The sequence below is a fragment of the Tasmannia lanceolata genome, unplaced genomic scaffold, assembly GCF_043159265.1.
Source record: "Tasmannia lanceolata isolate RefF3 unplaced genomic scaffold, GAP_Taslan_0.1 ptg000015l, whole genome shotgun sequence".
Lineage (NCBI taxonomy): Eukaryota > Viridiplantae > Streptophyta > Magnoliopsida > Canellales > Winteraceae > Tasmannia > Tasmannia lanceolata.
The window spans coordinates 54,616,157-54,739,994 of record NW_027518692.1 but is presented as its reverse complement, the minus strand read 5'-3'; the positions used below and the strand labels follow the sequence as shown (position 1 = coordinate 54,739,994).

At 38.0% G+C, this 123,838-nt stretch overlaps 8 protein-coding genes and 1 long non-coding RNA gene across 16 annotated transcripts in view; 7 read left to right on the top strand and 2 right to left on the bottom strand.

Annotated features, from left to right (window-relative positions):
* The first annotated feature begins 3,697 nt into the window (after nucleotides 1-3,697).
* LOC143892474 (Rhomboid-related intramembrane serine protease family protein) lies at nucleotides 3,698-15,944 on the top strand. Of its 3 annotated transcripts, none has more exons than XM_077397111.1 (7): nucleotides 3,698-3,882; nucleotides 5,184-5,758; nucleotides 7,947-8,172; nucleotides 8,317-8,479; nucleotides 10,407-10,577; nucleotides 15,020-15,174; nucleotides 15,665-15,944. In XM_077397111.1, the coding sequence occupies exons 2-7, from the start codon at nucleotides 5,191-5,193 to the stop codon at nucleotides 15,900-15,902; spliced, it is 1,521 nt and encodes a 506-aa protein (XP_077253226.1). In that variant the 5' UTR covers nucleotides 3,698-3,882; nucleotides 5,184-5,190; the 3' UTR covers nucleotides 15,903-15,944. The 3 variants fall into 3 exon arrangements, with proteins under 3 accessions (XP_077253226.1, XP_077253225.1, XP_077253227.1); XM_077397110.1 differs by having other exon boundaries at nucleotides 3,699-3,882; nucleotides 8,314-8,479; XM_077397112.1 differs by lacking the exon at nucleotides 10,407-10,577 and having other exon boundaries at nucleotides 3,699-3,882; nucleotides 8,314-8,479.
* A 4,054-nt stretch (nucleotides 15,945-19,998) lies between these two features.
* LOC143892473 (Zinc-finger domain of monoamine-oxidase A repressor R1 protein) lies at nucleotides 19,999-30,704 on the top strand. Of its 4 annotated transcripts, none has more exons than XM_077397106.1 (15): nucleotides 20,006-20,529; nucleotides 20,678-20,772; nucleotides 21,300-21,386; nucleotides 21,466-21,634; nucleotides 21,739-21,867; nucleotides 21,953-22,048; nucleotides 22,138-22,671; nucleotides 23,420-23,568; nucleotides 23,676-23,849; nucleotides 23,942-24,032; nucleotides 24,135-24,306; nucleotides 26,055-26,162; nucleotides 26,249-26,345; nucleotides 28,998-29,128; nucleotides 30,449-30,704. In XM_077397106.1, exons 1-15 carry the CDS (start codon nucleotides 20,350-20,352, stop codon nucleotides 30,454-30,456), a joined length of 2,220 nt encoding a protein of 739 aa, XP_077253221.1. In that variant the 5' UTR covers nucleotides 20,006-20,349; the 3' UTR covers nucleotides 30,457-30,704. The 4 variants fall into 4 exon arrangements, with proteins under 4 accessions (XP_077253224.1, XP_077253221.1, XP_077253223.1 ...); XM_077397108.1 differs by having other exon boundaries at nucleotides 20,009-20,529; nucleotides 21,466-21,586; XM_077397107.1 differs by having other exon boundaries at nucleotides 20,012-20,529; nucleotides 23,679-23,849.
* Nucleotides 30,705-31,998: 1,294 nt separating this feature from the next.
* Nucleotides 31,999-50,154, bottom strand: APE1 (acclimation of photosynthesis to environment). Of its 2 annotated transcripts, none has more exons than XM_077397104.1 (9): nucleotides 49,819-50,154; nucleotides 48,481-48,527; nucleotides 48,310-48,412; nucleotides 44,774-44,860; nucleotides 42,435-42,518; nucleotides 38,892-38,945; nucleotides 34,115-34,195; nucleotides 33,850-33,891; nucleotides 31,999-32,232 (listed from the first exon to the last, which is right to left on the bottom strand). In XM_077397104.1, the coding sequence occupies exons 1-9, from the start codon at nucleotides 50,083-50,085 to the stop codon at nucleotides 32,092-32,094; spliced, it is 906 nt and encodes a 301-aa protein (XP_077253219.1). In that variant the 5' UTR covers nucleotides 50,086-50,154; the 3' UTR covers nucleotides 31,999-32,091. The 2 variants fall into 2 exon arrangements, with proteins under 2 accessions (XP_077253219.1, XP_077253220.1); XM_077397105.1 differs by having other exon boundaries at nucleotides 33,846-33,891; nucleotides 49,819-50,144.
* Nucleotides 50,155-56,541: 6,387 nt separating this feature from the next.
* On the top strand, nucleotides 56,542-73,961 carry LOC143892471 (lipid phosphate phosphatase 2-like). 2 transcript variants are annotated; one of them, XM_077397103.1, is made up of 8 exons: nucleotides 56,542-56,896; nucleotides 62,798-63,019; nucleotides 63,149-63,236; nucleotides 63,478-63,587; nucleotides 63,730-63,823; nucleotides 67,365-67,553; nucleotides 67,646-67,705; nucleotides 73,500-73,961. In XM_077397103.1, the coding sequence occupies exons 2-8, from the start codon at nucleotides 62,804-62,806 to the stop codon at nucleotides 73,712-73,714; spliced, it is 972 nt and encodes a 323-aa protein (XP_077253218.1). In that variant the 5' UTR covers nucleotides 56,542-56,896; nucleotides 62,798-62,803; the 3' UTR covers nucleotides 73,715-73,961. The 2 variants fall into 2 exon arrangements, with proteins under 2 accessions (XP_077253218.1, XP_077253217.1); XM_077397102.1 differs by having other exon boundaries at nucleotides 56,543-56,819.
* Nucleotides 73,962-76,775: 2,814 nt separating this feature from the next.
* On the top strand, nucleotides 76,776-79,256 carry LOC143892470 (Eukaryotic aspartyl protease family protein). The gene is made up of 2 exons (XM_077397101.1): nucleotides 76,776-78,036; nucleotides 78,715-79,256. Exons 1-2 carry the CDS (start codon nucleotides 76,896-76,898, stop codon nucleotides 79,071-79,073), a joined length of 1,500 nt encoding a protein of 499 aa, XP_077253216.1. The 5' UTR covers nucleotides 76,776-76,895; the 3' UTR covers nucleotides 79,074-79,256.
* A 3,489-nt stretch (nucleotides 79,257-82,745) lies between these two features.
* On the bottom strand, nucleotides 82,746-84,021 carry LOC143846408 (uncharacterized). The gene is made up of 2 exons (XR_013234761.1): nucleotides 83,638-84,021; nucleotides 82,746-83,520 (listed from the first exon to the last, which is right to left on the bottom strand). It is a non-coding gene; the product is annotated as an uncharacterized LOC143846408 (long non-coding RNA).
* A 5,547-nt stretch (nucleotides 84,022-89,568) lies between these two features.
* Nucleotides 89,569-100,734, top strand: LOC143892469 (Di-glucose binding protein with Leucine-rich repeat domain-containing protein). Its single transcript, XM_077397100.1, has 9 exons — nucleotides 89,569-89,762; nucleotides 90,331-91,374; nucleotides 91,515-91,665; nucleotides 92,219-92,290; nucleotides 94,632-94,700; nucleotides 95,814-95,882; nucleotides 96,844-96,921; nucleotides 98,892-99,100; nucleotides 100,248-100,734. The coding sequence occupies exons 1-9, from the start codon at nucleotides 89,699-89,701 to the stop codon at nucleotides 100,352-100,354; spliced, it is 1,863 nt and encodes a 620-aa protein (XP_077253215.1). The 5' UTR covers nucleotides 89,569-89,698; the 3' UTR covers nucleotides 100,355-100,734.
* A 1,610-nt stretch (nucleotides 100,735-102,344) lies between these two features.
* On the top strand, nucleotides 102,345-102,912 carry LOC143846071 (large ribosomal subunit protein uL24z-like). Its single transcript, XM_077354481.1, has one exon. The coding sequence runs from the start codon at nucleotides 102,404-102,406 to the stop codon at nucleotides 102,851-102,853; it is 450 nt and encodes a 149-aa protein (XP_077210596.1). The 5' UTR covers nucleotides 102,345-102,403; the 3' UTR covers nucleotides 102,854-102,912.
* Nucleotides 102,913-122,572: 19,660 nt separating this feature from the next.
* Nucleotides 122,573-123,838, top strand: part of LOC143892468 (AP2/ERF and B3 domain-containing transcription factor RAV1-like) — a 1,912-nt gene continuing 646 nt past the window's right edge. The window contains exons 1-2 of the mRNA XM_077397099.1: nucleotides 122,573-123,303; nucleotides 123,550-123,838. The exon at nucleotides 123,550-123,838 is cut by the window's right edge and continues 646 nt beyond it. Of these exons, the coding sequence (XP_077253214.1) occupies nucleotides 122,690-123,303; nucleotides 123,550-123,838 (903 nt within the window). The 5' untranslated portion in view covers nucleotides 122,573-122,689. The remainder of the gene's footprint in view (nucleotides 123,304-123,549) is intronic.

Genomic DNA, 123,838 nt, shown 5'->3' with positions numbered 1-123,838 from the left:
GAGAAATTATACGGTGGCAGTACCCCCTACACAGATTTGGAATCATATAAAATCTCCTAAAACTAGATATAAAGTGGACTTCGTGGGGTTATTGCCTCGTTGCCCTCATGAGGAAATGTCGTTTCAAAACTATCCACATTGAGATTGTGATATTAAAACACAATTTTGCCCTTTTTATCTATGGATAAATGTATCTGTGGGATCTACTTGAGTTGTCGAGTTGAAATAGGACTGGTGCTTATGTTGTCTGGGTGATGTTAGATATTGATTTTATAGGACCTAATTCAGATAAGGTGTTCCTAAAAAATCATCTCCACAGGATCATACTAACTCTTGATATGTGGAGGTTTAAAAATAGACGGCTATAAAATGGGTCCATTTTGTACCTCCACAGAGCGAATGGTTTGGAAGATCCTATGGAAATATTTTTGTTGGAACACACTATCTATGTTAGGTCCTATTGAATGAATGGGTTGGATGAGTCAAACAACATGGGTGACGTGCTTTTTATACTCGACAACTCAGATAAGCTATCTGAGGTATCCCTCGGATACATCACCCCCTTTTATTTATTACCCGTTTTATCTTTATAAGAATTTTGTGTAGAACACTAGAATTTGCATTATATTCCTCGAATATCAATGGGCTGGTGGTGCATATTGTTTGCACTAAAGAGTGACATTGTAAGATGAAAATGACCAAAATGCTCCCGTCTTCTTCTTCTCAATTTTTAATATTTTTTAATCTCCACCGGTGACGACTATCGCTACAACTTGGAAAAAGAGGAAGAGAATGAAACATAAAGAAAATAAGAAGGAGAAAGAAAGGAGGAGGAGGAAGAAGAAGAAGAAATTTGGAGAAGGGAAAAAAAAGAGAATCGACGCCAGAGTTGAAAATGGAAAATGAGAGGAATATGAAGAACATAGGAGGAAAAATAAGGAAAAAGAACAAATCAGCGTCAGAAAAATGGAAAATAATATAAATAAGGAAAAACAAAAATAATGGATGCCGAAAAAATGGAAGACATAAGAACCAATGCAAGGCATCGGAAAAAAGTGGGGTCGAGCTATGTCGACATGATGTCGGCCTATGTAAAAATGGTGAATCTGGCATGGACTCAATGAAGGTTGGGGTCGACTTATTGAAAGTTGGGATCGTGCCGGCGGAATATGGGGTCGTGTCGGTAAAATGTCGGACTGTGTTGGAAAATGTCGACTCATGTCGGAAAATGTTGGATCATGTCGTGTAATTGTCGGATTGTGCCGGAAAATCTGGGTTCAAGTCGGGCAAAGTGGAGTCATGCCGGGAAAAGTGTGGTCCACACGACTCGACATTTAAACTACTTGATATTTTGACCTCTATTTCTAAAATCTTCACCTTCTTGTCTAAAAAAAAAAACTGCATTTCCTATCCTCAGGCTAGTCTTTTCCTGAAAATGAAGCCCATTTTGAATAAGGCTCTGTTCACCTGCGTTCCCTGGAAAACAGCCTATTTTTTCCTTGACAAGACAGGATTTTGGTATTCACTTGCTTTCCAGGGAAAATAGAATTACACATGTGGAGTTTCTGCAATAAGTCATAAAATGACATGGAAAAGCCAATTTCCCCCCTTTTAGGGATTGATTTCGTTTCCTTGGAAAACTAGTGCAAAAAGAAGGGCAAGCAGTTTCCCTGGAAACATTTTCCTGCGCAAGTGAACAGTCCAGAAACAGTCTAGGGAAACCTTTTCCTGCACAAATTCCCTGGATTTCTTTTCCTAATGCCACGTCAGATTCCCGGGAAACATTTTCTTTTCCTTTCCCGAGAAAACAAGTGAACAGAGCCTAAGGCTCAGTTTGGATGCTGGTAGATGTTGGGAGGATTTGGAGAAGAAGAAGTCAAAGAGAGATTAAAAGCAAATAAAAAATAAATCAATCCACGAGGAGATTAGAGCAAATCTCTCAGACGTTGTTTGGTTGCATCAGGAGAAGTGAAGGAGGTTCTTTGCCGTATCTTTTAAGAATTTTTTTGGAAAATGTTATCAGCACTACTGTTTTTTATGAGAGCACTCCTCACTTTATTAAAAGTATGGTATGGCCCGCACCATAGGATGATCCAAACCGTCCATTAGATGGGCCATAGCCTAAATAGGTTATGCCGCAAAATTATTTCCATAGGTTGATTCTAACCCTCCGATCTATAGATGATTAGGATCAACCCTCTAACATTTAGATTGGAGGGTTAGGATTGGAGGGTTAGGATCAGCCTATGGAAATGATTTTTGGGGCATAACCTATTTAGGCTATGGCCCATCTAAAGGACGGTTTGGATCATCCTATGGTGTGGGGCATGCCGTACTTTTAATAAAGTGAGGAGTGCCCTCATAAAAAAACATTAGTGCTGATAACATTTCCCTTTTTTTTGTATAGGAATTTGCTAGCCACCTTCGCCAGGCCACTTGTCGGCTTGTGGCCCATCCTTTGTGCAAAGATTGGCAGAAGTAACATGGGCACAAAGGTGGCTAGCAAAAACATAAAATAGCAAAAAAAAGTAATCATTACGATATGTGGTAGAAGTGCTAAGTTTTAAATGAAAAATTATGGAAAAATGGAAGCAAAGTAGGAAATTACGAAAAAAATACGAACAGGAAGTACTAACATATGGCAATTACTGGAAAACTACAATGAAAAACAAAAACTTATGACAATAACAGGAAAAAAAAATTTGCCTGAGAATTTCTCCCATTTTTTCTTCGATTCGGAGAAATTCATCTGGTGAATTTTGAGGGTTCCAGGTCACCGACAAACGCCCGACATCCCCGGTGGTCAAACTCCCCAATTTCGCTAACCTACCAAACACCCTTCAGCGAATTAGCATAATTACATTCCCTACTATTTTTCTCAAAAAAAAGGAACCAAATAGAGCATAAGAGAATAAAGAGGGAGATAGCCACTATTAAATAATGTGCAATCAAAATAGTTGATATTTTAGAGAGGAATGCTAGATTGAAGAGCGCCCTTGCAAAATTAAGATGAAAGGGCGCCTCCACTGGCTCCTATCACCAGAGCTCATTTATAACCTCACCGAAAAATGTAAAAGTCAAAGACCAATAAATGCACATCCACTGTTAGTAACCAATGGGGGCTCCCTTTCATCTGATTTTTGCAAGGGCGCTCATCAGTCTAGCATTCCCCTATTTCGGAACACGAGAGACAACTCACGAGGTTTCGCCCCGTGGATAAGATAACGAGTTAACGACTACAAAAATCAACGACGTAGCTGATCATGTCCAAATCCTAACGGCATGTTTGACAACCATGAAAAGTTATTCCATGGAATATTAATGTGCCCAATTGTGAGAACTGTCAGATGTGAGATGAGAGATGCAGAGACTTGAGAGATGGTAACAGTGTATAGATAAGGGAAAATTCCTAAAACTCAATGTAAAATAACTGCTACTTAGGCCATATATGGATACCATGAAAAGTTTTGGGAAATTTTATCAGCACTACTGTATTTTGACGAGGGCACTGCTCACTTTTCATGATATGATGCGGGCCATACCGTACTTTGAATAAAGTGAACAGTGACCTCATCAAAATACAGTAGTGCTGTTCATTGTAAATTGCTTTTATCCTAAGTGGTGGGTGGGGTGGGGCCAGAGCAGTCCATCTGGTACTGCCTAAATGGGGAAGCATGGATAAGGCAACAGGCCTTGGATTTTATCCTTTGGATATCCTTCGAGGTCGTGGTCTCCTTTTTCCTTGACTACACCACCCAACACTTAGTTAATGCAGATAAGTGCTTCCATTAATGTAACTACACTCAATCTCCATCTCTCTATCTCTCTCCATTCATCAACCATCAGTGCCACTTGACGCGATTAGGGCTACCCTTGTTCTGGGTATCTGCTTCAAATGTTCCCAACTCTTTTCTTTTGTGATTGTGATTGTTTTCATGGCACAACCTGTTTTCAAACATATTTATTGTTAGATTTTTTATGGGTTCACTGAATTTGCACATCAATCCCTTTTGGGAAACATATTTACATATACCTGTGCATGCATATACTGATATAGACACCCCGAATGCACAATGAATGTTAATTTAGTGTTAGTAGTCTGTTATTTTTTTATGCTGTGCACATACAATTTTCATCTATGTTGCCTCTGTATCATTATTTGTAGTCTTTTCTTGAATTGTTCTTTTTTATATTCTCAAGGGCAGATGATATATGATCCTTTGTGTTGTTGTTTGTTTATTAGGGAAGATTTGCTTTGATATTCTCTCACTAGCTTGTTTACAAGTTACCATGTATGAGATTCGTCGAAGCCTAGAACTGGTTGCTGCTTGGTCTTTTCCTTTTTGTCAATCTCGTTCGGTTATGGGTTTACAAACTCTCTCGTATATCTGTAATTGTTATTCAATAATATAGTAATGCAAGATACATTAACTATTTAAGCACAAATTAGTTATTGACACCCTCGATAATGAAGGCAGTCAAGTAGCAGACTCCCTTGCTAATTTCGCTTGTGATACGAAATGTAGTCATGTCTCTTGGGAATGGAAAGATCTCCTTAGTCCTGTGATGGGGGCTTTAAGGTGTGACGTATTGGGAATTCCTAATATCTGGCCTAAGTGATTTCTTTATTGTTTTTAGGGTTTTGAGTCAATGCGACATGTCCTCCTCTCGTATCTGCTTAATATCAATAGGAATATCAATAGGATTTTAGGTTCCGGCCCAAGTTCCTGGATAAATTTCAGATTACAAAAAAAAAGTTAGACACCCGTGACAATTTCTTATTGTCTGATCTAGCTAGAGCAAGAGCAACTGGGCTTCTTAGTTTCTCAGACCATAAACTGCTGTGCCACGTAGGCTTTCTCTTTCCTTATTTTAATCTTATTTCATAATTTATTTTAATATCCATGCTTAATATCGTTTAAAATACTTTAATATATATAAACGGGTTCTTCCTTTGGTGTTATAGTTTCCTACTTTCCTAGCAATCAGTCTTAAGCTTTGTGTTTGGTTATGTACTGAGATGTTGCATTTCAAAGTTTTGTGTTGAATTCCATAATCCATGGTTTCCAATGAATTGTCACTATGGATCAAAGCTCTTACAAATATATTACCCATTGCCTGTTTGTTTATTCCTTTTGGAAATATAGTAATTGCTAACATAATTTCCTCGACTGCTCGTGTAGATTCATCATGGCTTTAGTTTCTATATGCTCAAGCATGTTTTATAAAAACCAGATTCTTCCAACTAAATTGAGTAGACAATCTCAGAGAGGAGTCCTAGATGATTGCATCACCGTTCAAAAAGTGTGTAGGTGCTCTTGTTCTTCTATTGCCGGCGACGTAGGCAGGAGGTTCTATCTCCTACACCATACTTCCAAATTATGTATGAATGCAAAGACAAGACAAGGAGACAAACCTATGCCATTTCAAGTCGTCACTGAAATATTTTCCCCATATAAAGTTTATGGCATAGGCGGTCCAGTGAAATCTAGTTTGAGAAAGGCTTTACAAAGAGATGAACTGTGTACGGAATACTATGCATCAGAAACAAATACTAATTCAAGGCAATTGAAGGCATTGGATTCATATTTTAGCAAGCTTCACAATGAAGAGAATGGGCAGCAAACCTCCTTCATGCCTACTAGTGATTATGAAACTGTTCCTGACACTGAAGAATATCAGACGAAGTCTTCTTCGCAGGTCAAAACAAAAGATGAATTGGGCTCCCTAGACAATTATTTTGGCAAACTTACCCCTGGTAAACATTTTTCCACTGTTAGAATTCCCCTCCCATATTTTTACTACTTTAACTGTATGCTTTCAAGTCAAATATCTTTCTGGATGTCAATAACGTGTGGGTATTAATTATGTGAATTACTCATTGGTCTGCTGTAGATAAAATCTATTGATGTCCCTGCATGCATGAACAGCAATACATGGAAAGGAGCATGTTATCCTGATTATTATTTTGGCAACACATTGTTCATAAATTCTCTCTCTCTGTCTCTGTCTACACACACAGAGAGAGAGAGAGAGAGAGAGAGAGAGAGAGAGAGAGAGAGAGAGAGAGAGAGAGAGAGCGGCCAACTAGAATAGAATTCTCTAAGGTTTTGATCAGGTGTCAGATGGTAATAGTGTAGATAATGGGATGGCTGAGGTCTGTAAATTATCTGGGATAATAGTCCAAGGACCGGTTTAGGTACTGGAGTAATATTGGAGCGTAGTGTAGGTTTTGAGCAAGACGGGGGCACAGGGACTGTGTTTGGTCTAGGGAGGGGGTTTGGGATAATTTATAGTCAAGGGGATGGATTGGAATGGCTTGGTAAGGTACTAGAGGTGTGACAGATGGAAGGTTGATAGGATCTGGTTTCAAGGTTTAGATTTAAGGCTTCAGGTTTCATGTTATATGTAAACAGACAGGGTATGATTTGGAATTAAGGTAGCCGATGAAGTCTAAAGTTGTATGACAGCGCTGGTTGGTGTCTACAGGCTAGACAGTTCAGAAAATGATGGGATAAGGGTTTGACGATAAATGTAGAATTTTAACGGTTGAAATAAAAATTCTGGAACAGATATAAATCTGTAAAAAATCTAAATAACAATGGAATAGGGATCTGGCAGATGTATGGAAAGTTGATAAGATTTGGTTTCACATTTCGGTTTCAATTTTAGTTGCCACGGAAAGAAAAACATTTCGGTTTTGGTTGGAAATTTTGGTTGAAATCCTATAAAATCACGAAAACATATGCAAATGACAGTATTTAAAATTGAAACCTCGGAAAATGCTAGAATAAGCACAAATACATACTTATAAACTATCAAATAAGCAAGACAAATATCCATAATGGTTTAAAAACATCGAACACCTTGTGACATGCATTGTTGCACATGTCTGATAATTTAGTACATAATAAATTTCACATATAATTCGTATAAATATTAATAAATAATACATGCACCACATTTCACATACAATTGATATAAATATAATTATGATATAGTATACCATTGTTACACTTACGATTTTGGTTTATACATTTTGGTCTTTTCGGTTTCGGCGGGGATGGAAATGGAAACATTTCATTTGTTTCATGTCGTTCTCAGTGAAAATTTAAAACCATGCTTCATGATAATCTCTCTTCTGTTGTGCACAAACTGGTAAGTATTAGTTCGTCTGTTGTGCGACATGTCCAGGTCATATATCCACGGACGTCCAAATAGTATGTGAGGTAATGTTCATGGGTACTATGTCACACCAAATCAAGTCACAGTAAGTACCAGCAGAAATATTAACAAGGGCATGAGTGTTACTATGTCACACCAAATCTAACAATAGTTTATGGGCTTGAGGCTGTATATAGTTGGAAGGTGCTTCCAGTCGCAACCTCGAGATTGTGGGTTCAAGCAATCTTACCAACCCAAAAAAACTCTAATGAAGATAATGCAACAGGTGTGAGCTCCCTAATACTTATTTTCCGTCGCAAACAATTTGAGCCATTGTTCACTAGGAAATTCTAGCAGAACATCGGAAGTAATACAAGGAGCTTGCGAGTAAAAGAAGTGCATCTGAGCCTCCTCTGCAATTACTACGCCACTGTGACCAAGCATAGAATATTACAAAGACATTAAATGGCTGTTCTATATCTCATTTTCAGCATGTAGTGCACTTTAGCGCCATGTCTAAATGACTTCGACACCACGCACTAATTTTATTCTGCACTGTGCTGGATTATCTCCTTGCTTTATTCTTGAATGTGATTATGAAAACTTATATTGGGGCGGAGATTAGTGTCGTTGCTATTAAATTTATAGTGAATAACACTGCTGAATCAATTTTTTTTACACCACTTATTTTGGATTACATTTTAGCTTGACTTAGTTCTTACTATTAAATTTATTCTTAACAGTAAAAAATGAATCTTCTAGTGTTTTCTTTTCCATCACAGGACTTCAGCGACAAAAGAACAAGTTACCTACTAAGGATGAGGGAACTACAGAACGCAATCACACTGTGAGTGGAGGACTTAGTGAAAGTCGGGAAGAGACTATCAATAAACTGAACAGTTTTATGTCATTAGAAGGTAAGGATGATGAGAGTGGTCCACTTATATTTGGTGATGAGAATCTTCAAGACCTTCAACCATACGATGAGGCCTCCGATTTTTATTTAATGTAAGAAAACCTATACATCAACTTTTAGATTAACTTTACACATGACATATTGTAGTTTCTTAAATTGTTTTCAGCTAGACTTTGTTTCTTCATTTACTTTGTAGCTCAGTGGCTGACACTTCTATTTTATATGGACCACAGAAGTATACTTGCTTCAATAAACATCGCGGTCTTTTTGTTTGAGATAGCAAGTCCAGTTAGGAATACTGATGTAGAGAACTTGTCTCTCCCTTTAATGTATGGGGCAAAGATAAATGAATTGATTCTGGGTGGAGAGTGGTGGAGGCTAGTAACTCCAATGTTTCTGGTACAAGACTGAGATTTGGTTTGTAATCCTTTTTCACTTATTTCTTTCAGCACTATCAATTTAACTGCCAAATCATCACTGGAAATTGTTTTTTTATGAGCCCATATTTTATTCAGTATTTATTGATGTTTGATCAATCTGTATTATTTAGGGAATTTTTATTTTTCATGCTTCACATATATGTTTTATTTATGGCACTCTCCAAGTCTCATTGTAAGTTGGAGCATGGTTTTAGCTTTCAGTTTCGGTAAAATTTCGGTCCTGGCCAAAGAAACTGAAATTTTGGCCAAAGTCCTGAAATTTCGGCTGAAATTTGGTAGAAAGTCACGAAATTTCGGTTTTTTGGGCCGAAATTTCTGCCGAAATTCTGTAAAGAAATAAAAAGGGCATTTTTTTTCGAAATTTCGGCCGGTGTTCCCGAAATTTTTCCGAAATTTCGACCAAAATTTTCCAATTTTGGGAATTTTGGTTTCGGTACGTTTTGGCCGAAATTTAAAACCATGAGTTGGAGGATTTGTATCCCAGAACTGGTATTTGAAATTCAGTTAGCTAGACTTGATGGACATTACCAGAACTAGTATTTGAAATTCAGTTAGCTATACTTGATGGACATTCAAAAGTATAACTAGAATTCTTTGCTGACCATGTACCTACTTACGCTTGAATCGTACAATGAATATGAACCCGAATGGTTTTAATGCAAAGGGATCTGGTACTGCACTTTCTTTTCTTGGGGATTATTAGGCATCTAACCTAAGAAGCTCAGTAATGTTATCTTCAAACTAAACTTTTAGTTTCTTGTGATTCATAGACTGCAATGTCCTGTTATGCGCATTGTATTAGTTGAACAATACTTGCTATGTCCAGTTGAATAATAAATATAGTATAAAAAAAGTAGTTGCTTTTAGCAAATAATCTAGGAAATTAATGAATTTATTTAAAGTCAATTGAAACTTCATTAAACTACTAAATCATTCAACTTCAGAATATAAATACTTGCTCATAGTATAGTGAGGAACTGAATAATGAAGAAATTAAGGAGATAAATCTTATTAGTACCAATGCTTCAGTAAAAACACAAATGAAACTATCAGATATATCCAAGTAACTCGAGAACAATCATCTATGAAGGAAACAAAGTATCTATATTCAAAAAAAGAAAGGACACCGCATATCAAAGTGCACAATATGAAAAGAAATCATACTTCTACTGCTACTTGGAGAGAAAGAGGTTCTACAATCTCTGGACTGCTAACAAGTTTCATGGGGATGCAGTTGGTATTAAAAATGGAAGTGTCCCTGTCTCGTTGCGTCTTTGAAGGTATGTCGGCAGAAGACGTTTGGTAGGCACTCCTGTGTAAGTGGGGCGGGTTGGCCCAATCCTTTAGGGGGTTGGCTTCCCATGACATGCTAGGCCCTAGGCCCAGCAGTCTATGGGCCGGAACCTTGGTGGTTTGCAACAAAAAACATGAAGCAATCTTTTTCAAATCAGCAAAAACAATATTTGATCTGGCCAAGCTTTTGATCCATGTCAAATCTTCAATAATATCCAATTTGGAGATAAGCTAGATAGCCCACAAATTATACAGCCAACTTACTATATAAAAAAGACAATGAAGAGCGAAATGATATAATTTCCATATGCAAAGAGACTATAATGTGCCTGCCCCTGTGACTTAAACACACACGCGCGCACGCACACATATATGCACACACTAACTTATTTTTCATTTTCATGTCACTATTTTTTTCCCCATGCCACACAACATCATCATGGCTTGGTCCAAGTGCCCAGAAGTATGTTTTATTTTATTAGTAATTATTTCATGATCTAGTTTTTAGGTAATTCATTCAATTTTCTTGTTGTTTGCACCTAGTTTATTATAATATATATCATAGTTCCCTTCAAAAGATTGACTTTGTGCAGCACTCGGGATTTCTCCATGTTGCTCTTGGTTGTTGGGTTCTTCTTACATTTGGACCTCAAGTTTGCAGAGGATATGGTTCATTTACATTTTTCTTGATATACATACTTGGAGGGATTGCTGGCAACTTGTCAAGCTTTGTTCACACACCCGAACTTACTGTTGGTGGAACTGTAAGATACATTGCAGCATCTTTTGTTGTAGTTTTCATGCAGTATAGAAGTGGATGAAAATACCATGTTGTGTCATGATTTTATATTTAGGTTGCATGATTTTAAAGTATAAACGCATAAGAATTTTCTTAGGCATCCATGATTCTATCCATATTTCCACATTTATATTCTTGAGTAGTATACTAGTATGTGAAGGCTTTCAATTTCGACTTGTTTGTGCAAAGTTTTTTTTTTTTTGGAACGGTTTGTTTGTGCAAAGTTAGGTCTAAATATCACTTGGTTAGGTGGAAATTTCAATATAAGGTACAATAGTGCAATGAAAGTGCATTAAAAAATGCTGATATTTGTGATGGGCTTCAAACCAAATAGAAAATTCAAGAAAACAGATCTCTTTTTCCATCTCCCAATTGACTCTATTGCATTAGTGTGATTTTTGTGTCAAAGAAGGTTGTTAGCTTGATAAACAACTTGAATGCACCTTGATCCAAGTCTGAGTAAGTCGAACTACTCACTTTAGTGTTGCTGGAATTTTACTGTTTGCAAGGAGAATGGTATCATAGAAGAAACTTTTTCGTATCACGCCTACCAGTGCAAGATACAAAATTTTATAAGCTGACTTTTTGGGGATTTCTCTTGCCTGGAATCCCAGGTACAGGGTATATCAGCCGATATTGCGCACTATGGTTCAGATACAGTTGTTTCTGCTGGAAACAGAATGAAGTACTGTTTTAGTCTACTTTCAGCAGTATTTTGTAATTTTTATGTTCATGTAGCATCTGAAATAAGATGAATTCGAACATAATCATTCACAAACCAGCTTATATCAAAACCGTAATGTGCTACACAGGGCAGCTGGAGCTCTGTTACTTGGACATGACAAATACAAAAAGAACTTGCAGAACAATATATTGTTTTTCTGGATTTGCGTACACAATCAGTGGAATGGACATGTTTAATGACAGCAGACATTGGGTGAAGATATGAGTTTTCATTGGCATTGCCATATTCACTTGTCATCCTACACATACTACACCTATTTTCAAAGGTTAATGTACGTACACAAACTATTCAAAGTTCTGGTCTGTATTGCATCTACAAAGCATTTTACTTCTTTTTTTTTTTTTTTTCTGTCATGAAAAACTAGTATACTCATATATGCTAATCACCTACATTTACAAATATGTGATGAGAATAAAATTCTGTAACATGAAATTTGTAACAATATTTGTTGCGCTGATGTCTTAAATTTTGGAATGATTCGACACCTCGAAGATGTAGTGGGATTAAAATATATATATGAGCATGCATTTGCTGCGCTTGAGCACAGAAACAGGGTGGGGCCACATTTTGGGTGGGATCCAAAGCATTCATTTGATGGGCCCTTTCATGGGTAGGGTGTCCACCAAAAATCAGCTCCATTGGATCACCTCAGGGTGTCCATTTGTGGGGCCAAAAATGGACAGATTTGTGGACAAAGTGACAAACAGTATCTGTCCATTTTTGGCCCTACAAATGGACACCCATTGGTGATCCAATGGAGCTGATTTTTGGTAGGCCCCCCATCCATGTTGGGGCCTTCCAAATGAATGCTTAGGATCACACCCCCCCCCCCCCCCCAAATGGCCCCACCCCCCTGTTTCTGTGCTCGAGTGCAGCTAAGCCTAGCTGCGCTCGAGCGCAACAACCCTTTCCTCTCTCTCTCTCTCTCTCTATATATATATATATATATATATATATATATATATATATATATATAACATATTAGGGTACGAGAAGGGATTTTTGTATTTTCTTGGCGGAGAGGATCGAAGAGTTTTGAAACCCTGACCGAAATAGTGACTCCTTCTCCTATGGACCTAGGCAAACTGTTGAACCATGTAAATCTTGTGTTTCTTTTATCTCATCTTGATGCTTGATGCACATCATGTTTTGATCCTATTTTGAGAGTTTAGAGATCTCCTTATTTTCAAGAAAGTGATAGTCTAAAGCTAGACGAGATCAGTGTTGCATGGATTCAGATTCGCGTGTCGGGATTCCTACACAGATTCAAGGTGTCGGATTCGGCAAACCCCCAAAAGTAGGATTCGGATTCGGTCATTTTTAAATAAAATAAAATTTTCAAAATTTAAAATAGGATTTGGATTAGGTGTCGGATTCGCGTGTTGAGTTGATTTTTGTATTAAGAGAGTTGAAGGAGGAAGGGGGTCGATGTTCGAGGGTCGAGGCACTAGGGTTTTTATTAAAAGTGTATGGGTTGTGCTTTCATATAAAAAAGTTAAGAGAATACATTAAAAGGGAAAATATACAGGGTTTGCATTTCAAAAGAGACAACGATGAATCAGATTCGCCCGAAGAAAACAGGATTCGTGCGGGACACGGCTACGACAAGAATCTGGGTGTGGCTTACGTGAATCCATGTCCGATTCGGATGCGGGGACGTTGTCGACACAGATTCGGCATGGGGGGTAAAGAATCCATGCAACATAGGACGAGATGGATGTTAAAACGACGTTCCTTCGTGGTGACTTGGAGGAGCAAATTTATATGGAATAGCCATGTGGATTTGTTGAAAAGGCAAAATGTGTCTCTTAAAGCGATCTTTCTACAGGTTGAAGCAGTCACCTAAGCAATGGTATTTATTTCCTGCTATATGTTGATGATATGCTAGTTGCTGCTAATACTAGGCAGGAAGTCGATATGTGAAGATCTACATTAAGCCAGGAATTCAACATGAAGCTTCTAGGTTTTGCTAAGATCCTTGGGGTGAAAATTAGATAGAATGGGGAAAAGTGAGTGCTCCAGCTTTCGCATTCCAAGTACTTTGAACAGGTGCTACAGAGGTTCAACATGGAAAATGCAAAACTAGTTAGCAATCCTTTGGCAGCTCACTTCAAACTGAGTAAACACATATGCCCATCTAGTGATGAGGAACAAGAAGGAATATCTAACATCCCTCATGCTAGCGCATTGGTTGTCTAATGTATGCTATGGTCTCTTATAGGCCATATATGACACATGTTGAGTGTAGTAAGTAGATACATAGTGAATTTGGGAAAGGAACATTGGAGTGCAGTGAAGTGGATTCTCATATACTTACGAGGCACTACCAGTCATGGATAAAATTGACGATAGGTTGACAGGATATGTAGATTCAAACTATGTAGGAGACGTGGACGAGAGGTGATCTACTACATGCTATGTGTTCTCATTAGCATATGGGCCTATTTCTTAGAAAGCTACTCTTCAGTCTACGATTGCCTTAGCCTACGACTTAGGCAGTGTATATGGCAGTAGGTGAGGCTTCCAAGGATGCTATTTGGTTAGCTGGATTGGTCGTGATATGGGGCTGAAGCAGGGAGAAGTCTTGTTGCGCTACGATAGTCAAAGTGCCATACATTTTGTGAAGAATCAAGTGTATCATGACAGGACTAAATACATTCATCCGAAACATCACAAAATAAGAGAGTGGGTGGCAGATGCAGATGGAAGCATTCACTTGAAGAAAGTACGTACAGATGACAATGTAGTGGCTATATTGACAAATTCAGTTTCAGCAACTAAGTTCAAGCATTGCTCGGACTTGGATAATAACATCAGTTGTTGATGATTGGAGGGACACCCCATAGAGGACAGGAGGTGTGGAGATTTGCTCTTGAGAGGACACAGTGTTGTTGATCTTCATGTTTCTACAGAATTCTAGTCAAGGTGGAGATTTTTGTGTAGATGTCCTGTATTCTGGCATGATTCAGCACCCCGATGATGCAGTGGCATTAATATATAAGCCACATATTAGGGTTATGAGAAGCAAGGGATTTTTTAGGACCCGTGTGAAGATATTTTGCATAAAACATAGCAACTACTTTACCTCCATGGCCATCATAAGCACCAAAGAATGATGTGATATATTTCCATTTCTAGTTGTGTAACTTTATGTGAGAGCAGTGCAGTTAAGCTAAATTGTACACTACAGTAGAAAAATTCACCCCCCTCTGAAGCTCAGAAAGCTAGTCTCCGGATATGCAAGTAAAAAGATCCCATTCATAAATTCTTCTTCAGACTTTTACCACCCACATGACGCTAACCAAAACCCAGATCTGGTCCCCACAAGTGAAAACCACATCAAGCAATTCAATTCCAAACCCAGAAAATGGGATGCCAGCACCGATCTAAGGTCTGGTAACTAACCAGAAAATAATACAAGAAATTAACAACTGCATTCTATAAAAACTAAGAAACCAACGCAAGATCGATCAAGGTTACCGATAAAAAAACAAAGGGATCAAGAAAATAACTGAAAATCCTGTTATTTTCAGGGGGAAAAGCCTACAAATTGCTTATTTGTAGTTCATTACTAGTTTTACATGATACCATGGATGCATCCTTTAGTTTTGTTCGAGAATGCGAACACTTTTGTAGTTCAACTGAATTTTATTTATGTTCAGGGTCCAGTCTTTGCCATACTTGGAGCTTGGTTCATTTACCAAATCCAAAGCAAAGTTATGATTTCAAAGGAAGAGTCGGAAAGTATGTTTCAGAAGGTGCTGATCACCACCGCTTTGAGCTTCGTGTTAAGTAACTTTGAGCGAATAGATGACTGGTTAGTTTTCTGTTTGTTGTATACTTGCCATGCCAAATTTACTATAAAAAACCATTTTCAGAAAATGCTCTAGCATTTAAAGTGGCTGCAAATATGCATAAAATCACTGTTTCCATAATGAGCAAATTAAGCATTCAAAAGGTGGGAGTTACTTTATTATACGTAAGATAGTCTACTCCCTCAAGTCAAGGTTTTAAATGCCGGTTCCAGTGTCGATTTCGGCCACCACAGAAACTAGTTTTGGTGGAAATTTAGGCCGAAATAATTTAAAATTTTGGCAAAAATTTCTTAAAATTTCCACCAAAATGTATGAAATTTTGGTGAAATTTTTTAACATTTCAGTAAAAAATTTGTAAATGAGGGAGGGTGAAAAACAAAATTTATCATGTTAAAATCCAATTCAATGTACTTTCGGTTTCGGTCCAAACCAAAACCGAAATATTTCTGCGAAATTTAAAATTATTCCTCAAGTTCATCTTCCATGTTGTAGGACGCATCTTGGAGCCGCTTGTGCAGGTCTTGCTTATGGTTTCCTCACATTGTCACCACTGGAACTGAATAATGCATCTGCAAACAATGGTCAGGAAGAGGGAATTGCACTTATAAGACGACGGCGTGATCCTTGTAAGTCACTTATTACATTTGCCATCTTCATTCTCATTTTGAGCTCTTTATTTTTCTTGTTTGAACCCCAGCTCAATACACTGGAGCTGGATAGTTTTGTATAGAAAAGAGGAGGTTATATATATAATAAAGCTGATGTTTATCTACATTTTTAGTTCTATTTAGCATGTCGGGTAAATAATAAATTGGAAAAGCAAATAATTTCTTTCTAATGCAAGCACCTTTAAGATATGACATATACTTGTTGGATTGGATGGTTATTGTGCCCATTTCCTGTTTAATCTCAAAGCCTGGCACTAAGAAGAGGTGGTGGTGTGGGAGTAACTAATTTCTTTGTTGTAAAATTTGCTTTCTATTTTAAGGAGTGAAAAAGAATGTATTTCTCTAATCGTGCTTTTGTCAATAATTATATATTTTAAGGAGTATCTTAAATGTCTCTTAAGGAATTCCTGAGCTGCATCTCTCATCGCATTGGGTTATCTTAAGAATCTGCCTAACAACTTTATCTCTCATCGCATTGGGTTTTCTTAACAATCTGCCTAACAACTTTATCTCTCATCGCATTGGGTTTTCTTAACAATCTGCCTAACAACTTTATCTCTCATCGCATTGGGTTATCTTAACAATCTGCCTAACAACTTTCTTTCATTGGATTATATAATTTTAGTGTGAAACAACCAATTACTCCAAAAGCTTAAGCCATTGGAGAAGACGTTATTTAATCTTTTATAGTTTAACACTCCCCCTCACATGTTGCCCCTCTCTTTAGGTTTGGCCTACACGTGGCACATGTGGCACCTCTTTTGGGTTGGCCATTAGATGTGGATTTTTAATATCAAGGAGTTTTGAACCAAGGACCTTCTACTCCAAAAGCTTAACCTGTTGGAGAAGGCGTTATTTAATCTTTTTTACTTTAATGCTGCCTAACAACTTTCTTTCAGCTGATCTATATAATTTTAATGAACCAATATTATAATCATTCACTGGACCAGTCAGTAATATGTACTAGGGAACATATCACATCCAAGGATATGATTGGAGTTTGAAGATGTGGGCGCCCGCCCACTCGCCATACACTATGGGGCTTGCACCGAGGCCCAATATATGCGAAATGATATAGTAGTAGTAGTAGGTTAGTAGTGTGAGAGCGGCAACATGTTATGTTTTTTTTTTTTCTTCTTCCTTGAGAACTTGGCCCTAGCTAGTGCAGCTGAGATTCTACGAGGGGCAGTGTGTTACCCGTTTGATTTCTAGGTTGTTGCAGTGTGCATCGATCTCACTTCCCTGTCATCACTGTGTTGAAGACAGAGTGACGGTGTTTCTGGTTAGATTAGTCCTATCCCAGCCACCATAATTGCATGAAGAGGTTGCTGCCATCGTGCTCTCCCCACATTTCCTGGACCACGAGATTCCATCTTGGAGAAGTTCTCTAGCTCTCCTTGTCAGTGGATTGAGATCCTCCATCAGATTTCTGTTGTAATTGAATACCTTTCTTGTAGCATTCATATTTTAGGAGTCTCAGTACAGAATACATTCATTGCAAACCATGGGTTGGGGAATCAGAATCTGTTCATGTTTTTGGTCTTGACATTTGGTTTACACGCATGAATGAATGATGTATCGTACGTGGCCTTATCTTCCTAACATCAACATTTTCTGATTCTTTATATGATGTTTTGTGAGAAGCATTGAAGTTTCTTTCAAGTGATGATAGAAGATATTTTCAAATCAATACAGGTGTTTTCAATCCCATGTTGCGTGTTGTTTTATTCCCATTAGTAGTTGAAGACACATCCCAACCAGCTTGAGGCTTTTGATTCAAACGGCCCAAGTTTTTCTTTTGCTGAAAGATGAGAGAGACATCGTTGGACTTCAAAAGACATCTTTAGAAGTATTAAATGTCTATTTTTCTTGTCAAAATTTCCATAATATCTTTTTATGGATGGTAAAAAGTAGACTATACACTTTTTTTAATACTAACGATGACAGTATGAGTTGAACTTCGAATTATATATCCAAACCACTCAGGACATGTTTTGATGTGCATACAGTTTTTTCCTTAAAATACTTTCTACTGTTTGGTTCACATCTTTCATTTTTCTAGAATTTCAAAGTCTGCTGTTTGGTTGATGTTGGTCAGCATTTTCATACAAAGTTATTTAGAGGAGTGATAAAGGGTGCCCTTGTAAGAGCCCAATGGCAAGGTTGCCCCCATTTGATACACATCAGTGGCTGAAAATTATTTAAGAGGAATATGATAAAGGGTGCCCTTGCAAGAGCCCAATGGCAAGGTCGCCCCCCATTTGATGCACACCACACTGCTTGCAACTGGGGCAGCTCTACGTCACAAAAAAAAAGGAAAAAAAAGAAAAAAGGAGAAGATAAAAATACCCCTATTTCATAAAAATGGTCAAAATTATCTTATCTAACAAAAAACAAGCCAGAATACTCCATCCCATGAAAAGTAACCAAAATTCCCCTCATAAATAATCTGGCCAGATTGCCTCTTTCTCATAGACACTGACAAAAATACCCACAATACTGGCCCTGTTCGATTAAGATTATTGCAACCGATTGTGAGTCTAAAACCAATTATTCGGCTCAAATTTGCATTTAATTTTGAGCCCAGTAATTGGCTTTGGACTGGCAATCGGTTGACATAATCTTAAACGAACAGGGCCTTATTTGGCCTGGGAGTGAATAAAAAAAGATAAAGGTATCTTAGTCATAAGATGTGGCAATAGCATATCACCTTTTAAGAGTCTGCTGTTGGATCAAATATCAAGGGTGGTACTTTTATGGTACAACCTACAGTTGGCTTCACCGTCGGGCACGGTATAATTTCTCGAGTATTTACATAAAGCTACAAGACGCAAGTGAGAGAAGCAATAGGAGAAATTACATGGTGTAAGCCCTTGTAGTCCTGTATTTTTTGAAAAGTAAAATACAGACTACACTATAGGATGATCCAAACCGTCCATGTGATGGGCCATAACGTAAATAGATTGTGCCCAAAAAATAATTTCTATAGGATGATCTCAACCCTCCGGTCTAAATAGAAACTACATCTTATGCAACCTGTATAGATTGTAGGGTTGTGATCATCCTATGGAAATGATTTTTGGGGCACAACCTATTTACATTGTGGCCCATCAAATGAATGGTTTGGATCATTCTATGGAGTTGGTCGTAAAGTAACATTAAGGCCCGTCCACAACATAGGACGATCCAAGCCGTCCATGGTTTGGATAATCCTACGGAGTTCGTCATACAGTAACATTAAGGCCCAATCGTAGGCCCCACCGATTTTTTTTTCAAATTGAAGTGTACCGTCCACAACATAGGATGATCCAAGCCGTCCATGGTTTGGATCATCCTATGGTGTGATTCGTACAGTAACATTAAGGCCCAATGTAGGCCCCACCCGTATTTTTGAAAAATGAAGTGTACCATCCAGACCGTAGGATGATCCGAGCCGTCCATTTGATGGGCCATAACGTAAATGGGTTGTGCCCCCAAAAGGGTTGGCCCATCAAATGAATGGTTTGGATCATCCTGTGGTCGTACAGTAACATTAAGGCCCGTCCACAACATAGGATGATCCAAGCCGTCCATGGTTTGGATCATCCTATGGTGTGGTTCGTACCAATTTAGGCCCCACCCAGATTTTTGAAAATGAAGTACACCGTCCAGACCATAGGATGATCTGAGCCGTCCATTTGATGGGCCACAATGTAAATAGGTTGTGCCCCAAAAATGTAGGATGATCACAACCCTACAATCTATAGAGGTTGCATAAGATGTTGTTTCTATTTAGATCCGGAGGGCTAGGATCAGCCTATGGAAATAATATTTTGGGACGCAACCTATTTACGTTTATGGCCCATCAAATGGACGGTTTGGATTATCCTATGGTGTGGTATGGGCGGGGCCTACGTTGTTCAAAGCTGGACCCACCATTCCACCAACAGTTTCTGATGAGCCCACCAACTGTTCCTGTTGTGTGCTTGTGTTGAGAGAGAGAGAGAGAGAGAGAGAGAGAGAGAGAGACCGGTCAAATGGTGGGAAAACGTTAGCCAGCAGTGAGGGGCGGGGGGGGGGGGGGCGGGTGGAATATCAGCGCCCTAAATTTATAAGGGCTTACACAGTATAAAATCATAGGATGAGAGATTAAGGTATATTTCCTAGCAACCCATAAAATTATTATTTGATGCCAAAACACAAAGCCCAATTAGAAAATACAATGAACGATGGGAACAGATCTACGGTGCGTCCTTACTCATCCCGGGCCCAACAAAATCAAAAACACATTTTTCAGACATTCAACGAGGCGGGAAGGTTTCGAATTTCGACATTTTCACCCAAAACCCGCCACATTTACCAAATTGTCTCTTCTCCTCCCTTTCCCTCCCTCCAAAAATCAAAACCGAGAGAAAGCCTCAAGCACATATTTTCCTTTTTAGGTTGGTGAAAGAACAACTTCAAGCAGAACCCAACAAAACCCAAACCTCAAACCCTCTCTTTTCTTCCTCTTCTTCAAAATCCATAACCATGGCAGTATCTCCGCACTCGGGTTCGAAACCAATCATCACCACCTCCCCAACAAGCAACAAGCAAAAGAAGAAGAACAAAAAGAATGATCTCTCGTCACCAAAACGGAATAATCGTCCTGGAGTTCGTGTCAAAGGATGCCGAATATACGATTCTGAGAATGGTAAAACTTGCCACCAGGTAAATATCAAATTGCCCACAAACCAAACCAAAGTAAAATTAGAGGCAAAATAATAGTAACACTTTTATTTTCTCTCTCTCTCTCTCTCTCTCTCTCTCTCTCTCTCTCTGTATAAATCCTTCCCTTTCTTTTGAACTCTCTCTACAGTGTCGGCAGAAAACTATGGACTTTGTTGCTGCTTGTAAGAATGCGAATGGGAAACCTTGCACTATCAAATTCTGTCACAAATGCCTCTTGAACAGGTTATTTTTATTTTATTCTTCTGTATTGGCTTTTCTTTTTCTTTCCCTTTTTTAGAAAGCTGAGAAATACTTTCTCAACAAGGATCAAACACGATGCGAAGAAACAAAACCACACAAGAAAACACAAGATTTATGTGTTTTGGCCTACGCCCTATTTCGGTTTTAGGGTTACAAACTCTTCTTCTTGGCCAGAGGACACGAAGAACACCTACAAACTCTTATATTAATGCCATTACATCAAGAAATTTACTGAAATACCCGTTAGAGTAACATGAAAAATAAATTTCATATTAGTCCATATTAGACCGCCAGGGTTATGTATAATGCCGGAATACAAGATATCTACACAACACCTTTGTTGTAGTAAGCAAAATAGTTGGGTTAATTGGCTTTGATTTTACAAAGGGCACTAGAATAGGTCATATTCTTTTTTCTCTTCTTCTTAGCTGACTTTCACTTTTCTTTATTGTATTGAGGAAAATGGTTGGGTTCTTCATCTTTGTTTGATTTTGGTTAGTGTCATGTAGATATGGAGAGAAGGCAGAAGAGATGGCATTATTGGATGATTGGAATTGCCCCAAATGCAGAGGAATATGCAATTGTAGTTGTTGCATGTGAGTGTTCTTGTCAATGTAGCACTACTAAGCAATTATACAATCCTTTTATATTATGAATCTTATCTACTTTTTGTAGGAAAAAAAAAGGACACAAACCAACTGGGATCCTTGCACATACTGCAAAGGCAACTGGGTTTTCTTCTGTTTTGGAATTGCTGCATCTAAAAAGTTCTGAAGATTTGGGAGCTGAAAAGGCTGTGAGTGATTTACTTGCCTTGCGGAATAAATCTGTTGCATCTAGCAAGGCATGATATTTTTATTTCCTTTTTTTTTTGGGACTGGCAATTCAAGTTTTGGGAAATATGGCTGATATGGTGGTTGTTTATAATTGATCAACTCCTTTTAACAGGAGTTGGCACATTCTAAAAGAAAGCACGGAAATGAAAACTTTTCTGCCGAACAAGGTGTTTCAGACAAGAAAAATCAGATTATGAAAGACTCACCTAATTCACTGAATAAATCAGCTGTTTCTAGCAAGGTCTGATTTTTTTTCTTCTCAGTTTTTTGATGACTTGGTTGATAGTTTTTTTTGTTCTTTATAACCTATACATGGATTTTAACAGGGGTTAGTACCTTCAAAAAGAAAGCGGGGAAAGGAAAATCCTTTTATTGTAAAAAATACGCCCACCTCACCGAATAAATCGGTTGTCACTGGGAAGGTCTGATTATCTATCTATTTATTTTTTGGAAATTTGGTTTACTGCTTTGTGTTTTGGTTGTTTATAATCCATCCATTGGTTTGTAACAGGGGTTAACACCGTCAAAAGGAACACTTGAAAAGGAAGACTCTTCTGTTGAACAAGGTGGTTTGAACTTGCTGTGTAAGACTTTACTTGTCTGTAATGATTTGAAGTTGGTCTCTGAGAATATAGGAAAGAAGCAGAAGAAAAAACTAAGATTGGATCGCACTGATGTATATCAAGGCAGCACCGACGATAATGGTTTGAATGAGGATTTAAAAGCACGGGCTTCCAAGAATATTCCTGTGGATAGCATCCTTAAAGCAGAGAAAGTAAATGGGAGAGATCTGGTGTTGCCAGCTGTTGGCGAGACAAAGGTGCCAGATGTCAAAAATAATAATCATGCTGAATCCATGCCTTTGCCTATTGCTAAGTTTTGTCAGCTGGAAAAAGATATTGCTAGAAGGCACAACAAAGATGCCATTCCATGCATCAAGTTGCCTCAAGGCACTGCCTTAGCAACTATAGCTGGCATTGAGTTATCTGCAGATGATGTCGGACCTGCCTTGCAGTTTTTGGAATTTTGTTCTGCTTTCGGAAAGGTAAAATGTAATATGGTTTTGTTTCCCCCCTAGGCTACTTGTCTTTTTTTAACAGAGAACTGAAAAAATATTTCAAAAGTCTAAGATTCCTTAATAGCTTGAATGAATGGATTTACTATGCTTGACACATTTTTCATCAGAAATTATGTGCGTGAAACATTTTCAGCTTTGAATGTACAATTTGACCATGTCTATATGGTATCAGTGGGCTGACAGTTGTGGCATGGAGGCACAGAGATTTTGGTCTCCTAGTTTGTTATGTGAAGGCTTGGGGTTGATGTTTGTAGTTTGAGTTCAAAAGTAGAGCTTGTTATTGATTTTTTACATTTTTTTTGGTCCCAAGTCCACCAGAAATACTATGCCTCTATTCTGATTCGAATCCTTATGCTTGCATTTGGTTGTCATTCTTATTCTGATTAGAAATCCTCATGCTTGCATTTGGTTGTCATTCTGCTTGGTAATGGCTTCGCTAGGCTATTGTTTTTCTGAGTTTTATATCCTAAAATGACATGTGACAATGGGTTTTGCAAATCTAGCTTTCTGTCTTTAACCCTTTTCCATTTTCAGTATCTGAATTTCCCTTTATGATCAGTAAATCTAGACTTAACTAGTAATTATTTGATTTGTACCCTGAGATTTTCTGTTTGATTGATGCCTAATTTTTTTTATCTTGCAAGAGCAGGATTTTCATCTTTTGTTGTTTTATGTCATCATGGGCTTTACTTTTAAGACATTTGTTACTCTTTAGGTTCTTGATCTAAAGAAAGGCCAGCCAGAAATAGTTCTTCGAGACCTGACACTAACACGTAGAATCATTGGGCGTCGGGGATTGAATTCATCAATTGCCGAATTTCATATCAAATTGTTGTCCCTATTGCAAACGGACTTACGAAAAGAGTACGGATCTTTTTCCTCGCAAACTTATTTGAATTTTTGCCTTGTGAAAATCGGTTAATTATTTACTATCGCTTTTCTGATGGATTGCCAATATTACATTCAACAAGCAGCGGTAATTCATGGATTCAAGCTCTTGGGAAGTGTATCTCTGAATCACATTACGCATCAAAGGATTTTCCTTTGGACTGTTTTAATGTGGGTGCTAATGGATATGATACGCTAGATACTTCAAAAAAGTTGAGACTCCTAAATTTTCTTTGTGATGAGACTCTTGGCACAGAGTAAGTGATACTCAGATCTTTGCCTTATAAATACTAGTGTTTTATTCTTTCTATTTAAAATCACATTACATTTTACTAATTTTCATTTTTAGAGACTTGAGAAATTGGATGGACAAAGAAAATTCAAAATTTATTGAAAGAAAGAAGGAAGCAAACGAAAAAGTTCTGGCTGCGAAAGAAAAGGTGCTCATTTTTTTTTGGAGCATTTAGTTCAAATTTGATCTTCAACTGGATTTACTTGGTGTCTGTTCTAAAAAAGGATTTTGTTTATGTAATTATCTATAGGAGAGGTGCATGAAGCAAAAGGTGAAAGATGAGGTGGCCCAAGCTATTCTCTCGTCAAGAAATGGTGCTCCTCTTTCAGTTTCTGAGCATGCTAGCCTTGTTTCAAAAATAAAAAGTGAGACAGAGAAAGCTCATGCTGAGAAGCTAGAAGCAATGGACACAGTATCCAAGAGTATGTTTTGGCTCTGTTGCTCAACAACTTTGTTATTCTTTGATTCATTTATATATTTTCATTCAACACTTAGAGGCTAAATTCGAGCTGTTAATTGTGGCTCCGATGTTTAACAAGGAGAGCTAGATGCAATTATATTTTCATAAATGTAATGTCTAATTGTGCAATTATATGAAGTTTTGAAGGATGAATTCTTTAACTAATAAGGAAAATTTAAAATGTCCTGACTTACAAACTTTTTAGACTCACAATACTCGTATATAGGGGGATTATATCTGTCAAGTTTTGGACCCAATAATACTCGTATATACGAGTATCTTGTCTGTCCCAGTTTTAATTCATTAAGACCATGCACCACAAACCCAATTTCTACCCATTTCTCTAACACTAAAGCCGCCATTATACTATCCTAGTCTATTCATAATTTTCATGGGAAGAGAGTACTTACTTGGAAAGTAGGAAGCCAAATGGGGAGAAGTGGTTCTTCCTCCTCTCTCTCTCTCTCTCCACATTTTCTTCCTCACTCGGGTAGGACGAATTTTTCCAACTCAAGTGTGGCGAGTCCTATTTATAAAAAGCTCATAATATCTTTCCTTCCTTTCTAGATTTTGGTTTATTTACTCTCTTATTGCTCACTTAAATCTAATACAAAATTTATGTGATTGCTTAGCTAAATGAGCAAGTTTTCCTTTTTTGGGTGTCCCACATTATGATTTGGATTTTGAAATTCAACCGCTTACCAAAATGTGTGACATCCACTCCACAAGTCAACTTTCTAAAATTTGGAAAGTATACATAATCTTATTAGTTTGTTTTTTACTTTAAATAGCATAGAGCAACTTTAAAAACTTGCTTGAAAAGAAACTTAAAACACAATCCCTTAATAAGCCCAACCTTAATAGTAAATGGGCCAAAACTTCATCAAATCACGTCCGAATCTCATGATCTTGGGACTGTTGGATAGGTAATTGAAAAACCCATCTAATGAGACTAAAATCAAGTCAAACAGACGAGATTTGATGTCTCAAAATAAAGCTATAAATAAAATGACGAAAATACACTATGAGCCGTCGATTTTTCCAACCTCTTGATCTTGGTCCAATTTAACTACTAAACAAATACAATCGACCCATGGTAGGGTCGGGCATTACATAAGCTTGAATAATTTGAGAAGAGGATTTAGGGTTATGCGACAGAAAATTCAATGTAAAGACAAGCGAAGTGGGAAGTGACAAGAATAGAAGTTCTTGTTTTGATGTACGGTACAACTCCTATACACATGATCCTACTCTTGTAGCATGTGAAAGTGGTAGAAAACGAGCACATAGAAGTGAAGTTTCATGTGAGAGAAAAATCCCAAGGAGCGACTTTTCTTTCATATGGAAAATTGGATGGGTGAATGGACCATTAAAGGGAAGTGCTTCAATACTTGTCAATGACGCATTAAAGGGAAGTGGATTAAATACACCTTACTAACCAGCCTTGAGAAAACAGATGAAGAATGTAACATTGATTAAAGACTGTTTCATCCACTGCACGTGAATGTGATTAGTTGCGAACTCAACATTAGTTTGTAACACGACACAATCTAGACATGAAAGTTTGCTTCCACACTGTCATCTTCCAAAAATTTCCACGGTGCATCTTTTCTATGCCCAGTTTAATGGGCCTCTTATCCTGGACATGTTTTTTTTTCTTTTACAGCTGTTACTGATTTTTTTTTTGTTGTTTTTCAAAAATAACCATAGAGAAACAAAGATTTGATGCTGTTAGAACAGATCCCATTATTTTGAATGGAAATGGTCAAGTATATTGGAGATTGAAAGGCTGTTCCAGATCACATCTCGTGCTTCAAGGTTTTTACTTATCACATTATCTTGATGTTTGATGATTTACTATCTAACTGTTGAGTTCTAACACGCTTTTTTCCTTTTATTCACAGAAATTGTGAATAGTGATTTGATTACACCTCATGACAAGTGGTTTATCTATGATGGCGAACAGGAAAAAACAGTTGAGAAATATATTTCTTCTTTAAGGTGGGTAGAGACTCTTGGTCCAATTTTGCTATGATTTGTGGACACAGACACGGGTGTTGCGTGTAGACACGGACACGACAAACGTCCAAACTTTAGAAACGGGGACACGGCTAAAATAGAAAGTATATATAATCATGATTTGTAGTCTAAATGAGGTAAACACGATATTCAATAAAAAAATAGAATGTCACACTTGACACAGTACAAAAACATGTCCACACACCCACATTAAGACTAACACTTTCAGCAATACAAGTAAAAATGTCCAAAGAAGTGTTGACACGTGTGTAGTGTCGGACAAGTGAGTCGGCAATAAATTCGAAGTGTCTGCCAAATCATTGCAATTTTGCTATAGATATCAGCACAACCATATTTTGATATTTTAACAAATCATCTTGTCTTTTAATATTTAAAGAGTCGTCAAAAGGTTATTACATTTCCCAAAAAGCTCTCATGAGCTAATTAAAGACGAAAAGATAGCTGCTTTTGTGCAAATATCAAAATATGGTTGTGCTGATAGCATTTCCCATAATATATTAATTTGTTTCTGCTTGCTATTCATTTTTGGTAGCTTTACCATTATTCTTCTGGACTATACCTACATGAATTCAACACTCAGGTCTTATCCTACTATGTGATTGCAGTTACCAATTTGATAATTCGAACTTTGCCTTGCATCTATGTGTAGGTTTTTTTTATATTTCATTTGGATTTATTTAAACTGTCATCATGCTGGGCACCTTGATCGGGTCATCTTCAAAAGGACTATGGTGTTGATGGTTGGGCCTTGGCCAAGCCAAGGCCCAGTTTTGGCCCTATCATATTGCATGAACCCTCGTCCTAAGACCAAGCTCATCGTTGTCTTTTACAAGTAGTGTATACAAGAATCTTACTTGGAGACCTTGGGATTTTCATTTTTATATTTTCATGTTTTGATGGAAAAAAATCGGACAGAATTCCATTTCCAGGATTTGAACACGGGTCGACGTGGAGAATGCAGGTATCCTAACTGGACTCGACACATTGGATGATTTCTTATTGGTTATTACTATATTGAGCAGTGTAATTGCTATAAGAATCAGAATAGAAGAGTAGACCATCAAGCATGGACAAATGATTAATCAAACTAATTTGAAAAAGAAAACTATTGGTAAATTCAATAATGAAAGAAGTTTTTTTTGTCAAATTTATAAAAATATACATGCACTTTTAGTATTTGGATATACATGCTTGATGGTCCACTCCTCTATTCCGATATCTGTAGCAATCACGCTTCTCAATATAGTAATAAGAAAAAGTCCCAATTGTCTAGTCCACTCATGTTAAGATACTCGGCTTTATTTTTTTCAAGTAGAAGAATCTAAACTCTAGCAAACATCTAATGGGATGGATGTGGGCTGTATAGACTATACATTGAGAGATGAAAATGGGTATGGGCATTGCTACTTTTATTATCTTTATTTTTTTCCAAGGTCTTTCTTAAATTATAGATTTTTATTTTTGCTTAGCAAACTGGCCCTTAGTACTGCCTTGATGAGTCACTCTGCCACTAAGAAAAAGGGTAATCTCTCTTCTAACCTGCCAATTTTCTCCATTCAACTACCGGGGACCAAAGAGTTTTGAAATACCACCGGCATTGTTGCATGGATTCAATTATTGCTTTCACTGAACACTCATTAGGGATTGACAATGAAAGATTATTAAAATATTACTACTAGGTTATTAACCTATCATTAATCACACCATTGATATAGGAGCTGTTGCCAAATCTATAAAAAATATCTATACACATGTGTATTCATCTAAAAATGTCCTGATGGAAAACTTTCCAAACATGGGTTGATGAATGTTTTCCTTTTCTTTCTTTGGTTTCCAACATTACAATAGATATAATTCATGTTGGTTTGAAGAGAAATGGGTGGGAATGTTGTTTGCATCCCTAAACCTCAATATTTTCGTATAAATTTAATTTCTTGCATGATTCACTTAATTATTTCGGAATGTTTCTTATGAAAGCATTTATGGTTCAGAATATTTTGCGTGGAACATTAACTTTTGGCTGAAATATTTTGTGTAATCTACATGTCAAACCATTAGAATGTTGTGCAGGTTTCTTTTGTATCATTATATGCCGAGGTAGAATATGCTTGGATTTTTTAATTGGAGAATGGAGCATAGCATGGTAAACACTAAACAGTGAGGCAGCTATAATGTCAAGAGGAACAAAAACAGAGCTAGCTGAACTAAGGATTGTGAATGTTTTTAAAAACTGGTGCCATCTGCTTATCATAATCATTGATGAATTTATCAAGTAAATTGTCATGTTTTGCATGTATTGCTACAATTGTAAACTAATACAATTTTCCTGGTGAAAGCTTCGTGATGGAATTTAGCATGCTTTGATTGCAAAAGATAATGCATTTTTAGAACTCTGGACCGCATCCAATTTTTACTTGTTTCTGTCTTAAAATTATCTCCCCTCAAGGCCAATTAAGGTTAAAAAACGATGTGAATGAACATGCATTTGCATGTCTCCTTGGAAAGACTTTACATTGTGTATTGGGGGAAACAGTTGTTCTTTTTTCATGTAACTGGTATTACTTGGATGCTAATATGATCTCATTAATAAGTCAGTTTTTTTTTTGGGTGCAGAAAGAAAACACAAAGGAAATGCACAATTCCTGATACACCTACAATGTGGAGCAATGAGGCGAGTGAAAAGCATTTTTTCCCTAGCACTTCATCATCTCCAAAAAGTGCTACTCCAGAAAGGGCAACTGAAGGTAACATCAGATCACCTCTTATATTAGCCCAATACAAAGCACCTTATAGCATTTGTCTTAAAGTAGGTGGAATCATGGAAACCCATCAAAGATTGAGGACCCCGTGTTTCCCTTTCTATCCCATTAAAGTTAAGACTGATATCTGCACTAAAGATGGTGTTCCAACACATTAACCTGCCATCAGGTTGCCCAAAGACCTCATACAGCCCACTGAAACAATCGATGATTCGACGTGCATTTGAATGAACCACTTGCTAAGCTACATAATTTAAGTTACATTCAAGCACCTTTCTACCCTCCAATTTATGAAGTCCATGATTTTTTTACAAGCCAAACCCTCCAACACATCCTCACATGCTCATATTATATTCATTTCCCTTTTCTTTAAATTCTGCAGCTTTCCAAAAAATTCATGCAGTTATTGCCAACATATCATTCCATGTTTTGTTAGGCTTTAATGATATGGAATTAGAATTGGCTTGCCTGTGTAAACATTAAGGAAAATGATTTGAGCATAGTTTCAATACTCCCCGGTACCATCATCTAGTCGCCTGAGTCTAATCCCTTTTATCTTGGCTGAGTTCTTTTTTGAGTCCGCCTTTTACCCTTCAAATTCAATAAGGGCCCGTTTGGATGCTGAGAAGATTTTGATTTTGATTTTGATTTCTCACATTTGCAGCCCTTTTTGTGCTGGGATTTGGAACCGGATCAAATCCTTGGATTTCCAAATCAGCGACTGACAGCGAAAAAAATCAGATTTCCAAATGTGCTGTGGAAATAAGTAATTGGAAATCCACAGATCTGGCAGTTTCCTTCACCCTCTCTGCTCCTCAACCGCTCCCCTCCACTATAGGAAGTACCCCCTTCCCAGCTGCCAGATCTATTCATTTTGTATTCAAAACTCAATTCCAAATCCAGATACAAATTATGATGTATCCAAACGGGCCCTAAAAAATCCTTTGAATGTCCTGAGTTATGACTACTTCAATCGAGCACTCAGCCGCATCAACTGAGTACTTGGCTGCACACTCCTGAGTCTATTAGGATTTTGTTTGGCCGCTTTCTGTCCCGCATTCACATTTTGAAACACTGGATTTGAGGATGCGGCAAGTGGGGTAGTGGTCTGGCCCACATGCAGGGCTAGCAGCCAGAGGCCATCCCAGTCTGGCGTTGCCTCTGGAGCATCCTACTAGCAAAAAGTAGGCTATCTTATATATACTATAGATGATTAATTTGTTAAAATGCTGCTCCCATGCTCAATCTGCAAATTACACAAAAACAGACTAACACCATTCCTTTCTATTTGTTTGGTTGGAGCAGAAATATAAGGATATTCATCCTTCTTTTGACACTCATCTACCTATGGACCAGAAAGGAAGAAACAAATGTATGTACAAACAGTAGGCCCATTTTTTTCTGTTGAACTCTTGGGGTGCTACTTGACTACTTGTGTTTTGACAATGAACAGTAGGCCTATTTTTTGTTGAACTATTGGGGGCGATACTTATTAGTATTTATTGGGTTTAACCGAGTAGTTCTGCATTTGAAAGTGCAATAAAGCTTTCTGTTTCATGCATGGTCTGAACTTAGGATTGGATTTACTTAATGGGGATTTTATGATGCCGAGAATGGAAAACACCAAAGAACTGAATCCGACAAAGCGTGTTTTCCCATTTCTGCTTAATTTAAAGCCAAAGTATGCGAAAAAAAAAATGAGATTTTCAATTGTTATTTGAATGGGTTAATGTGTTGCATCAATGGTTTTAAGAACCCGATATAACAGACCTTTAAATATTGTGATATATTGGCCGGTATACTATGATATTGGTGGATATTTTGGATGTATTGTGATATATCGGCTGATATATTGATATCGGCAGGGTGCCGGTACTGATTTATTTCGATATATTGACCAAAATTTCCGGCTAGTAAAGACTGGTATCATTTCCATTTTTCAACTTTTATTTAGAATACTGTCAATGCCTGATTCTTTGTACAGAAAACATTACTTCAGAACATCTCCAACTTCTTATTACACTATTCAAGAGAAAAAAAGCCTTTCTACCTAAATATAAAAAAACATTTTACATTTTCTTTACCCCAAATAACCCGCATCTAATCATGTCGTCCACTGTTTATGAAACTAAAGAGACTGTTTGGACGTAGGGGAAAATTTTTGGAATTTTTTCCATGGAAAATGAATTTTCCTGCATTTGGTAAACTCATTCTCCACGGAATGTTTTCCAAATGTGAAAATTTTAATTGTTTTCAAGGAAAACTGCAAACCTACTGGTCCTTGAAATTTTTTCATGGAAAATATTATTTTTTCATAATTTTCTTTCCACTAGATCACCCTATATGGTTTCATATTTGAAATGACCTTTCAATTCTATAATGTTACATCCGACTTTAGTTAAATTACTGGTGATGCTGTGGGGTTGAAGCTTCATCTTATATTGGAATTGATACTGGGACTTTAAAATTTGGTGGTTTGTCTTATTTGATTTTTTTTTTTTATTAAGTGAAAATTACCACCCAGTGTACTTAATTCTATTAATAAGAGTCCCCAAATTTTACTATTATTTACCTTAACTAACTTTTAATATCCTCTAGCTAATTTTCCTTGTGTAAAGATGGACTTTTGTTTTTGTAGCAAGTAGAAACATTAAGAGGCATTGATTTGATGATCCATAAGCATGTAACACTAGTCGCCTAAGTCCCTTTTTAAAGATAGCATGTTCTAAGGTATGATTCGCAACCTTGAAAATACAAGGGATTTGTAAATAAAAAAAGTAACATTTTTACTTGAACTTGTTAGTTCAACAAAAGGGCAATACCCTGTTCTGATTGATGAAAGATGAAACAACATATCCGTAAGAAAAGAAAAATAAATTCTTCATTTTGATATATTCATCCTCTACAATGGTTTTCACTGAACATGGAACACTAAAATTTATGTAATTTTACAAGGAGTGGCAGCTAAATGATGAAGGAGAGAAGAAGTTGATATTGCACCAAGAAAATGAGATGAGGATATCATACAGTTGACTGCGGAAGTGTGTTGGAAATAAGACGGACTTCATACAAATCATTCTCGCCTTTCCCTGCACCCATACACGCCATATTATTTTGGCCTAAAATTCCGAGATCATCAGAATATGAATAAAGCTGTTTAAGATTTGTACTCCTATTCCACACCTCTCAATGAGTTCCATGCCAGCCCAACCATCTCACATATATATGTTTATGATAGTTGTGGCCATTGATTTAGTGGGCCACCACATGGATGGGCCATATCTCCAAAAACCATAGTGATTAGACTATCTTAACCAATTATGGACTGTACATGGCAACAATCGAGAAAGTTGCACTAATGATGGCAAGGCAAAGACGACACTGAGCAACCATGTGGACGACTGAGATGGTGATGGTCCACCAAAGAAGCATCCAAAATGTAATACTATATAAAGGGAAATGTTATCAGCACTACCGTATTTTGATGAGGGCACTCCTCACTTTATTAAAAGTACGGTATGGTCAGCACCATAGGATGATCCAAACTGTCCATTAGATGGGCCACAGCCTAAATTGTTTGTGCCCCAAAAATCATTTCCATACGTTGATCCTAACCCTCTGATCCGAATGTTAGAGGGTTGATCCTAACCCTCTATAGATCGGAGGGTTAGGAAACGATTTTTGGGGCACAACGTATTTAGGCTGTGGCCCATTTAATGGACGGTTTGGATCATCCTATGGTGCGGGCCATACGGTACTTTTAATAAAGTGAGGAGTGTCCTCATCAAAATACAGTAGTGCTGATAACATTTCCCTATATAAAATAGGTTGGGAGTTCTATTTGTTTACAACTTCTTACTCATATTGATGTTGCTAATTAGTTTGGCTGGGTTTTAATAGGTTGAGTTGTCAAAAGTTCAATGGTGTAGGAGATCAAATAAGGTCTGCTTCTTACTATATAAAATGGGAAAGGTGTGCGTACTCGGTCGAGTAGATAAGCTTATCTACTCGGTCGGGTTAAAAACAGTGGGGGCCCACATTTTTGGGGTGATCCAAACCATTCATTTGAAAGGCCCTTACCTAGATAGGGTGTCCACAAAAAATCAGCCCCATAGGATCATCCTAACCCATCCAACAGTGGAGGGAAAAATGGGCAGATTTGTGGAGAAGCTGTGTTTGTCCATTTTTCCCCATTTTTCCCTCCGCTGTTGCATGGGTTAGGATGATCCTATGGGGCTGATTTTTTGTGGACACCCTATCTAGGTAAGGGCCTTTCAAATGAATGGTTTGGATCACCCCAAAAATGTGGGCCCCCACTGTTTTTAACCCGACCAAGTAGATAAGCTTATCTACTCGGCCGAGTACGCACACCTTTCCCATATAAAATATCGAGAGAACTATTTCATCTTTAGTTCGAATGAAAACCACCCCACGCAAAGCTTTGTTTTTATTTATTTTTTTGTTTTTTCCCATCAAATCTCTTCTCCACCACCTGCTGCATCAACTGAGCAGGGGGTTGAGATTGTCTGATCCCGTCGATTTAAAGGGCATGCCATACCAACATTACTGATTACCATATATGTGGTGCAGCATGGAACCCAATGTCACAAGGGAAGCATAATATCATTCCTTGCCCATTATCATCCATCAACAGTCAGAGTTAAAACGAATATCTCTGTAAATAAATGTTTTAGAAACTCACCAACCTCGGCTGTGATTCCTGGTCCAAAGAATGAAGCTATTTTTTCCTAAAACATCCAGTACTCAGTAGATCAGTACATAACGTATTACTCATAGATGAAAATTAGAGGTCTACCACAAACAGAAAAAAAAAATAGAGAAAATGGTGGGTTCTTTATCTTTGAACCTGATTAATGTATAGACATGAATGGATGTCTTAGTGGCTTACCAATCAAATAAACAAAATAATGCAATGAAATATCAGTTTCTACTTGTTCACATGATATTTACCCGCCTTTTTTCGAAATCCGATAGTTGCAAAGCTTTTGCATCGAACACAAGGACTAAACAGTACTTGCCATCCTGAGTGACCTGTAAAAGGCAACTATTAGACAGTGATCATGACTTCACTACATAAATATTAACAGGTTCAAACTTTCATTCACAAAACTATATATGTTATCAGGCTTTCACCATCCAGACAGCATGTCCCAAATAGGAGGGGGGGCATAAGAATTTTAGATCTTCCAGACTAGGGGTGCAACTCGGGTTGGGTTCAGCCCTAAAAAAAGTCGGGTTGGGTTGGGTGTCTTTCAGGTCAGGTTCGGATTCGGGTTGGGTTTTCCTAACCCGGGTTGAGTTCGTGTCAGGTTTGGGTTGAGGGCTGGGGCAACCCGACCTGAGTGAAACCCGGCATTTTTTATCAATATTTAAAAGTTTTTAGTAATCTTAAAAACTCGGGTTGGAACTCGGGTCGGCTTGTTTAAAAAGGGTTCCTCGGGTTGCGTTGGCCTCAACCCGACCCAACCAGACCCGAGTTGCACCCTATTCCGAACATGGCTAAAAATCAGAAAAGATTGAATATAATTTACAGGCAGATATTAATAAGAACATAACATTAAGAAAATAATGAAAATAGAAAATTCAATCAATTTCAACTTTTAGCTCAGCTTGAAGGCAGTAGTGGACAAAGTTACATTTAAGAACCATGCGATGTCGCATGACAAGGGCAAAGACTCTCAGACAGCAGCATAATTACTATGAGAAAAGTTCAATTATGAACTATGAATATGACAGGTAACGATTCTTTAGAAACAAAAAAAAATGGAAAATTTCATTTACAAATGAAACACAATTTTAGACTAAGGAGGAGCAGAGCGATCACGTATTACTGCTATATAATACACATGTTGGAGTTAGTCGAACTCCTCATTCCTAAGGGTTTATGAGTTCCTAGTTGAACAGTCCAAGTGTAGAGTGCAATTCTTTGAATCATATTCGCAAACCCTCTATCACTATTAGGGGCCCTTAGGATCAAAGGAACAATATGGATCAGTTAATGGAAGTCAGAAAAACTTGTTGAGTTTTAAGAAACTCCATAATTTTTTCATGTTAAGTTTTTAACAACCCGTAAATGCTGGGTTTACGAATAAGAAGGAGAAGAAATTAGGGGGGGGGGGGGGGGAATTTCTTGCTGGTTGAGAATCAATCTCATGACAAGATGCCACTAGAGCTATATATGATGGCCACATCTACTATTGCAACAAATACAAAGACACTACTTAAAAACTATAATGTAGGGCGGCCCAATGCACGAGGCTTCCGCCATTGCGGGGTCTGGGGAGGGCTAGATGTATGCAGCCTTGCCGCAGACTTAATGTGGGCGTGTTGACATTACTGTGCCGTGTCTATTGAAATACTATGTATTATCTAATATTGTATTGTACTGTGTCAAGTGAAACACTGTATTATCTAATATTGTATTTATCTGCTCTTTCATTACCCTCTTATTTTATTACTAACTTTTCTTTTCACTCTTCATTAACTAATATTTGTTGTTACCCCCTCCCCTAAACCTTAAAAACTAAACAGTCTCCCAGTATTATATTCATTGTATCATATTGGTATCTCTTTCTCTATGCATATTGGAGACCGAAGATAACTAGAATAGATTGATTAATGCATTGTTATTTGATTATCTCATGTTTCTTTGACACTTATAGTTGCCTAATCCTAAGAATTATTAGTTTTTTAAATGAATACCATATTTAATTTCTTGCATATTATAATTAGTAAATAGTAATCAGTAATTTTATAGTAATTTTAATTTCGTGCGCGTCCCCGTTTCTAGATTTTTAGGGATTGCCATGTCGTCATGGATACGAGGTGTCCATAGATCATATCATTAAACCATCATAACCCTTAATACTCTCACTCAAATTTGAGCATAGATATCATCCATGCTTCAACTTGGAACACATAAAACCAAATTGACTCCTTTGCTGACCTTTTCACTGACAATCCATTTCAATGTACTTAGTCCTCTTATGGAAAACTGTCATTAATTTGTCAATTGTAAAACCATCTCTTCCATAAAAAGTAATCTTCAACCAGATCAACTCACATGCAGTATGAACCACTGGAAAGTATTCTTGATGCAGGAAGCAAAAAGGAGACTCTATATATGTAGCTCTGATATCAATTGACATAAGACAGCCAACTCAAACAAATCTCTAGTTTCAGATTCAAATCTGGGTTGATTAGGCTAAGAAAATATTTGAACTACAGATCTGGACAGATCTATTAAAGATGATAAATCAGGATTGTTTCAGGCTTGGGTGAGCTGTGCAGGGTGTTTACAATTGAAGGTATGAGAACACTGGACTGTTTCAGGTAATAAAAGTGCACTGTAGACTGGGATGTTATAATAACCAATGGGAATGAGTTTGCAAGGGTTCTCAGGGTATGGGTAAAATAACGGATGGGTTAGATGAAATACCGCAAATCCTGCATATGTAAAACTTAATTAATAGAGAGGTATTTAAGTTAATCTATGTTAGGTTAGGTTTTTTAACCTTATTATATAAACAACCATGTTTAGCCGTTTCTCTTCGGAAGAAATCCTGGACGAAGAGAGAGAGAGGCTGCCGAGGAGAAATCTTGATGCCAGAGACCCACCCAACTTTGAGGTAAGAATTCAATTAGACTGTTGATTTACACTTTCCATTTGTCATCTTGCATGTAGAATAGGATCCTTGGATTTAATCGGGTTTTCTCCCATCTATTTGAAACATTCAAGGAATATTTTTGGGTTCTGTCAATCAATTTCAGACACTAGTAAAAATTCAACCGTTCTGGACTATTGAACACAATGCTCAAGGAAGCAAAATGAGTATTCATACAATTTCTGATGAAAGAATTCCATAGGCACATATCCCGCATCACCATTACATATAACAGGCCTAAGCATCATTTATATTAAAAAACCATGAATAAAATCGATAATATATCCTCAACAATTTTCATCATGGCACATTCAATCCTTGATGGTTTAAAATGAAATCATATGCATCTGGCCCACGCTAAAATGATCTACCAGCATAAAAACATCATTTAAGAATGAGAACACAATCATAGATCAATGGACTTGTCAAAAAGGTCTAGTATTTAATTTCTTTAACTTTGGAAATACTTTCAAAAGTCAAAACGTAAGCTAAGTCTTCAGAAAAAATTGCGCAAGAAATACAAAAAAAATAAATCACAATAATCAGATATCTTTCCAATGGTGTCTTTCATGTGTCAAATAGAAGGGAATTTTCATGTAGCTATGCAAAAAATACCACAAATCACCATGATCAGATATCTTTCCAATGGTATCTTTCATGCGTCAAATAGAAGGGAATTTTCATGTAGCTATGCAAAAAATACCACAAATCACCATAATCAAAGATCTAGTGAATGATACTATAGAAAAACCGTGAAATACCTTCTCGACAAGGATCAACCACGATGTGCAACAAAACACCAAAAGAACGATGCAAAGAAACACAATCACACAAGAAAACCAAAAAATACCAGAAATCACCATAATCAGATATCTTTCCAATGGTATCTTTCATGCGTCAAATAGAAGGGAATTTTCATGTAGCTATGTAAAAAATACCACAAATCACCATAACCAAAGATCTAGTGAATGATACAATAGAAAAACCGAGACGACAAGGATCAACCACGATGTGCAACAAAACACCAGAGAACGACGCAAAGAAACACAATCACACAAGATTTATGTGGTTCGGCACTGCCTACGTCTTCTACAGGGGGAAGATTTTCACTATTTCTGTCTAGGGTTACAAACTCTCTTCCTCTTGGCCAAGAAAACACAAAAGAAAAACCTAATCCCGTAACCCTAACATGTGGCTTGTCTATCAATGCCACTACATGGAGAAATTTACCGAAATACCCTTTAGTGAAGAATCTGAAATTTATCGACCTGCATGTGCGCCACGCACATTAGTCTATCACTCGTCAGGGTCCTGTAATGCCAGAATACAAGACATCTACACAACATATGCATCAGGACAATCGCATCAACAAAGGCTCAATGGGTCCACTTTTAATGTTTCTTTAGCACAATAATCTCTATCTAATCCCTTTTTGATTTAGAGAAGAAGAGGTGGGAAAAATCGATATGTGGTTTCCTTGTAGGTATCAAGCTAAGTTGCCATGTTCAAACTTGAAATAGAAGAAACAGGGAGAATAGAGATGAGAGCGGAATGCCTCCCTTTCTCTACTTCCTTCATTTATAACTTACATATTTACAAGAATACGCTTGGTCAGTAAAGTTGCCAAGGTTAAAGTTGGAAACAATACATGAAGTAAACAAAAAAAAAAGGATCTATAAATAGGAAAAACTAAAGGGGTCAAAATAAGTACACAAAACCCTTGACATATTTAAATAAATTTGTGCTTTTATTATCAACTCTTACATTCCTAATAGTGAGTGGTGACAACCACCATGTTTATGAATTGAACCGAATGTATAAATGTAAAAGGACAGAGCAAAGTTTCTTGGAAAATCCTATAATTATTCTTTCATTGAATGGGACAAATATCAAAACAGAAATGTACCATTTATCTTATCTTAGGTAATTGACTAATATAACCCTCACTAATGCATAGATAAAAATCCAATCATAAGGCAATCAAAAGCATTCACTAATCTTAGGTAATTGACAGACAAAGTGCAAAAAACAGAACAAAAGATTGTGGGTTAATAGAAGCATACTTCTTCACGAATCATTTGTAGAATGGGTGCATTTCTTCGTGGAATTCCCCCACCCTAAATCAAGAAGCAAATAGAAGTAATGTTATTGGAAGGCAATGAGATCACATCAATTCCTCTACTTCACAATCTCAGTGGTTCTTTTGTGATATAACATAAGAAAATCATGAAAATAATGTTCTTAACTAAGCAGAATCTAACACATACTGAAATTCCAGGATTGCATGGTAAAACCCCATTTCATAATGCTTGACTCAAGATGATTTTGGATGAGAAGTAAAGAATAAGGGCACTAAATAAAATGCCAAAAGTAAATAATAATTACCACAAACAATTCTCTCTTCCTACATTGTGAAGTTAACCTTAATAATCAAATAATACTTCATTATATTGGTTAACTCACACTAAAGGCTGAGTATAAAGTGCAACATAATAAAAAATATCTCCACTAGCTCTTTACTCATTGAGGAAAATGGGATAGATACACATTACAAGGTGTGTATAAGCTGTATGAAAGAGAATGTGCAATCAATTGTATAAACAGTACTTGAGTATATAATTATTTGATAGGAATAGACCTTTATGCCTTTTGACTTATGTACAATACATAATGTCATCTTTGTAACTTGGAATTTATAAAAAAGGAGACGAGTCATAAGGGTGACTTGAACTCTTCATTCTTCATTTTAGTGTGAAAGAGTTTTCCCTAATATCATCTTCTCTGCATCATTCGCTTTGTTTTCTTTCTTTTTTTTGGAATGGTAGCCATCATTCGCTTTGGTTATGCATTGTAGTTTTAACATGGTATAAGAGCCAAGAAGATCAATAACTTAAAGAGGTCATCAAGAATTCAAGAAAGAGAACATCATTTCTTCACTTTCTTTCTATTTTTCCTTTCATTTTTTTCCTTTTTGCCTTCTCCGCTATCGGAGTTGTGCAACCAAGTTTCTCATTTTTTCAACCATCAAAGTCGTTGAGGTCTTCTCCCAACAATTTCGTAACCCTAATCCCATTACCTCTCTATTTAAAACCCCATTCTTCAACCCCTTCAATTGAAACCATAAATCCCTGCACCAACTTATTCGAACCTCTAATCCTCAATCTGTTCATTTAAAAACCCTAAATCCCATCAACCTATTCGAAACCATAATTCCCTGGCAAACCCTAAATCCCATCAACCTATTCGAAACCCTAATTCCCTGGCAAACCCTAATATCTCATTCCTACTCCACCCGAAACCTTAATCTCCCAACCTATTTCATTCGAAACCCTAATCCCCCATCAACCTATGTAAAATCCAAATCTCCTAACTCCATTCATTTGAAACCCTAATCCCTTCATCAACCTATTCAAAACCCTAATCCCCTAGGCATATCCATTCCCAACACCTTAAAATGTCATCCCTTAACCATTCAAAATCTCAATCCTTCCCATTCGAAGCTCTGTTCATTTAAAAACCCTAAATCCCATCAACCTATTCGAAACCCTAATCCCCGGGCAAACCCTAATATCTCATTCCTACTCCACCCGAAACCTTAATCTCCCAACCTATTTCATTCGAAACCCTAATCCCCATCAACCTATGTAAAATCCAAATCTCCTAACTCCATTCATTTGAAACCCTAATCCCTTCATCAACCTATTCAAAACCTTAATCCCCTAGGCATATCCATTCCCAACACCTTAAAATGTCATCCATTAACCATTCAAAATCTCAATCCTTCCCATTCGAAGTCTGATCTTTCACCAACACTATACAAAACCTCAATCTCACCACTATCCCATTTGAAACCCTAGTCTCATGAACCAGTCCATTTGAAATCCTAATCCCATAAATCCCTGCACCAACTTATTCAAACCTCTAATCCTCAATCTGTTCATTTAAAACCCCTAAATCCCATCAACCTATTCGAAACCCTAATCCCCTGGCAAACCCTAATCTCATTCCTACTCCACCCGAAACCTTAATCTCCCAACCTATTTCATTCGAACCCCTAATCCCCCATCAGCCTATGTAAAATCCAAATCGCCTAACTCCATTCATTTGAAACCCTAATCCCATCAACCTATTCGAAACCCTAATCCCCTGGCAAACCCTAATCTCATTCCTACTCCACCCGAAACCTTAATCTCCCAACCTATTTCATTCGAACCCCTAATCCCCCATCAGCCTATGTAAAATCCAAATCGCCTAACTCCATTCATTTGAAACCCTAATCCCCTAGGCATATCCATTCCCAACACCCTAATGTCATCCCTTAACCATTCAAAATTTCAATCCTTCCCATTCGAAGCCTGATCTTTCACCAACACTATACAAAATCCTCAATCTCACCCCTATCCCATTTGAAACCCTAATCTCATGAACCAGTCCATCTGAAATCCTAATCCCATCATTCAACACCCCAAATCATACAATCCACAACAACCCTAAGTTCTCCAACCCCCATATCTTTCCATTTGCATAACCTAACTTCACTTGGCCATCACTTTTCCCACTTCAAAAATCTCAAATCCTCATATTCACCTTCCATAACCCTAATCTGCTAGTGTCTTTGTTACAAAGCCTAATTCTCAACATTGACTCTTGTTTGATCATTAAGTGATGGATCTGATCTAAAATTTTTGTTAAGTGATTTGAAGACACCAAGTGCTTTGCTTATGTTTGAAGGGCTGATTAAAAGTTGCTGCTATGATTAAGTGATCAAGCCATTATGTCATTAGCCCACTTGAGTTGACTGAAATAAATAAATGACTTTGATCCGTTGCTCCTTTGAGAACCTGTTCTGTGGTTACAGACACCAAAATACCTACTTAATTCACTTGGGAATCGTTATTGGCAATCACCTTAAGACACTTGAGGGGATGGTCACACAGTTCAAGTTAACTACTCATGGCTGAAAAATCTGAAAGCAATTCTGTGAAATTTGATGGAACAAATTACTTTCATTTTCGTATTTTCTGTCGAAGGGAAAGAGATTTTAGGAGTAATAGATGGAATAAAGGTGAAGTCTTCCATTGACAAAAAACAAGCTACATGGAAGATAAATAATGCACGCATAATTATGGGATCTAGGCAACCCAATATTGAAGTTAATGCAAGAAATGAAAAGGAGTCTGAGTAGAGGCTTGGCATGGGGTCTACAGCTACTATTCATGTGATCTACAGTCAAATTTTGATTTAGGAAAATATCCCTTCAATAGAGACGTATGATATTAATCATAAAGTAAACATTATACACTAACAACGCTCCTAGTAAGTAATCTATGTACATTTAATTTCGTAATAGTCCAAAAAGATAGGTAACAATAAAAGAGGTGATATGATGACATGTCTAAAAGCACTCACTTCCGATATGATAAAATCTTTGTTTCACATATTCTCCAACCCATCCTTTACCAAGTGAATTTAATTCAAGTTCTATGGTTAAACTATCACTCGATAAAAGAAAATTACACACTACTTTGGTAATAGATAGCTTCCACATCAGCAACATAGAAATATCATCTAAAAACATGCCTCAAGTTTTGCCAAAGTAAATATACCTGTCCATATTGGAAAATCCGTTTTAAGGCCTCGTCTAAATGTTGTTCATCTCCATAACGAAATCTTATAACATCATTTCTGACCTAATCAATGCACCAAAAACTTTATTGAGACTTCAAACCAAAAGAAGAAATGTGCCTCACATATTATACAACCAAGGGTGGGTCTGAAGAATATAACTTGTCGCTTAATTGTAGCCAATCATAGTTTAGAACAGTAAAACTGAAGCAGCTCAATATTACATTACACTATGTGCTTGTTAGTTTAAAACAATAATTTCTAACCCATGGTTTACTAGTCAACGGTATATAATTCATTCATAATTCCAATGGAATTGGATGTAATTAAAAAAAAAAAATTATCCTCATGAGATTAACATGGCATATAATGCAATAGGTATAATTCCGTTCATAATTAAGTCAGAATGAAACTAAAGTTAAAACAGCAGCTCACTTGTTGCTGTTAACAATCATACACAATTTGACATGAATCACAGGCTAGAACTTAAAAGAACCTTGCACACCACAAGATGAATACAAACTATGTTGGCAAACGAATATGGTATAACTCTTTGAGAGGCATTGGTGAATGTTTACTAAGATTAAATATCAAAAGTTAAGGAAAGACATCTTCTAATAATGCTATTGTAATCATAAAGTACAAGAAATAAATTTTATTAAGTACAATATTTCATGTATTATATTTTTTACATGAAGATAAGAAAAATCCTTTTTTTTTTCTTGTCTAATAGCACACTTGCTTTAAATCGGAGGTATTATAATCCGCCAATATTTAATTGCTTCTGTGCAGGTAAAGAGCAAAGCTTTAAACCATTTTTCATTCAAAATTGTGAAAATCCATATTGATTTTTGTAAGATTTCTCTATGTGGGTATATAAGCAGCCCAAGAGATGATTTGAGAGATTTCAGCTCTAGAACAGTTCTTCAGTTTCTAGCAACAAAAAATCTTTCCCATTCTAAGAAATACAAATTGCATGAAATGCAATACCTACATGGAAATTTGTCTATATATATGTATATATGTGTGTGTGGGTGTGTGTGTGTGTGTGTGTGAGAGAGAGAGAGAGAGAGGTATTCTAAACTGAAGGGCGCCTCCATTGGCTTGCAGAAATAGGGTGAAAGGGCGCCTCCATTGGCTGCAAGGAACAGTTGTGCATTTATAATGGCTAAAAGTCAAAGTGCATTATAAATCTAGCCAAGTTGATTTGAAATAAATCAACATGGCTAAGATGTGAGATAAATCTTATTCTAGTCACTCTGCCCCCTGCCCTACCCCTGCCCCCCACCCCATCTCTCCCAGATGCGAAATAAATCTTGCCATGAACATGCAGGCCCTCACATTGAAATGGCTCTCCCTTAGAATATACTTAAGTTAGTTTCAGTTAGACCTTTCGTAAGTTAATCTTCTTATTCTAGTCACTCTGCCCCCCCCCCCCCCCCCCCCAAAAAAAAAAAAAAAGAAGAAGAAAAAGCACACACGAGCCAACATTAACTTGGCCATGTTGATTTGATTTTGGCCCTATTGAGTCAATAGAAAACTGTCAATTACTGACTTGCACGAGTTGACTCAGTTTTTACCTTGGGTGAGTTCTAGTCCGACTCGCCGTGTCAGTTATTCACTCCTGCGAATTCTAGTCCACTATTTATAGAATATAATTAAGTTAGGTTCAGTTAGAAATTTCGCAAGTTAATTTTCTTATTCTAGTCACTCTCCCCCCGCCCCCCACACACACCAAAAAAAAAGCCACACATGAGCCAACATTAACTTGGCTATGTTAATTTGATTTTTGCCCTACGGAGTCAATAGAAAACTCACCGTGTCAATTATTGACTTGCACGAGTTGACTCGGTTTTACCTTTTGGGTGAGTTCTAGTCCAACTCACCGTGTCAGTCATTCACTCTTGCGAATTCAAGTCCACTATTCAACCTCCCTGAGCCTTAACTTGGCCCATTTTGATTTGATTCTGGCCCTATCTAGTCAATAGAAAACTCACCGTGTCAATTTATTGACTTGCACGAGTTGTCTAGGTTTTACCTTGGGTGAGTTCTAGTCCAACACACTGTGTCAATTATTCACTCTTGTAAGTTAACTCGGTTTTACCTTGGGTGAGTTCTTGTCCAAGTATGAATTTTTAAAAAACTAATCTTCTCAGTCTTGGCACAAAATAGCTCACTCTAATATATCAGTACATGAATAGATAAAACAGTAATTGCTGATATTCACTTAAAGAAAGTCAATTGTGCAAGAAAAAAGGTAATGGGAAACGTTTTCAAAAGGGGGGTCTTCAGATTGGGTAAAACTTATTTTGGCATTTACCTGTTTAAGAATAGGAGTAGCGCATGTTTCCCTCAAGATTTGAGCATCAGAGTAGGTTATGCATGGAACTGGTTTGAGCTCCGCATACTGAAAATAGAAAATACTATAGTCAAGAAGGTAAAAATTTGGACTTGTAGTAGCTTTGGAATCACAATAACTAAGCATTGTGATAATTTCCTGTTGAACAGTAAAACCATAAAACCATAAGATATCATTTCACATTCTTCTGTCGAACTTTCTAACTTTTACAATGGACATTGTTACTATACGAATATATCAATATGCATCAAATATTTGTCATAGGCACTATGATATCGAAAATTAGAAATTATGATATAAGATAATAAACTATAAACAGAAGGGCTCTAAATCTTCATTTTATGAGGAAACATGCATTATTAAATTATAATAGAAACTTTAGCATCATGATTAAAGTATTGAAGTCGCTTGATATATCTAGTTCACCTCCACAAAAAGTTAATCCGTTATGAGTTATTTGATCCGATTAATGCACTGATGCTATTCAGTTTTTCACATTCATTGGTGTAGAAAGAGAAACTACCACTTGGGTCAAACTGAGTGAGCATCTTGAGTATTGGTCACTGACTCACTACTAACTGTTTTGAGATGACTCAAGGTTTGGGCCAAAACTAGAAGAAAATACAATGATACCAACCATACAAAATAGAAAAAACACTCTTTTCAGCAAGTTTTGGCAAAGTTTACTGTTTGTTTTCAACAAAAGAGCTTGTCTCAAGTTTTCTTTTCCAGAAGTAAAAGCAAAAAACTACACAGTAAGCTTCTATTTTCCATAAAATATATGTAGAAGAAGAAAACACCAAAATGATTTAGAAGGCATATTAATGTTTTTTTCCACAAAATAACAACAGGAGAAAAAACACTAGAATGATATAACATGCAACCCCATGGGATTCTTTTCCAAATAGCGAGAACAGAAATAAAAGGAAAAAAAGGAAGCATCACAGCAATTCTTTCCAGGGAATAAGAGGAATAAAAGCAAGAAAGCAGCAGCCACACGGCGGCCCTTACAGGAAGAAAACGAAAACATGAAAAGAAGGAAAACTGGAAGAAGAAGAAGAAGAAGAAGAAGAAGAAGAGGGAAGAGATCTAGAGAGGGAAAGAAAAGAAGGAAAACTGAAAGAAGAAGAAGAGGGAAGAGATCTAGAGAGGGAAAGAAAAGAAGGAAAACTGAAAGAAGAAGAAGAGGGAAGAGATCCAGAGAGAGAGAGAAAAACAAATGTAATATGGAAGAATAAGAAGAGGGGAAATTGATTCACACGATAATATGAGGGGAAAATATTTTGTACCTTGGACCCAACACCTTGATAGAAAGGGAAACACTTCTAGAATGGGGCTCCATTTGGGAAATAAAACAATGACTGCCCTTGGTTAAGGGAATTTTCAAATAAATGCCACACCAACTAAACCTGTCAGCAGCGGCTGCACACGAAAAACACTGATCGGGGGGGTCTCTTTGCATCAGGGTACCAGAGGTCGCTAGGTTTTACTTTGAAAATTTGCTGTTGAAATTGGAGTGTTGTTTTGGTCACTTTGGTAGGTTTTACTATGAAAATTTGCTGTTGAAATCGGAGTGTTGTTTTGGTAACTTTGGTAGAACCCAAAATTTGCCCGATGTTTGGTGCCCCCTCCTCTGTCACTTTGTTCACGTGTAGCAAATGATAACAACTCCATAATACACCTAAAATGAAATCATATACATATTGGATGTTGAGTGTTTGCACTGAAATCATCGAATTAGCATTATCTATAAAATGCTGAAGTCTAGGTTGCTCACCATGAGAGATTTTGAAAGGATTACAATTATATTTTTAGTATCCACAGTTACAATTCTAATATGATTGGGATTGCTAAGTCAGCAATTCATTGGTAGTGAGGTTACTCAAAGTAGGAACATCATTCACTGTTGAATGTAAGGATTCTGGTGGAATTAATGACTCTTTTTATGCCAAATTACTATGTCACTGTTGAATACCGTTCATAGACTTGGGTGTTTGCTTCTAGTTGATGTAACACCAACCAGAGATCGGTTTTAATAAATTCTTCTCTTTTCTAGTTTTTTTTTTTTTTTCTGTGATTCTTTGCTTGTTCAACAACTGGACTGCAACAGAATTCAACACAAAACAACAAATACATGCTGGAACAGCCAAATGACAATCTCATATAACAAAAGCAAAGTATACAAAAATAAACCAGAATTTTTTAGGTTTTTTATATTTTAAAACATGAATTTTCCAAATAAAACCAACATAAAAGATATGCCAAAACCCAAATTTGTTCATTCTAACCCTATATTATCATAAAATTCCATGATGAACTACTAGTAATATTTCAAAAGTATAGACTTGGGAGCCCAGGTAAAACAGAACAAGTCCACCAGACCCTATACTCATTAAAAATGCAGCCGACAATGCTACGAGAACTAAGGAAAAGTACCAAATTTGACAACCCTAATAGAGAAAACAGAAAAAAGTTGGGCAATGGTTCAGCTGCTTCAGCATATTAGCACAACGATTTTAACATACCTACCGTGCTAAAAAAAAAAAGATGAAACTGATCAAATTACCCTGGCAATAAAATGGGCCAGAAAATTGTGGAAAGGGAAAGCTAAACAGTTGATCAACAATGAGAGGAGAAAGAAAAAAAAGGCGCACCTACACATAAATCTAGCGGCTTGATAGACTGTTGTTGTAAAAAAGTAGGTAATCCAGTCAGCCAAAATTCTAAGTGGTTCCATGTTGTCACTATTTCTTTTATGAAAATATGTTGTTGCTATCATGAAGTAAGGAGCATACCATATTTTATTAATAACATAACGAGATAATCAAAGGTTCCAAGGGCGAAACAGACAGGAAGAACTTCTCTGTAGGTAAATTTTGATCTCAACAAAAAAGCAAGAAACAGAAACGTGTGTACAAGAATTACATGAAGGACTTTTTAAAGCTGTTGTGTTCAAATTGCAAGTCTCTTTTGTTTACCATTGGTTCTTCAACCGGCAAAATGTTTACATCACAACTGATGGAAGAAAATTTAATACAAACATGTTGTTCCTTGCATGTAACTTAACAAAGAAACCATGAGAAAACAAGTGTGCAAGCAGTACTATTGTGAGTATTATTTACTATTTGTATCGATGCCATAATACTGTAACAATAGAAGAAAGAAATCATTTATATGTAACAAAGGAAAAAATCAATTAGCCAGATGTTATCATTATAAAAAACCAAAAAATGGTGGTATTTTTATACCTCAGTAACATGAGCTGATGTGATAAATTCAGTACAAGTTAATAATACCCATAAATGTTAAAGATATCTTTCTAAGTCCATGTTATAAATTATAAAATTCCTTTAGGTCAATAGGTCACTAAACTGTGATATATTTATAAGTCCATGTTATAAATTATAAAATTCCTTAAGGTCAATAGGTCACTAAACTGCGATATATTTGTGTGACATTCAAACACTGAATTCACACAGATGCGAGAAAATGTTTACCTTAAGAGCCATACCAATTATTGCAAGAGGAAAGCCATATGTTAGCATTATTGCTGACCATTCAGAGCCAGGGAGAATATTGAAATATGCACCAAATCCATATCTGAAGCAAAGTGTAAACATAAGAATATTCATTAGAAAAACAGAAAAGGGCATAGAATAAATACTTACGATAGAAGTGTAGAGCCAACACCAAGACCAATCACACCAAATGAGACCTGCAACATGAAACAACCATATTGAGTTTGCTAAATGGATAGGCGACACAAAATCCTTCTATTGGCTAAGCAATGTAGAAACTTGTTGATCGTAAGAAACGAGAAGAAGAAGAGGAAGAGGGAGAAAAAAGTAATTCTTGGGAATGAGGGTATGCTCCATTCGTTGGGAATGTTACATAATGACAATAATACCCCAAGTAAGTTACGTGAAATAATAAATGCACACAAAACATGATGCACTATACTAACCGCGGGGTCTGGGGAGGGCTAGATGTACGCAGCCTTACCCCTGCTTTGCAGAGAAGCTGTTTCTGTGACTCGAACCCATGACCACCCAGGTCACAATGGAGCAACCTTACCGTTGTGCCAAGGCTCGCCCTCTTGTAAATAACATCTTTCAACACTCCGCCCTCCCCCCAAACACACACACACCCTCCCCTCCTATCCCAAGCTGGCGCATTTGAATGTCAAATATGTCCAGCTCGTCAAGAATCCATTGTAGACAACTTTTGGTAATAGTTTTGTGAGAATGCCAGTAAGTTAATCCTCTGATTTAATGTAGGTAATAGTAATGAACATTGTCCTCCACTTTTCTCTCACAAATTGAAAATAAACATCTATATGTTTTGTTTTCTCATGAAATGCAGGGTCAAAGGTGATGTGAATTGTTGTTATCACAATAGAGCTTCATGGGACCATCAACCTTCACTCCCATCTCTCTTATAAGTATTTGGATCCACATAAGCTCGCACACATAGCACGAGCTATAGCACTGTACTCAGCCTCAGCATTGGACCTCACAACCACAACCCGTTTGTTACTCTTCTATGGTAGACAGATCAAGTGCTAGAGCAAATTATAGGGATATAGCCCGTGGAGTTGCAAAGATTCTTTGGCTAATGATTTTGTTATAAGTTGACAATACAGGTAGACAGTCCTATCAAGTTTTACTGTCATAATAAGGTTTCAATAAAGCATTGCTCACAATCCAGTATAGCATGATCAAAATAATCCCAATGAAGTGGTGGATTCCCGAGAAATGCGCCTTCTTATGTGAAGATTGAATATCAGTTGGTTGATGGTCTTACAAAAGGAGGAATAAGATCTAAGTTAGATAAAGTCTAACTTAGATGGGATTTCAAGTTGCTATGGAAGCCATTTCGGTTATATGATTGAAAACAACAACTTTCAAGCACGCCCACAAGAAAACAAAAAGGGGAATTGCAAAATAAAAGGAAGGGGTTTCAATAAACTGCAATTAAAACAGAATTAGCAGATCAGAGGGGAGGACCTTGGCGAGTGAGAATTCATCATCGGATATAATTGCCTTATCGGAGGAGATGGAGGAGGAGGGTTGTGTTGAATCCACGGCATCGGCGATGAACACGTGTCTGAGATTATCTCTCTTTTGGACTGAATGCTTGAGGAAGCGGGTGGGCCCGGAATAGTGCGGTGGGGCCCTTGGCTTAACCTGCCGGAGGAGATATCGGCGGTCGCCGGCGGCAAGGCCAGACGAGCAGATGAGAATTCCATTTCCAGGTGAGTTTGCTACGGCCATCTCTCTCTCTCTCTCTCGTAATATCCTTTTGAACACCGAAGGTGTGGCTACTTTATCTACAACGGGCAAAAATGAGAAATTAAATTGGGAGATGATAAATTCGCACCCCCTGTACGATGATTCGCACCACTGTTGCACATAAAAAAGCGTTAAAGTCTGTCAGAATTCACCTTAAAAGTGGTGCGAAACATCCTAAAGTGCGTGCGAAGATGTCATTGCCCGGTAAAAAGATGGTGACCGTTGAACTCTTTCCTAACGGGGCATTTTTTGGCGCCTACGTGGATGTGATTGGTCCCTTGATCCAACTGGGAAACAAAAATTTCTTATCCTCTTGATCTATTAAGCGTCGTTTAGGTTTTTACCAAGAGAAGCTAAAGCGTTGATTTTTCCAGGCCTTGATCTCACGGTTTGGTCGGTCGTTCGGCATGGATTCGAAACCATGTGGGTCGGTTCACGATTATCCACTAGATCAAAGGTCCCAATTACATATGTGTCCTATATGGGACCCAATTTCGATAATAAGGATTGAGGTTGAGGGTGATTGAGACCACCCTTCATCTGATGGGCCATTATAGGGCAACCATTTGGGTTTTGGTTTCATGCTGAAGGGGTGTCAAGAGATCCACATATGTCTTAGCCGTGGTCTATTCAAATCTCTTATCATTTGGGATCGGAGTCGGTGTTCTTCAAATCCTACTTCCTGTGTCTCGATCATGATCCATTTCAAATCAGACCATCCATCGAAGTGTCCTAGTTGGTCCTACTTACATTTTACACCACTAAGATTCTCATAAGATGATGAGGGAAAGGGCGATCACGCAATGTAGCTGCGAGATGAGCCGCAATAGTGCAATGAGCGAGGGTCCATGGGTAGAGAAGGAAGAAAAGAGGGTGACTTGTGACTTGTGACTTGAGACTTGAGAGAGATGAATGAAAAGATACTAAAAACATTAATAGTTTGAAAAAACTGCACATGGCATATTTTTACTAAAATACCCCTGTGACTTAATTTTACTAAAATACCCCTGAAATACTAGTTACTTTAAAACAAAAAAACTAGAGAGTATTTTTTGTAAAATAGTATAATAAAATTGAATTTAGGAATGTCCCATGGGTTTCGGATTCAATTGGTAATAATTTTTTATCATATGATAGGGACCTGTAGTATGTCCATGGATCCTGGTAATGTGTCTAGATCCTGTCCGTTGAAGTTCGGAAGAAGTTAGTTTCATGAGCCTTAGGTCTTATGACAAGGCATGTGTGGCACTTGCAATGTCTTGCATTTGCATGATACCGACTGCACCCCTATTATTGACGTTTACACACTTTGTGCATATGTTACAACAAAGCCACAGGGCATAGACCATGCGAACATCGCTGGACAAAATGGAATGTAACATTAGGATCGGATAGGCAGGGATTTCTCAATTGGCTTGGCTTATAGAGTCGTATTACTGCTTAAGTACGGAAATCCTACGTCCCGAAGCATTTGCAAGCCAATTAGTATCCAGGCAAAGTGCGCCTCAGGTGAGGAATGAGCACCATTTGCTCCTGGGGTTCGTCTGCACCACATCAGCCTAGAGCTTACGTTTATCTTTATGTTTCGTTTGATTAATTTGCAAACCTTTTCATATTGTTATGGGGGTAGTTGGAATCTCTTACAACGAATAGAGGAAGACGCAACCGGTGACGAAATTCTGTCATCCTGTAGTTGTTAGTCTATGTTAAAGCCTATCCGTTATTTACCACTTCCCGTTTGAGTTTTTTTTTTCCACAAAGTGAGCAACACAAACTTGTGCACGTCTGTTTGTGTCCACTGACACCCCTCAAGGGAGAATGCTATTTGCAAGATTAACACATATAAAGAATCAATGGCCTGGAGAAAATTGTGATCAAAAGGCCGACAAGCATGGACGGATTTACGGGGGTGGGGCGCAAGGGGGGCTGTTGCCCCCCTAAAAAATCTAATTTTTTTATTCATATACATTTAAATTCCAAAAAGAGGCAAAATTCCAAAAATAGCCTCTTGCCCCCTTTTATTTCTTGGTTTTTACGAATGGTGCAATTGCCCTCTCTAACTTTTGCATATATCGTATCTTTCCGTTTACTAAAATATCTCCTCCTTTTTTAGCCATGATATACTTGCCCACTTTTTTTACACAGGACAGCCCACTATAGTGTAAAAGAGTAGTCAAAAATTCACTTGAGGGGCTGTCCTAAGTGAAAAAGGTGGGCAATCCCTTTTTGCGCAAAACTATTACTCTACGAAAGTTAAATCGTATCCTACTTTATTGTACAAGTGACTTTCTTGTAAGCATTTTTCTCTTTGAAATAATGGTTGTCTCGCGGGGGGGGGGGGGGGTTGTTGTTTGGAAGAAGAGAAATTTTTTGCCATGGAAAATTTATTTTCAAGTATTTGGTTTACTCATTTTTCTTGGTTTTTTTTTCCAATATCTTGGTGCCTTTTGAGGCTTTTATGAAGACTTATTAATTATTGAGAAAAGTGCCTGTACGCAGGGAGCTCCCTACGCACAAGTGGCTTAAAAAGCCACCGATTGGTCGCTTTTTGTGGACCCTGCAGAGGTGGACCTGCCATATGAACCAATCGGTGGCTTTTTAAGCCACTTGTGCGCAGGGAGCTCCCTGCACAGAAACACTTTCCTCTTAATTATTATTTAACATTATTTTTTTGCCCCCTCTTTTGCAAATTCCTGGCTCCGTCCCTGCCGACAAGGGCAATGAGTTGGAATTGTGATGGCTGAGAAGATTCATTTACTTGATCATTGTATCAATGGTTGTAGGTCCAAAATGTTTTTTTGTAAATGTATTGCAAGAAAATCCTTTATATATGGTCTGTTCGGTTGCATAAAAAATGGAGAAAATAAACGGACATATTTTCTTTTTTCGCAGCATTGTTTGGTTGCGATTTACAATTCACGTGACAGTGCTCGTATGTAGTTTTCCAAATGTAAACCTTTTTTTCACTGTTTGACTTTCATCTCAAGGAGAAAAGAGAAAGTAAATAAATGGAGATTTGATTATCTCAACACATCGTAAAATTAATTGGATGGAGTTCTCCAACCATTTTAATCCACTTCTTGCTGGATTTATAGGTTTACATAAATTTAGGGTTAGGTTTAACCGATAAATTCTCATTTTTAGGGGTAGAACAATTATCTCATAAATAATACTTAAAATACTAAAACAATTATCATCAGTTTGATAATTATAACTAAGACAGAGTGTATGAAGTGTACTTTAGTAATGTAAGGAGGCAGGGAGAGGATGTAGTAAATATGATTGGACACGAGGTACTTAAGAAGGATATCTTTCGCTATCTTGGTTCAATCCTACATAAGGAAGGAGAGATTGAAGAGGATGTTAACCACATAATAAGAGCATGTTTGTTGAAGTTGAAGCATGCTTCAGGAGTTTTGTGCGATCGTAAAATACCTACCAAGTTGAAGGGAAAGTTTTATAAGGCAGCTGTTAAGCCAACCATGTTGTACGGCTCAGTATGTTAGGCCACCAAGAAGTAGCATGTGCATAAGATGAGTGTAGCGGAGATGTGAATGCTTAGATGGATGTGCGGCCAAATAAGGTTAGATTGAATTAAAAATGAAGACATCCGTAAAAGGTGGGGGTGGCACCAATTGAGGAGAAGATGAGAGAGCACCGCTTAAGATGGTTCGTGCATATCCAACGTAGGCCTTTGGATGCTTCAGTGAGAAGAAGTGACTCGTGCCAAGTTGATGGAGTAAAAAGGGGTAGGGGTAGATCAAAAATAACTTGGGTAGGAACAGTGAGGAAAGAATTGAGGGCTAGGAATATAACAGAGAATATGACCTGGGATGGGATAGAATGGAAGAAATTGATCCATGTAGACGAACCCAACTAGTGTCAAGATTAGACTAGTCAATTTGAGCTGGGTAGATCCTTCACCTTCTTCATGAATTTTTTCTAAAAGATTCATTAGCCGACCCCAACTAGTTTGGGACAAAGGCTTAGTTGAGTTGAGTTTGTATTAAACGCTTATTTTAAATCAGGTATGGTAGAGATTTTTCTATTCTTCTGATATTTATTTATTTCTTAAATTTTCAAATTTAAAATATTTCTCATTTGATGAGCCAAGCTAATGTAATTTTTATTTTATAAATTTTCACAACTTATATATATATATATATATATATATATATATATATATATATATATATATATATGAGGAAAAGGAGTGTGCGGTCGAGCGCACCTAAGCTTAGGTGCGATCGAGGGTCCAAACACATGGGTCCTGCGTTTTTTGTGCTTATCAAAACCATTCATTTGCAAGGCTCCATCATAGATAGGTTGTGTACAAAAAATCAGCTCCATTGGATCATCCTAACCCCTCCAAAATTGGGGCAAAAAATTGGCAGATTTGTGGAAAACTGTGTCTGTCCATTTTGCCCTCCACTTTTGGATGGGTTATAATGATCCTATGGAGCTGATTTTTTTCACACCCTATCTATGTAAGTGCCTTTCAAATGAATGCTTTGGATCATCCTAACAATGTGGGCCCACATAAGTTTGGGGCCCTCGACCGCACCTAAGCTTGGTGCGGTCGACTGCACAATTTTATTCCTATATATATATATACAGTTTTACAAAATTAAGTCACTAAATTCCTATAAAAAACTTTACAAAAATCTAGTTTGGCTTGATTGAAGATCTAGTATAATTAAAATTATGATTTGCTAGGGACCGCCGCACAAGGGTATTTCATGGTCCGTTGTTATCCTGACCGAATCGCGGCTGCAGGCATCCTAAACCAACCGTGTAAATCTTGGTGTTCTCCTTGTAGCTCGTGTTTATTTTCTACTTTTCTGTTTATTTGTACACGATTGGATCGGATTTGCCGCGGATTTTCTCAACAAAATCCAAATAGATTCATTAATATATTCATAAGCTAACACCTCTACCGAGTTACTTTTATAATTCCTCACATGTGTGTATCAGTGTATAGAAGATTCATTTTCTATGAAAAATGATTTTCATTGAAAATGAGTTTAGGAAATGTGGAAAAAATTTCTATTGTAAATTTCCCATTGAGGAATGATAGAATGAAGGGCAACCCTATTCTAAGCATTAAATATCATTGATTTCATTGCATCAAATTCATAAACCGTTTCCATCTTCCAAAAAATATTCCACGTCTCACCATTTATTCTAAGCATTAAATATCGCAACTCCATATATACGCCTACCTTGAGAGGAAATTCCAACAATTATGGAGATTTCATTAGACAATGGTCGATTGGGAAAAGAGATGCAAGCGTAGAAGAAGCCGGATTCCGATTGTAACCCGATTCCCTCGGTGATTTTCATATGTACTGCACTATTCTACAGCAGACGTCGATCGGGTAAGAGGGATATAATTAAGGGGAGAAGATGATGACCAGAAAATCAAGGTTTACTTTTTCAGTAAGTGGTTTTGAGTGGGTAAAGAGCTAAAAGATTTCCCTTTGACAGTTTAGAGCGCCTGCGAAAGAGAGTGGAAGAAGTGAGCTTGAAAAGCTTCCTTGCATTACAGTTAGAGCCACTCGAGGATAGACCACTGACCGTCATATATTAGCAGAAAGAGCAAGTAGCAATCTACTATTATCAATCGTATAATGGTTCTTTATTTGTCTAAAGTAATTTATTTTGTTTGTTTCCTTGATTTCCGCTTTATAGGCAAGGATGCAGAAGATCAATGCTTTGAAGGGAGCTCCTTCTAGGCTGACATGAAAAAATTGAAAGGGTAAAGAGGAGGAGGTGGGATTAGATTTTATCTTCCCGTTTTTGGATTTGATTTTCCGGAATTAATATATATTTCCGACCATGTATAAGGATTTGGCACCACTCACATGCTAACTGACCTTCAAAGGATGAAAGTTCCAATTCCCACTATGTCTGAGAAGTCCGTCAACAACGGTCCATCCTCATCGTCCGGCCAAGGACGTTAGCATTTTCCCGTGACAACATAAGGTTTATGGCCAGCAACACAATCTAAAAACAAGCGTGGTGGTGGGAAGATATTATTTCGTGACTCTGTTTCCATTTTGCAGTAATAGTAATTGTAAAGTCATAGTGGGTAAGTGGGTATATATACATGGAAACTCTCTACATGATTAGTTTGCAATGCATGTGAATGGTTGGTGATTGCAACATGTGCAAAGTTACTGGATGGTGGCTTGAAGTTGGCCCCAAAGTTGCGCTATACTGTATTTGGTACTTGATGGATTTTGCGCTATAGTCTTTTTCTTTGTCTTTTCGTAATGGATAGGCCTGTTTTTCCATTTTTGTGCGCCAATGAATGGGCCTTCTTTCTTCTTTATAAAGTTTGACGAGTATTCCGGGTCCATGTGTGTAAAATGGTGGGCCCCACCTCATCAAAACAGGAGTAGGAAAATCGAGACAAAATCAGCACCTGCATTGGTTAGGAACGCCCCTATACAGACACAGAAAATAAGAGTTAGGTTTTAACTAGTCGATCACTAAGATTATCTGATACATAGCCTACATTCCGATACAAACCCTGTCGGCAACTTTCATTTTCTAATTCAAACCGTTTCCGCGTTTCGCACTTTTATTATTCTGCTTTTAACGAGTCGTTCTCCCTAGCGACTTTTGCAGCAAAAAGATAGAAACTGGAGCGTATTCTCTCTTTCTTCCGCGGAGAGAAAGAACTTGGAGAACCTCTCATCCTCATTTCTCAGGTCAAGTTTGGAATTCGATCTTTACATCTTCTTCTGTACACATAATTTAATAGGAGAAGCCCTAATTAATTGTTTTGGTATGTTGATTTGATTTTCCATTTTATTATTTTCTTTCTGTCTTGTGCCCTAAATTATAATGTTGGTTTCTAACTTATGGAAATTAATGTGTTTGATTTTATTTTTTTTGAGTTTCAACAGTTTCTGAATGATTTATGTTAATTTTGTGTTATGAATATGCACGAAAGAACAATCAATTACTAATATCTAGGTGGATCTTTGGCCCTTGTAAACCTCCAAAGTGCAGATGCCAAATTAAAAATCTTCTCCTCTCTGTGAGATGTATGTAATATGAACCACAATAATGTTTGTTCAAGTTGGAAAAATACTTTTGAAATTCCCAATGCTTTGTGTGTGCGTATTTCCCTCTGTTTCGTAGGCAAATAAAGTCCACATGGATTAGCCATTGTTGGAGTATGTTAGATGGATAAGTCATAGTTGAATGAGTTGAGTAGTACGTGGAGTCCCTTCTTATTCAGAATTGCTCCTAAGCGAGGTTGAGGCAGAGGCAAGGGCCGTGTGTCTTATCATGTTTATATAGGTTCTATTAGTCCACATCAGGTCAGGTATAAGAGGAAAAAGGGTGTTGCTTTTGTCTTTGGGTTTCATGCTTATGTTTAATTACACATTGGATAGGAATTAATCTGAAAAAAAAATATAAACATAATATTAGAGTAGAAACTTGAATAATGTTAATCTTTCCAGGAACAATCTGTTCAATCCAATCACGGGCGCATGAACTATCTGAAAACACATTTTTGGTTTTACAAGGAAACAAGAGCTTTAGGGCCTGTTCGGATATCTCATACTCTGTATTTGGATTTGGAATTAAGTTTTGACTGCAAAATGAATAGATCTGGCAGCTCATGTTGGGGGAGAGAGAGAGAGGGAAGGGGGTACTTCCTAGCGGAGGGGAGAGGTTGAGGAGCAAAGAGGGTGAAGGAAACTGCCAGATCTGTGGATTTCCAATTTCTTATTTCCACAGCAAACTTAGGAGCCGTTTGGATACGTGAATTTTAGAATCCGGGATTTCTTCAAAATTATAGCTAAGAGACAAGAGAAGAAGCGGACCAGCCGTCATTTTTTACTTCTCGCCCTTCTTTCCATCAGCAAGAGAGTAGCAGATCCTCCCATATTTCCAATTTTTAGAAATCTTAGGATGCAGGAGAGATTTTTAAAACCTGAATTTCTCACTTAAAATCCAAGAAACGCTGCGAGGACAGTGGCAACAGCCTGATCATGAACCCTCTTTTACACTGTTTTCAAACTAAAAACCTGGATTATAAAATCCGCGTATCCAAACGGCCCCTTAGAAATCTGATTTTTTTCATTGTCAGCTGCTGAGTTAGAAATCCAAAAATTTGATCCGATCCAAATTACAATGCAAAAAGGGCTGCAAATGTGAGAAATCCAAATCAAAATCTTCTCGGCATCCAAACGGGCCCTTAGTGAATATTATAACTCTTCTTGGTATGTAGGAAGAGTTGAATGTGTACCAGTTCAACTATTGACATCTGGTAAAAATCTACTGATATGGTAGCAGGAATAAGAGTTGCAAAGTTCCTTTCTGGACGTAATCTAAAGTCCACTTTGAATAATATTTAGTCTCGACTTCAACGTCTCGAGTTTTCCAAGTCTTCGTATCGTAGTTTTCGAGAGGAGCCTGCCTTGATATTTTTAGCAGGCAAAGGTGATTCTAGTAGAGGGCTTGGTGGTTTTGGTAGAGGACATGGTCGTGAGTAGTCAAGGGGGCTCTGTGGTGGTGGGAGAAGATATCAAAATATCGTGTGATGGCTCATACTGCATGTGAGTTGATTTGGTTGAAGACTCTCATGAAAGAGATGGGTTTTACGGTTGACAAGCCAATACCAATGTTTTATGATAATTAGGAAGGTACTTACATAACAAGTAATCCAATGTTTCATGAGAGAACCAAGCACATTGAAGTGAATTGTTGCTTTCTTCGATAAAAAGGTCACAAGCAAGCTAATTTCTACGCTGCATGTTTGGTCAAAACCTCAGCTAGCACATATATTTACAAAGGCTCTTGGTTGAAGTCAGTTTTGTTTGTTCCAAGCTGGGCATGGATATTTAGAGGGAGTGTTCAGATTACAATGTTTTGTTAGTGGTTTATTTTATATTTTAGGGAGTAGTTTTATGTGTTATGACAGAGCCTATTATCATTAATGGCATCCTCAATTTTGTTTTTCCAACCCCTACAAATTTCCTCTTCTCCCCACTCCTTTCTTTTTCTTTATTTCTTCATTCTTCCTCTTTCCTCTTCTTCTAAATCCTAACTCCACAGCTTGGGCGGTCTCCTCCAAGTAATTCTATCCTTTACCGTAGCAGTTTTCAGAAAAAAAGTCTAATCTAAGAGAGAAAACCACAATGGACCAAGTGTTGTGGAAAAAAAGCATTGTATGTGTCGAAACATCACGATAAGTGTCCTAAGAATTGCATGTGGCAAAGCTAATATGTTCTGGACCCTCATGTTTGAAACTTTGAAAAATTTGGGTTAAGGGCAGCCATATGAGACTTCTATCCTGAGCCGTCCGAGACCTGTGCCGCTGCTGGTTTAATTGCAACTTACCAGGGTCCTTCATGGTTTACAAAAGAAGCCTGACAGACCAGATTCAACCAATAAGCATTCCTGTTGGGCTGCTGCTTCTGCAGCGCTGCTGGTGCTTGCAGCAGTCATAATAGGGCACGAGTTGCTGCTGTAGCTTCCGGATAGAGCTAAGATGCTGTTACATGCTTTGTGTCCTGTAAAAGCCCTGGCTTGAAGGGCCACATATTGTTGTATGGAATTGTGTCATCCAAGGCAGCCGTATAGGCTGTTGATATTGAACATCCAGCCTTTTGCGACACTTCAAGGACTGGTTTAAATGCGTATGGCCTAAGTAGGCCTCTGGGGTTGTGGGCAGTGTTACCGGGGTCACCCTTGCACCCTCTATCTAGGGATACGACCCGAAATGTGGGTTGTTTACGACCCGGATCACCAAAACTGGCGACCCGGACGACACGCGGGAAAGGGAGAGACGCATAGAGAGAGGAAACACTTTGATGAACTAGGAAAAGAGAGATGCACAGTAGTTTATTAGTTTGTTCATATTTTTTATGTTTTTATTTCAGAACTGGGCAGTTATTTTTCTTTTGCTTTCATTTAAGATTGAGAATGTAATATATGTTGGTACTTAATTTAGTGATATTTGAAGATCTTCAAATTTTATATATTATGGATTGGATTGGAACTGGAATTTTCATTTTGAATATATATGAATAGCATACATGAGGCTTTTGCTTTTGTTTATTAAATGTATGTAGTATGGACTATAAAATGATACTCTTGTAAAAATATATGAAATTATATATAGAGTACCAGAGCAACCTAAATTTGCTATCCAAATCGACCCATGAGCCGAAATAGCGAACCGACTTAGCCTACCCTCACCGTACTGTATGCCAAGCTACCATCGTACCCCATGCCTGTTCTAGAATCGCATACTGGAATGAACCGCGTTCTAGGTAATCTTGGTTGTGGGCATGCTTTTAAATTTCCCCGAAATGACTGAAATGTTTATGTTTCCATCCCCTCCTAAACCAAAACCGAAATGTATAAACCAAAATCGTAAGTGTAATAGTGGTATGTATCATATAATTATATTTGGATAAATTGCCTGTGAAATTTAGTGCATGCATTATATATGAATATTGATATGAATTACATGTGAAAATTGGTATGTACTAAATTATTAGACACGCGCAACAATGCATATCACTGGGTATTCGTGAAACCATTATGGCTGGTTGTCTTGCTTATGTGATGGGTTTCAAAGTGTGTATTTGAGCTCATTCTAGCATTTCCTGAAATTTCATCGTTAAATTCTATGATTTGCATATGTTTCCATGATTTTCCAAGATTTCCACCAAAATTTCCAACCAAAACTGAAATGTTTCTGTTTCCATGGAGGCCAAAACTGAAACTGAAATTTAAAACCTTGGTTGTGGGCTGGGTTTTGGATCAATGTGTCATGAAGCTCATTCTTGACTCGGACTAAGCTGGCTGCAAGCCGTACTAAATGCAGATACCATGCCACAGGCACCATGTGCTTTGACTTAATCCAAGTAGATCGTTAATTATTTGAATTGAGGCTTCCAGTTGATAGTATGTGGACTCGTGAAACATTTGGAATTCCATGCAAAATTGCATTATACTTTGGCTTTAGGTGTGAGAAACATGAATCATTTTTTTATAACTCCCCCTCGCGTTCCGCGTTGCAACACATCCCCGTTCCGCATTTTGCACCCTAGAGTCAATAAAGACTCCTTTAACTCTCCCTAATTATGACCGCATCAACCGAGTACTCGACTGCATAGTGCCGAGTCAACTAGGATTTTCTTCGGCCGCATTCTGCGTTGCATCCACGTTTTTAAACACGGACATGAACCATGCACACATAATCTGGCGTAATAATTAAGAAAAGAAAGTGTTGAACAGCCACACAAATATCATCCAGCCCTGGACATTCCATGTCAAAATCAGGATTTGGCATTAATTTTGTGTTTCCCTATTGTGCTGAATTATTTGTCACAAATCTGTAGGGACATGGAGTGATCCATCAAGATGACCTATGAGTTCTGTCCATGACAGTTGGCTCAAAGATTGCCCTCTTCACTTTCATAATGCTCTACTTTAATACATCACTCTCTTTGAGGATCTTTTCAAGGTTTTAAATTTTTGTTCCAGTCGCTACAAAAACAAAAACATTTCGGATACGGTTGGAAATTTCGGTGGAAATCTTGTAAAATCATGGAAACATTTGCAAATGATATAATTTTAAGATAAATGTAAGGAAATGCTAGAATAAACACAAATACATAGTTAGAATCTATCACATAAGCAAGACAACCTTCCATGTGGTTTAATAACATCGAACACCTAGTGACATGCACTATCACACGTCTGATAACTCATACGTACCACATTTCGCATGTAATTCATAATATGCACACATAGTACAAACACCACATTTCACATGCAATTAATATAAATACAAGTATTTAACACATATTGATATAGTATACCACTAATACACTTACGATTTTGGTTTCTGTATCGTTTCAGTGGGGATAGAAATGGAAACATTTCGGTCGTTTCATGTTGGTTTCGGTGGACATTTAAAACCATGTTTCCATGGATGGGATATGGCTGATTATCTGAAGTAGATAATCTCTTTCTTCTTTGAGATACCTGGATCTAGTTTACCTTTTACACTGTAAATTCTTAATTTTCGTATAATTCTAGTGAAATTTGTTGGGCATTTCATTTTATTAAAGTTTTTGTGGTGTAAATAGCCCTGTACTCTATTTGAATGTTACAGAGTATTAATAACTCTGTTTCCAGCATGTTCGTCTCCTGATATTACATATGGGGTGACAACTTTTTTCCATAATTCCAAATTTTCATTGCAATTTATTTTACCTGAAACTTATCCCAAGCCATATTCCATCTTGTTGCAACCTCTAATATGATCTTTTCAATCAAATTTTGTAGAGTAACACTTACAATCTCTCAACTCCAGTTGAAGGATGAAGTAATCATTATTATGTGCTTGAAATTCTAAACATATTAAAATCCATATCCTTGTTGCTAGCTATAAGCTTGACAGATTTTCTCCTTCTTTAGTATGTCAGTACTCTGAATTTTTTAAACGGGATGTCTTAAAATGAACTGACGAGTTGCACCTCATGTCATCTTATTTCATCTGCTGGGAAACATACATAAATTGTATCCTTGTATTTTTGCAAGGATGCAAAGGTTGTTGTATGTCATATTTATTATTGTAAGGAATGATGAATAATAGCCTCAGACTCAGAAGGTGGTTCAGTTCTGAATTTCTTGTTTATTTGTCTTCTTTTAGGAGAAAATGCCGGAGATTCAGTTGGGTGCTCACACTATGAGATCCCATGGTGTAAAAGTGGCAAGGCTGCATATGCATGACTGGCTTATACTTATACTTCTCGGTGTTATAGATGTTGTATTGAATGTTATAGACCCATTTTACCGCTTTGTAGGGGAGGACATGATGACAGACCTGAAGTACCCATTGAAAGGCAATACAGTGCCATTTTGGGCTGTTCCAGTATGTTTTGGTCTCTATAATTGCTTCCATTGTTATCAAGAGAGAAATAGTACCTCTATAAATTGTTTGGAGTATATTTATTTGGATTGGAAAAAGTTATGTTCTCTCTTCCTTTTTGCCTCCCAACAGATAATCGCAGTGTTGTTGCCTTTTGCAATCTTTGCCCTGTACTACATTTTCAGGAAGGATGTATATGATTTGCACCATGCCATCCTGGGTAAGTCTTATTCTCTCTTAGATATTAAGTAGAATAGGTCCCTGTTGTTTATATGCAAGGATTGAAATTTCGGTGGAAATCTTATAATTTCGGCCGAATTTTTTAAATTTCAGTTTTGGTTTTAAATTTCAGTCCCAGCCGAAATGACCGAAATTTTGGTATTTCGGCTGAAATTTAAACCATGTCTATATGTTGAAGGCTCGAACTGATAACACTGAGATGGTGACATATGCAAGCCCAGGTCTTTTATTTTCTGTACTGATAACTGGGGTGATAACGGATGCAATCAAGGATGGTGTTGGTCGACCTAGACCTGACTTCTATTGGCGTTGTTTCCCTGATGGAAATCCGGTGGGTCTACAGTTTCAAAATACTTTCTTTATAGTGATATCATCTACTGTTTGTCATTACGTAGTCATCATATGTTGTTCTTTATCATTTCAAAACAAACAAATAAAAAAAAAAACTTATTGTTGCTTCACAACATGTCTAGATTTATGATAACGTCACAAGGAATGTTATTTGTCACGGAAAGAAGAGTGTTGTCAACGAAGGGCACAAGAGTTTTCCAAGTGGACATTCCTCATGTAAGCAGAACTACCCTTCCTGCACTGTACATCTTTTGATGTCTTTTACTGCTGATTTTGTGGCCATTATCTTGGTTAAGAATAATGTTATTGTTGACTATACCTAGTTTCCTTCAATTGTGTTCTGTATTTATGTTAAGAGTTAAGTAATTATTGTATAGTTCTTTATAATATATTGTTGTACTTTATCACCTGTTCTCTTGTATAGATTGCAACCACCATAACCACCGTTAATGTGAGTTATTATTTGGAGGAGTTTTGTACTTTTATGCATATCGGGTTGAGGCCAACCTGAACCCAACCCGTGGGACCATTTCTCCAACCCTAACCCGACCTGACCCTAGTCTCAACTCAAAGAGAGCCAACCCGACCCAATCCGCCTACCTTTTTTCCCAACCCGAACCCGGCCCGAGTTACAGACGGGAAAAAAAAAATGAAGAGAAGAAATAGGAAAAAAAGAAGAAATGAAGAAACCGGGTTGCTTCTACTTTCTTGAGAAAAGATGATGGCTACCAAGGTCCGGCACAAAACACAACATAGGGAGCTCAATCAATTTCATGGATTATACACACACACACACACACATTTTTTAAATTGCATAAAATATAGGTGCTATTAGAACAAAGCAGCTTCCATATGATTATTATGACAAACAACCATATTCCAGTGCCATAGAACTGCTTGAATCTGATTCAAACCATGTCAAAATAATAGAAGAAGACACAAAGAGGTTGATGGAGATCATCTTCAGGTGCCGTTCTTTGTTTTCCTCTTTTCGTCCATCCCATTAGAGAGGGAGAGGCTTCAATAAGCGAAGATGAGGTGCTGCTACTCCGGAGTAAACCCTGAAAATTTTTCGTCAGTTCTGATACTTCTCCAGCATGCAGAAAAGATGATGAAATAACATGATGAAATGAAACAAGGGTAGAGGAAACTAGGGTTAGGGTTGTCTAGAGATGAGTCACACCAATCTTTTCACATCGAAAGACAAGGAGAGATGAGTGTATGAGGAAAAGATAAGGATATTAATGCAAACAGGATGACAGTGTGACGAAAAATTGGTGGTTAGGATCATCCGAACACTTCCATTTGTAGAGGGAAAAATTAGGCAGATCAGTGGAGAAGCAGTATCTGTCCATTTTTCCCTCCACTTTTGGACGGGTTAGGATGATCCTAACGGCCTGACTTTTTGTACACACCCTATCATGAAAGGATCTTTCGAAAGAATGCTTTGGATCACCCAAAAATGTGGGCCCACATGAGTTTTTGAGCTCGAGCTCAGATAAGCTTATCTGAGCTCCACCTCAGAAACACTTTCCTCTCTCTCTCTCTCTCTGTCTCTCTCTCTCTCTCTCTCTCTCTCTCTCTCTATATATATATATATATATATATATATATATATATATATATATATATATATATATAGGCTCACATTTTCTACTCGATGGAGTAGATAACGTTATCTACTCCATCGGCAGAAACATAGTGGGCCCACATTGTTTGGATGATTCAAAGCATTCATTTGATAGGCCATGACATAGATAGGGTGTGCCCAAAAAATCAGCTCCATAGGATCATCCTAACCCTTTGATTTGTGGAGGTTTATACCCGTCCATTTTAACCTCCATAAATTGTAGGGTTGGGATGATCCTATGGAGCTGATTTTTTGGGCACACCCTATCTATGTCTGTCAGGGCCCATCAAATGAATGGTTTTCATCACCCAAACAATGTGGGCCCCCACTTTATTTTTGGCTGATCGAGTAGAGACATCCCCCCCTCTTCCCACAACAACAACAACCCCGCCCCACTCACACACGTGCGCTCGCTTGTACACTTTTATGATTGTATGCGATTCATTTGGTTACATCCTTCAACAGTTAGTGTGGCCGGTTTTCCTCCTTTCTCTTATCCTTCTTCTCATCTCATCTTCAACCTATATTCATCAGAGCTGGGTCATTCAAAGTATCACTATACCTTCCCTATTCATTGTGTGTTGGTTATTCGTCATCAAGGGTTTAGCTTATGATGTGTTTGGAAGCCCTCGGCCAAACAAGTATTTCACAGAGAGCCGAAAGGGGATTCCATTAATAACTGGCTGTTTTGATCCTTTGGAACAAAACAGTATTCCGAAGTTAGCATTGAATGTTAAAGATGCTGAATATTGTTGCAACATGGAATCACAAGGCTTGTGTAGGTATGGATTGCATTATCAACCCTCTTTCAAGTTGTGACACTTCTCCAGTCACTCAATACTTTACTAAATCTAAGTGCTCCATGTCATGTGTCCCATCACCTAGTCTGTCTTCAATCTTCATGTTTGGGATACTTGTGTATCTTCTTCTTTTCTTAGCATTTATTTATACTGTTTGATTATCCCTTTTTAGCTGACCTCAACTAGTTTGGGACAAAGGCTTTGTTGGGTTGAGTTGAGTTTGATTATCCCTTTTTACTTCGGTCACATCACTTCCAAAATCACTAAAAAATCTTGCGTGTTTTTTTCAAAGTTGAAATTCATTGTAATTATTCTCTGCATTTTTTGTGATTTAGGGACAATTTCTTAATTAGCCCAAACCACGTATTCCTTTATTCTACTCAATAAAAAGAATGGCGGTTGATAGGCACTTTTTGAATATCTACACAGTAACACAAAAGTCTAGTCCCATATTGGATGTAGAGAGATGGTGAAAGGAGGGGGCTGTAACTTTGGTTTTGAGAAGCTTAGGGAAGAGGCTTTTACTTTTTGATCCAACTTTGTGTTTCTTTCTTGTTTCTGTTGACGGAGTCTACCACGAAAGATCTGGTCAACTATAATATTATTTCTTCCACTGATTTCTGGGAATATTCGGGAATTTTTTTATTTTTTTTGAAAGATGACATATTATATTAAGATTAACAAAATTACAGGAGAAAGGGACCAGGAGTCCCCTTTACAATACCTCGCGTAAAGTCTATATGATTGTATCCTGATTAGAAACCCCCCAAAACACCAAAAAAATAAAAAACTTCGATTCATTCCACTTCCTTCCCTGAATTTTATTGTCACTTGCAAATCTATATTCTAACAAAAATGTTGGATACCATTTATATGAATTTTGGCATACCATAAATTTATGACTTTTTGCATTTTTTTTGCAAGATTTAATTGCATATTGATCTTGGGCACGTGAAATTTTATTGTCAGTTGGAAATTTCTATTTGAAAAAATGTTGGGTACCATTTATATTGAATATAAATTTATATTAGTTTTGGCATAATTTCTTTTGCAAGATTTGATTGTTGATCTAGGGCACATAGTGGAGGTGAAGCATGAACAAATGCACTTGTTTTTTCTTCTTCTTAGTGTTTTCTGTGCCTTTATTTTGTTTTTATTCTTACCAAATGGTAGACTTTGGTTTTGTGATTTTAATTTTTTTTTCAGGTTAATGGACAACAGCTTTTATTTTAGGGCTTATGGTTGCACTTGATTGTCCATCTATATTTCATTAATCTTGTTGGTCTTGTTATTAAGGAGTAGAACTTATTGTGATCTATATCTGCAGGGTCATTTGCAGGTTTGGGTTTCCTTGCTCTGTATCTATCAGGGAAAATCAGAGCATTTGATCAAACAGGCCATGTCGCAAAACTATGCATTGTCTTTCTCCCCCTACTTGCCGCAGCTCTTGTTGCTATTTCTAGAGTGGATGACTATTGGCATCACTGGCAAGATGTATTTGCTGGAGGACTTTTAGGTTTGTCCTTTTAGATTTGATCATTAGGGGTAATAATACTTTTTGTCATCGAAAAATTCTCTGATTTATTACCAACCCAATGTCATTTGCAGGATTAACAGTAGCTTCATTTTGTTACTTGCAATTCTTTCCACCTCCCTATGACACTGATGGTACATTCCCATTCTTTTTTCTACTCCCTGCTTACCAATGGAATGCTTTAGTTTGTTGTGGTATACTTATATTTTGCGTACTATTGGACTTCCACCAGTTACTATTCTAAAATAGTCTAAGTGGGATTTGGCATTGAATACTGCATTGAATAATTATCTTGCCATTTTTTATTTGGAGATGTGAACTCTGTAATGCAAAATTGAAACTGATATTGGCATTCCTTGTTTTGGGAAAAATTATGCGAGTACTTTTTTTGAGAATTAATTTACGTATGCCTCATGTTCTGACATCAGATATATTATTTCCATGCAAGCATAACTTTGAGTTTTAAAGTTAATGCGAAAATTTTAATGAGATATTTATGTTGTGTTCAAACTTCAAACCTTACATGTCGTCAAACACTACCACGACAGCATACATCAGCTTGATCATGAACCCTTTTTTACACTGTTTTCAAACTAAAACCGGATTCTAAAATCCGCGTATCCAAACGGCCCCTTATATTTTTCCCTCCTTTTCACTTATTAGGGGCATTCTTGTAAACATTACACATCATTAATAAATAAGAGAGAGTGGTCGACAAGCATGTGTAGTCTCTATTTCCGCGATTTATCTCATCTCTCTTCTGTTCTCTTCCACCTCTTCCTCCTTTCTTTATCCATCACTCCGGGGCTCTATTCTATATTTTTATAATTGGTATCAGAGCACTTTTCCTTGTCAAGTGCTGATCCCACCCCAGTTAGTTTGTATTTCTTAGGGTTTCTTCCTGTGGTTCAGGTCCACCATTTAAGGTGTCAATCCATCAATAAAATCACATGGTTTCTTGCAGAACTTAAGAAAAGGTTCCCACAGATTGTTGGACGACTCAAACTAATGTTGTATACGAGGTTTGGTTGTGTTCCTTTTTAAACCAGATTTTTAGGGTTTTGTTTTACCCGACTTATAGTCATCCGATTTGGATGGAATTTTAACCATGGAATACACTTCTCATGTATGAAAAAACACTAGAGCTGTGGTCCCAAGCACTTACCTAGTTGGGTGATTTCCATTTTTGGTTTTTTCCTATTCCCGACATGTTAAAAATCAATCATTACTTATTTGTCTTGTTGCCAATCAATGATCCTTGGATTGTGGCCATTGCTGGTGTTTATCTAACCCAAATTAATGTATTAGTATAAGTGACCTAGATTTTTTTTGGATTGTTTAGCGCCTGTTCGGCAACCATTCAGTTACGGGATTCTCCCCTTTTTTAGTTGTGGAGAATGAGAAAAGCAACAATATCTAGAAAAATCTTGTTTGGCTAACTGACCCGTTACAGTCCTGTTCTAAATTTTTGCCTTCTTTTTAGACTTAAAAATAGGATTCTTTGTAGCGATTAATAGTCCTTTCCAAAGATTCTCATCTTTAGTGTATAAACAATCTATTCGGTGTTTTCTGGGTTCTTGTTGTATACCGGCAGAGACGGAGCCAGGGAGGTCGAGGAGGGGCAATTGCCCCCCCACTCTCAAATCTTGAAAATTTCTCATAAACCTTGGATTATTTCGTAAAGTTCATGTGATTAATACTTTTGGCCCCTTTAAATTCGAGATTTACCCCGTTGAAATTCGTAGTATTTAATGCTTTTTTTGGTAAAGAATGCTAGTTTTTCTCATAAAGCTACCCTTTTCCCCCTAATAAGTAGCTCTCAACAATCCACCTAAAGTCTCTCTCTCTCTCTCTCTCTCTCTCTCTCTCTCTAAAATTTCTGGATAGAGGCTAACCGGGCAAGGGAGGGAATGTTTGATTTAAGGGGCAAAAGCAGAAACAATAGGGGGAGGTCACTAGGATGATCCAAACTGTTCATTTCCTGGGCCACAATGGTAAATAGGCCGCTTCTCATAAAATATCTCCATAGGATTATGCTAACTATCCGATCTACAATGGGTTACCCATTATAGAAACCTCTATAGATCGAAGGGTTAGGATCATCCCATGGAGATGATTTATGCGGTTCAACCTATTTACTTTGTGACCCAACAAATGAACACTTTGGATCATCCTATCACATTGGCCGATAGTTCTTTTTGAAAAATATTGGACTTCACATTCACACAACATATAAAATCTCAGGAATTATTATGATTTTCAAAATAGAAAACAATCCTTTGGATCATCCTATCACATTGGCCGATAGTTCTTTTTGAAAAAATTGGACTTCACATTCACACAACATATAAAATCTCAGGAATTATTATGATTTTCAAAATAGAAAACAATCCTTTGGGCGAGGGGGCTCTTGGAATTTGTTAAATCACTTGCATTCTTGGGCCATGCTATGCATAGGTGTAAAATAGTGGGCCCCACCCATTAGAACATGAGGTGTAAATACTGGGCTCCACTGCCTCAAAATATGCGGTATAAATTGTGGGCTCCCCGTAATGCATGGGTGAGTGGGTGATGGTGGGCCTCACCTATCGAAATATGAATTGTAAAAGTGTGGGTCCCAATCTTAGAAGCACGAAGCGGGGGCGGGGGCGGGAGCGGGGGCGGGGAAGCGTGGGTTCTAGAAAAGTCTAAGTTTGGGAGCGCCATGGGAGCGTGTATGTAATATTTTCTTTATATATCTTTCAAAATTCAAGCACATCAAAAAATAATAGTTTCTAACCATTTTCATATGTATCTTTCAAAATTTAAGTACATCTAAAAGCTAATTTCTAACCATCTTCACCATCTTCATTTGTGTGCACTCGTTCCTCGTGCCTTCTGAAGATGCACAAGCCTTTGTGCTTTCTCCAACGAATTACTTTGAAGAGTTGGAGGAGTTTGATATAAGGAAGTTGGTGATCGTGGGACTTATAGAGTAATAGAAGCAAGCTGTGAGCGTCATTAGAGCAGTTCCTGTCTCTCTGGGGTCGCGCTCCCTGGAAGCTCCTTCCTAAGGAGCGCGGAATCGAGGTTCCGAGGTGGGAGCGGCACCCCGAGAGGAGGTTCCTGCTTCTAAGGTCCCAATATGCCATAACAACCATTCTTTGCCCCCCCCAGACCAAATTCCTGGCTCCGTCCCTGTATACCGGGACCTTAAACTACTACTGTTGCTTCAAGTTATTTTTCATTTGTTGTTGCGATTGTGAATGAAATATGATGACCAACAATACAAGCAGTTCTATGAATACTAGCAGTACCAAAATGATTGTGAATCAACTGGCTGTCCTAGACAGTATGCCGATGCCTATGGTTCCAGTCAAACTAAATGGACCTAACTATTTGTAGTGGTCACAAGCTATAAATATGTTAGTTAGAGGACATACCAAACCTGGATATCTTACAAGAAGAGCCATAGAGCCAGAAAAAGATGGTCCAGTACATGATCGATGGGAGATAGAAAACCTCTAGGTGATGCCTTTCCTCATCGGTTCTAATTAGTAGTGGATTCATGTTTCTACATATACCAAAAGATATTTGGGATATGACTGCTCAAACGTACTCTCAAGTGCAAAACTTTACGAGGGTATGTCAGTTAAGGATGGACATTTCACATCTCCGACAAGGGGAGAAGTCCCTATCGAGTTACTTTGCCACTCTAAGGAGCATGTGGGAAAAGTTGAATTTTTATGAACCCTTTGAGCTAGACCACTTCTCAACTTCCAGTGAGTCATTAGTCTAGTATAATTAGTAGTCGTAAATGTCACAAAGATGTGTTGATGTAGTGGTGTGTTAGTCGTCTCTCTTTTTCATGCTCGAGACAGTGGTTCACAGTTATTTGATTAAAATAATTTGAAATTTAATTGTGATTTGTTAATTTGCTAAACATTGTCGTACTTTCTTCCCAATGAGTTTCATTACAAGTACTAACCCTTTTGAAGTTCTTCATTCAGATATTTTGGGGCCTTCTCCTACTACATCCTTATTTTGTTATTGATATTTGTGTCTTTTGTAGACGATAATACTCGATACACTCATGTTTACCTGATGAAATCCAATTGTCAATTTTTTTTTCTATCTTTAAAGTACTCAATTTGACACAAAGCTCAGGATCCTTCGTTCTGATATGGGTCAAATATATTAACTCCACTTTCCAGAACTATTTTTCACCTCATGGGATAATACACCAGAAGTCACGTGTATATACACCAAGAGAATGGGGTGCGGAAAGAAAAAATAGACATCTACTTGAAGTGACTCGAGCTCTTTTGTTTATAGCATGAATGTTCCTAAAACATTTTTGTCTGATGACTCCATGTCACAGCATTCCTCATTAATAAATTCCTTCCCGTGTTCTTGGGTAGAAATCACCAGTTGAAATCCTGCTTCCCAATCGGTCTTTATTTCCTATTTCTCCAAAGAAAAAAATGGGTGTGTCTACTAGAAGGGGTATATACCGTAAAATGTAATCAGTGGGATGTAAGTGGGTGTATACCGTAAAATATAAGCAAGATGAATCGATCAATAGGTTCAAGGCTTATCTCGAAGTGGTCTTCTCCAAGTAAATTTTCTTTTCTTTTTCTCTTAGCAAATGAGAAGGGAACGAACAACTGAGAGTCCATTCTTCTTAGAAATTTAAGAAGAACTGAGAGATTTTGTCCATCATGTCCATTCTTCTTAGCAATCCCATCTTGTTAAGGTGTACGGGGGAACTCTTATAGACGAGATACCCTTCCTTTTGTAAGAGCTGTTGAAATTTGTTAGAGTTATTCTTCGCCTGAACCAGACCACAAAACTTTGATGTTTGTTTGAAATTGAGTTTGCATTATCTTAAGGAGATTACAAAATATTGATGCCACCTCGGACTTGGATGCATTTGAAATTCCCTTGTACACCTTGAAATTATAAAAGTAATCAATAAATGTAATAAAATAATGAAATCCCATACAAGAGAAAACAGTAACAGGTCCCCAAACTTTACTGTACAAGATTAAATATCTGTCTGATCTCAAAATCACAATGGAACCGATAACCAAGTGATTCCACTTCCAAATTGTCGGAAACAGAAACATGATTTCAAACTTGTGGGAACTTAAACAATTCTCAAGACGTATAGCAAATTGAAACATATTAAGATCTCGTATCAATATGTATGCGTGAAGTCAGCCGTCTGTATGTTGTGGCTGGGTCACAACCTATGTCACAAACATGGTTTTAAATTTCGGATGTCGGGATTAATTTCGGCCGAAATTTGGTCATTTCGTCCGAGATGACCGAAATTTTTTTAAAAAATCGATTTCGGTTGGGTCCGAAACCGAAATTTCAATCCTTGGTCACAAATATCTCCAATATTTTCAAAATACTATGTTTTTATCGCGACATTTTGATAAAACGACAAAATCCCTAACTAATCCCGAGATTTTAAAAATATAGCAATATTTTCATTTTTATCATAAAATATCACGATCTTATCCTGATATTTTTATGATATTTTTTTTATATTTTTTCTTAAATTTAATATATTTATAGATTTTTTCATTTTTTCCCAATATAAACCTGAAAAAAATAAAATAAAATAAATATATCCCGAGATCTTCCCTTGATGAGAAATTACCGAAAATGATACTTGTGACATAGGTCACAACAAAAATAGAACTGATTTCTGAGCAAATTTGTTCATTGCTGATCACCTAAACAAAGAGAACTGATTTCTCACCAAGTGCGCAATTCTTGAGACTTCTCCGCTTAGTTCCGCTAGAAGAAATATCACAAAGATCCACCATTGATATGTTGGGATACAGTAATATAGATTGTCATTTTGTGGAAGGGATCTGTATGCATTATTTCACCACTGTTTGAAAGCTTCTGAGATTTAAATTTTTTGGTGTCCAGGTTGGGGACCTCGCGCATATTTTCAGATGTTGGCGGAGTCGCACGACAACCAATCATCCGCCACAACAAATTCTCTTCGTGTTCAGCCGGCGGAAACTGAGATTGTTTATCTTTCACCTGGAAATGGCAGGGAGACGGTAGAAATCAACACACATGAGGCCAGCCCAATTCTAGATGACATGGAACGTGGGAGGAGACAGTTATTCAGCACTTGAATGGTGATGAAAATGCCACAGTTTGGAGCTCCATGACATGTAGATGTAAAGTATTCCTTCTCAGTTACAGACATTTAAACCTGAAAATCTCCATTGGTCTTGCATTTAGTAGGTTTTTCTCTCACTGAAAAGTTGGCTATGTACATTTGATCATTCAATTACTATTGTTAGTCAAAATGGTAACACAGGTGGGACTCTGCAAATTAGTTTCTTCTCTGAAATCTCACAGGAAAACACTTAAGTCTCTTATCTGTGCTGTTGAATCCATTTCTGTGACCCGAACTTCTCAGAAATTTAGAATTCCATGAATTCCCCCAATTTAAAAGAGGTGGATGCTACTGTGAATGGCCGTGTATCCAAACCATTGATTGATGGACTTTTGCATCTTGGGTATGACACATTGGGTCATTTTTATATTAATTGATCATTTGCAAGCCACATTTGGTGAATTTATATAATGTTCCCCAATTCTAACCAACTTTTGAAAGTTCATGGTTTACGAAATTAGGATCACAGACGCCAACATTATTTGAAAAATTGATGATTCTAGGATTATTTTGAAGTTCAAATTTGATTTTCGAAGATTGATATTTTTTATAGATCCACTCATACTATGGTTTTACCATATGTAAATATCATAGATTTTGGATAAATTGTTTTTTTGAAAGTGGGTGCTTTTTAAATTTGGGTAACACAGGCAATGTGAAACATTACATTAGTTCCCTTAAGTTAAATCCAAGAAGAGCTCTTCAACGGTAAGATAAGAATACAAAATTTCTCTTCATTGTTGCTATGGCAACCGTGAAAAAATATTCCATGGAATCTTTGGTTTGGTTAGTTGTGAGAAAGGGGCGGGAGAGGGAGAGACTTGAGGGCGTGGGAGTGAGGGGAGCATAAAAAGACCCAAAAACTCCTTAAACGGAAGGCCAATTTTGAATGGGCAAGTGTTTTTCACTAGTTTTTAAGGATTTTTTTATGCTCTTTCCACTACTACCTGCTCAATTCGCCCTCCTCAACACCTCCACACACAATTGGGCCAAAAATTATTCCATGGAATATTTTTTTCATGGTTGCCAAACATGGCCTATACTTGGCCAACTCAGGTGAGTCGTGTCTTCTTTTGCATCGTGTTTTTGATGATCAGAGTTTATCTAAAAATTTGGTTGGTAAGAGTTTCTTTTTGCGTAATGATAAATTCGCACCCCTTGTAGGATGATTCACACCCTTGTGATGTGAATTGACGTTAAAAAGCGTTAAAGTCTGACGGTTTTTTACGCCAATTCACCATGAGGGGTGCGAATCATCCTACAGGGGCTGCGAATTCATCATCTCTTTTTTTTTGAAACTTGTGATGATCTCTGACAGCTGGTTAAATAATAAAAGACAATGTGAGTAGCCTCATTATCAAAAACATGGTAGTGCAAATATCAGTAACATTTAATTCCAAGTCTGTAACTGCTAGAAGTCACTTCAGAAAAGTCGGGTCAAAAAAGGGAATGGTCTGCCACGATGCTTGAATGCCGGTCCATCCGTACCTATTTTTGACTAAAAGGGGTGTCACTACTAATCGGACCCTATTACTTTAAAAATCTACTCAATAATTCAATATTGTTGGATGGGAAACAATAATACAATCCACTGTTCTTCTCGTCCTGTCCTCAGGCCTTACATGTGGGTCATACCCCCACATGTCCCTAACCGAGTTAAACGTGTCGGATTCGGGCTAAGCCCGACCCATGTTGCACACAGATTGCAAATAACATGCCACCTTGAGAAAAAAAAAAAATTGGAGTTCATAAAATCCCAGCCTCTTGTGAAAACAATGAGATTTAATTAGAGATCTTTGAACTCTCCTCTCAAACATCAGTAGCTAATTTTTTGAGACAAGCCCAAGAAAAACCTCTTTGATTAAGAGGGCTAAAATCCTTTATATGGAATGAGATGAGAAATTGAAGAACTGGCATGTATGAAGTGGGTAGAGGGAGTTAGGGAGAGTGAGAGTTATCAGTCAGTGCTCAGTAAAAAATGATATCGTTTTGATAATGACACAGATCTGTAGTTACTTACTAGAAATTATTATGCTTCCCAAAAGCTTAAACAAGCAATCTATAAAGTGTTCAATGATAAAGAAAAAGTGTTAAATAATGCTGAACTGAAGGGTGTCCTTGCAAAAACCCAACCACTAGGAGCAACCCCATTGTCCATTGGATCCACCTCACCCAATAGAATTTATAATGGCATTGAAAAATGCAAGACTATTAAAGGAATGAAATACGCAGTTGGATGGAGATGATCCAATGGGGTGCCCTTCACCTGGATTTTTTGCACTCGCATCCTTTAGTTTAGCATTACTATTTTTCTTAAAGAAAATAGGAAAACACTTTCAGAGGGGGTGAATTTATCCTCAAAGAGTGAACCATTCTCACAGATACCATTAGGAGGGGGGGAATTATCATTTCCCTTTCAAAATGGTACTCTGTTTCGTAAATAAAGACGATGGTGGACAGTAACCAAAGCACCCTTCTTTCAGGTTTATATAAAAGAGTTTGGATGATTGAAGAAGTACATGTAAGCCATAACGTCCATAGGATGATCAGTTCATCTATAGATCGGAGGGCTAGTATCATCTTATGGAAATAATTTTTGGGCATAGCCTATTTAGGTTATGGCCCATCATATGGACAGTTTGGATCATCCAATAGTCGGTCCTTACAGTATTTTCTGTTTTAAATCTGGTATTTTCACAACCCATCTTGTCTTTCAAAGGGCTGTCAAAAGGTTATTACTTATTACATTTCCCAAAAAAACACTCTCACAGAGTCACAGGGCAATTAAAGAAGAAAAGACAACTGTGTTCGTGCACATATCAAAATATGGTTGTTCTGATAACATCTCCGTTTGAAAAGTAGGCAAAAATGGTCACGAAAATGGCGCAACTTCGCAAAAAACAAATCTGAGACGTTTCGAATAATCCAACCCCCGAAATCCGTGTCTCTTTGTTTTCTCCGACAATAAGTTGGGTTGAAAACACCCTTCTCACTACTTCACTTTAACCCTTCATTTTCCCCATAACGTCTCTCTCAAAATAAAAAGAAACCCTTCTCCTCCCATTTCTCCTCTCAACGTTACCTTTTTGACACTCGCTCAGTTTCTTTAGCTTCTTCTTTTCTCTGTGTCAACAATGGCGGAAAAAGGCCTTGCCTTTAGCTTTATCCTATTTTTCTTCTTCCTTTTCTTCTCTTCCACTGTTCTCTGCCGGAACTCGCCTCAGATTCTCAAAACCACAAAACTAGATGTCCCTTCTTCCCTTCAAAAAACTCTAGAAATCATCTCACAAAAAACCCATCAAACCCTAAACCCAGAAGAAGAATCGGAAACACTTTCATCTTTCTCTTCATCTTCCTTCACCCTCCGTCTCCATTCCCGAGACTCTCTCAGAACACCCACCACCCACAAAGACTACAAAACCCTAACCCTAGCCCGACTCGCTCGTGACTCAGCCCGAGTCGAATCCCTCAACACAAAACTAGATCTCGCCATCAAAGGTATCAAAAAATCCGATCTCAAACCCATGCAAACAGACCCCACTATAGCAAAACCGGAAGACCTACAAGGACCGGTCATCTCAGGAACGAGTCAAGGAAGCGGTGAGTACTTCTCCCGAGTCGGAATCGGTCACCCACCCAAACCCACTTACATGGTTCTCGATACAGGTAGCGATGTGACATGGGTCCAATGCAGCCCTTGCTCGGACTGTTACCAACAATCTGACCCTATTTTCGAACCCTCCGCTTCTTCCTCTTTCGCCCCCCTCACATGCGATTCTCAGCAGTGTAATACCCTAGACCTCTCCTCATGCAGGAACAACACGTGCTTGTATCAGGTCTCGTATGGGGACGGATCCTACACGGTCGGGGACTTTGTGACGGAATCTCTTACCTTTTCCGGTGCCGGAGATTCCTCCTCCGTCAATAATATAGCTCTCGGGTGTGGGCATGATAATGAGGGTTTATTTGTTGGGGCTGCGGGTTTGTTGGGTCTTGGGGGTGGAAAACTTTCTTTTCCTTCACAAGTTTCGGCTACTTCTTTTTCTTATTGTCTTGTGAATAGAGATTCTTCCTCGGCTTCAACAGTGCAGTTTGGGGGCGGAGATTCGGCCTCCGCCCCTACTGTGGCGGCGCCGCTTCTAAGGAATCAGAAGCTTGATACATTCTACTATGTGGGTCTCACTGGAATTAGTGTTGGAGGCCAACTTTTGTCAATCCCGGCATCCTCTTTCGAGATGGATGAGAGTGGGAATGGTGGGATCATAGTGGATTCAGGTGAGAAATATATAACCAATTTCACTCAAAAACTTTTTTAACCCAACACTCGTGTGAACCAACCAATTTCTCGGAAAATCTTTTTTAACCCAATACTTGAAATCAGCATTGCATGTGAAAGAACCAATTTTTCCTAGCATGTGAAACAACAGTTTTTTCCTTGCATGTGAAACGACCAATTTTTCTGAATTTATCTTTCAACCCAAGACTTGACATGAGGCAATAGCTCTGTAGCATGTGAAAAAACCAATTTTTCCAAATATCTTTACCCTAGAAGACCTGATATGAGCTCCATACCATATGAACCCAATACCCAATTTCTCCGGAAATCTTTTTGAACGCAAGACGTGCCATGAGCTAATAGTTGTATAGCATGTGATCAACTAGAAAAGCTATTTGAAACTGAGAAGACCTGTGAAGACGTGATGTAAGGTAATAGCTCTATAGCATGTGTAACAACCAGTAAAGCTAAGATTTTCGAACCCAAGACTTTATATCATGTTAAACAACCTTGGAAAAAAAAGCTTTTTGAACCCCAAACGGCAAAAGCTCTTTCGGACCAATTTATTCAAAAGCTTAAGCTATTAGAAGTGGTCATGTGAAATAAACAATCTCTTCTTCCTTAGCTTAAGTTGTTAGAGTTCGTGTTATTTAATCATTTTATGCCTTCAACATCAGGAACGGCCGTGACGCGTCTCCAGACCGACGCATATAACACTCTCCGGGACGCATTTGTTAGTGGCACGAAGAACCTTCCGACAACCTCCGGTGTGGCACTATTCGACACGTGTTACGACCTTTCGAATAGGTCAAGCGTGGATGTTCCCACGGTTGCATTCCATTTCTCGGAAGGGAAGTCCCTGGAACTTCCGGCGACTAATTACCTAGTTCCCGTGGACTCGTCGGGAACTTTCTGCTTCGCCTTTGCTCCGACCACTTCGTCGTTATCGATCATCGGTAACATTCAGCAGCAAGGGACACGTGTCAGTTTCGATTTGGACCACTCTCTTGTGGGGTTCTCTCCTAATAAATGCTAGCTGAGATATTAAATGGATTCTATTTCTCTGCTTTTTACTGATAGATAATGGACGGTCCTGATGTGACGAGAGATAATGAGAGGTTTAAAAACAATAATGGAGGTGGGGTAGGGTTATTATTGTCTGATAGTGCAATGTGTTGTATAGTTTAGTTGAAATGAATTAATTAATTATATTACTTTATGAGGGATTTTATTTTGCTTTTTCGATGGAGACGCCCGTAACGGAACAAAATTTTTTTTCTAATCGTTTTACTTTTAGTTAATGTGATGGTTTTGTTTTCTCGTGAAAGACGAATCTGCTTTTCGAGGTGGCTTTCTTGGGTCGATTCGACTGCATGCAGGGTTTGCTTTGAATTTGGGTTCGGGTGGGACCCATCTTGGTACATGAGTAATGGCAATTGGGATCTTTAATGGGCCCACCCACGTGGAGGGGTTGTATGTGACCTTACAAAACACGGATTCTTATTTTGATGACTAATAGAGGCAGCTTCTTTGAGGGAAAAAAAAAAGAAAAAAGAAAAGTGGGCCCACTTTACAGGATGATACAAGCCATTCATTTGTAGATCATCTTCATAGGATGATCCTAGCCCTCCGTTCTATAGAGGTTTTCATCATGTGGGGTCCCTTCTACATATCGGGGGTTAGGATCGTACTACCAAGATTATCTATGGTGTGTAACTTTTTATGTTAGGTTTAAAAAATTAACGGTTTTCGTCCTATGAAGTGGGCTACACTGTACTCTTCGGAAACTACAGCTAGACTTCACGTACGCACCATATAAAATCTGACTTACTCCTATTTAAGGCTAAATTTTCACCCATGTACGGCATCAGGCAAAAGGTGGGTTGCCCTTCAAAATAGGTATTAGATGGTCTGTTTTAGATCTGTCTACGTTTGTTTAAAGATTTAAATCCAATGTGGATGTTAGATGGGAAATGATTTCTGCACTCCAGTGTTTTGATAAACATGCGCTCCACTTGTTTGTCGTCTAGCATTTAAAGGATGTCAGAGCTCAAAAAGCTCTTAAAACCCTTTAAATACTACATGACAAACAAGTGAGCGCATATTTATCAAAATATTGGAGCGCTGAAATCATTTCCCTATTAGATCTGTCTTCTGATGACCAACAGACCATCACCATCTTTCGACAGAGAGGACACTCTCGGCGTTTGTTTGTACTGTATGGTTGGTCAAGTAGATATGACTATTAATTTTGGTCATTTAATATCTTTGTTTTTTTTTTTTTTTGTGGAAGGAAACCCCAATTTCGATTTTTTTTTTCTTACTTAACATATAGAGAAGTTTAAGATTTTAATCTGAATTGGAGTAATTGTTGTTGTTGTTGTTGTTGTAGTACTTCTTACTTTGATTGCAAAGTAGCACTTTGGCTAGAAGCCTAAATCATTAGAATCCCAATTTTCAAGCTCACCAAGAAATATCAGTGGCCCATTGGCCTCATAATCTTTGCCTTTAACATAGAGTTATGCTATTAAAACTCTATGCAACAACCAATTACTCCGGAAGCAATAGATGTTAGAGTTGTTGTTATTTAATCATTTATAAATAATCCTCATCGCATGTGGCCCCTCTCTATTTTGGGTTGGCTACCAGCGGGCATGTGTAGGCCCCTTTTATGTGTGCCTAACATGTGGATTTTTATTATCAAAGAGTTGTTGGATTTTGAATCCAGAAGTTACGGTGCGGCAATAGCTCTATAGCTCTGATATCATGTGAAACAACTAATTAATCCAAAAGCTTAATCTTTTTGGAGTAAGCTTTCGGAGTAATTGGTTATTTTTTAGAGCCACTACCAGATATGAATGGATCGACAGAGATGGAGTAGATGGAAAAACCAAGAGGGAGGTCCAAGGTTGGTAACAGACAGCAGCAACACGTGTCAGTTTAGATCTCAACGGCTCAACCACTGGCTTCTGAGCTTCTCTCCCAATAAATGCCGACTTCGAAATTAAATGACTATTATATTGCTCTGCTTTTCTCTCATAGATAATGGACGGTCTAGATGTGGCGACAGATCAAATGAAAGACTTTGAAACAAGAATGGAGGTGAGGATGGTTATTATTGTGGTACAATATATGGTAAATTAGTTGAAATTAATTCAGGGAGATGATATTTTCACCCTCTGCAATTACTCATGCGCTCCCCTTATAACGTGATTTGACGTAAAAAAAAAGCATTAAAGTTGCCCATTTTTCACATCAAATCACATAATAAAGGGTGCGCTTGAGTAATGTAGGGGGAGTGAAAATATCAATCTCCCTTAATTATATTACTTATTATTTTGGGGCGGTGATAAATTCACCCCTCCCCCTCTCTCTCTCTCTCTCTCTCTCTCTCTCTCTCTCTCTCGGGTTGTGAAGGTCTGACAAATGTTCTAGTGCTAAGTGGCATGAAAGCAAGGGTTGTGGAAAGGATGCCACGCTATTTATTCAATGCGGCGCCCCAACTACAGTGAACGGTTTGGATCAATTAAAGGTGGGATCCACTATCTGTAGTGGGCGGGCCACTAAATGCCTGATCACAATCTTGATCTTCATCAAATGCGAGTCCCATTTGACATGTACGATCAGATGGTTCTGCCCACCAGATCAACAGCCTAAGTTATCCAGGGTTAAAGCAGTCATTTGCACTTGTTTCATTCCTCTAGTTCAATATCAGCATTGAGATCTTGAGATCTGTCCGTCCAAGGGGTGAGGGCCGTTAACTTCACACTATTACCCGTCAGTTGTGTACAAATGGCTAATCTTTTCAATAATACAATGCTGGGCCCAGTGGAGATTCTTGATCTCGTGGGCCCACCTGGAGACCAATAGTTACTATTCAGATGGCTAATATGGCCCAATTCTAGACGGTGGCCCACGAAATTAAACCCTCTGCCACACATGTCTATGTAAGTCACACTATGCATGACGGGTCATCTCAGTGTCACGGTGTGCGTCCTCTCAATTCAATGTGGCTCAGAAATGGTGAAAAGGGAGTGAATTTACTCTAGAGCGGGGTGAATTCATTTTATTGTTTTTGTGATGCAAAGGCAGCAAAGCTGCCTACAATCACTTCATTGGAAAATGGGGTTCTATCAAAATAACTAAATTACTCTTATTTAAGGAGTAATTTTTCAACGTAAAACATTATTCAGTGATTGGGAATGGGATGCAACAGACCCCGACACAAGTCACTTGACTGGTTTGCCAATTCCCTCACAAAAAGATGTATAAAATCTTGGGCAATGATAAATTTGCACCCCTTGTAGGATAATTAGCAACCCTCTAACGTTAAAAAAAACGTTATAATATGCTACATACCTACGCTCCTTTAAAGGGGTGCGACAAGGGTACGAACTTATAATCGCCCAAAATCTAATGTAGATATGAGATGGGTATTAGGAAGACGATTCTTTTGTTGGCCAAACTTTTCTTTGGGACTGTATCAGCCGACACGGGGATATTTGTCCGGGTGTGGTGGCCATTAATAGGTGTGTTAGACATGACCATTTATTTAAATGGCGTTTTTGCAAAATAAAAATTAATTTTACTTTGCTTTATTTTTTAAAACACTCGTTTAGTTTAATAATTTACATATTGAATCATCACAGTCTCAGAGAATTTTACAAATCTCCTCATGTCAATATGTCATCAATTTGTGACCAGAATATTTTTAACTCATAAAAGACCAAATTGTCCTTATATGTAAAAAGGCAGAAATTACATTGTAAAATGGTAATTTTACAAATAGCGTCATCACATTTAAGTGAATTTTACGAGTATCATCGTGTGCCATCAATTTGTGACCGGCAGAATTTTTAAGTCATAAAAGACCAAAATGTCCTTATATGTAAAAATGCAAAAGTTACCTTGTAAAAAGCCGCCTAAGATGTGTGGAGTTCGAACCTTCGAAGTGATGGTCCGGGTGAGATGCTGCCACGGTTCTTTGGGCGAGACTGCTCACGATAATGGCGAATGTCTTTCAGGGTTTCTTGATACGGGCTGTACGTTCGGGAAGCCATCCTGGTTCGTCAGCCTGCTTGGGCAAAGTCCGTGCCCGGGTGGTTCCCGGAAGCTCGTGGTGTGATGGTCGTTATGCCGGTTGCAAGTTTCAAGGCATCTTTCCTGCTCCGTAGCATCAGCGAGTTGTTGTACCAGGTTGGCGAGGGCACTCAATCGACGGTCCGCGGTTTGCATTTGCCGAGCGAGCACCTCGATCTCCAAATACCTGGAACGACGTGCCTCCTCAGGTTCTAGCAAATCTTTCTTGGGGAGATTGTGCCTTCTAATGCTGGAAGGCATGATAACAAGCTCTCTTTTAGTGGGGAGGCTCTGTCAGGCCCCACGGTAGGCTCCAATATGATGATGCTCAAATCTGCTCAAGCGATCGGATGGCTATGGTGGCGCTGATCCCACCAAACGTTTGTCCTACGTGTGACTAGCACCTATAGACAACATGTTAGACCACCCTGCAATTGGAACTCGGGAAAACCCTCAGACGCTCAAGTCAGTAAAGAGATCAATCAGAATAAAAGCTTGGTGCAAGGAAGGTAAAGACCTACCTCAAACGTGGTGAATCGGTCTCGTGGGGTGCCAGTCCCCTTGAATGGAGAGTCCCTTTGAATGGAGAGGAGGGTTCCTTTTTGTAGGAGGTTCCGTCCCCTCGGGCGTGATGTAACAGCGGCACGGCACCGTGTATTGTTGGAGAGATTTCCAGGATACATAGGAGCTCCTATTTGTTAGTGTATGGTGGAGTCCTTCTGATGGTGACAATATTGAGATTTGGCCATGGTGAAAGCTCCTGTGGACATGTGGGGTACATATATTCCTGCCACCTTCTGACTTACAGTGTGGATGGGGTTTGGATATTTCTCGATCTTGCACAATGTGTCGTGATCTCGGGGGATCGGATCCCACCCTCATCAAATACACTAATGGTCCGTTTGCTCGGGGTGGCGGGGAGAGCGGTAGAGCATGAAGTCAAAAGAAGTCAAAAGAGAGGAAGCAAGCATTTTGATTTGTTTAGAATTACCTCGGAGAATAGTGTAAGTAGTGTTTTGTTGCACGGCATATACTCGGAGAATAAGTAGGGGTGCCATTACCAATATAGGGAGAGAAGAGAGGGAGGGAAAGAAGCGATAGAGAGAGAGAGAAAGAGCACAATTCCCTAGAAAATTCAACCAAGAGTACTTGCTTTTGGAATAATTTAGTTTAAAACTTATAAGGAGGGGACAAGGATTCTATGTCACTAGACAATCAATTATTACATGGGAGAAATCCAAGTAAGTAAAAGGGGAGTCCAATGCTATTTTGAAAACCAAATGAGGAATTTGTCTTAGGTGGCAGCTATTCTCCAACAAACTTCGTAGAAAATAAAAACCCAATGACAACCAATCGGAGCGTAATAATTTAAATAAAATGTGGCCACCAGCTATATTAGTCAATAGCCCCCAAATGTATAGATTGTATTTCTTAAATTTTTGAATGAAGAAACTGAGTTACGTAATCACGGAAATTTTGATTTTCAAGGAAAAATATTGTCACGAATTTGTCTCACTATAGTCAAACAGTGAGAAACTCAATGCGAAATTAAATGCCGGAACATCCGGCGAAGAAAGTTGATGTGTATCTAGTCACTTGACTTCCCCAAATGAAGCTACTACTAGTCTACGAGTAATCTCATGCCTTTGATTTTCCGTTCCCACATTCCTTCTCGCGGTGTTCACACTCTACAATTCTTTCCTATTCCTTATGTCAATCCAGAAATGGCGGAACCACTTTTTTTGCGGGACCACACTTTTTTTTCTTCCCCGGGCCACCTCTTCTAGTGCAAAAAGAGTAGTTATAAATACACTATAGGGCGCGAATAGGGGAAGAAAAGGGGGCGTATATATCATGTCCCAAAAAAAAAGGCTGACTTTAGCCATCTTTGGATTCCAACCCTTGTAGTGCAGAAAAGAGTCTTTATAAATACACTAGAAGGGGTGAACCGGGGAAGAAAAGGGTGCGAATATATCATGTTACAAAAAAAGGTGGACTAGCCCATATTTGGATTGCAGTGTTAAAGGGAGACTTTTCAAGGAAAAAAGACATCTACTGTGGGCTGGCCTAGGGTAAAAGACTTTTCATGGAAAAACGACAGCTATTGCGGCTCGTCTTATGCACATTTTCGCAGTCCACAATCTCCACCATTCATTCACCCCTACGAAGTCCGGAAAATGGTCACGAGTGGAACCCACCATGAATGGAACATATATCTAAATCTCCCATTGCTAGCAGTATAAAGGCTTGTTCTTCAACGCTTCTCATTTCTCCGTTTGTTTAGGAAATCCCTCCCCTCCCGGACTCCCTTTTTAACGGTTTATGTGAGAATGGTTCACTACTTGAGGATAATTTCACCTCTTTAAACGTTTTTCTTTGCCTTTAAAACTTACAAATAACGTTGAGAACGGGAGGGTGGGGGTGGGCGGGGGAGGGGGTGGTTGTTATCATTTCCCAGATGTTCTTTTTGGTTGCCAGTTAAATTTTTGTCCCATGAAGTTTTAGTAAAATTTTGGTCCATCCCATGTTTGGTTGCCTTTTAGCACTAGGTTTTTTTTAATCCCACTCTTGTAATGATTGCTTGTGTGGTGAATTTTTTAACCACACTTTTGTAATGATTGCCTTTTCATCCCATCCCAAAATAATCCCAGGAACAAAAATAAGCTTGAGAATATTTTTTTTTCTTCCCAACAGTTCAAGCAAGCAAACATAGTTTTTTTTTCCCACCATAGTCATGTCAACCAAACATGAGATTTTTATTTTACCGGGATACTTCTAGGACTTCTTTTTTTCCCACCAATCTCCTGGGATTTTTTTCTCCCACATAAATCCCAATAACCAAAAAAAACCCGGCAACCAAACAGAGTTACTCCAAAGACTGTTTTGCCAACTTTTGTTCTATTGATTTTTTTTATCACCACCACGCCCGGCCATTGCTGTAACTTAGCTACAAATCAGAAGAGGAAGATGAAGAAGAAAAAGAAGTGGAAGAGATAGAAGAAAAGGAGGAGGAAGAACGAAGAAGGAAAGAAAAATTGACGGCATTGAAAAAATATAAAATAAGAAGAACAAGAAGGGAAAAAGATGGGGTGGACACAATAAAAGTTGGGATCAACATGAAAAGTTGGGCTTGGAAAGATGAATCAGAACCGGCATCCTATTATCATTCCTATTCCAACTACGCTTAAATGGAATGAAAAAAATTAAATTAAAATTTTAATTAAAATAGGTAAACGATATCGGCATTCGGCACAACCATGTTTTGATATTTTCACTAAGCCATTTTGTCTTTTAGTGTTTAAAGAGCTGTCAAAAGGTTAATACAGTTTGCAAACCGGGAGTGGAATCGAGAGTGGAGCCGAACAAATCCATCCACGCCAAATGGCATAGGAGAGGTAGTTTTGACACTTAAAAAAAACAAGAATCCAAACAAAGGAAAAGATTGCTTCCATGGGAAAAGGCTATTCGTTCGGTTCCACTCTTGGTTATGCTCTCGATTAATTTATCATTATTCTTTCTAGGTGCGTGGTATAGACTCGGAGAGTGATGGAGTAAGAAGGCAACGGGAGGAAACAAGCATTGTATTTGCCCGGAATTATTTCAGAGAATAGTGGTAAGTAGTATTTGGTTGCGCGACATAGACACGGATAGTAAGAAAATAAGTAGGGAGTGTCATTACCAATATGGAGAGAAAAGAAAACAAGGGAAGAGAGAGAAAGAGAGAGAAAGAGAGAAAAAGAGAAAAAACACCATTCCCAATATTTTTAAGCAAAATTCTACCTTTTTAGAGGAATCTAGTTTGAAGTTATAAGGAGGACAAGAATTCCACCTCAACAGATATCCAATAATTACCTGAGAAACACGCCGAGGAGTCTCATGGAAGTTCGATGCAATACTAGCAACCAAACGAGAAATAATATATGAAATTCCTTCAAAATCCCAACGGTTAGTGAGAGTTTGTGCAGCCAAACACATGAATATGAATCTAATTCCAGTATCCTAATTCCATCGTTCTGGTTCAACGCTCAAGGCAGGGTAATTGACACCGGGCCCGAATTATAGGGGAGTGGTGGACCCCAACCACGATACCAGTATCCTAAGAAAACTACAACGAACTAAAGTCGTCATTTTGAATAAGACATGTCTTATATGTTATTAATTTATTTGTTAATTATTCAACGGTAGGCAAGTTTAGAGAAGGGTGATGCATCCATCCGTCAATCCCCTCTTTACATTATACAAATCTCAACGAGCCACCAACAACTTCGAGAGAAGTTTAGAATAAAGAGGAGTGGCAATATTAAAAAAAAGGGACTGCATGTGGATATCAAATAATGTCTTATTCACACTGATAAATTACTCTATAAATCAATTTCTCATGGAAAACAGTTATTAGTCCCCACACTCCAATAATAGACTGAAATTAGTGTTTCTAGAAAGGGTGTTCGACACATAAAATAATCAACCCAATCGGACAATTCTAGGTGTCAATCGCAGAGCCAGGATTTGTACAAAAGGGGGGCATTATGCATAGGTCGGCAGGTTATACATAAGGCTGTGCCGATTAAGGTGTTTGGCCCAACTCAACAGGGCAGCTGCCCCCCTTAAGCTACATGTACCTCCGCCGCTATGTCAATGGGTCCACTTCGGATTAGATCTACCTATGTCTTGGTCACGAAGAGTCTGATCCTTTCTGAAGTGCTTTTTGGATATACTTTCTAAGTTTGGGTCACGATCTATTTGAAATGGACCGTCCACAGGAGTGTCCTAAGTGCTACTTTTGCACACAGATAGGTCTTAAGGTTTGGGGGAGGGAAGAGAAGAAACTCGAGAGAGGAGAATTTGTCATCACAACTAAAAGTCAAAAATTAAAATGTTGTTTGTTATTTTCAGTGGGGCTTTAAAATGTTACAGAAATGCCTCTCATTAATAGACACAGATGAATGAAAATGTGACGGATATTTTCATAGCATTCAGATCTAGGATGTTCCATCGAATTTTGTGGTTACGGCTAGATTATGATTCAAAATTATTTTAGATATCATGATGTGGATTTAATGGGCACGATTCACACCCAATTGTTGTGCTGAAATCCTAACCGGTCAATCGACATTGTAAGACGATTCAAAATATTTACGAAATCCTAAGGGCATCACAATCGGTTGTCATAATCTCACTGGCCATTTGGATACGCGAATTTTAGAATCCAGGTTTTTAGTTTGAAAACAATGTAAAAGAGGGGTCCTGACAGCGTTTCTTGGATTTTAAGTGAGAAATTTAGGTTTTAAATATCTCTCATGCATCTTGAGATTTCTAAGACCTAGAAATATGGGAGGGTCTGCTACTCTCTTGCTGATGGAAAGAAGGGTCAGAAGTAAAAAACGAGTAAAAAACAACGACTTGTCCGCTTCTTTTCTTGTCTCTTAGCCAAGGTTTTAAATTTCGACCGAAACCGAAATGAAGTAAACTCGAAACGTTAATTTATTTCGACCGAAATTTTGAAAATGTTAGTCGAAATTTCGTTTTCTTGAAATTTTGGTCCAAAATTGGAAAATCACTTAAAAAACGGGATTTTATTCATTATTTGATATTCTGCCTGAAATTTTGTACGTGATAAAATATTAAGTGATTTGATTTCGTCGGATTTCGAATGAAATTTTGGCGAAAAATTCGTTTTCAGTGAGTACCGATGAAACGCACCCCGAAACCGAAATTTAAAAGCTTGCTCTTAACTACAATTTTGAAGAAATCCCATATTCTAAAATCCACGTACCCAAACGGCCTCTTAATGTCGGTAGCCATAATCTCAAAAGAACGCTATTATTAGACTCAAATTTAAGCAGAAATGTGAATCCAATAATTGGTTTGGGCCTCACAGTTGGTTGTCACAATCTGAAACGAACAAGGCCTAAAGAGGGTCCCAACAGATTATTAGCCCAAAATTAAGATTGTGAAAACACATCTAGGCCCTGTTTAATTTGGGACCAATAATCGGTTGTGGCGGTCACCATACTGTCACAATCTGAAATGAAGAGGGCCTTAGTTGGATGGTACGATCAAATGGCAGGATGCCCTTCCGGGCAAGAAATCACACATGAACCAAAGCCCAAAGGTGGAAAGAATATTAACATCATGTTAGCATCTGCATTTCCACCCTGTTTTGTTTCTCTTCCCCGAGAATTTATACGGTGTAAGCCCTTATTTTACACCGTATAAATTCTCTCTTTTACTAACCATAAAAGCTTAACGAGGCTTTGAAAATGCATATACTTAGACAAAAAGGGAATCCAAGTCGACCCCCTCTTTATTACCCTCCATTTACGTACACAATTTCAACCGTCTCAACTTTTCCCGATGCGTGACAACAGACGATCCATTGACTTAAAGTAAGCGGGCCCCACACTCATCCGCATTCACGGGCGTAAATGGCAAAAACGCGTAGGCAGCGCCGGTTAACAAACCCTCCACCCTGTAGTGCACGTTAGCAGTAAGCGACCCCACAAAAACAAATATCTCTTTCCTTTAATCTCGCCTCCTCTTCCTCTTACCACATTTTTTCCGACCACCGGAAACTTCGCCGGAATGTTTCTCTTTTTCCTACTCTCTCTTCCCACTCTTCTCTCTGCCGCTCCTCCTTATCCCTACGGTAAGTTCTCTCTCTCTCTCTCTCTCATTAGCAAAATAATCAGTCTTATAATTTCAATACGAAGTTGTTCTGATGTGAGTTCACTGTTTCTTTTTTCAATCTCTCTCTCTCCATTTAGCACAAGAATCAGTTTCTTAATTTCAGTACGAAGCTGGTCTGATTTCGATTAGGTCCATTTGAATTCTCAGTTTTTTTCTGTTTTAATTCTAGAATGCGGATTCATCGGCATGTCTTTACTCGACCTAATTTTTTCACAATGTGGAAACTTTCATTTGCATTTATGATGTTCTGCTTCTCTTTCTTTTCTGATTATTTATTCTTTTCAACTAAGAAACTGTTGAAATCCAGCAAAAAACACTGTTTTGAAAATACACAGTCTTTCTTTTTAACCCTAATCTGCAGCTCAATGATTCTTCCTTGCTTACTAATTTTCACTTCCACTTGCTGTTTTTCGCATTGCTTCTGAAAAATTGTACTCTTTTTTTTATTTTTTTAGAATGGCAATTCTTTCTGAAAATTTGTCTTCATGTTTGATTTCAAATCTGCTTATTCTGTTTCAAATTAGCAGATACCTCATACCTGATAGACTGCGGTGGGCTTGAAAATTTCACAAGCCAATTCAACCAATCATGGATTGCTGACCGGTTCTACACCGGTGGCGCACCAGGTTTAGTAGCAGAGCCCCACAATTTTATCCAACCACAAGAAAGGACTCTGAGATTCTTTCCAATTTCTTTTGGAAAGAAGAATTGTTACCTTGTCAATGTCCCCAATGGCCGCTACTACATTCGAACATTCACAGTTTATGACAATTATGACAGCAAAATGCATTCACCGAGCTTTGATGTCTCCGTCGAGGGGACCCTTGTTTTCAGCTGGAAGTCCCCCTGGCCTGAGGACATAAGCAAAGATGGAGCTTATTCTGATGTCTTTGCCTTTGTCAGCGATGGAGAGGTTGCCGTGTGTTTTTATAGCATTGCAACTGATCCTCCGGTAATTGGATCGCTTGAGATTATACAAGTTGATCCACTATCTTATGATTCTTCCACCACTGGTAAGGATCACATATTAGTTAACTACGGGCGTTTAACGTGTGGTTCGGAGTCATTTGGGCCTGGGTTTAGCAACGATACCGATGTATTTGGAAGAGCTTGGCAATCCGATATGAAGCTCCTGAATAGTAATGTTAAGTTTCAGGTTTTGTCGACTACGGACCACATATTTGGTACTAATCAAGCTCCTAATTACTTCCCGACACATTTATATCAGTATGCAATTACGGTCCCAGTGAATGCAAATTTGGAGTATGAATTGCCCGTTGATGCGGGGATGGATTACATGGTTTGGTTTCATTTTGCGGAGATAGATTCGAGCATCACTGGAGCTGGGCAGCGCATTTTTGATATCTATATCAACCAGAAGAAAGTGAATACGATAGATATATTCAAAGAAGTTGGGAGTTTCGCAGCATTTAAATGGCATTACAGTGTTAATAACTTGAACAGTACGCCTTTGAGTGTGAAGCTTGTTCCTGTTGTTGGTGCTCCATTGATTAGCGGTCTTGAGAACTATGGCATGGTTCCTTTGGATCTTTCAACTGTTCCTAATGAAGGTAAAGAGATCCTGAATTTTATTGAAATTCCTTTTTTGTTAATTCACACAAACATGCTTAAATATGAAAAATCGCTTGATAAAGTATCTGCATTTTTTTAGTTTGCAGTTAGTTTGATCAATGTCTAGCTTTGCATGCAGTAATTGCGATGAGGGCATTAAAAGAATCGCTCCGAATACCTGACAGAATGGGTTGGAATGGGGATCCATGTGCACCGACCACCTGGGATGCTTGGGAGGGAGTCACATGCAGTCATAATGAGGACAGATCTGGCCTTGTTGTTACTCAATTGTAAGCACCATCATCTGTTTTTATGAGTTGAAGATAGCATCATTGGAGAGTTCAATTTGTAGTTCGTTACTATTTATATCACAAATTGAAATGCTATTCATTGAGGAACACTTCCAACTTAAGATATCCTTGTATCTCAGGTCCCTTCAGCAAATTTTTGTTAAAGATCTAAAAGAGGAGTTTATAATAAAATAAGACTTAATATTAAAAGAGGTAAACACTACATTAAATAATAAAACAGAACGTCACACTTGATATGGTACAAAAATGTGTCCACACACCCACATTAAGTCTACCACTTCTAGTAGTACATTTAAAAGTGTCCAAAGGAGTGACGACATGTGTTGTGTCGGACACGGCAGGACATGCGTGTCAGCAATAAATTCAAAGTGTCGGCTGAATCATAGTATTTTATCCTATTTATTTATTTATTCTTGCTTCACAAGTCTTATCTATAGTTAAAGGCTAAGGATTATAGGTTCTACATGAACCTTTATTCCTGTTAATAGTTTGTCATATCCTTCATTATGTAAGATATTATTGACCTCAACAGGGATCTTGCGAGTCAAGGCTTGAAAGGATATATCAGTGGTCAGATAGGTCTTCTAACGAACTTGGTAAGATTGTAAGTATCAATTATTGTATATTACTTTGGCATTTATTTTTTGAATTGTTGAGCCAGAATCAAGTTAATAATGATGCAAATTATTCTGTAGATGAAGATGATTATTGTCTCCTATTTAACATGTATCGGAAATTTTGATGTATTTGTTTGTCTCTCAGTACATATTGAGATGGATATTCTGGTCGATATCACTTGGCAATCATTACCTACTGCAGGGAGCTTCCTCTAAAGTTATTCATTGAGACACAAGTGTCACTTTTTCATATTACCTTATTGTCATGTTAGACATCCTCCCCTCATCAAATCAAAGGCCCTTTTCTTTTCTCATCTGAGCAGTTGCTCAAAGATCTGTTTTACTTTGTTATGATTTAATTGGTATGCTGGTGTTCTTTCTCTGCTCAAACACCTTTCCCATGCTAAGCTTTCACCTTTTCAAACAATTTTTTTTTTCTTGTTTTCTCAGGTGCTTTCTTTTGCACCGATAGGGAAATGTGCTATGTTTTATTTTGTTTTTGGGGTTTTAAACATGAAAAACCCACTAGGGAGAGTGTAGATATTTTTGATTTCCTTCCCCCCTAGTTTTGTTTCTTATCTTCTGTTTTGTTATCACAGAAATAGCCTCTCTGCAGAGTAGGGGTAAGGCTGCGTACATCTAGCCCTCGCCAGACCCCGCAATGGCGGGAGTCTCGTTCACTGGGCTGCCCTTTTTATGTTCTATTTTGTTTGCTTCTTATCCTGTTGTACATTTGGGGATCGTCTCGGTCCCTCTTCAGTTAATGAAAGCAGCATTACCATTCAAAAAAAGAAAAAAAAAAGTAACTTTTATGCTCCTTCATAAAAGACATTTAATAAGCCCGTCTAGCCCTGAACAATAAGGGCTAGACGGAAACCAGAAGGCCTTCCAATTGCAGTTAAGAATGCCTTGATTGGATCATCTTAGGTCCCTGATCCATCTAGCCCTGAACAAGCCTTCTTTTGGGTTATGCCAAGAAAAGCTAAATCATTGATTTTTTTTTGGTAGTCCTTTATCTTGCCTGTGAGATGCACGTTTGTGACATGACCAAGACCATGTGGGTCTCCTTAATCCTAATGATATTCTACAATATCAGTTGTCTTTATCTCACATATGCCCATCTATTTTCCCTTGTAAGGCCAATAAATTGCCTTTTACCATTGATCAGACTTTCTACATAGTATTCACTTATTGATATACCATGAGGTACACATTTTCTGCACAATGATATATTTTTAGAATTTTATATTGCTTCTCCAAGTCTTCCGAACTCTTCTGTTTACTTTATGAAAAGTATGTCACTGATACTAATAACATTCAACATAGTGGTTATCAAGGTTTTAAATTTCGACCGAAATCCGAACCGAAATTTCGGGTTTCGGTCAATAACGAAATCAAAATTGGGTTAACTCGAAACGCTACTTTATTTCGACCGAAATTTCGTTTTCAATTTTAGGGAAGATCACGTTGAAAACTAATTTTTATTCATTATTTAATATTTCCCTGAAATTTCGGGCGAAATCACCGAAATTTCAGGGATTTCGCCCAAAATTTCAGGGAAGATAAAATCAAGCCTTTTTTTATTTCGTTAGATTTCGAACGAAATTTTGACCAAAAATTTCGGTTTCAGCGAGGACCGAAACGCATTCCGAAACCGAAATTTAAAACCTTGGTGGTGACTAAGATTGCATTAGTTTAATTATATTTTGCTTGTAAATATCTCTTGTTAGTCCGCCATTCAAAAAAAAGAAGAAGCCCTTGTTAGTATATGAAGTTACCTTATGTATTTCTGGTTTGTAGCTCAACTTCAATGTGTTCCTTCTACTATAAGGAACCAGAATGCTGATTATTTTTTAACATCCCTATGTTTTGGCTGTTAGATTAGTAAAGACATGTTCAGCATATATAGATGGATGGGAGGGCGTATTTTTCTCTAATTTTGTGGTCAAGTGTTTTTGAACTGTTTTTCCTGTTCTCTTATTTGATACAATCTGACATGTTCAGCACTTGTGGATAGATGGCTGGTTACTTTTTATGAGGATATATTTTCTCTAATTTTGTTTTTTACCTGCTTTCCAATATTATTATCTAATCTGACCATCCAATGACTCCAGTTTACACTTTTTTTTTCGAATAGCCAACTTCAGTTTACACATACTGTATCATTTATTCCATTTAGTTATTCATACAATCCAAAGTTTGTCATTTTCTCTCTTTTACTTTTGTGTGATTTCTTTTCTTTTCTTCTGCCTAAAATAGAACAGTTTCTTTGTCAAGCTATTACTGCCTCCAATAAATAATAAGCTGACTTTTGCATTTTCTTTACAGGAATTTAAGTTCTAATTCCTTGGGAGGTACCATGCCATTAAACATAGGTCAAAGTTCTCTTGTGGGATTGTAAGTCGGGAATGCCTCTTTTCTACCAATTCAGCTTCTAATTTCTTCATCTTTGAAATTGCTTCCAATGAAATGACTCGTGCTTTGCTTAGAATTTCTTGACCTTTGTTATTCGCTAGCAATCTATTCATGATTTCCATTTATGTTTTCCCAATAGGTAAAATATGTGATTATTTGGAACTGGCTTTATTAATTATTTGTCTGTGGGAATTCTCCAGGCTAAATTTCCACCCAATGAGTATATTAACATTATCCCAATTGTTATAAAACAATATGTAATGACATCACTACCATATCTTAATACAAACACGCACACGCATTACACACATCCTGGCACTTCCAGCTTTTAGATGGGTTGCAATTATTCAAAAAGATTATTTTCCTGGAATAGACTAACCCATGGATAAAATTTGCGAGGAACAAAGAATAACAATTTCTCCTGGAATCTTTCAAAAAAGAAAAAAAAATCTCCTGAGGACACAATTTTTTAGCGGCAACCAAAAATTTTGTTCCATAAGCAAAGAAGTCCAGCTAGATGTGGGCTAAAATGTCCCTACAACCCAATCAAAAAGTTGAAAAGAACCATTCCAACAACTTAACAACAGTGCGTTCATACATGGGAATGCCTCTCCAATACTCTAGTTATCTTGAAACCAAACATGCTGTTGCTGGATCTGATACTTTTTATTTCTTTTCAAAGTCGAGTTCCCATGAGTGAACACGTGTGAAATCAAACTAATAATAAAAAAAAGGTGTGAAATCAATAATTGTTTAGGGAACCATCATTGTAGCTTCTTCATATATTAGTAGTATCAACATAACAATGTGCTCAATAATTGTTAAGGGAACCATCATTTTAGCTTCTTCAGATGTTAATAATATCAACATAACAATGTGCACCATGTTTAAAATTGTCATATTGTGATCAGTGAGCAAACGTGGTTACTGTGGTGTTCCTTTCTTGTTATTTGACTGGAAGCCTCTTAGACAAGATCTTTCCTAAGACAATTCAAATTTTAGTGATGCTTCTTTATATAACCATGGTTTCTTAGTTTCTATGCCCCTTATCATTATATCGTAATCTTATTTTATATTGGTGTTCTGTTTCTGTAGGGATTTGTCGAGTAATTTATTATCTGGGACCATCCCTGAAAGCTTAAGTTCTTCAAGTCTTCAACTTGTGTAAGTAAATTGCTTTTATTCGGAGCGAATATCTAAGTGGTATTTCAATTTTTCTATTTAAATAGAGTAATTATACTTCTCCAGAACCCTTTCAATACTGCTTCTAATCTCATCCTTTTATTTCATCTAATTCTGGTCCTTAACCGTATCTAATAAACCATTTGTGGAGGACTTTCAACGTCATAAAAATAGAAAAGGACAACCACTTACCATAAAATAAATTTCATGTTTTTTCTCACTTTTCTTTTGGGAAAGTGGGGCGGCAGGATGTGTATAGGATTTTTCAGGGAGTAAACGTATTTTCCCTTCTAATATGAAAAAGGACAACTACTAAGCATAAAATAAATTTCATGTTTTTTCTCACTTTTCATTTGGGAAAGAGGGGTGGGGGAGGATGTGCATCGAATTTTTCAGGGAGTAAATGTATTTTCCCTCCTAATATTATTTGTAGTAGTATGTAGCTATTTTATTTTTTTCACAAGGCATTGTGTGCCATGTGTATACACCCAACTAGGCATATTTGACATCTGAAACTCTTTTTTTTTCAGATTGTTTTTCCTTTCTTTTGGTAGGTAAGCTAGGATTGAACCTCTGACCTCCGGGTTGAAGAACAAGGCCTTGGCTAGAGGCTCAATTCCTTAATTTGGCTTGTATATTATTCTTCATTCTTTACGGACATTTATCTCACTTTCAATTTCAGTTGTATACATTATGTAATTCCTAGAGGTGTAAATTCAAATGATTTTGTTTTCTACTCAAAATGTTGATTTTGTTGAACATTCCATGTGTTTTAGTACCACTTAGACAGTTAGGCAAAATGGAAAAGCATTGTTGTTGTCTAAATATTTCTAATAAATAGTTCATATTACATTATTTGCCTTAGGTATTGTATTGCTTCTACCCTTTTGATGTCTTTGTCTGATTTTCATGTTTGATTGGCTTATTGTTACTTGTATTTCAGGCTATTAAACAATAATGAATTGGAAGGCCAAGTACCAGATAAACTATATTCAATTGGTCTCCATGGTGGAGAGATAGAGTATGGTGCATTTGATACTCATGGCTTTTTTTTATAATGATGGCTTTTTTTTCTTTGTGAAATTATTTTTGAATGACATTGCAATATCTTTTGGCATGCATGAATTTGTATTCCTTGAGGGAAGTTGCTGGTTCTTATTTTCTCTTTCTACGCTTTTGTTAGTCCATTGGGATGAAAACATCTTTGTAGAAATAATGGTTGAGCATATAATGAGAATAATTGATTGTAGCGATTATAGATGACATACAAACTTTGATTCATCTGTATACTATAGTGATTTTTCTTTTTCTCTTGACTGATAAGAGGATTTTATTTGAAAAGCATTGCAAACGTGGTGGGATTGGTCCCCACCTAAATCAGTCGTATTTACACCCTTGTTAGCTAGCAAAGAGCCACATCATTAGCTTCTCTAAAGACATGCAACCAAAATAATATGTATTCTACATAAATCATGGATTTATTTCATGACAGCAGCAAGGGTCGTAGACTCGACTTGATGCAAATCCCAAGCAGTTACATTGGCTAAATTATCCTCCTACCAAAGCCTCCCTCACAACTCTTTTATGAAAGATGTGAAGCTCCGTAAGAAGAGCACAAGTTTCCGCCTCATTCGAGTCTTTTGTACCTGTAGAACCAGAAAAAACCTTCAAAATCCTCCTTTCTCATTCTTAAAGACTCACCCACTCCTTGCATCAATGAATTTCCAATGAACTGCCGTCAAAATGAAATTAGATTTTATTGCGAGGTGGAGGAACCCATCTTTATCACTTTGCACCTTCTCTACGCAATATGATTTCCTTCCTGCTTGAATTTCTGTATCTTTGCTTCTGTACAGTTTTTTGGCCATCACGGTCCTTTTAATGAAACTTTTGACCATTAAAAAAAAAAAGGTATCTATCCTATATGGATTATTCTCCCCGCAGAAGATTTGATCGGGCTAAATTTATGAAATCAAATAAAATAATATTTTATTTAGTAGAAATTTTCGGCCAAAATTTTGGTTGAATTTTTGGGTGGAATTCCTTAAGGGCCCGTTTGGATGCAGAGAAGATTTGGATTTGGATTTTTCACATTTGCAGCCCTTTTTGCATTGTAATTTGGATCCGATCAAATTCTTGGATTTCCAATTCAGCAACCGACAGTGGAAAAAACCAGATTTCCAAATCAGCTGTGCAAATAAGAAAATGGAAATCCACAGATCTGGGAGTTTCCTTCACCCTCTTTGCTCCTCAACCTCTCCCCTCCAATAGGAAGTAGTCCCTTACCTCTCTCTCTCTCTCTCTCTCTCTCTCTCAACATGAGCTGCTGGATCTATTCATTTTGTCTTCAAAACTCAATTCCAAATCCAAATACAATATATGAGGTATCCAAATGGGCCCTAAATTTCGGCCAAAATATCGGGGGAAATGAAATTTCGGTCGAAATTTTATACCGTTTCGGGTATACCCTATTTCGCTTTCTGTCTCGACTGAAATCCGAAATTTCGGATTTTGGTTGAAATTTAAAACCCTGATTATAAGTAGGAACATTTGTTGTTATAGTTGATTATGATACTTGTCCTAATTGGGTGATTTGGTCCACCATACAAATGACTTTTAACTACCCCTCTTTTGGGTTCTATCACTTACGATGAACTTCACAATCTCCTGTTTAAATATTAACTGATATGTGGCTGTAGCACCTTATGATATCAAAATTAGATGCATCTACAAATATATTTCTTTATAGAGTCATTGATGCTGTAATTAGGTCTTTTGGGCGTCTTATAATTTCCTTTTCTTCATTAATGTCATTTTTTCTACCCTGTTTTTCTTTTCTTTTTCATTTTCCCAGTCATTTTGCTGTCAAAGTTAGATGAATCCATTCCTTTGTTTCTGCTTAGAATTGTTGATGGTGTAATTAGGTGAAATTCTTGTACTTTCTTGTAATTGCACTTCTTTGTTTACTTATTCTGACCTTTTTTCGTTCAGTCTCTCTGGTAACAAAGGCCTATGCGGCGTACCTTCTCTGCCAGCTTGTCCTTTCTTTTGGGGAAAAGGAGGCCTGTCCACTGGTGGCAAAATTGCCATAGGTCTATCCTGTGTGGTTATTCTCAGTGTGCTACTCTTAGTGATTTACATATTCTGCATTAGGAGAGGGAGAAATGACTATGACTTCGGTCTTCCTAATGATCTGATTTGTAAGTGTAGTTTCCCGGAACTGTCAACTGCATTTTGGTTCTTCTAGTTGCAATTATATTCTCTCTAATTGCTATTTCTTTTTAGTTAATCTTTTGTTGTTTTCTGTTAGCCGATCTTATCTGCACTGCAGCTTTGTTATATTTTAAAAGGATTACTGCTCCTACTCCAGTGTTCTTGGATGGGAGATTTTCTAAAAGAAACATGGAAAATAGCGTACGAGAATCATTCATAATTAGATATGTAATTATAAAATTTAGATATTCGAGGCTACTTATACCCAAAAAATGATGTGTAACTATGAATTTCAGATTTTTGAGGCTAAACTTATACCCAAAAAATTATATCATTTTCTCCTACCTAGTCCACTGGTGCTAAAACTGGTCTTTCACCCTTGTCAATCATTTCTATTTTGTGCTGATTCTTGACTGTGCAAACTTCATATGTTATCTGCAGCCAGCTATTCATTTCTATTATTAAAAAATAACTACAGTCAGGGGTGTTTTATATATCTTTCTGTATAGGTGGTTCTGTCATTTCTATATCTATTTATTTCCCTTTGTATCAGCTCCCTGTTAAGTGTTTATAAGTCATTTTAGGCTACTTTACTCTTTTTCTCAATATTTGCATCTGGTTGAGGCTAAATGAATTCTCCCAAAATGTGTAGATTCCATACACCATATGCATTATTCGAGTATCCCATAAGATGGACCAAATACACATGCACAGTTGGACTGAACCTTCTTGGAAAACTTTTTCCATGGAAATATTTTACTGGAATATTTTCTAGTGGATTTTTGGACACCTCATGCATAGCATGGGTGGGTTCCATCATTTTATGACACATGTTTTGATATGGTGGGGCCCATCATTCTACACACATGCATAGCATGGGTGGGGCCCACCATTTTACACCTCATATTTTGATATGATAGGCCCCACCATCTCTACCAAACCCATGCATAGGGTGGGTCCCACGACCCACCATCTTCACCCAAATCCATGCAGTGGGTCCCACCATTTCACATCATGCTTTGATATGGTTGGGCCCATTATTTTACACCCCTGCATAGCATGTGCCAAGAATGCTAGTATCATATATAAATGTTATGTTTTCTCATCTAAGCTTTCTCCATTGGCTATTTTTAGCACTTGCAGCGAAGAGAAATAGGTACCAAAGGCAGAAGTCAATGATGCTACTTGAAATGGAGACACAAAATGCCAGTGGATTTCCATCAACCTTGAATCCCCTTTGACATAAATGTTTTGAGATCCTGAAGCAGATCCCTCCAATCCCTGCAGATTTTCAGTGAGGAGACCTCAACTGAGAATGAATGGATTATACATGGCATGTCAGCAAAAGAGGCATTTGATCCCATGTGCTTGGCAAGGGAGGGGCATGGAACATCATCACATTCTTACTCTGTCTGTATGTAACTATAATTGCAGTGTTGGATTTAAACCATGCTTGTAAAATGCAAAGTATTTCATGTAATTTATTTTGTGTTGGGATGGTTGGAATTTTTTTCAAATTCCCTTCCCATGTATCATTCATAACCAAAATTTGGCAAGTGATGATATGATAAGTGAGCCCAATAAGAAGGCCAAAGAAGAAGAAGCAGCAAAATTCAGTATCTGATAATGTTTAAGTCTCTCATGTCTACTTGCTTTGTTTCCTCTACCTTGCTTCTAAAATTAGTATCTGATAAGGTTTATGCATCTCCTTCAACTGATAAAAGAAAATCTTGTATTTCATGCAGCAGGAGTTTTCCAGTATTACTAACAGTTGATAAATGCAGCTAATTTTGCAGTTACCAATAAATTCATTTAGCTTCACTCATTTTTTCTGTATGAGATGTATTTTTGTATTTTGTCCCCAAAATGTCTCCCTCCTTCTGCCTCTAAATCCTTCTCTACTTCTTTCGTCATTCCAACCTTATATTAACACATCTTTTATGCAATAATTTTGCTCTACCTGTTCGACTTTTTCAGAATAAAATTCAAACGTTTCATAGATTGTTCTTGCCTCTCCCTACACCTCAAGATCTCAATGCTCACTCACCATTTCTTCAACATTTTATGACTCCTCATCTAACACCAATATCAGAGTAATTGCAAATTATTTTGATTCCCTCCCTCCAACTCTTCTCTTTTCTCCAATGTTAGGCTTCCCTGAATAAGAAATCTTATTTTCTTTCTTTTTTTCCATTTCTATCTTATTTTTCTGATTTTTATTTTTTTTCCCTTTTCTGTTTGGCAGGATGGATATTTAGAATTTTGAATTAAGGTTTATTCTTTGGGAAAGTTGCAGATTTTTGCTATTTTTAGTGATGAGTTGGCCATTCTTCATGCTCCTCTAGGTGATAGATGACCATGTTTTAAGCTTCACTGTCTGTGATGGAAAGTAAAGAAACAATCTATTGTTGCATACGTACTATGCTTCAGAGGAAATTGTTAATCCCGTGAAATTACATGTCTAAGTACTGGTTGAAATTGAAGGTAATTTCTAATTAGGCAATGCATGTCCAATATCTCATGTAAAGTTAAAGGTTGTGAAGCCTCCTCGGATTAGGAAAGAGTTTTAGTGGAATCTCCATCCATGTCTTTAGGTAGGAAAGAGTTTTAGTGGATTCTCCATCCATGTCTTTAGGTTGGAGCATGAGATTTCCCTTAATGAAGGATGCCTAAGTGATTAGAAAGTACTAACCAAAAGTTAAGTCTTGAAAATCTCTTTTTAATCAACTACAAACCATCCAAAATGGGCACCAAATCCATCATTTAATACCTTAAACTTGTTTAATTTTCTTCTAGCATTTGTCATAGAGTTCCTCATTCAGATCTTGCTGCTTAAATTCTCAACGGATTGGGATTTATATACAATCAATTATTAATCACTATAGAGAAAAAAAAAAAATCAGAGTCCTATTCATTGATAGGATGATCCAAACCGTCCATTTGTTGGGCTACATTGTAACTAGTTTGTGCCCCAAAAATTATTTCCATAGGATGATCCTAACCGTCGATCTATAAGAATTTCCATAATATGCAGTCCTTCTTTCCATTGGAGGGTTAGGATCATCCTATGGAAATGGTTTTTTGGGGCACAACCTATTTGCGTTGTGGCCCAACAAATGAACGGTTTGGATCATCTTATGGAAATGATTTTCGCGTATTGTGATAATCAGGTTAAAAGCTCTATTTTAGTCAAAATCCCCAAACCCTAGCAATCGCTTCTGCCCTCTCCATATAAATACCAAAAAACCCTAGACAGAAAGATAGAGAGAGAGAGTAGACGATAAGGAGCCATGAAGTACAACCCTCGCGTCACGAGCTCCCGTCGTAAATGCAGGAAAGCGCACTTTACCGCCCCATCTAGCGTGCGCCGGGTGCTGATGAGCGCACCCCTCTCATCGGACCTCCGGAACAAGTACAACGTCCGATCCGTCCCGGTCCGAAAGGACGACGAGGTCCAGGTGGTTCGTGGGACCTTCAAAGGTCGTGAAGGGAAGGTGGTGCAGGTCTACCGAAAGAAATGGGTCATCCACGTTGAACGCATAACCCGCGAGAAGGTCAATGGATCCACGGTTAATGTTGGGATTAACCCATCAAAGGTCATCATCACTAAGCTCAAGCTTGATAAAGATCGAAAGTCTCTCCTCGATCGCAAGGCGAAGGGTCGTGCTGCTGACAAGGGCAAGGGCAAGTTTACCGCTGAGGAGGTCGCGGCTGCACCCTCTCTACAAGAGGTCGATTGATCGATTTTCTTGTTATTTTGGATGGATTAGGAGTTTGTTTCTTGTTTTATCTAGTAATGAATTTTCTATGTTATTAGTTGGGTTTTGAGATTGTTGCTTTATATTTGTTTTCCTTCTTGAATGGGGAGTAATCAGACTATTTGAGAGTAATGGTGTCTCAAACACTGGAGAGTTTGGTAATGCTAATGTTAGATTTATATTTGACTTCATTTGGCCTAGTTAGTCAAATTGAAATCTTTGTTCTTATGGATGGATTAGGAGTTGCTTTTGTTTTTTCCTAGTGATGAATTTTCTCTTATTGTTTGGGTGTTTAGATTATTGCTTTATATGTGCTTTCTGTCTCAAATGGGGAGTGTTCGGAGTAATGGTGTCTCGAATACTTTGAAGTTTGGTAATGCTAATGTTAGATTTTTCATGTGATTTCAGCTGCCCTAGTTAGTTAATTGTTTCTTTTGGGTTGTTCTCTCCCACATTTTATCACTTCATGATGCAATTAAATCTACGCTTTTGACCGTGAATGGGATAGTTATTTTCATAATTGCGTTTTTTTTGTTTTTTGTTTTTTGTTATACAGGACTTGTATGGTTTGCATGCTCTCATTTAAGATTTTAGTGTTGGATGGATATATATGGTGATTTTGAAAGAACAGTTACTTGTGGTGGGATCAAATGTGTCTCATAAACATTGATATCATTTCTGATATGTGATGGAACTGTTTACCTTATCTTCCTTAGTTGAGGAAGTAGATTGTTGGTATGTTAACTATCTTTAAATATTTCTGTAGCATATTGTGTGGTATAGTTATCTTCATCTGATTGAGAAGCTATCAAGGATGTTAGCTGTGTGTCTTTATATGTTTGTATCTACATGTTCCTTCAATGTCTATTGCATCCGTCTAATTGTGCAGTGGCTTTAAGAATGCATAGTCCCTTTAAAGGTGTCTCGTTGTCATTCCTCTGTAGGTTGGGTTGGACATTTTGACTTTATACGACCCTTAATTTCTTCATCTCCTTTAGTTAATCCCTTCCTTGATTAGCTTTCCGTGACAAATATCAAAGGGATTTGTTTTTTTACGAAACTGGCTTGAGGTTTCTAAAACAATTCTTGGTAGCTTGGAAGAAGGTTTCCTTACCAAGCAGCACAGGATGTATTGAAATTGAGAACTTTCATTAAGGACTCTACTGTTATCGGTGGTGCAAGCTCTCATTGTTAATTTGGTTGTTTAGTGTAGTTTTTTAATGTAATTGTGAGAAAATGAGGACATGTCATTTTTGAATGGTTGGAAGGTACTTGGCTTCTACTTGGTCACGTTGGGGGAAGGCTTCCAATAACTTCCCAACTACCTAGTCTATGTCATCATTGTTTAGTGTAGAAGATATTGAAGCGGTGTCTCAGGCACTCTTACATAGCATATGACTATTAAATCAAATACAGATGGAATAGCTAAATATTGAAGGCGACTCCCTTAGTGTGATTAGATGGCTGAGAGATGATGTTAGACACACTGGAGACTATCTGACACCATAGTTTTAAAACCCCCTGTGTCCGCGTCAACTCACCCGAGTCGATTCCCTTTTACCTTGGTTGCATTCCGCGTTGTGCCGCATCCACGTTCCATGTTTTTCCCTACACAGTCAATTAAAACTTCTTTGACTCTTACGAATTATGACCGCATCAACCAAGTACTCAGCCGCGTCAACTGAGTGCAAAACGTGTCGTGCCGAGTCGACTGGGATTTTCTTCGGCTGCGTTCCGCGCCGCATCCGAGTTTTTAAACACTTTCTGACGCTATTGAGGAGATACACCCTAGAGGGCCAACACAGAATTTAGGCATATATGGAGTTCAGCCAACTCAGATGCAGAGATTGTGACGCATGATGAGGTTACAAGGGAGTCGACGCTTTTGGTTTACTAGCTCCTGTGAGATTCAATATGCTTTTAGACTGGCACAATTCTTCTTTGTTAGCAATTTGATTGGTTACCACACGTATCTCCTTGATTTCGTTTTCTTTTCTGCTGTTTATGATCCCCTCAGTTATTGGGCTCCAGCTTTTCATTAATAAATTTTATATCATTAAAAAAAATAGAGGTTTCATAAACACAGGATATTAAGTTTATCCAAGTTTAAAATCAACCATGATTTTAAATTTAAGCCTAAACAAAAATCCAGTGGCAAAGATCAACTCCACCCGTAGAAAAGAGTTGATATGCGGGTGATTTCATACTCCATCACGCTCCCAACCAGAAACACAGGAGCGTCATGGTTTTCTGTCATTATTTCGATAGAAATCCTAACAAAAATCAACTCCACCGAAGAAAAGAGAAGAACAGTGAGATTCCTATAAGATATTTCTAAAAAACGAAAAAATATAAATAAAAACCAGTGACAGAATCTTACCTGGATTTTGGTCTTGACTTTGTACCGAAATGTTTCCGTAATTTTACAAAATTTCGGCTGAAATTTCACACCGAAGCCGAATTGTTTCCATTTCGCTTATTTCCTAAACCGAAACTGAAATTTAAAACCTTGAAATCAACTAGGCTTTCTATCCTACGATGAACAACCCCACTAGGTCATCCATCACCATAAATTCTACCCATCCACTTACATTTTACATCTCTATAGAATTGGGTGGGCTTCGGTATCACCACTATTGGACCTACCTATCTCCCTTCAGGGAGACATGGCAATATCTTAAAGTTCCATCTTTTGAAGTGAACGACTTTTTTTTTTGAAGCGGTAATAGAATATATTAAGAACCGAGCTGGTTCGAACAAGCTACATAAAGAAAAACAAAATACAATATCAAGGAGGTAAATAATCAAACTGTTCCAAGCTTGGGCGAAAGACACCACTCCTAGCGAGAGAGTCAGCCTCTGAATTAGCTGACCGTCTCACGTGCCTAAAGGGTAAAGCCGAAAGAAGATTTAAATCATTGAGTTCATCGAAAAGAGATAGAAACCGCCAAGGAGGAGAGACTTCCCCCCGAAGCCAGAGAATAACATTAGATGAGTCCCCTTCCACTATCACCTTATGAAAGACAGACGGATCCAACAGTTTAAGCCCACAATGGGCAGCTCTTACTTCCGCTTCTGACGAATCCGCCACTCCAATAGGGCCCGAGAAAGCCCAGAGAACATCCCCCTTGGAATTACGACATAATCCCCCAATGCCTGCGACCCCAGGATTACCAAGAGAGGATCCGTCAAAATTCAGCTTTATCCATCCATCAGGAGGAGGGATCCAGCGTTGAGAAGTTTTAGGTTTGGAAACCCCCTCATTGCTAATAGACAGCCATCCTTCCCATAGAGCATACGGAGAGACGAAATGGAACAAAGGAAGGCTTCGGGCCCAGGCGATAACCGCAGAGATGATAGATATAAATACCGAAGAAGAGGATTTCGCGACGCCCTCAAACACTCGTGAGTTGCGTTCCTTCCAGATGAACCACCAAGCAGCCACCAAGCACAGTTTCCACAGGGTGATGCTGGTTGGCAATTTTCTAAACTAAACATGAAATTCTTTGTAAACCTATAAATACCATCTCATTTCTACGTAAAAGAGCTTGAAGTCCCTAAAGTCCTATCTAGTAATACTCTACTTCATTAAAAAGAGAGAAGAAAAATCATAGGCTATTCGCCATTAAAAATAAAAAAAATCATAGGCTATTGTTAGCATCTCCTTACACATCATAAGTCTTAGGAGTCTAAGTCCCATGAGAGAGGGAAGAGGAAGAGCATAGAGAAAGCTAACTTTATGTATTGACTTCTCTTTTTTGAACCAATCTATAGATAGGCCCCAAAGGAAGAGAAGAAGATTCCATGGCCTTGGGAAGGAAAGAAGACGAATAGCTCTTCACCAATACTCTATACGTACCTTTTAACTTCCTCCATTTACTTGATTAGTGATTAGCATGCTAGTTTTAGAGAGCCAAGAAGCAGGAATCTTCCTTATGGATGACGTTCCTGTGCTAGGACCGCGATTGGGCGCTCCTTTGGACGGAACCGCTGCTCCCAAAGAGACGGAAACTGCTCCGATGACGCTCACAACATGCTTCCATTACTCCTTCGGTCCTACCATCACCAACATCCTTGCATCAAACTCCACCAACCCTTCGAAGTACTTCATTAGAGCAAGCACGCATCTTCAGAAGGCATGAGGAAAGATTGTATGAAAACAAAGATGGTTCAAATTACTACTTTTATGTACTTACATTTTGAAAGATAATATATATATATATATATATATATATATATATATATATATATATATATATATATATAGAGAGGAAACTGTTGGTGAGCTTAACCAAACTTATGGTGAGCTAGCTTGCCCAATCACATGGGTCCCACATTTTGCGGAGTGATCCAAACCATTCATTTGCAAGGCCTTATCATAGATAGGGTGTGTACCAAAAATCAGCTCCATAGGATCATCCTAACCCCTCCATTTGTGGAGGACAAAAATGGACAGACTTGTCCCCATCTATGTAAGGGACTTTCAAATGAATGGTTTGGATCATCCTAACAAAGTGGGCCCCCATGTGATTGGGCAAGCTAGCTCACCATAAGTTTGGTGAGCTTAAGCTCACCAACAGTTTCCTCATATATATATATATATATATATATATATATATATATATATATATATATATATATATATATATATATATATATATATATATATAGACACGCCCATGATGCTCCCAAAAACCTTGGACTCCTCTAGGCCCCACGCTTCCTTGCACCCGTACTCGATTTCTTCTTCTAAATTAGAGAGTACTTGAAGGTTGCTACTTTGAAGGATAAGGACATAAGTCCCACGTCACCACTATCTAGCTCATCTAGCAAGAATTCAAAATCATAGATAAGCCGTATTGTTATTAATAAATAATAAGTGGATATCTTAGATAAAGTTTTGCTGTTATCTATAACTACAAATGCATTTTATCTTATTTGTATTCATGTAAACCCAAACTCAGCTATAAATGGAAATCTCTACGAGCTTTGCTAGGAAGATTCTCTGTAGGGTGCCATGTAGGATTGCCATATGAGGCAATCCGGAGAGAGGAAACCGGAAGCATGGTTTTAAATTTCGGTTTCGGCTAAAATTTCGGACTTAACCGAAACCAAAATTTCAGCCGAAATCCCCAAATTTCGGGCGAAATTTGGTACACGCGCACGAAATTTCAGTTTTTTGGGCGAAATTTCAGTAATTTCGTTCGAAATACTTCAACACAATAAAATATTATTATTTTAATATCAATTTCGATGAAATTCCCAAAATTTCGAACAAAATTTGGTAAATTTCTGTTTCGGTACGTTTCGGTTTCGGTACTCACCGAAATCCGAAATTTTGGTCTGAAATTTTGGATTTTGGTCCGGAATTTCGGATTTCGGTCGAAATTTAAAACCATGACCAGAAGACATACTTTTGTTTCATCCCTTGCTCTAGTCGTCTGGTATTGTCGAATTTGAGCTGTTAAATGTTTAGCTGAGTGGCATCGCGACATTGTCTGGGTGTGGCAACTAGTCCCACATAAAACTCGACAGCACCGGTGGTTGGCCGGCATGATGTGTCCATGAACAAAAACAAAATGGAGGAAAAATTTTCTTTTAATATGGTTTCTTCGACCAGCGTCAGACACTTCATCGTTAGAGTTTATAGTTCGTCTAGTCCGACTAAGATCTAGACCGAATTTGGGTTAGGGTTAGCAAATCGAGATAGCATAGCTAGGGTTTTTGTTGTGGAGGTGGCTTGTAGGCAATCATGATAATGGAGTTATGTGGAAGTTGTGCTTATTAAGAATGGAAATGTTAACGTTGAAAACATCGTTGGGGATTCTTTGTTGGCGGAGACTGATTCTTTTGAAAAAACTCGAGTTGATGCATCAGGCATTTCAATCTAGCATTATCTCGGTCATGAGGTCAAGCCTATAGAACAAAATGCATATGTTTGTCGTAATGATCTTTCCGTTCAGCTACCTCGGTATTCAACGATTTGGTTTGATACCATTGGTGCGACATTTCTTGCTGCCAACAATCTTGCATGCATGTATCAAACATCTAACAGCAATTCAAAATCTTAGATAAACTGTGTTGAATATCTTAGATAAGACTGCCCCTACTGGGAGGGTAAGGATTTCAGAAGGGAATGAGGGATACCTTGCATCACCCTAGTGGAATTTCAATTGGAATTTGCAAGGATAAAACATAAATTGCTTCTAGGTGGGGGGAGACATTGTTGAATTTTTGGTAGAGTAGAGCAGTTTTTTATTTTATTTTAGGGCATAAACTGTTGGAGCATGTGGCCAAGTTGGCCATCCACATGAGTCCCAAGAGCTCTCCAATGGTGGTTTTGTACAGGTCTTGGAAGATATGTGCCTATTTCAGCCCAGATGCATGATTATCTATTTGACTATTTAAAGGCAATCACCTGGTCTTGCAAGAGATGTACTTTGATGAAAAAAATTTAATGCAAAAATGAGAGAATCTCTTGTATACTTTGAGACTAAGATTGCTCCAAATGTGATAGAGATTGTAGTATGATAGGGCGGGTAGGCAAGTAAAACCTTCTTATCTATCAGTCGGGCACTCATCCAGATCATTGGATCTTGCCAGTTATCCTGTTGAAGTAATGCATAAACTCCATTCAACAATGGAAAAGTTTAGGGGTTTCAGTGGATCTACTTTGGATCAGATCCATCTGTCTTGGTCATGATCCTCTTGTGTCCCTTATCGACCAGATCATTTTTGGAGTAATATTCAGATCTTACTTTTTGAATCTGGGCCACGTCCCATTTCGAATAGGGAACTCCATCGGAGTTATGGTTTTAAATTTCCACCGAAACTGATATGAAATGACCGAAATGTTTCTGTTTCCATTCCCATCAAAGTCAAAACCGAAACGATCGAAATACATAAACCAAAATCGTACGTGTAATAGTGGTATGCTGCATTAGTATGTATTACATAATTATTTTTTTATGAATTTTATGCAAAATGTGGTGAATGAATTATATTATATATATATTTGAATTATATGTGAAATTTGGTATATAATAAATTATGAGACACGTGCGACAATGCATAGCACTGGGTGTTGGGTGTTTTTAAACCATTATGATCGTTGTCTTGCTTGTGTGATGGTTTCTAAGTGTGTATTTGTGCTTATTCTAGCATCTCCTGGAGCCCCATCTTTAAATTCTATCATGTACATAAGTTTCCTTGGTTTTACAAGATTTTGACCAAAATTTCTAACCGAAGTCGAAATCTTTTCATTTCCATAGTGACCGAAACCGTAATTTAAAACCTTGATTAGAGTCTCCTAGGTCCTACTTACATTGTTTAATTTAAGGTGTAGGGTTTACGGAGGAAGAAGGAAGAACTTGGCGCCGGGAGGAGGGGGGGAGTAGGGTTTTTAAATATTATGACCTCAATTCCTCATGAATTGACATAAATGAACGAAGTTATGAAGGGTATTTTTCTACATTGTGCCCTCCATTCCAATTTGTGTCATGTCAAAACGCACACCGTAACCAAAACATGAAACCTCATGCATGCCCTATTGAAATTTTTTTCACTTCACATCCTTTATGTTAGTTATATTCTTGTCTCTAATTTAACTCACTGGCTCCCTACAATTGCAATGTGGTGCCGAAGGACCTCATTAAGATCCAGCCCCTAGTGCCCCCTCTTCCCCCTACCATAGGTGGGCTATCGACGGTAGCACCCCTGAAGCACATAATGAGGGATATTTTCTTAATATGAAAATTTATTTTTCTTTTTTGTGTTTGGCTGGAACTTTTGTACCATGATTAGGGTTGGGATTTTGTATAAAGTTATTGGTCGTAAACTGCATCATGTACTGGGGTTGGAATTTTATGTAAGGCCTTAGTAGGAAACCATATCAAGTAGTCTAATCTTTGCATATAGTTGTTGGTGTGAAAAAAAAATCACAAGTTTGATCTAGCAACAAGGCTAGATCAAACCTGTAAGTTGGGAGAAAGGAGAACACCTCAATAGAGAACCTATATACTGCTCGATTGCCTAGAAAAAATACGTGACAATGTTGTCTAAGTTGTCTCAGCGCCCCAACTTGGCCTTGGTTGCTGCCTTAAACTAGCCTTAGTCACAATGGCGTATAGATCTATACATTGAGCAGGTCATCACACTAAGCAAACAGCACACTGGTTGTTGTAGTGAAAGAACGACCAAGTGTGGAAAGACACCAAAAAATGATTGTTGATAGCTGCACAGGGTATATAGCTGCATCAGGCACAAGGTATACAGTTGCACAACCAAAGAAGCATAAAACTTCAGAAATGGTTCTCCCTACCTTTTCCGACTTGCATTGAGGACTTCTATACAAAACCGACCCCCTACTTCTCCTGACCTCTTAGTGAGAACCCCTACACAGATCCGACCATCTGTTTTCTCTGCCTCAGCAGTGTGGACAGCCACAAGGACACTTGCTCGAACACTTCATCTTGAGTATTTGTCTGTCCTTTTCAATGTCTCTGCTTTAATAGTGCGGACCCACACACAAGGGGATCATGACCAAAAGAAGGGTGTGAACCGCTACAAGCAACCCCAAGAACCCACATGGATTTAGCATTAACTCACCTCTGAATCCTGCGCTCCAGGGTTTAAACTTTAAAGAATAGTTACCAGAAGCTTCCTAGTTGGATGGGAAGCTTGTTTCCCCATAAACTCACTACAGTAGCTAAGTTCTTCTCTCTTGCCTAGAATACATGTTGCATCCCCAACTAAGGTTGGAACTATGGTATGGCCTTCATCTCCAATATATGTATTAGGCAGTGCCGACGATGTGGCATTCTTCTCCAACCAATATTGTACTTATCATACACCCACCCAAGGTCAAATCATTTTTGACAGACTAGGAAAGAGAGACAATATTTGCTAGAAAAAAGCTCCAAACTTGGGCTCCCGGTTTTAAAGCTCTGAGACTCACGAGTCACGATGAGACTCCTTTGAGAATCAGTATCTTTTTAGACTTGGATCTTGAGTATTCTTATTACAAGGGAAGTAGAGACTGTTAGTGAAGGTGTGTGTGCGCGCGCTTCCTAGTTTTTTCCATCTAATTTTTTTCGTTATTTCCATGGGTTCGACTAGATTGGAAACTCTCCCCTAAGACTAAGGTCTTGACTTTCTAGCCATGGTTTTTTCCTAATGCCATGACCACGGAAAGTCTCGTAAGGGTCAAAAGGAGTAGTAGAAGCTATAGTTTCCCCTTAAAATACCCACAACCTTGAACCTATAGTTCTAAAGTTGGGGTCCGTGTGGGCATCTGAACTTGTGCCTTTTTCCTTTTGTCAGGTTTGCTCCTTGGCTTGTGAACTTAAGGTTCACTAATCAAGTGGGACTGCAAATGTTCCCTTTTGTTTGGACTCATAACCCTCTAAACATTGCATCCATAGCTGCAGAAGACAAATGTCACAATACCTTCCCAATGTTACTGACATCATGAGACTCAGGATTTATTAAAGACCATTTATCATTTATCAATGTATAACTATTTATTCTACTATTATAATTAATAATTATTTTATTATTAAATAAAAATGTGTATCCATCATCAATCAATTGTGATAGAAACATTAGACTTTGCATCTGAGGTACATATAATTATTCTTTTAATAGCAAAAATTATCTCTAGATAAATTCAAATGAACATGCCAACGATTCACTAGCAACTCTTGTCTCCATTTCCATCTATAGTTACTGCAACTCTTGTCTCCATTTCCATCTATAGTTACTGCTCTCCGTCACTCTGTTTTCTGCTTTCCTGAAACCACTGCAGCAAATTACAGACTTGTGACTTCACAGCTGAATCCACACAACAGAAAAGTGTAACACTAATAGTAATCACAATATTGGTCTCAATCATGAGAGATTGAGATCTGGTCCTTAGGGGATTTGCCTTTCTTCTACTTTTTCTTGCCTTTCTTTATGCCTTTCTTCTTTGCCATCAGGACAGATTGCTTACTCTTCTTGATGAGATCTTCTACTGTTATTAGCATGTTAAGCAGCTCAGATAGGGTCACTAATATGTTATTCTTATTGCAATTCAACATTACCCAATAATTCTAATTCATTAATAAAGGCAATCATTTTTCGTTGCGACATGGTCCTGGACTGGTGTCCCACTCACCGTAAAACTAACCCCTAAAGCCTAAAAAAAAAACCCTCCAAAACTCGTCTTTTACAATCTAAGCAAGGAAAAATCTTCAAACTTCATCTCTGGAGTTTAAAAGACTTGGTCTTCTTTGAGAATCAGTCCGACTTAGTTAGATTTTGAGCATCTCAGTGTAAGAGAAGCATTGAAGTTGAATGTGAGCTTTCTGTGCTGACTAAGATTTTTCTTTCCAACTTGCAATGGTTCTAAATGGATATTTGGTTGCACTATAAGGGGCCGTTTGGATATGCGGATTTTAGAATCTGGGATTTCTTCAAAATTGTAGCTAAGAGACGAGAAGAATCAGACCCAGTCGTCGTTTTTTACTTCTCGCCTTTCTTTCCGTCAGCAAGAGAGCAGCAGATCCTCCATTATTTCCAGGTTTTAGAAATCTCAGGATGCAGGAGAGATTTTTAAAACCTGAATTTCTCACTTAAAATCTAAGAAATGCTGTCAGGACAGTATACAACAGCTAGATCATGACCCTGTTTTACACTGTTTTCAAACTAAAAACGTAGATTCTATAATCTGGGTATACAAATGGCCCCTGAATGTTGTGGAAAAACCAAAGTAAAAAGACATATTTTCCTTTAACTCGCGTTGTTTGGTTGCCATTTACTATTCAGGTGGGGCTCTTTTCGACTGCAAATTTTCCAAATGCAAGCTGTCCTTTTTTTCACTGTTTGACTTTCCTCTCAAATTTGAAGGAAAGTAAAGATCTACGAATATATTTTCCTTCCCTTCTATTTATTATAAACAGATCCTGGGGATTTTTCAAATTGGATACCCTCCCCCGTACAAAGGTTCTGACTCTGTAGCCACTTGTTAATCTTAATTGCAGGGGATTAACATGGATACCAAAACATATGGTTTTCTCCCTTTGTCAAGTTCCTCCTTGGCTTGTGAAGTTAAGGTCCACTAATCAAGTGTGATTAGATAATAAGAGGTTTTCATTTTGATGTGATTAATGACTGTTAGAACCAGTGTGTATTCCTACCACCTGAGATTAATAAAATTTGTCTTATCTTTTCATGGCGTTTACGTTTAAATTCTATTTATTTCTCACCCAACGATGAATGATATCTGACTACATTCACTTGTAGACGTAGTCACAAAATATGAGAAGCTACATAAATCACCTCTGTTATTGGCCTCTCTGCCTTTTCTATTTCTCCATTAACTTTCATTAATACCATCATTTAATTAGTGACATCTGAATTTATAAAATTCAAAGTCTTGTCAGCCTCTCTATCTCCATAAATATCAAATTACATCAGTTTCTTCCAAACTACTTCTTTCCTTATCCAATAAATAGGTTATTAACTACATCATTAGGAATCTTGTCACTGATCGTAACTTACACCTAACTACCCTCACTGATTAAGACATGGCCATTTCATTTCAATCTCTTGCTCATCTCTACTCATCCATTCTCTTCAATTTCTACCTTATTCAGTTCAGATTTAATTGTTTTCAGTTGGATTTCTCTGTCATTCTGCGTTCGTATCGGATCTCTGATATCGACGTTTCGTAACACTTTATACCTACATTAGACTAAAAAGAAACAATTTTTCATTTTGAGTACCTTATTATGAAACGAAAACATGCACATGGGGTCAAGACTAAAATTTCTCATAGAACCCATGAACTGAATTATTGATAAGATGCAACCACTAAAGTTCAAGTTGACTCTTCTTTTTCACATAATATCATCAAAGACTTTAAGGCCATGTTTGGCAGCCATTAAAGTTGTTTTCATGGAAGATTAGTTTATCAAGTGGTGGGAGAGGGGCAAGAGACTTGAGAGGGAATGAGTGAGGACAGGGTAAGAAGGTGCTAAAAAAGAAAAAAAAAAGGAAAAGAAAGATTCTATTAATGGCTGATATTATTCTAACTGAAAAACGGTATTTTCAATCTCAGTCATTCACATAAAAAGTGAAAAGACTGATTTCTCGCTAAGCACTATTATTGAGTGAAAAGACTGATTTCTCACTAAGCACTATTACTGTAGCATTAGATTTGTTGACTTGCTTGACCTCCAAATATGTGACAAGTCCATGCCTTTCTCCACTTGTTATTTGAATACAAAATTGCATTTGTTTTATGTATATCTTTAGGGATTTGCCAGCGACCATAGCAGAAGGCATTTCGCCTATGGGCTGTTGCATGTGAGAGCAGCCCACACAGCCTCTCTGTCTTATTCATTTGATTCATCTGAGGTGGCTGTTCTCACATGCAACAGCTCATCCGTGAAATGCCGTCTGCGATGGTCGCTAGCAAATCCCATCTCTTTATTATATTATTATTATTATCTATAGTCTGCTGACAAAATTAGTAGAAAAGCTATGGAGCTCTTGCAAAAAATCTTGTGAAGTCATATGGGAGGAAGTCGTCGACAAGACTTGGGTTGGGCATGGGGGATCTGTCTCGTTTGTGAGTGCCATTTCTGAATTGAATTTTAGTCGGTGGGGTGGATGTGATGTGAAGCACATTCAGATATCTCTATCCAATTGAACAGAAGACCCACAATGCAGAATTCTATCTCATGAAAAAATGAAAAGCATGGTCCCAAGAGGAAAAGCATAAGCCAAATCATACTCGGTAAGCCCACTAGAGGAGATTTATCTCAAAGTTCTCCTCACTCTTTAGGATCTGAATCGTTGTTGTAAAAAAATTTCAAACCCTCTTGTAGTGTATGAATACGCTAGAGGGGTGACCCAGGCAAGAAAAAGGGGGCCAATTTATCACTTCCCTTCTAGACGGTCAATTCGACTCCATCTGTCGTTCTATTTTACGCCTTGGAGATATTAGAAGAAGATTATCTTATCCCATCTAATTAATTTATGGGGCATTATTTCAGAGATCACGTTGTTTGACTTCTTGACCAGGAAAAGGTCAAAGATTCCAAGAGTATTTTTTTTTATTTCAAAAAGTATAGTGGGGCCCACTTCATAGGATGATCTAAACCATTCGTTTGTTGGACCAGCGTGCTTCATTTGCTGAGCACATTGATTGGATGTGGACTCCTCCTAATAAAAATTGACCTTTTCTTTGTAGCATTTCGGAAGATTACTCTGCACCGTCCAAAAGAATTGCATCGGAAGATTACTCACATGCAACAGCCCATCCGCAAAATGCCTTCTGTTAATGTCCCGCTAGCAAATCCCTAATGGGGTTTGAATATCCTCTCTCTCTCTCTCAGTAAGTAAGAAAAAAAAAGGGAAAAGTAAAAATTGAGGATCTAGTTGTTTTGCTTCAAAAAGCAACTGGACACCTAGTAGTCATCGCAACATAAAAAACTTTCGTGTGTTGTGATCAGAATATGGTCATAATCATGTTCCAATCTTCTTCTCTTTTCATATGTGCCATATACTTCATTTTTTCTTTTGTAGGGGTGTTTTCTGCCTAACATTAAAAACTTTATGTATGTTGTGATCGGATCAGATCCCTATCTTTTTTCTGTTTTCTAACGCAAGCCATATATTTCAACTGACCTTTTCTTACTTTCGCGGGGTTTGGGGATCTCTCTCTCTCTCAAAACACAAAAAATAAAAAGAAAAAATTGAGGATCTAGTTGCTTTTGGACACCCATTATTCATCTCAAGAGTAAAAACGTGTCTTGTGTTCTGAATATCATATCATATTCGAATCTCTTTCTCTCTTCATATGCACCATATTCTTCTTCTTCTTTTCCTTGGTTTGGACGACCTCCACCTAACATAAAACCTTTATGTATCCTATGATCAGATCGGATTCCTAAATCCTATTGATTCATGTTTCATCATTTCTAAAACCTGGAAATATGGGAGGATTTGCTACTCTCTTGGTGTCGGAAAGAAGGGCGAGAAGTGAAAAAAGAGTAAAAAACGACGACTGGTCCACTTCTTCTCCTTGTCTACAATTTTGAAGAAATCCTAGATTCTAAAATCCACGTATCTCGCCCTTCTTTCCGTCAGCAAGAGAGCAGCAGATCCTCCCATATTTCTAGGTTTTAGAAATCTCAGGATGCAGGAGAGATTTTTAAAACCTGAATTTCTCACTTAAAATATAAGAAACACTATCAGGAGAACAGACAGCAGTTTGATCATGAACCCTCTTTTACACTGTTGATCAAACTAAACTAAAAACCTGATGATGGGGTCCAAAATCTGCAACCAATCGGCTGTTGACACGTGGCCCTCACAGGGACCACTGCAAAGCCAACACCTGTCCCTGCTAGGTATGACACCTGGACCAATCGGGGACTTCCACCTGCCCCTCCTAGGTATGAGACCTAGTCCATACAGGGGCTACCACCTGTCCTGGACAGGTGGCTCAGAATCACTATAAATAGCCTTCACTTGTGCTAAGGTGAGGGATCTGAGATCAAAACCCTAAGCTTTTTGCTCTGACATTGCTCTGCACTCCTGCTCATACTGACTTGAGTGTCGAAGCGCCCGTCCGGAGCACCACTTCGGGTTGGTCTTCTGACCCTTTGTATCCTTGCATGTGCCCTTGTGCAGCGCAGGACTCCATTGGCCCTTCAGCTGTGGCTTGCCAGATCAGTCCTTCCGGCCCTACCATAACCTGTTACCAATTTTAGACCTAACACCTGGATTCTAAAATCCGCGCATCCAAACTGCCCCTCAGTCAGTCTCCCTAACATTACTCATTTTAAAATTGTGACGAATAAACTATTACCAAATGGCAATTGGATCATTTTTTAAATGTCTCCTAAAAAAACCTTTCTACTCCTGTGTTTGGGTCTTCTAAAAATTCGAACGTGTGCTTACTCGACAGCGGGGGAGGGGGTGGACCTATGTCAAAACTCAAAAGGTCTTTCGTTTACCCGTATGTCCTCAGGTACACCCTGTAACCCCTTTTGTCTCGCTTATCCTCGCGTGTCTTTTATCTAATACTAAGAAAAGTGAAGGAGAGATCACCATCTACATGGACTTTGAAAATTCAACGAGCCCAACACGTTTAGGTCATAAAACGATAAAACCACGATAGATAGATGTACCTTTTATTATGAGAAATATTAATCTACAACTTGCGGTTGATGGAGAAAGTTTTGAATAGAGACAGGCACCCAAGATTCCAAGAACAAGCTGGATTTTATTTTCATGTTTAGAAAATTAGAAATCCTGCCAATTATATTGGGATTTGCTAGGGATCTTTGCAGAAGGAATTTCGCTCCATTAATGGGATGTGGATTTTGCTCCATTATATGTCCATAGGAAATCAATGTTTTGGATCATTGAACATGTCACCCCACTTGTACTCTTGGCCGCTCCCAATCAAAGCATGCAGTGTAAAATAGAGTGGCCCCACCACATTAAAATATTAGGCATAAAAGGTGAGCCCCACCTTATGCATGGGTTTAGTGAGGATGGTGGGACCCGATAAAAACATGAGGTGACGCGAAGCTTGGATTTGAGGGGAGTTGGTGTGACCCACCCCATCAAAACATGGTGTAAACTACCAGGGCCCACCCTATGCATGGATTTGGGTCGAGATGCTAGGCTCACCCCTGGGTGTAAATGGTGGGCCCACTCATGTTATACATACAAGAGGTGTAAAATGGTGGGGTCACCCTGTGCATTTGTTTGGGCGGAGATGATGATCGAGCCCATGGCCATGCATGGCATCAAAACATCTGGTATATGATGGTGGGCCCCACCCCATCAGAACATGACGGGTAAAATAATGGCCCCGCCAAAGCTATGACTGAGGTGTAAAATGGTGGCCCCAACCATATGCAAGGGTTTGGGTAGAGGAAACCCGAGTAGGGGAAGATGGAAAGTCAGTTGCAAATGAAAATTGAATTTAAGTGGCAGAACCGAGATTTTCTAGGGGAAAATGTTTTCCGATGAAAATTTTCTTAGGAGAGAAATAAGAATGACAGTGGAAGGAAACATGGATATGTCACATTTTTAAAAATCTATATGCAGTGCCGACATCAGTAGCCTTATTTTATTTCATCCTACTACTATTGCAAATTTGCAAGGGAGAAATCAAAAGCTACGGCCAAGGTCAAATAAACAAATACGAGCCATCTTTTTTCCTACATTGCTGACTATACACCATGCGACATAGCTTATTCTTTATAGAAAAGATCCCATAAAAACCATTAATTTAAGAACCACGTTGTTACCCACAAAGCTCGTGGATAATGGTAGTCATCCCCCGAACCAGTTTAATTATTACTGCCATGCACATCCCACTCATACAACTAAATAATGAAACGGATAACGTTAGCTTCAACAAGATTCTATCTTTTTGGAACTTTTCTTGCTATTTTCTAATTTGAAAATAGAAACATAGCCATCTCCCTTTAAATGGTTACAAAAATAGATAGAAACTTTCCTCTGATTCATTTTTTTTAGAATTAAATATGAAAAGGATTCGTAATTAAATAAGAATAGGATATGCATGTTTGAATAGAATGCATAAAATAAATTAAAATGGAAAAGTATATAGATATAGATATATAATAAGAAAAGAGGAATGATAGATACAAGGGAGCCCTTGCATAAAGAGCGGCAAAAGGGCTCATGATTGGATCCACATCATCAAATGTAATTGAAAATGACGTGGATCCAATGAAGAGCCCTTCTGCCGCTCTTTATGCAAGGGCTCCCTTGCATCTATCATTGCTCATAAGAAAATGATATGAAAGAAGAAAAATTAAAACATTTCCACACAACCCTCAGTGGAGTGGGAAACTGATGCAGGTGCATGCATCTATGCTCGGTATATCTTATCATCGAGCTCGTTAATGGGGGTGAATTGGGTTTTTTTTTTACCTATCCTGTACAAGTTAGTTTATCAAGGGATTTTTTTTTTTTTTAGGTAGGTAAGATGGGGTTAGGCAGGACCCCAACCAGATATATTGAACCAAAAGTTTATTAAGGAATTATGGGGGCCATTGTTTTGTTTTAGCGACGGTTATCTTGCAACGACATAAATACCATTGCAAGAGGCCCTTTTTCTTGTAGTAATTTAATATTTCAAACCATCCATGCCCCTTTGTCCTAAAGTCCATGATGATGTAATTAGTTGTACTATCAGTGATGGAAGAGATGTAACTGCTGAGAAGATTCAAATAAAAATAAATGGACTAGAAAATGAGCTGGAGGCTGCAAAAGATAGCTGGACTGTTGCTTTCTAGAAACAATGAGGAAATGGTGTTGGGTTCAGATGGGCTTCCACACCCCCTTGGGTTGGTTGAGACCTCCTCCTGTGTAGTATTCTTTCTAGAAAAGATCCCCAAAATCTTCTAACTTAAAATTTAACAATTTTAAAACATGTTGTATGTATCCACAAAGCTCGTGGATAATTGTGGTCAACACGAGAACTAGTTTAATTATTACTACCACAACCCTCAGATATAATTAAATAATGAAATGGATCACCTTGCCTTAAAGAAGAATTCGCTCTTTTTGGCACTTTTCTTGCTCTTTCCCATTCGAAAATAGAAACATAACCATGTCCCTTTGAATGGGTACGAAAATAGTTAGACCTTTCCTTTGATTCAATATAAAAAAAAACACACTCCACCTTTGATTCAATATTAAAAAAACCTCTCTCTCCTTTAAAATGTTCTTCCACTCTCTCTTTATAAAAAAGAAATGTATATATACATAGACACACTCGTATACATGCACTGCTCACTGATGAAACATGCAACAAAATTTCTTTTTCATCATCATTCGTGAAGCTGAAAGGAATAGGCATGTTTGAATCGAATGCCTAAAATAAGTTCGACATACTAGTAAAGATATTAGAGAAGAGAAGAAAAGAAAAGAACTACTTTCCACGTTCCCACCTTTGTGGAGTGGAAACGCAAAGACAGCAATACATGTCTCCATTCAAAGTACTACAATCATGTTGAACTCTCTCTCTCTCTCTCTCTCTACATAATCATATTATTATTCTATATCTCCAACCTATATTATTAATAGCTTTATTTACAGCTAAATTAAGAAATTGATGATAAATTTGAGAGAATTTCTATTAATTCTTGGATTTCTTAGATGCTTTACAAAGAGCCCTAATGTGTGTTTATATAAAGAGGAATTCTAGACTGAAGTGAGCCCTTGCAAAAAAGAGGTGAAAGGGCTCTCCTATTAGCTACACATCACCATCATGCATTAATAACGGCTGAAAAGTCAAACATGATGGTGATGTGCAGCCAATGGGAGAGCCCTTTCACCTCTTTTTTACAAGGGTTCCCTTCAGTCTAGACTTCCTCTTATATAAAACACCCATAGGGATAAACATAGAAAGAGATCATGAAAAGAAGGGAAAGAGATAAATCTAATCTAATTCACTAGCTTAATCTAACCCAACTACTCAATATAGCCCAATCAAATCAAATCTGAGGAGATTTGATCTTAATATGATTTTATTCTCTAACAACAGAAAATGATATCCACGCACCATAATGGCACCTCCCACATTTATTGATTTTTTTAACTAGCTCTATCGCTGGGAGTTGTAACAAACCCATAACCCATGTAATTGATGAAGTGCAACACTATAGAGGAGTGGCATTATCAAAACAAGGAGGTGTGGCCATCATTTCATTTCTCCACTTAGGAATAAGAATCTTGCAGTGGGAGCCACCCGAAAACATCAAAGCCAAAACCACGCGGGAACAGCATTTAATAAGCAGGGCCGTAGAAAGAGTTGGGTCTCACTCGTATTTCTATTAAATTACAAGTATTCATTAAAGACTTTGATGTAGTCGACAATGCAAAAACATTTCTTGAGGAAAAATTTTGGGAAATTTTTTTACTTCCAATTTAGAGGAAAATGATAAATTTTACGGATATTATCATGGACTCAAAACTTTCCTGTGTTATCATGGACTCCACTGAGTCGACTTCCTTTTACTTTGGCTGTGTTCTTGTACAAGTCCATGATTTGCACTATAAAGTCAATTAAAACTCCATTGAGTCTCCCGAGTTATGTGTTAATTAAGAACTCAGCTGTCTTAAGCCTTAACCGAGTACTCGACTGCGTCGTGCCAAGTCGATTAGGATTTGCTTGGGACACGTTTTGACTTGCATCCATGTTTTGAATCAGTGGTTAAAAATATAAAAGGCCCACCACCCATTCCTTGTAGGGAAGATCCTTTAAGTTTATCTGAAATATAATTGGAGCATTAAAGCCAACAAAAATAATAGAGGAAGGAGGGAGAGAGGGGGATGGAGGAGGAGAAGGAGGAAGAGGAAGGGATGATCTTGGATTTGGTGAAAGGACAAAAAAGAAAAGATAGAATCAGCAGAGAGGCCATACTCAGCAGCATATCTCAGAGGGGTTGAACTTACACACACACGGTCCATACTCCATAGTCATGTGAATTCAATCAACTTGCTTAAAGGGTCCCATGCATGATAGAGAGAGAGAGAGAGAGCCTTGAATCTTCCCAGCATCTCATGAGTTGACCCACCTAAAGAAAAGTAAGACATGAAAAGAGAAAATAAAAATAAAAAAAACCAATCAAATATCGGGTATATATTCCATAGAAATCTCCCCCTCATGTTACCCAGTCTTCTCTCCTTGTTGGCTACGAGTTGGCACAAAAAGAAAGAAAGATTGTGCTATTTTTTTTTTTGGCTTCTGAAGGAAGGGAAGAAAAAGAAAAGAAAATGGAGACTAGTTGTATTGATGAGAGCTCAAGTATTTCCATTTCCGCTTCCCCTCCAACTCGGCTGCCGGAAAGGAGATTTTCCGGCTGCGTTCTGGAGCGAGTTGGAAGCGGAGAAAGCGTGGTGCTTGACTTAGAGAACGGAGTCGAGGCGGAATCGAGGAAGCTCCCTTCGTCTCAGTACAAAGGGGTTGTCCCCCAACCAAACGGACGGTGGGGCGCTCAAATCTACGAGAAGCACCAGCGAGTCTGGCTCGGAACATTCAATGAACAATCCGAAGCCGCAAAGGCCTATGATGTTGCTGCACGGAGATTCCGTGGCCGTGACTCCGTCACAAATTTCAGGCCGTTGTTGGACTCCGGCGAGACCCTCTTCCTAAATTCCCACTCCAAAGGGGAGATAGTGGATATGTTAAGGAAACATACTTACGAGGACGAGCTCCGGCAGAGTACGAGAAATTCCAACGAGGAGAACGAAGAGGGGAAGAGAGTGGTTAGAGGGTTTGCGGATTGGGGCTGTGAGAAGCAGAGAGAGCAGCTTTTTGACAAGGCGGTAACGCCGAGTGACGTCGGGAGGCTCAACCGGTTGGTGATACCAAAACAACATGCCGACAGGTACTGTGAAAAAACCAATTACTGCAAAAGCTTAAGGTGGTAGAGATGGTGTTATTTAATCATTTATACTTCAACACTCCTCACGTGTGGCCTCTCTTTTCTGGATTCGCTAACACTTGAATTTTTAATATCAAGAGTTGTTGGGTTTTGAACCCGCAATAGCTCTGATACCATGTGAAATAACCAATTACTCCAAAAGCTTAAGGTGTTAGAGTTGGTTTTATTTAATAATTTATACTTCAACAGGTACTTTCCTTTACATATCGGAAACGCTTGTAAAGGGGTGTTGCTGAATTTCGAAGACCCTTGGGGGAAGGTTTGGAGGTTTCGCTACTCATATTGGAATAGTAGCCAGAGCTATGTGTTTACTAAAGGGTGGAGCCGGTTCGTGAAGGAGAAGGGGCTCAAACCGGGAGATCTGGTTAGCTTCCACCGGTCGACCAGTCTTGAAAAGCAACTCTACATCGATTGGACGCCCCGCAACCCTGGTGGTGGTATTGGTGGAACCTATACGGCGGAGCCCGTTCAGGTGGTT

Excerpts from the sequence above, each read along its gene's own strand:
- LOC143892473 (XM_077397106.1), top strand. The coding sequence starts at position 20,350 with ATGGCAGTATCTCCGCACTCGGGTTCGAAACCAATCATCACCACCTCC. Across the intron at positions 24,033-24,134 it reads TTCTGGCTGCGAAAGAAAAG|GAGAGGTGCATGAAGCAAAA; the intron begins GTGCTCATTTTT and ends AATTATCTATAG. Across the intron at positions 24,307-26,054 it reads AATGGACACAGTATCCAAGA|AGAAACAAAGATTTGATGCT; the intron begins GTATGTTTTGGC and ends AAATAACCATAG.
- LOC143892470 (XM_077397101.1), top strand. The coding sequence starts at position 76,896 with ATGGCGGAAAAAGGCCTTGCCTTTAGCTTTATCCTATTTTTCTTCTTC. Across the intron at positions 78,037-78,714 it reads TGGGATCATAGTGGATTCAG|GAACGGCCGTGACGCGTCTC; the intron begins GTGAGAAATATA and ends CTTCAACATCAG.
- LOC143892469 (XM_077397100.1), top strand. The coding sequence starts at position 89,699 with ATGTTTCTCTTTTTCCTACTCTCTCTTCCCACTCTTCTCTCTGCCGCT. Across the intron at positions 91,375-91,514 it reads TTCAACTGTTCCTAATGAAG|TAATTGCGATGAGGGCATTA; the intron begins GTAAAGAGATCC and ends CTTTGCATGCAG. Across the intron at positions 95,883-96,843 it reads TCTTCAAGTCTTCAACTTGT|GCTATTAAACAATAATGAAT; the intron begins GTAAGTAAATTG and ends CTTGTATTTCAG.
- LOC143892471 (XM_077397103.1), top strand. The coding sequence starts at position 62,804 with ATGCCGGAGATTCAGTTGGGTGCTCACACTATGAGATCCCATGGTGTA. Across the intron at positions 63,237-63,477 it reads TTTGCACCATGCCATCCTGG|GTCTTTTATTTTCTGTACTG; the intron begins GTAAGTCTTATT and ends ATGCAAGCCCAG. Across the intron at positions 67,706-73,499 it reads ACCTCCCTATGACACTGATG|GTTGGGGACCTCGCGCATAT; the intron begins GTACATTCCCAT and ends TTTGGTGTCCAG.
- APE1 (XM_077397104.1), bottom strand. The coding sequence starts at position 50,085 with ATGGCCGTAGCAAACTCACCTGGAAATGGAATTCTCATCTGCTCGTCT. Across the intron at positions 44,861-48,309 it reads TAATTGGTATGGCTCTTAAG|TATGCGGAGCTCAAACCAGT; the intron begins GTAAACATTTTC and ends TTCTATTTTCAG. Across the intron at positions 42,519-44,773 it reads CTACTCCTATTCTTAAACAG|GTCAGAAATGATGTTATAAG; the intron begins GTAAATGCCAAA and ends TGCATTGATTAG.
- LOC143846071 (XM_077354481.1), top strand. The coding sequence starts at position 102,404 with ATGAAGTACAACCCTCGCGTCACGAGCTCCCGTCGTAAATGCAGGAAA.
- LOC143892474 (XM_077397110.1), top strand. The coding sequence starts at position 5,191 with ATGGCTTTAGTTTCTATATGCTCAAGCATGTTTTATAAAAACCAGATT. Across the intron at positions 5,759-7,946 it reads TTTTGGCAAACTTACCCCTG|GACTTCAGCGACAAAAGAAC; the intron begins GTAAACATTTTT and ends TTTCCATCACAG. Across the intron at positions 8,480-10,406 it reads TAGTAACTCCAATGTTTCTG|CACTCGGGATTTCTCCATGT; the intron begins GTACAAGACTGA and ends GACTTTGTGCAG.